Below are 111,925 nucleotides of genomic sequence, written 5' to 3'. Positions count from 1 at the left end.
AAATAAAGAAATGCTTTTAAAAATATTACTACTAATACCTATTGTAATCTAATTAGTCGTACATTCAGAAAGTTGTACATACATTTGAAAAAGGAAGGTGATAATGGATAATCGCTGAATAAGTTGCAATTTATATAATTTGAAGATTTATCTTTGAGCAAATTGAAATGCCCACAGGTAAACAAATGGACGGGCCTTTAATTTTTTTCTCAATATACAATGACGCTTCTACTACCTACAAAATGTTGTATTATTTCTTAAAAAGGAAATTACAGTATTTAATCATGAACACTTTAAGTAAAGAAGTCAAATTTTTGTTTATCTGAGCCAAGACTTTCAATCAGTGGTGTTTCCATAGGGTATACTCCATATGCCCTCAAGCTTCAAAAATTTTCAAATTATGCATATGATCGCATACATATACTGTGTATAGTGGATTACCAGGAGTTTACCCTCAGAAAAATTGATGGTAACATCACTGCTTTCAATTTAAAGTATGTATTATAATGAAATTTTTAATTTAAATAGCTAAACTTAACCTTAATAAACAAGTTCAACTGTATTTGACATGCTGACTCTTGAGAGACATTGTTTTAGATTAAAATACACTGATTAAGACAAATAGCATGAAATTCAAATATTGCTTAAGAAAAAAAAGATAACAGCACTTCACTGACATGTGCAGGACACTAATATGAATAAGAAAATAATAATCAAATGACTAGGAATACGATTCAAAGGTAACAAACTCAAAAACACAAGGAAATAAAGAATTAAAAAATAAAAAAGATGTATTCAATTTTTACAATCTACACAACTATAATTAAGATAAAATCTACTGAAATACAAAATTCCACTCTAATTTGTATAGCGGATAAAATTTAATAGATTGTTATAATATCGAGAGTAATCGAGCAAATCAGATTGTAAAACCTCAACACGAAATATTGTATCACAAAAAATATAATTGCACTGAATACCATATTCTGCAGAATAAATACCAAATATTTGTTTAAATTTTTTTTTGCTTACATTTTACAGCAATTCAAAATTGAATATATTAATTGGGTAATGTAAATTAATCTACAATAAATATAATTATTACTAATCATTTCAAAAGAAAAAATAAATTAATGCTGTAAATGGCTAATTTGGTTTATGTTTATCTGCATCCGCATAAATGGATAATTACTTTCTTTCCTGATATACGATTTGGTAACTCTTAATCACGACAATATGTTATGTCATGCTGTTTCCTTACAAGTACAAATCCAAGTTGCTTAAAATATCAATAAACTACATTTCTTTCAAGTAATTTTCTGATCTGTCAATCTTTTTGGTAACTGATAAAGTGTTATTCAGGGTTGGGTTTTGGACAGACAGGTGGTTTTTAGTCTATAACTGCCAACCAAGTGTTCTCCTTTCTTTTTCTTAGCTGTGTATTTTATATAAAAAGTTCAGCAATAAATTGATTTTGCATATTTATAACTACAACTTAACATTATGATTTTTTTTCTGGCTAGTGTGCAATAGTTTTTAAAGCAGTTAGTAAGGCTAATGTAATGTGTCATAAGATTTTAAAATTTAACATACATACGTTTTCTTTTTACATTAAATTTACTTTAGATAAAAGTAATAAGTAAAAATGTTGTATTGTGATTTTTTCAACGCAGTGGTTGCGGCACCGACCGTCGGAGCTGGATTCGGCATCCGACCTAGAAACTTGCGCATGCGCAAATCTGACACTTTCAACGGATTGACACGCCTCCTTCGCTTCGCGTGGCGCGGCGGTTCCAACTAGCGACGTCACTAGTTCCAACTGCTTCCGACCATGTGCGTGCGTGCTTGGTTCGTGTAAAAATGGCTAGCATCATGGAACGCGGTGCGAGTTTCAAAGCGTACATTGAATATTCGAAAACTGTTTAAAAGAGTTCAAAATGAATAGCTCTACGGATTTCCTCCCTAGAATTTCGCGCTCGAGGGCATGAGTTAGAGTTCGGAAAAGAATTCCTGCCGTATTATACGACCGGCGGTGACACACATCGGTTAGTCGCCGTAAATCTACCTTAATTCTTATTAAATTATCGCTAAATATAGTATTTCACTGGAAATTCATATTAAGTCTCATATTATACATCCGACCAACATAGAATTTCATAAGGTCTATTTGAATCATGTCCGACCCAAAGCAGCGGCACTCGAGGGCATAGGTCGGAGATGGTCGATGTATCGCATCGAATAATTGAATTATGATTAAAGCATAATTACAGATCGTGTATGCCGTTTTAATATCTATATTAATTCTAGAACTATCATTTCGCATCGGCGTATATATCTTAATTTGCGTAGTCGGCCATATATTACTCGTCCGACCGCTTAGAATGTCATTGGGAAAGAATCTTAATTTGTGTGGTCGGCCATACATATTTCGTCCGACCGCTCAGCATGGTCATTGGGAAAGTATCTTAATTTGTGGTGGTCTGCCATACATAATTCGTCCGACCGCTTTGACTCATTGGGAAAGAATATTAATTTGTGTGGTCGGCCATACATATTTCGTCCGACCGCTCAGCATGGTCATTGGGAAAGTATCTTAATTTGTGTGGTCTGCCATACATAATTCGTCCGACCGCTTAGACTCATTGGGAAAGAATCTTAATTTGTGTGGTCGGCCATACATATTTCGTCCGACCGTTTAGCATGGTCATTGGGAAAGTATCTTAATTTGTGTGGTCGGCCATATATAATTCGTCCGACCGCATAGAATATCATTGGTCGGCTGTTGAAATTAGATCCCACCCATCGTAACGCCCCCCTTGGTCGGGTTCATAAAACAATCCCGACCCCAAGGCTGTAATTTCTACTCTGCGCATGCGCAGAAGGAGGTCGGTACTTCATTGCATTTCCGGCGGTCGGTGCCGCAACCACTGCCTTTTTTCAATAGTAACTTTCATGTATAAAAAAACATGTTCGTTTACGAATTGTCGAATATTTAAATGTTTGTTGTTTGGTTGCAAAATATTGAATTGTGTTGGAACCGAATATTCGGTTAGTAGGGTCAGGTGGGGTAAAATGGGTAAACCCATGGCCTACTTTTGGATTTTGACTCAAATATTTGTCAAAAATATTTTTTTTGTGTGTGTGTTATGTATACATTACATATGTTATGAGTAGAATTAAATGATTTTCATACATAATTTGATAAAATTTATTTTTTGGCAGAGGAGTGTCTATGACTATATGTTTTCTATACCCATTTTACCCCATGCAGGTGAAAATGGGTAGCCTGTGGGGGTAAAATGGGTATTATAAAGTCTAAGAAGCGATAAAAACGCATACTATTTGTTCATTGCAGTGTGAATATAGACTTAAGAGTCAGTTAACAAAATTTAACTATTTAATTTAAAAAAAATAGTGCTAACAGTAAATTTGACAAAATATTAATAAGGTTTCTTTCAATGCATGATATCCATACTTGTCATTCTTATAAAAAAGTAATGGCCTCTATAGTTATATTCTGGCTCATTAATTTTTTTTTATTATTTGATGTTTTTCAATGAAACCCATGTTGTCTATATCAGGAAAAATAAAAAAAATCTCCCATCTCTGATTTCTAAAAAATATTTCATCTGATAATATTTCCCTCAACTAGGGGAGGGCATTCAGGGCTACCGCCCCGGGGACCCCGCAATAAAGGTTTTACAAAACATCCTAACTTTCAAGGGCCAAAAATATCAGATATATATATATATACATATAAAAATATAAATATATATATCAAAGTATCATATTTCCGAAACTATGATGATCTTTTCGAACCCTGATTAGGGGCTTCCACTGCTTCGTTGTCCCTACACTTCCAAATCTGGCCCTGCCCTCAACAGCCATATATTTGCCGATAAATTCTTTCTTGCTTGTCTCCTCTAGGCGTAATATTTATACCCAGGCACCTGTGGTTAAACTTTGCTTCATAAGCATATTTTTAGCAGTTTCTATTCCAGATACTTCCTCTGAATGGAATCTTTCTTTTCATACTATTTTTATTTTCTTGTATTTTAATTCATTATTTTTTTCAATTTCAACTCTTAGCCTTTCTAAAACATCTTTGTCAATATTTCCTGTATTTGCTAGCATGCATAAGTTTTAAATAACTCATGCAGGTAGTTGTCAAATCTGAAGCTCTTGTTGAAATTACAGACAATATTGCACTTTTCAAATCCTTATAAGGTGACAAAATGGTGCTTTGTGACGTATATTTTTTGGATTGAAATGAGGATGAGTTCAGAGAATTTAAAGGTACATTAGAGAAATTGGTAGCATCTGATTGCAATCAAATACAAATGTGAAGACCAGCAACAAGCTGGGCCCAGCATATTCTGAAGAAATTGTTATTTTGTGCGCAGGTGCACACAAGCTCTAGAATAAGTATACCGCTGGGTTCTTATTTGTTATGATGGAGCGAAGTTTATTTCATAAAGTCATGACATTGCATACTTTTCTGTTTAAATCATTTTAAATTAACCACAAATGAATTAATATTCATTTGAAGGAAAATATACTGAATCTTTTAAAACAACTTGCTGGAATGATAAGCCTAACTATATAACCATTTTCAAAAGATGAGATTAAAAATATAAATTTTTTTTGAGCAATCAAGATTACTTATTGTTCTCACTTGACTGTTTTGAATTCCTATCATTCCCCCCCCCCCCCCCGCACCATCACCGTCGACCGGCTCCTCACGATGCTGCTCCTATAGGGAAAGCCATCTCCAGGTTGCATCCATGTCCTGCACACACGCGCATACATACACAACTACACACACGCACACATACACTTATATCAGCACACAGACACCAACACACATACCCCCTACACCACATGCCTACACACAAACACACGTCTACATACACACTCGTGATTGCGAAAAACATAATTTGAATTTATGATGTCAAAATTCGAATTATTTTTTTTTCTATTTTTTAATATTTCTTTTTTTTCTTCGCTGTAAGTTGAATCAGCAACAAAAATGCCCAACTAAAGATATTATGACACAGTAATAAAAATTTCTAAAAAATAAGGACCTGGAAATAGAAATTTAGGTAGACAACAGGCGGCTTCAATTTATCTACTTCAATTTAAAGTGTTATCTCTCACTAAAAAATAATCTATTGATAAAATATATTTTGTGAAATAGAATTCAGAACAGTCAAGTATAATGTCCAACTCAAAAAAGGGCAAATTTAATTCAAAATAATTTGTTTTTCTTTTTAAATATCTTCTCCCCCTTCAACTGAACAATTCTTTCTTGAATTAAAGTTTACATACAGAATTTTAAACTGACCTGAGAGAAGTTTGTTGACTTGTCTTATCTCGTGCTGTGCAGCATCTGTGGTCACTCGAGCCATTCACATAAAACAAGGAAATTGAAATAAATTAATTGATAATAAATGTTATTCTGATATTTCACAAGGCAAAATAAGTAATTATGACATGGATACCAAGACTAAAATTTGTTATAAAATGGTTAAAAATCGAGTTAAAAATGTTTAAAATGACAGTCCCCCCCCCCTCCCCCAAGAACTGACTATCTATTATGAGTGTTTGTTATAACTCTGGTTATTATATATATATTCATAACTAGCAAAAATACCCGGCGTTGCCTGGGTCAGTAATAATTATTAGAAAAAATCGTTACTTGCTTTTGTTTTCTGTTTTAAGTGAAAGAATTTAAAACACATCTTTTTGACGTGATTAAAAATCGAGTTTCTTCCTTACCCATAAAACTAAAATAGCAATAAGTATAAAGAACAAAGTAGTATTGATTTAGAAACGAAAGCACTATATTTAAGCATATACAAATTTAAAAAACATCAAAATAATCTTCTCATATTTAAAAAGATTAATCAGTTGATACTTTTTTTTAACATGGAGTCTAAAACCTTCTCTGTATGGCTAATGAAGTGCGAAGTGATTAAAAAAAAGTAGCTGCTCTCGTAATCCCCTTATACTTGCTTTAGTTATTTCGGGAAATTTCAATCATTGTGGCTCTTGGTGCGATTTTACCGAATTTGCGAAAGTCGTTTCGGGGTACCTTCGATTATGCTCCCCCATTCTTTCCTTACTTTGTAAAACGATATGATATTAATTTTCGTTACAGAGATATCGTCGCCAGACGCTGAGATATTTTTGGTCACCATAAAATGGCGCTAAACAGTTTCATCCGAAATGTTACCAAAATAAGTAATACAATTTGGTGATTTTTTGAAATTGTGCCAAAAGGAAAATTAATGGAAGTTTTTGTGCTGTTTATGGATTTGCCTAATTTAGTTGCTGGATTATTTAACACAGTAAAAAAAGTCTTTTGAAAATTCTTTGATTGGCGATATTTTGTTTACATGGTGAAAGCTGAGAAACATTATGACGTAGTCTTCGGCTTCAAAAACAGCAACGTTGAAAAAACTGCCAAATGCATCAGCTACGGAAATCTTTCTGAAAAAATTTTGGCGATCTGCTGGTTGTTTGGATAATGAGTAAGTGTTCAATCAGCATAAATAATAATAAAAACCATTAATTACATTAAAGTTCCGTTTAAATGGAAAATCATTAGCCAAATCATGTATTATTTGCCAATCTTGTGCAAAAATCTTACTTCAAGATTTGACTTGAGAAAAGCCTTGAACAATCACGAAAAGCAAAGAAAGTCAACAATACAACAATTGTCGCTATCGATAGGGAGTTGAGATGATACACTAAATACTGTATTGAGTTGAGAAAAGCCTTCGAGCATGGATCTAAAAAGCTCATAACTCGTTTTTTATTCTACTTAGAAATTTCGAACAGGTGCCATCTTCAGCAGAAAAATCAGAGCTTTCGATGGACATATAATGTAAATATGTGCAAGTATTTTTTCATCCCAATATTAGAGAATTTATACAAAAATTGTGTTTTACTGCCCCCCTAAGGGGGTTTTGCCCCCCATAACAGGACGAAAACTACCCTATGTGTTATTCTGATGCATAAGCTATATTATTGTAAAGTTTCATCAAAATCCGTTCAGTAGTTTTTGCGTGAAAGAGTAACAAACATCCATACATCCATCCATACAGACAAACTTTCGCATATATAATATTAGTAAGATTTATTGAATAAAAATGATTGCAACAAGAGATAATTTTAAGGAAGTAGAATTATTTTGACATTCTTATAAATTAAAACGTAAAATAAATTAAAACAAAAAACAATTTTTTTTTTTTTTTTGTTTTTCAGAGGTTAGACTATAGATCATAATAAACAGAAATAAACTAGTAGATAACTTGTAACCAGGGTTGGCAAGGTTTTGGACACTATGGTAAAAACCCTGGTTTTACCGTCCTGTCCAAAACCCTAGTGTCCGAAAGTGTCTAAAACTATATTTTATATTAAACATTTATTCAATGTGAACATTCAACTTATTTATGCAGTTGATTTTAATCTACTTAAATACACAGAAGTAGAATTCTTGACTAAAATCTCAATTTGTATGCATGAGTTTATTTTAATTAATTTTTTCTTTTTTTGATAATAGTACCCAAATTTCGATTTTGCTTATGCATGTGTGCAAATGAAAGCAGGGTTGGCAAGGTTTTTACTGTCCTATTCAAAACCCTTGTATGTATCCAAAACTACATTTAGAGGAACTACACGACTGGCTGGTTTTAAGGGTTTTTCAGATGGTATCATTCGATCTTTCTCATGCTATGAATAAATGGTTACGAATTATGGATCGTAATCTAGGGTAATAATAAATGACACAAGCAGATAAAGTTAAACTTTTTATTTCCTACATGTTTATATCGAAAAGTTACTTTCGTAAAAATAAATACTTGGAATGAGGAATAAAAATTAGAACATATCGTTGCAGTACGCACAGAAAAATTAAATTAAATAGCGCACGATATAAGACTAAATTAAAAAAATAAAACACATCGCACATTTATGGAATATTCCCCCATCATGTTAATTGGCCGTGGGAAAAAACACACACACATTAGTAAACTAACTAACGTAATGAAGAGATTTTTGCGAGAATTATGATAGAGATTGCAATAACTGTAAGTAAAATAAATTATAAAACTTACCTCCTAAATAACGTAATTCCACAGGTAAAGCGTAGAGTCTCTACGAGAGAGGAGACCACGTGCTCGCTCTTACTCCCCGCGCGCTGGTGGCGCCAGTGAAAGAAGAAAGTTACAGTTAATCAGTGAGACGGGAAAACGGAAAAGTCTCAAGTTTTTTTTTTTTTTTTCAACATCCACGTGCAAACCTAAACTTTCTTTTCTGGATTCATTTAAGTGTTTCATTTTTCAAATATGTGTCAAATTTAATTTACTTTTTCCTTTTTAGTCAAGGTGAGCGTATTTTTGAACCTCAGTTTGGGGACATGTCCCAGAATTCAGGAACGATTTGGGGATACTTCTAAATAGTTTTGGGGACATATTGTGTATTTTCTTCAATATAATTGCGTGTGTATTCAACTTCGTTTTTTGTTAAGGCAATTGGGACAATTCCTTGTAATTTTTGCGTAGTTAAAAAAAAGCAAGCGTTCTTAAACGATTGAGTCCCATCATGTTTTAAAATAGGGACTCAACCGCAGACAGCGCCATTGAAAGTTTTATGATGGGGGGGGGGGGGCTTTTGCTTTGGGGGGTCTTCGTGATATTTCTGGGGGGGGGTGCATCTTGCCCTTAAGGGGTTGGCCACCCCTGACTATTCATAATTTTTTCTTAAGCATTTTCGTATAAAAATAGGGCGATCATTTCTGCTACCTTAGCAGTTCTTTGCACTGCATCGAGTTGCAATTTTTTTATTGGTTTTTAAAAAAAATCTTAAATGACAAAGGACAATATTTTATAACAATACTAAAATAAGTCAAGCAGTTCATTATAATTTATTATGATGCAAGCAATGATTACTTATGGACTATTTTTGGACATTAACCAAAAATTTGAGTTATCTTATAACACCAATAAGATTTTCTTGTCAGGAGCGGACTGAGAACCACAAGAGGGCGCCAACCTGGGCCTCCAAAGGACACAAAAAAAAAAAAAAAAAAGAAAGCGAAAAAAAAAAGTGTAAAGAAAAGGAAAAAAAGGGGGGGGGAGAAGCTAGTACACAGGATTAGGGGGTTAAAGAAAAAAAAATTAAGTGAAGTCGAAACCGGTTTGTTTGCTCAAATAATAATAATAATAATAATAATAATAATAATAATAATAATAAGGAAGTTGCTCCAAAAAAGAAAATAAATTTGAATATTTTTTTTTAAAGTGTTTAGACGTGAAGGCAAAAAAGGCGCATTGGCGAGAGGGCGTATCGGCCGGCGGGGCGGTCCTCCCCTGCTTCTTGTACGAGCCAATTTCCAACTCCCTCCGTACTAATACAAAAATTTGGGACACAGCGTCAAAAAAATTTGAATTTGGTAACCGACGCTGAAATTCGAAGATTTTGTGGTCATCTTCTAACTTTTTTATTACAAAGTTCATACGATTTTCAGAAACAGAGTTCATATTTATTTATGTGGCATAGCGAAACTTTAATTAGTTAATGAACATTAAAAGGCAAGTTTTAACTACGAACGCATTGTGTGATGAACGTGTTATTGAAAATAATAATAATAATAATAATAATAATAACGTTTAATAAATTAAATATACTGGAGGAAATTTCCGAATTGAACTATTTATATTTTACGTGAACTCTATATACATTTTGAATATCACTCGGCATGGGCGTATCCAGAGAGGGTATAGGGTGGCTGCTGCCACTCCCTTCCAAATAGAAAATAATTAATATAAAATCAAAAAGAGGGAAATTTAAAAAAGAAGAATAAAGATATAAATATGTGGTTTCTATAAATTTCTACACCTATCCATGAATTCGGTTGCAGTAACTTCGTGGCTGATTTTAAGAAGAAAGAAGGAAAGTTCTTTCTGTTTATTTGGGTTAGTACCATCATGAAGGTAACGCAAGGTTAATACTATTGCACCTAAAGTACTTTCTGCGAACTCTCCAATTAAAAGTGTTCTTTCCGCGCAAAAGTGTGTTCCTTCACGCGATTATGCCCCCCCCTTTAAATTGTAAAAGAATTTAAATTATAAAAAGAGATCCGCTTTGGGTCCGTCATTTGAAAGTTTTACAAATGGGAGGGGGGGGGGGTATATACTCAATGCTTTTTATGGGGAAAAACAGGAAAATACACACAGACATACAAATTAGGTGGTTTCCAAAATCAGCGCAGAGGGGGGGGGGGCAATTGATACCTGTCTCTTGATTGCCCAAAAGTCAGATATGCCCTTCTTTCACGCTTTCTTGCTTTCTGGGTCATTTCAAATTTTTGCTAGGGGGCGGGGAGGGTATACTCAGCATATTATAGCGAGAAACAACAAACCATGTGCAGATTTTGGAAATATAAATTGATTTCACAAAGTCGTGGGGGGGGGGGGGGGAGGAGGCTCAATTGCCCCTCCTGACCCCCTAAATAACGGGCCTGCTTTTGTGCTCCCTTTAGGGTGTAGGGCCCCGCATTACAGGGCCTGTGGGCATGAAGATCCGGGTCTGATTCTGTGGTTATCCTTGATCTACAGAAGATTGTGATGTTAATGAGCATTTTTTAGTGATACAATAGCATGTCATGCTGTTTTTTCCCCCAAAGCTTGCAGAAACTTTGGCCAACTAAGCCTGTTAAGTTGGCAAATATAAAAAAAAAACATATAATAGCTTGTTTCTACCTTTACATGCTTTCGAATAATCACAATTTCTAATAATCACAGAGATGCTTGAATCTAGCTTGCCATGCTATTACCGCACAAGCTAGCTCCATAGCAATTCATGTTTGCCAGCATAAAAAAGCATATAGTAGCTTATTAAGGTTGCAACCTCTACATGCTTTCGAACAAGCTTGCACAACTAGTTAGCATATGATGCTTGTACATAGCTTGCCATGCTATTATTATATAGGCTAGCAGCATATAAACTCATGCTAGCTGGCATAAAAAAAGCATAAAATAGTTTATTAAGGTACCTTCCACTACTTGCTCTCGAACAAGCTTGCACAGCAAATTAGCATATGATACTTGTACATAGCTTGCCATGCTATTACTTGTTAAGCTAGCTGCATAGCAACTCATGGTAGCTAGCTTAAAAAAGCTTATTAAGGTACCTACCACTACATGCTCTCGAATAAGCTTGCACAGCAAGTTAGCATATGATGCTACGACATAGATTGCCATGCTATTTCTATGTAAACTAGCTGCATAGCAAATCATGCTAGCTAGCGTAAAAATGCATAAAATAGCTTATTAAAGTACCTACCATTACATGCTCTCGAACAAGCTTGCACAGCAAGTTAGCATATGATGCTTGTACATAGCTTTCCATGCTATTACTACGTAAGATAGTTGCACAGCAACTCATGGTAGCAATCATAAAAAAGCATAAAATAGCTTATTAAAGTACCTACCACTACATGCTCTCGAATAAGCTTGCACAGCAAGTTAGCATATGATGCTTGTAAATAGCTTCCCACGCTGTTACTACGTACGCTAACTGCATAGCAACTCATGCTTGCTTGCATAAAAAAGCATGAAATAGCCTATTAAGGTACCTACCACTACATGCTCTCCAGCAACCTTGAACAGCAAGATAGCATGTGATGCTTGTACATAGGTTGCGATGCTATTACTACATAAACTAGCTGCGTAGCAAATCATGCTAGCTAGCATGAAAAAGCATAAAACAGCTTATTAAGGTACCTGCCACTACATGCTCTCTAACAAGCTTGCATAGTAAGTTAGCATATTCATAGATTGGCATGCTATTTCTATGTAAGCTAGCTGCATAGCAAATAATGCCAGTTAGCATAAAAAAGCATAAAATAGCTTACCGTTTTACCCCGCATTATCCGGCGTGCCGAAAAAAGGCAAGGTTCACCAGCATAACGGGAAATTCGAATTTTCCGGCATGCCGTATGATTCGAGGTTTATTTTGCAACAAAACAAAAGTAAAATTCCCCATTCAGTTCCAACCAGAAAGCAAACCACTTTAAGGAAAAAAATAAATAAATCCCGAAAGTAACCTTCTTTCAATATATATATATATATATATATATATATATATATATATATTGCCTATAATATGTGCTGCTTATTTATGGTAGATCATTATGAACTGATTAATGATATGCCAATAAAGTAATCAAATTCAGAAGCAATAATCGTCACTGCGACTTGTTTATATATTTTTTCAAATAAATTATTTTAGGTTCCTTTTAGAGAGGTAAGTTTATTTTTTGGTTATTGAATAGCCATGGTAAATTCTTTAGCGGGAGGTAAATTGCTGCTTAGATGCTTGCTTACATAGTTTTAATTTAATTTTTAAAAACTTATTCGTTATTAAATAATATTTTTCTTGTTAAAATAACAAATGACGGTGTTAGTAAACATTTTCGCAAAATTAAAATGTTTATTAATACTAATAAGTTATGTATAGAACTTATATTTATTTTTAATCTGGACATATATCTTTTATATAGTATTTTTTTTTCCTAACCTCGATTTTTCCGGCATGCCGCAAAGGACTAGGCAAGTGTTACTGAAAATCTGGTGACCCCCGAATTTTGCGGCATAACAGATCATGCCGGGTAATACGGTATTAAGGTACCTACTCTACATGCTTTCGAACAAGGTTGCACAGCAAGTTAGCATATGATGCTTGTGCAAAGCTCACCATGCCATTACTATGTAAACTAGCTGCATAGCAACTAATGCTAGCTAGCCATAATAAAGCTTAAAAGAGCTTATTAAGGTTGCTACTTTTGCATGCTTTCGAACAAGCTTGCACCGCTAATTAGCATATGATGCTTGTACATAGCTTGACATGCTATTACTATGAAAGCTAGCTGCATAGCAAATCATGCTAGCTAGCATGAAAAAGCATAAAATAGCTTATCAAGGTAACTACCAGTACATGCTGTCGTACAAGCTTGCACAGCTAATTAGCATATGATGCTTGTACATAGCTTGACATGCTATTACTATGAAAGCTAGCTGCATAGCAAATCATGCTAGCTAGCATAAAAAAGCATAAAATAGCTTATCAAGGTAACTACCAGTACATGCTGTCGTACAAGCTTGCACAGCTAATTAGCATATGATGCTTGTACATAGCTTGACATGCTATTACTATGAAAGCTAGCTGCATAGCAAATCATGCTAGCTAGCATAAAAAAGCATAAAATAGCTTATCAAGGTACCTACCACTTCATGCTCTCGTACAAGCTTGTACAGCTAATTTGCATATGATGCTTGTACATAGCTTGCCATGCTATTACTATGAAAGCTAGCTGCATAGCAAATCATGCTAGCTAGCATAAAAAAGCATAAAATAGCTTATCAAGGTACCTAGCAGTACATGCTCTCGTACAAGCTTGCCCAGCTAATTAGCATATGATGCTCGTACATAGCTTGACATGCTATTACTATGAAAGCTAGCTGCATAGCAAGTCATGCTAGCTAGCATAAAAAAGCATAAAATAGCTTATCAAAGTACCTACCACTATATGCTCTCGTACAAGCTTGTCCAGCAAATTAGCATATGATGCTTGTACATAGCTTGCCATGCTATTTCTATGAAAGCTAGCTGCATAGCAAATCATGCTAACTAGCATAAAAAAGCATAAAATAGCTTATGATGGTACCTACCAGTACATGCTTTCGAACAAGCTGGAACTGCTAATAAGCATAAGATGCTTGTATATAGCTTGCCAAGCTATCATTGTGTTAGCTAGCTCTCTAGCTTGTGATGCTTGCTAGCATAAAAAAGCATATCATAGTAGTAAAATCTAGCAGACATAGCACAAAATAGCAAAAACTAGCATATTTTTGTTGCTAGTACTAGCATAAATTTTGACCTGGGATGTGCTTTAATTACGTAAGAAACAGGACTGTAGTCGGAAATGAAAAGAAAACCCCTTTTGAGCTTTTTTGTGGGAATAAGCCTTCTGTTAGACATTTAAAAGTATTTGGCTGTTTAGCCTACATAGGATTGCCAAAGTCTAAATTAAGGAAATTAGATATGAGAGCTAAAAAGGGGATAATGGTGGGATATGCCATTCGGACTCGAGGATACCGGATTTGGGATCCTAACACCAGAACTATAACAGAAACCATGAATGTTAACTTTAATGAGAATGTCAAATGGGGGGAATCGTTAAATAGATCCAAATCAGAAAGAAATTTTAATTTTATCAAACCTTTAAGTGCGAAATTGAGTTGGATCAAAGAGTTAAGGAAAGTACTCAGGGAACTCCTTGTAATAAGGTTAAATGGATTAGGGAAGTGAAGAAGAGAAAAACGGGGAAGAAAAAAGATATCTATTATTACACAATTGCAGGGAATAAGAAAGTTGGATTGAGATCCCCAAAGGAAGTACTAAAATATTGTGATGACCACAAAATAGAATATGACCCCAAATTTTTTGACTTTTCTTCCAAAAATCCTGTAAGTGGGGAAGTTTCTAATGGGGATCAACCCCAGGAAGAAATTGTTACTTCTGATGAAAGTGAGGAAGAAGTCCCTGAGGCTAGTTTGGTTGAGGTATTAATTCCCAATTCCTATAAACAATGTTTATCCACCCCCGAGCTGAGGAGCTGGAGACTTGCTATGGAAGATGAACTAGAAGTCATCAAACAGAGAGGTGTGTGGGAACTTGTACCTCCACCTAAGAATCAGCCCATTCTGGGAAACCGGTGGGTGTATGATTTGAAGAAAAATGATCGTGATGAGATTGTAAGATATAAGGCAAGACTTGTTGCAGGCGGGAATCGCCAGATCCCTGGCGAGTCCTATTCTGAGGTCTTCAGCCCGGTGGTGGAATTTTCTTTAGTAAGACTATTTTTCACAATTTTTGTATCTTTATTAAAATGGTGTCATTTTCAAATTGATATAAAGAATGCATATTTATATGCTGACCTGGAAGAAAATATTTTTATGAGGCAGCCAGAAGGTTTCATAAGTAAAATTCATCGTAACTATGTATGTAAACTTAAGAAATCCTTATATGGACTACACCAGTCCGGGAGAAATTGGTTTCATGAAATTGATAGTGTTCTCCAGCAATTCCAATTTAAAAGAATAATAGGATGTAATTGTGTTTACGTGAGGAACAGTGAAATTTTCCTGTTAATATATGTGGATGATATTTTGATTTTTGCCAAGAATAAAAATTTAGTTAAAAATGTAATTGATGAAATTAAAACTGTATATGATATTAAAGAACTGGGGAAAACAAGAAAATTCTTGGGAATTGAATTTATTGAGAATGATGGTAAAATTTTCATTCACCAGATTTCTTATATTTCCAAAATTTTAAACCTTTTTTTGAGTATAATGTGTCTATATCTACCCTTCCAATTTCAAGAGGTACGGTTTTGTCCAAGGATGATTGTCCTAAGACCGAGTACGAAATCAAAGAGATGGAGAAACTCCCGTACCGGAATTTGCTAGGGTGCTTGGCATACATTGCCGGAAAAACTCGTCCTGACATTTCATATGCAGTTAATATATTTTCACAATTCCAGGCTAATCCCGGTAAGAAACATTGGGATTTTCTTTTAAGATTATTAGGCTATTTGAAATACATCTGTAACTATAAATTTAATTTAAGTGCTATTAAAAGTATTAGAATTAGAGGTTTTTCAGATTCTGATTATGCTGCAAATCGTGAGGATAGAGTATCAATGGGGGGTTCAATAGTTTGCATTGATAAAGTTCCGATAAGTTGGAGAACCTTTAAACACAAATGTGTCTCATTATCAACCATGGAAGCCGAATACATCTCATTGGGAGAAACGGCTAAAGAAATAGTCTGGTTGAAAAGAATAATTGATGAGATCAACAACTTAGGAATTGAAGGTTTTCAACTAAAAGAAACTGTAACCTTTTGTGATAACATTGCAACTATTGATTTTTCGAAATCCCCAATTGAAAACTCGAGAACTAAACACATAGATGTCAGATATCATTTTCTGAGAAATTTAATTGAACAAAAATTGTTTTCTATTGAATATGTTAGGACTAATGTAAACATAGCTGACATTTTCACGAAGCCATTATCTAAATATAGTCTAAACTCCTTATGCAGAATTACTTTTAATTGGGGGGTGGAATGTAAAAGTTAAATTTATTTTAAAATTGTAAGCTCATGTGTATGTTTATATTGTATATAGTATTTAAATTGTATCATGTATGTAATTAATAAAAGGTCTCCAAGAGGGGGGAACATGTTGGGCTTAAAAGCCTTTATTCAGTATCTTGGAGCGCTTTTAATTTAATTACAAATGTTAAAGTATTTTTTTTGAAACTTACCTCCGCTATGTTTTTGCCACTCCGCGTCCTGTGTCCCAGCGGCGGATAACTGAAATTGATTCGGGCATGATCGTGCAACATCGGAATCATCCTATGACGTAACACCCGATGGTTGAGATGTTTTTGGCTACTTTGAGCCGAAAAAAACGAATAGAAAGATTGTTAAATCACTTAATCAGGAATAGTTGAGATGTATATCTCCAATGCAAAGTAGGGTGTGTCATGGGATGACGTATCGCGGTCATAGAACGTATAAATAGATTGATCGAAATATTTTCAGTGCTCACTTTATTGTTTGTGTTTACTCCCCATTGGCATCTTGCCATTTTTTGTTGACCTATCAGGGATTGGTCTTTGAAGGTTTGGCAACCGTGCTAGGTTGTTGATGGAAGTTGCGGCGTGTTCGAGTCGTTGTTGATGCAACGTTTTTGAATTCAAGCAGGGCTTGAGATAAGTTTTACTCAGTGTTAATTGTTGTTTAAAATGTTTGAATTACTCCTTTTTGTGGAGGGAAAATGTCACCATTGCTGAAGGTGTTCGCGGGAGATTATCAAAAGATGTAGCTTATTGCAACTAGGCCTAATACTTAAACTTGGCCTATACCTGGATTGACTTACCGGTGCTCTTATGGTGGTATGGAACTGTCATCAGTTTGAAATCATCGATGTCCTTCAGAGTGACCTTCATGATTGGATTTCCTAGATGTTCCAACTATAGTTCCAGAAGGTTCCGGTGAGATTCCAGTGTGCGCACAAGTTGGTGTTCCGGTATATGAAAAGGTTCTTCTAGAACTAAGCAAGCCTATCGGCCTGTGAATGATGGAACAGTTTGATGAATCTACAAATTCGATTACGCTTTGTCAAGAATTCTTCAGCAATGTAAACATGCGCATTTAGCGCAGGAAGGTGACATTTTACAATTTTTCTAAAATGTTTCGCGTTTTTTCTAAAAGTGTTTATTTAACAATTTAACTTTGAAATTTCTGTGATAATTGGGGGGTTTTACAATCTAAATTAATTTTGGTATTTAACAAATTTTTCTTGTTGTATACTGTGATATTTTAATAAATGTTATTTATTTAAAATTACTTTGAGTATGTTTTATTTCTTATTGGCAGAGTGCACGGCTTTTTGATGTTGGGGTTCTGCAAACCTTTTATTTAGTTCTATGAACTTAAGGTAAAGACACATTACCCAACAAAAGTTCGACTTTTCCCTGATTTCCAGGTTCTGTCGTCACCCTGCATTAAGAAGAAACAAAGATTTGGAACACTTACCTGAAATTTTTTAAAATTGAAGTTCTGAAAATGCAATTTTACCATCTTTAGTGATTTTAAAGAGGCGAGAGTTCGCATTCGTGAAGACTTTCCCTAGAAATATTTTCGAATTTAAAATCCTAAAATCGCATTTGTAGGCTATCTTTGATGATGGTAGGGGAAGGGATCGAGTTCAGAATTCTCCCTTGGAAGTTTTTTGTAGTTGGAAGTAATAAAATACGATTGTGGGTCACCTTTGAAGATGTTAGAGGAAGGAATGGAGCTTGGTACTCTCTCCCAGAAAATTTTAGTAATTGAAGCCCTTAAAGTGCAATTTCAGAGAATCTGTCTTGATGGGGGAGGGAACTCTCTCCTTCTAATTCAAATTTCCATTTTAGTTTTTATAAAACAGTAACATGTGAAAAAAATAAAACATTTATTAAATCAATTCTTCTTTCTTGAAGCAAGTAAATCAAATAACACTATCTTTTTTTTTTTTTTTGGTTAATCATTAATTTTGAACTTAGAAAAGTGGAAGTTAAGGCCCCTTTACTTTTGGAAATGAGAGGAATCCTCTGATGCCATCACTATACCATTTTTCATTCTCTAGTTTGGCTATAAGGTTTTATTTGAATCTGCAAATTGAGAAAAGATTTTACTCTGGCTAACATGCATGACATAAAATGCGATCAGAAAATGTTGGCATCATGTTTGAATTCTTCTATAAATAAACGCTTCGGAAGACGCTAAAATGACTTGTCTCTGTTAACAAGTGTAATTATCACCGTAAAAGGAAAAAAAAAATTTTTTTTTTTGATGTTTAATTTTTTTTTCTGTATGCAGTTTTAACCATTGGAAACACAGGAAAAACTTTGTTAACCCCACAATTTGACAGCCATTGTGGTTGGTTTAGATGGGTAATTGTAGGCAGGAGTGCAATCCCAAATGCTGCCTAACCATGACTGGTGTGGTTGGGTCAGCAATGCTCCTAGGGTAAAATCACATGTGATTGTAAGAACTGGCTACGGCTAGCCAGAATTTTGACCACAAGTCATGTGATTTCATCTTGAATACTCCTAGGGAGTTGCTGCGCGCTCTCAACTCTATAATTGGAGTTAGAGTAAAAGATGAAGTCAGCAGTGTGGATCAAAATGGAAAGAAATATTTGTTTTTAAAAAGTTTTTACAACCACTTCAAGTACTATTTTCAATGTCAAAGAAATGTTCAATCATCAAACTGTCACAAATTCCTTCTTAACTCCTGCCAACCATTCTAGAGGCCTATCTTTCTTCCAGTTCATCTTTTAGACTTCCAGCTATCATTATTGTTTCAGCTCATCTATCAGGGTATTTAGCACTAGTTCCCATTCAGCTCCCAAGAAATCCTATGTTACTGCATTCTCCACAGCCATATCCTGCTAACCAGAGTTACTATAATTCTTCCAGCTTATCTTCTACACAGTCTAGTAGCCAGCATTCTCTCAGCTCATCTTCTGGACAGCCAAGTATGCAGCTTTCTCCTAACTCATCCTCCAGATCTAATAGCTGATAGCATCCCATACTAGTTCTTGTTCAGCTATTTTAATTCATCTATCTCTCTTTCATCAGCTGTCATTATTTTGTTAGTAAAACAAAGATATTTTTAAATAAATATTCTATATCATCATAATAATGTTTCATGCCTTTTGATATTTATGCATCTTTATCTTTAATTAATATCACACTATAAAAAGCAACTAGAATGAAAAAGCAATAGAATACTCTTTTTGCTTGAGCATTGGAAGACTGGATTTATTAATCTGTTTGGACCATAAAAAAATTACAAAAATTGCAGAAGTCTTTTGGTTTAATTGAAACAAAAATGCTGATGGTTCATTCCTGGCCATAACTTTCCATAGGTGGGCATGAACACATGAGGTTAGTATCACCATAAACATCATCAATGCGACTGACAGTAGGCCAAAGCTTGGTTTCAGGACACACAAAAGTCTGAAATAGAAAATTAACTTTGGTCAGGCAAAAATACCTCAAATTTACATAAAAAATACCTCAAAATTGAAAATATGATCTTACAAAAAAAAAAAAAAAACTATTTGGCAATTGGCTATTTCAAATTTTGCTTCTGGCATATAGGAAAAAAATGTGCGCATACGTTTTCCTAGGCATTGCCACATCCGAAGAGAGGCCATGTCAGACAAGTCCCAAACTAAAAGTTTGACCCTCAGGAGGGCCCAGGTTGGAATCAGAGTAAAAAATGTTATAAGTTATATGGGGAAGGGAGTCCCGGAAACCAAACTGACAAGTGGCCTGCCTTGGCTCTCGGGTGCCTTGGGCATTGCTATTTAAATTTAGCCCATTTAAAATTCTGTTAATTATACACAGTGTGTATGTCTTTTGTGTGTGTATATGTAAATTTTGGTAGGGCCACTTGTTACTATAACAACAAAAAATGACATGAAACAAAAGTAATTTAGTTATCTTTCTCAATTAACTGATTTTAGACATTAATAACATCTAATACAAATTCCTTGAAGCTTGAGATTTGCAAAAAATATCGTATTTTAAATCGTAAAATATTCAAGGTTCACAATACAATGCAGAATCATACAATTCCTGCAATATTTTCCAAAATCCTACTCAAACAAAAATCCATCTGCAGGTAAGTTCCCCTTAAAATGTATATGACGGTAGAAAATCTCCCCTTGGATTTTTCCCAAATGTGAACTCAGATATCTGAAATAAATAGTGATAGTAATTAAGCATTCTTTATAATAAATGAGAATTGCAGACACATACTCATGTTGTATGCCACTTCATCTGAAAACTTACTTTTGTATTGAAAAATAGGTTACTCATAATCCTGAAATACGTGTTAACATTCTACAGTTCTAATTACTTTTTTTTGCATTTTATGCTTATTTTAAACTTGTTTAAAATTAATGTGAATTCCGAGTAATGTAAAAAAAATTCTTTGGAAAATGAAAGCATAGGAGTGAGAAGTATTTGAAGCAATTTACTTATCCTTATTATTTTTAGTGACAGGCTTTGCATTTTTTTTTTGTTTCAGTGTCATTTTTGAATAATCACTAAATAGAAAAATATTTAGCACTTATATATTTTAAGTAATGTTAATGTATAATGACTTCATACAATTATATTATATAGGGTTCAATACTGTTATCTTTTACTTGAGAATCTCCACCCTAAACTATTTAGGTCAATCAGCACAATAACGATCTATTTTACTCCCTCCCCGATCCAGCCTAGAATTTTGGCTTGAAAAACTTGACAACGGTAATAACTAACTTTTTTACCAGCGGTGGTTCGAGGCTGACAAAGGTCAGGGGCCAGAATCTCTGAAGCCAGAGAAAACAAAAATTGAAGAAATCTAATTCCATATATATATACACACACATATACAGGTATAGGACAAAATAATAGGAACACAGTTAAAATCAAGTCTTTCTTCGATCGTCCAATAAACGACTGCCACGTGTTGCAACAGTTTGCCCCCAGTAGTGGTAGGGATGGTACCAATCAAGCATTTGGCAGTGTGAGGTTTGCATCGAAAAACTCTTCATTGGCAAAGCGTGATTATGTCTATAATAAGCATGTGTGCGTGAAGGGGGTTGGGGGGAAAGGATGAGAGGTGGTAGCTAGGGGCAAGAACAAGAGCAAAAGGGGATTGGTTTACCATTTTCTTAAACATTTTTGAAGCCTGTTTTGAGGTATTACATTACTTTTTAAAGTATTTCCTTGAGCTTGTTTCAAAATTTTACTCTATTATGAAATGTTGAATAAAATTTTTCTTTCTAATAAAAACCCTTATTACTTCAAGCTAAATTAGTTTTAGAAAAAGAGAAATTAACAGACACATGTTGAGAGACCTGTTCCATTCAGAGACAGAAATAAAAGCAATGTCTTACTGCAGGGAATGCTGCTTTTTCTCTTGAATATGGTAAGTTCCAGTTGGAGGAGCAAACAACTCTTTGTGTGTGTGGAGCCATTTTCAACACGTTGATTTCTGGATCTGAAACACCGTTTTCTATGTCTCTAATTTCTTGACGGATATCTGCAAAATAATCATCACTGTATCATTAGGAAATAGTGCAACAAATATATAAAAATTAGTTCCATTTATAAAATTTAGAACATATTCATAAAATACTTGCTTATCATTGCTTCGCAAAACCGGTCAAGCTCATCTTTGTCCTCAGACTCAGTTGGTTCAATCATCAATGAACCTGCTACAGGCCATGATACTGTAGGGGCATGGAATCCTAAACAGAAAACACTTATATATTTAAATATTAGAAGCAAACAAGCTTATAAGAGACATCTCTAAAATTATAAACTGTTTGCTATAAGTAGAAATAACCAGGGGTGCAGAAAATATTTTTAACACCAACATTTCCCCCAATCTATATGAAAATTTCCCCAAAATTCAACAATATGCTTTATGTTTCAGATAAAAAATCATTCTATTACTATAGATAGAGATAATTTTGGAAAAAAAAAGCAATTGCATCTTTAAAACTAATAGAATGAACTAGTAGCTTGTAGAACTCCATATCTAAAAGGTAAATTAAGTAAATACATGCAAGATTTAATTAAAATCTCATATCTAATATTTATTATTAGATGCAAATTATTATCCAACAAATAGTTGATGAAAATATAAAGAGTGGTGATGCAAAAGAAAATGCATTCAAAAGACACTTGCAGAAAAAAAAAATTGGAAAGAAAAATCGAATCTGCAAAATTTCCCCAGATGGTTCAAATTTCCCCCGATCCTAGATCGCCAGATTCGACATATTCTGCACTTGTGGAAATAGCCTCACTCCAGCTCCAGAATTTTTGCCCTATCACTACTCACTGTAATCTCTCACACTACAGAGCTATAAGTATTTTGGATACTTTCAAAAATCAACGTTTTTTTGAATGCTGTAAATTTCAAATTATATTTACTTGCTATATAGATTTATTCTATAGATTTTCGTTAAAGCATCATATAGATGTAAGTTTCTTTAAATACCAATTTCCTTTGATTGTTTTTGGTACATTAAGAAGCACGGTTTTCTGAAAAACTTGAGCAAGCTTTCATAAAACCAGACAGCATATTAGAAAAATATCAGATAATTAAAAAAAAAAAAAAAAAAGAAGTTGAAAATTTGATAAAATATGAACATTTTAGGGATGTGAGGAAAAATCAAACTGTATCGGAAAAACTGCTGTTTTATCTCGGTTAGTCTGCACAAATCAGTTTTGTCCCAGGAAAAAGTCTTTTTGTCAAAGCTATGCATATCACCTTTTCGCAGTTTGATGTTACCATGGGGTTATGGGAGGAAAGACACACCTGCAGATAAAATTATTTTATTTTGAAAGCAAATGTATCATCAAATAAAAAAATGAGACTTTATTTGTTTAATATTCTCCAACGAAAAAAGAAAAAAAAAACCATAAAGTAACAATAAAAAATTCAAATTAAAAAAAATAAAATATGTATCACAAATTGCTAGTGAACTGCTTGTTTGATACTGGCATTTTCTAAAAGAGAGTTTTTCTGATACAAAGTAGAAATTAGGGAAATTCAATTCAAATACTAAACAGCTTAAAAAGTTCATGAAAATCATTTTAAACTTCAAAATTGATCAAAATTATGTAAACTAAAAAACATTAAGAAGTAATTTCAAATGATTTATTAAAATTGATTTCTATGTATCTGTAGTTTGTTTCAAAATCTATTTCGATTCAGGAATTTCTAAAAAGTAATTTTAAGAAAAATAATGATAAGGAAAAATAATCATTAAAATAAATTTAATAGGCCACTTTAAAGTAGCATCTGTTCAAATAACATCAAATTTCCACAATAGTTCAAACATTTTTAGGATGCAAAAGGACGGAAATCCCAAAGCACTGCATGCAATTTTTCGCAAAGTATTTGTCCAATATTGACATGCTTCCAAAGCATAGTTTTTTCTTCCACTGATAAAGGTAGAAATTAAGAAAATTGAACTCAAATATTAGGGATCTTCTTTGAAAAAATTGAAAATAATCTTAATCTTCAAAATATCAAAATTTTGTAGAGCAAAAAATATTAAGAGAAGTAATTTCTCGGGCTAGACATATTCAACTTAAAAAATATGGCTTCCCAATGCATACTAGGTCTGTATTACAATGGGGAATGGAAAAATAAGAAATATAAAGATTAAAAAAATAATACTAGAGAACAGCATTTCATTCTTAGATTGGTGATCTTTTTAAATAACTTATGGCCAAGGAGTCCAAAAATGAGCTCAGTTTCAGTTAGCCCCATCAAATATTAAAGCTATGTGAGGATTAAAACAACCATTTCACAAATACGACATTTTAAAAAAATGTAGGACAAAGGAAATAAGTAAGCATAACAATTACATACATCGCATATACAATACAAAAGAAAAAACCTTTACGGGTTACTGATAAACATAGAATAATTTATCTTCCTTTATTTTCCCCCATAGCAATTTATGTTATTAAAGTATGTGTGCATCTCTGTCTGCTGGTATCGCTGGACTCATGTCTTTCAGACTGATACAACACCTTTGGGTACAGAACTTTCTGGGGCAACCCATTCCACCTGGTCTCGGTCCTCTAAACCTTTATGTGCCGGAGATAAATATGGAAAACTAAACCCTGAAAATCATTATCACCCCAGTCGGTCAAATTCAGGGACAAAAAAGGTAATTTGGCAAGAAATTACCAGATTGAGTTAAGCAAGGATTTTGGGCAGTCTTTAGTTCCTCATTTAAGTGTACACGTTGCACTAAGAAATACTAAAATATATTAGGCACTTAGACAGCATAAAAATTGTGCACTAATTAAAACTGCTGTTAATGAGAGAATGGCAGTGGTGAAATCAGTTTAACTGTTGCAGATATGCATTCTATATGCATAGCTATTCTTTTAAATTACTGTTATAGTATCAATAATTGAAATTGACAATTATTTTTCAGTACTCTAAAGGGGGAAAATAGTTTATTAAATTAAGAGTTCACAAATAACAAAAACTCAAGAGTTAGTTGGTAAAATACTAATTTTTGTGTCTTCCTCTGCTTCAACATTGTTGAAATTTAGACAGAAAATGTTCAACTTTAAACAAAGAGAACTGAACGCAAACACTTATAAACAATTAGAGAAAAAAAAATGCATTGAATTATCAAGATCAAGTAGTAGTTGATAAAACTGTTTTCTTAAAAGGGAGATTCACAGAAAAAAGCCCAACTGATTAAACAGGGAATGTTTTTAAAAATATTAATCTTGATTTTTCTATACCTATCAACTCTAAAGTCAATTAAAATCAGTACGAAATGCCCACAAACACACATTAAAACTTTTTCTTACGAAACTAAATACACAATGAATGATCAGTCAGTACGGGAACTGCAGCATGTGCACTGTGCAATAGCAAAACCAAAACAACCGAAGGTAAGGTGAGTTTTCTTGCAAGAAAAAATAATTGCAGCCATTACTAAAAACAAAGTTCTGTAAAAAAAAAGAAAGAAAAGTCATCAGCAGCATATATCAGCCCCACTAGTATCCATGTAGAAACTCCAAACTGCAGTTAGACGGCGAGTCTTTCCTAAAATGCTGTCATCAAAGCCAACACAGCATGAGCACATATCAACATCATGCAATTTTAGACCATGGAGCAGCAGAAATTGAACTGAAAAGAGGAGCATTTGGCATGTCTGTTTATTGCAACAATTGAAAAAAATATCAGCTTGTTAAGTACAGTTCCACCTTTTTGTTAAGAGTATGTTCTAAAACCTAGAGAATATCATTAATAAAGTACTGCTTTAATAAAACTAGAGGTCTAAATTGCACAAACTACATATTAATCACTATGTGGTACTTACCATAATCTTGAAGTCTTTTGGCAATATCCATTGCTTCAATATTTGCTGTATTTTTAAGCCCCCTGACATCAATTATAAATTCATGAGCAACCATACCTAAAAACATTCTTCAAATTTTATATAAATGAAAATCATAATTCAAAATGATTTTAAGTCAGATTAAAACAATGTTTTCAAATTAAATGATGTAATTCATATTAAATATGAGTGTTCAATTATTTCTAACAGGCTTACATTTCAAGAAGTCAACAACGACTCTATCAGTCTGAAGAAGATTCAAGATGCTTAGAGAATATATTATAGCTGTTACATTTCTAAAAGCAGGTTTGCCCAATCCCCCTAAGGGCAAGAACACCCCTCCCCCCCCCAAAGTAAATAATGCCCTTCAAAATCCCTCCTGAAAATTTCAATGGCACAGTTTGCGCTATGACCCCTCCATCCCCTCCCTAGGTTGGCACCCTTGCTAAAAGCATGCTGTAAGAAGTTCCTCACAAAACATAGGTGTGGGTATGCATGTGTTATTGAAAGTAAATGTGAGATAATCGGGAATACCCACACGAAAGTCAATTTCGAAGTAAACAACCAGACTATAAATGAACAAATAGGATCTTAACTGTTTTATGAAAAGCAATGATTTATCCAAAATATTCGTAAAGTTGACAAAACTGCAATGTGGTATTACAGCAAAAAGAATTATAAAACAGTCAATGCTCTTTGGACAACCTACCATTGCTATGACCTTTCCATTATAGTGACCGATGCATAAAGGTCCACTTGCTATTCCATAGATAAAATATGTTTTAAACACCCATGAGAGCGTTATAACTGAAGATTTTATTCTCGTTGCTACAACAGTTCTGTTATAGCGACCAATGCGTGAAATTCCGTTTGCTATTCCATAGATAAAATATGTTTTAAACATCCATTAGAGCATACAAACTGAAGATTTTATTCCAATATATCTTCCAAAGTTAAGATTCAATATTTTTCAAGTTTTCAAGATTATCAATGCAAAAATTAATGTTTAACAATTATGTTTTTAAAGGTAAAATATTTCCTTTGAAAGATGTTACTTGATGGTGAAATTATCAAAAAAATGATGAGAACTTACGACACTTATGATAGACATTCTAAATTAACAGTTTTTGAAAAAGTAGAAAATGGAAAGAATCTACATTGTCTAAATAAGAGGGAAGTTTTTGAAAAACCTCAAACAAGGGAGAAGCAAACCATGATCTCTTATTTAAAAAATAACTAATTTCTGTCAGTTATTTGAAATGTATGTTTTTATTACATGTATTGTTTTGAAGTTATTTGTGATTGATGGATAGTACTGACTCATGAAAATAAAAAAGGGGAAAATTGCAATTAGTTAACATTTTGTTATTTTCTTGATTCTCTTCTGCCTTAAAGCTGAAAAAATAATTGCAAGAAAGAGAAGTAGCTCAACTCGTCAAAGCTTCTGGGTGTGGAAGGGTTTTTGAAAACATATGCCTCAATGAAATAAATCAAATCAAAAGAAGAATATGATCCTTTTGAGGCAGCTTTTGCTAAAGATTAAAGCTCCATGATATCTTCTTCAGATCCTCTACTTGTTTCGACACAATGATACATAGCATAAGCTAAAAAATTATTTAGCATGAGAAAACCCGTTAATTTCTTTTTAAAAAGCCACAATTTTTCCACTTTTTTTTCTTTTTCTTTACAAATTTTAGACTTTGCAAATTTCCAAAAACCATGATATAATAGGAACAAAATAAAGGCCATTCTCAGAAACAGTGCTACAAAATACAGAAGAATCCAGGACAAAAAAATTGGGAAACATGACATAAACTGAATTTTGCAAGGTAGCATGATTAGAAAAGTGTTGATTGAACGCCACAAACATATGTGACTTTAAACCACCAACATAAATTTGCGAAAAAGTCCACTAGTTTACTCAAACGAACTATGCAGCCATACTTGATTACTTCTATTTATGCTGCTTTGCATGTTTCAATAAAAAATTAAAGTTTTAAGACTACATATTGAGCCATGACAAAGAAATGAATTTTCGAAATGATTAATAAATAAAAACCCATTGAAGTTTATTTTTTAAAAACGCAAAAATTAATTAAAATTTTTTTGCATTTATTGAGAGCTATAACAGCTATTTTTTCTCAACTTTTTAGTGCAGGAAAAGAAAAAAATATTGAAAAATCTTACCAGCTTTGCCGTGATATAATATTTTATAGTGGTTTTGTAGTTTCTTACACATGTAGTTAGCATTTAGAATTGCAACTTCTGTAGCTGATTTCAGACCTTTTGATCCCATCATTTTAATGTATGCCCACGAAATTGGAAGGATAGCCGAAGACCCCCATGGAGCAGCACTTACGACTCCAAAAGATTTTGCTTCAGTGCCAAGAGATTCAAGAGGATTTATTATAGGATGCGAAGGCAGAAAGGGAGCCAAATGAGATTTCCTAAAAGGGAAAGTACAATATGTATTATAAAATATAAGTCACGATGTTCTTTAATCTAATCACAGCATCAGTCACAATGATTTGACAATCAAGTTCTGTTCTAGCTAATACAGGAATAGGAGGAAAAACTTTACTTTGGGCTGACTGGAAAGAAACAAAGAGTAGTTGTGAGGGGAAAACATTCTAAATGGAGTGATGTTTTAAGCAGGGTTCCTCAGGGTTCAGTTTTAGGGCCTCTCTTGTTTATTATTTTTATGAATGACATCAATGAGAATATTTCTGGAAGCATGAATTGTTTTGCTAATGATGTAAAAGTTATAGGGATTGTAGAAAATGAAGAACAGGTAAAACAGCTTCAAGAGGATTTAAATTATATTACTAAGTGGTCAAATAAGTGGGGTATGGCAGTTAATGTAGGGAAATGTGAAGTGCTACACTTAGGTCATGGAAATAAGCGTATGAGTTATCGTTTACAGGGTTCAATCTCGTCCCCCCATCCCAGGGTTCTTTAGTGAGGTAGAAAATGTTACTGATTCGGGTATCTTAATAAATCAGGACTTCAAGTTTAGTCAACAGTGCACCATTGCAAGTAACAAAGCCAACAGAATGCTTGGGTTTATCAATACATCTATTTCAAACAAATCTAAGAAGGTTCTTCTGCCTTGATATTGGAGTTTAACCCCATTATTGGAGTTGGACCCCATTTGGAATATGCTGCGCAGTTTCGGTCGCCTTATCTGAGGAAAGATATTTCTGCATTGGAAAGGGTTCAAAGAAGGGAAACTAGACTAGTAAGGGGACTTTCAGATTTAGACTATGATACCAGACTTAATAGGCTTAATATGTATAGCCTGGAGCAAAGGAGGATCAGAGGGGACATGATTCAGTTGTTTAAATTTATCAAAATAAATGATGTTAATGGATGAAATTTTTGTATGGAAAGCAGAACGAGAGGTCATTGTTTTAAGCTATTCAAATCTCGGGCTAAACTGAAAATAAGGAAAAACTACTACTTTAGTAGGGTTGTGGGCACTTGGAGCAGCTTACCAGAAGAGGTGGTAATGACCAAGGGGGTGGATAGTTTAAAGAGGGCCATTGATCTTCATTGGGGACTAATAAATTGACTAGGACCAGCCTAGCTGGGCCAAGAGCCTGTTGCTGATCACATTTGTATTGTATTTGTTAACCTCTACTGGAAATTAAAAAAAATCTTATTAACAATGTAGATAAACATTATAGAGTTTGAATATAAGTTGAATACAGTGCTTGAATTTGTTAAATTAAATCATTAAACCATTTACAATTCACCAGGCCATTTTCACCACATGTAATGCTGTGCCCCCCCCCCCAAAATAACCTTCTCAAAAAAAAAAAAAAGTACAAAAATTAGGTCATTCTTTTCACACAGCTTATTTATAATTTTTTTGCTATTTTTAAAGTAACAAGTTGTCCAAATAATGCAAGATATTTAAGTAGCTGTATGATGCGCTAAGGTGTGCCAAAATATTTGATTTTTTAGTTATTTTTGTTACTATTTTAAAGAGTGAGTGATACATGGGAGTAAGAGACAAACATGAGGGTGTAAAAGGATGAGAATAGCAGCTATGTGTATTTAGCTCGATCAATAACTTTTCTGGTATTTCCCTTCTGTTTCTTTTATGGGAAAGTAAAAAGTACTGGTCATATCCATGCAATCAACTGACAGAATAAAGAAAGTAAAATCATTCTTTATGGTTTTCTATGATGAGAATAATGATAATGAATAATCCAATGGTATAAATGAACCAGATTATGTATAATTATACTCACACTCCAATGGGACCCATTCCTGGTCCACCACCACCATGAGGAATGCAAAAAGTTTTGTGCAAATTTATATGCGATACATCAGAGCCATAATCGCCTGGTCGACAAAGACCTACTTGAGCATTCATATTAGCCCCATCTAAGTACACTTGGCCACCAAACGAATGCACCAGCTCACAAATTTCTCTGTAAATATATAAGTTCTGATTACACAGGGAAGAAAAGTAGTAAGTTTAAGGTATATGCATATGATTTAACTTATTGGTATGTATTCTGCATCAAGTTAAATTACCCATAAAGTTGAGATGTGTTTATTCAAATACTTAATTGCAATGCAGTATCAAACATTATAAGCCTCTTACTAAAAAATCAGTTACTATATATCCAAAATCTGATTAGGAAACTAAAAATCATTTATGTTATGATTTTCAATATATGATTTTTACTTTTATTTTTGTTTGTTACTTCGTGATCATCTTAGTCTTAGAATCTATTTTAGGGACCTAAAGTAAAGGCATTTCATAAGCTGTTGTTAGTATCTTGATGTGGAATATTTGCTTTTTTTTTTAAATAATTAAAACAGCTAGCTTTCACCAAAACTTAAATGCACTTATTTTTCTAGAATAAGAAATTTCTACCACACAAATATCAAGTTGTTGCTTCTATAGACTTTTCTTTTAGAGTAAAAGAAATAAGAAAAAAATTCACTAGGAGGAGATACACAAAAACTAAAATCTGTGAATCTTTACTAAGTACACTAAAATTTGTCTTTGTAAATTCCATTTTTCTTAATATAACTCAGATTATGCACAAAAATGCATTCACCTCACACTTTCTTCAAAAATGCCATTAGTCGATGGATAGGTAATCATCATGCAGCCAACAGTATCTTTGAAGTCTTTCAATTTTTCCTTCAGATGATCCATGTCTATATCTCCAGAAGGCATGACATTAATTGGCTTCACAGACATGCCAGCCATCTGAGCACTCGCTGGATTTGTTCCATGGGCAGATGTAGGAATCAAGCATACCTATTGTATACAAAATGCAGATTGATCAAGGTCATAACTATTTTCTATAGAAAATGTTCATTTCTATATAAAGTCATGACAACATCTATAACCATAGATTTTTTTTTAAAGAAAAGCATCTAAATGATGACTTTCCTCATAGGATTTGTGTGTGTGTGTTTTAATTTTAAGCTGCATGTTCAGTATAATCAAACCCACAAAAGTTTCTGACCAGGTAGCCATATGAATAAATCAATAACAAAAAGTTTAAATAGGTGGTGATAGAAAGAGCATGCAGAGACTTTTTTTAAGCAAAAATTATTTGCCCTCATACGACCATTATTGAGATATAAAGTATTAAAATCCGCTTAAATTTTAAGAAAAGTGCAAATTTTCAGACTTGGCAAGAAAAAAGGTACACATGTGACTTCACTGCCAGCAGTGGCAGGACAATCATCTGCAAAGCATAAGAAAGATGTCTTCCAATACTTCCTAAAAATCACTAAATTTGGCAACTTTTCTGAAATTTTGGCAGAATTTAAGCCCTTATACTTTGAGAGCAGGGACTGGAGAGCAAATAAGTTATGCATCCAGAAACGTGTTTTACTATGCTGTTTTGATTGTTATGTATTTGATTTTTTTCATTATTACAGTATTGTATGGTTTTCTGGTGAGAAATAGTACAATGATACCAAATGCTTGAAACAATATCATTTTATTTCACTCTTTGCTTTCATGGAGGAAATTAATATTTGAGAAACAACTTGGGAGACAATGAGCCAAACAAGAAGAAGGAAAAAATAAGATATTGAAACTGGCAGATAATTACATTAGATATAAATTTAATATTTATCATGAGTAGTAAAATTTGCAGAAGATCTTAGGAAATTTCGAAGAGATTTTAGAGGTTTAGTTATAAATCCTGTTGGTGTTAAGATCTGGTGGGTAATATGACCCACTAATCACTATGGCATCAATTTTTCAGAAATTCATTAAATAATCACATCAGCTTTCAATTATCAAGAAGTCAGATGCCCCTATAGAGAAAATGTGCCAGCCATCATCTTTGAGTTGCCTATGGGATACTTGTTCCTAATTATTTCATCAACTATCATTGGTAATCTTCTTAAATTAAGTGACTGACTTGAGTCTTTATTGACTTCCACATCAAGTTTTTGTGTAGAATTAATTGGTGATGTTTGTTTTGTATAAATTTGATTTAAGAATATTTCACAGGAATCAATTTTGATGATTGTAGTAAGTGAAATTGCAGTCAACAAAGAAATGTATGTGGTAGGAGTGTATGACAAGAAGATGAAATGAAAAACATGACTAAATAAATGCCTTGTTCACAAAACATTTATGAGGAGTGAGTGGAGTCAACAAATACAATTTGCTTGTCTTAAGGGTGAATGTAGATTTTCATTTTCGCAATTTATCCTTACTTTTCTCCTACACACATTTGTATAAGAGTGAATTGTTTAGCTTGATGTTACCCCATTTATCTACCATTATTTTTAAAGAATACTTTAGTTTTTAAATATATAATAAACAAATTTATGTTATTGAGTGCTATGAAAGTAATGTTATATAAAAATTTCAAAGTATGTTTATCTTGTTGGACAGAATCTGTGTTATATAGCAGCTCCTACAATTTAGCCCATAGTCTTAGACCAAAATCATACTACAGGAAGCTGTGTTAAGTGTTTGTATCAAGAAAAGTTTTTTCCCAAATAGGCAGAAAACAGGACAAAAAAGTTTTGAAAAATATTTTGGATTTCATCAAAAACGGTGACAACAATAATTGCCAAACATTAGTTGAGCCATAACACCCGCAGGTATCTTACCAATAATGTTAAGATTAATTGCATAAAGTCATGACAACAGTTTGAATTATCATAATCAAATATCACAATATAGAGCAGAATATATTAAACAACTCATGATAAAGTACATGATAGCCTATGTTTCAATGCTAATTAGAAACATCTTTGAACATTGTATAAAATATCACATTCACGGCTGTATTAAATATGGAAATGCAACACATCATGAATGAGCATAATGTTAAATTGAAAGTAATTTTAAGTGAACATGATTTCCCACTCATGGGCTCTTAAAGGCTTAAAAGTACAATTAAAATATTTTTTACTGTTCTTTTTTCTTGTTCTGTAGCCTTTAAATATGACATTATGGTTCTGAGACCTGCATATTCCCCTTGGGCACCACTGAAAGAAAAAAAAAAGGTTAAAAATAAATCCTTATGAAACATAAACAATTTGTAACAAAATTAACTTCATAGGAGGAACATATTTGCTTCTTGAAATGAAGCAAAACAAGAAGTTAAGTTATCAGACATGCTAGATGTCTTTTTAAGATGGTCTTGCATAATATATATTCATGTTAGATCAGAGGAAAACCAGACTCCAACAGATGGGGAAGAGTTACGACATTAACCGAAAGTGGAATAACTGTGTTTGGGTGCTGGAAAGGGCATCATTAAAATTATTGTATTTTCATTTGCAAAATAATGGCAGATAACTGAGAGCCGCACCATGTTTAAACATTTACGCTGCATGGAAATCCTTACTTATTAGCCAAAATAAAAATAGTAACATTTATAGCTGAAACTTCTTTTTAATTACAGTAACTATATCTTTCTAAAAATTTTAAAATACAACAAACACATTAAAATTTTTACATTTCAAATTGATTATATGCAGCATTTTCTGTACATTTTAAAATATTTTTAAAATTTTGAAAATTTAGACTATGTACGCCTTGACAATAAACATTGTGGTAATGCAATTATAATCTGATGGGAGTAACATGTAATGATTATGACAGGATGAAATGTTTTAAATTTAATCTATCTTGCCAGGACATTTTTTACCACAGTTCTTGGCAGGAATTATTGAGGCAATTCAATGAAAACTCAATGGGAGTAACATTTAATTAGCAAAAAAATATGCAAGATTCCCATATTGGTGTGCAAGTCTTCATACAATCTCACAGTAATTTATTTTGCCATCTAGAATTCCTCATTTTTTTACAACCAATCTTTCACAATATAAAAAATATTGCCCTGATTGTTAAATATAGTTCTAGTTTAATTCATGTTATTCTCTGTTGATCTCTTTTTTTTTTTTTTTTTGCAATTCACAGTTAAAATTACTCTGCATCTTTAATGCAATTTTGAAGAAGAAACTTTCAATCAAATAAAATAAATTAAAGCTACAAATAAGCACCCCATAGCCAGAGCTAACTCAAAATTGCAAGCAAATACCTAACAGCTCAGTTACAGCATCCAGATATTGCTCGTTCTGATAAGCTAAAATATTTATAACTATCAGTGCAATGATTTACTCTGCATCAACATGAGGATACTTTCAGCAGCTCAGTAATGGCTATTCAAGATTGATGAGCTCAAAGCAAGAACAAAACTGTAACATATTGCTGTAACTGAGTTGTTTATGATTTGTTTGTAGAAATAGATCTGTTGCAGCATCTATATTAACTGAGATTTTTTTCGCAGTTCAAAGTGAAAACTTGCTTGAATTACAAAATGAAGTCAAGAGTTTTTGAATAAGCGTTTCATCATTGATCGACAGACCAACTGACATACACATCTTACAACTTATTTTCAAATTTCTTATTTTCCAATAATTTTTGAGCTATTTAATTTAATGGTGACTCAAAAATCTAAAGATACATGAAATATACTCTGATGTTTTTTTTTCTTTTACTCTTACCTAACAATGAAAACAGTGTGAAAAAAACCGGAAAATTTTGGGAAAAAACAGAAAAACGTTTTTTTCCTGAGGGGTTTATTTCTGATTCGGAAAAATTGAATTTTTTCAATTTTTCAGGAAGTTTTAACTGAAAATTTCAGCAAAAAGTAATAAAATTAGTAGATCTCATACTTAAATTCTGATGCTATTTCCTTCTCCCCCACACCCTCCTTGTATGTTAAAATACGTTCTAACTTTGATAATGCAAGTTGTTATATGATAATAAAATTTGCATGCATAGATCAAAAAACATATAATACCTTTTGGCCAAAAAATGAAATGTTTTCCACAAAATTATCTCAATAATATCAATTATACATTTATTTATTTATTAGAGTGTCCTAAAAAAATGAAACTTGGTTTTTCAAGTCACACATCCTCTTATATTTTTCCTTTTAGAACAAAACAACTGTAAAAAAAGTTTCATATAATTTAAACAATGGCTATCCGCGCACGTGCTTGCGCCTGAAAGTGTAAATCAGCCCTGTGTACTAGGACGAATAAGATTTTTTTTTTTGGAAGTTCGAAATTTTATGTTGATAAAAAAACGTTGCCTCAATAGCTCCACAATGTACCACAAAAATATCTATCCAAATTGAACACATTTTCAAATCAACTTTTACAAATGAATAATAAAAAAAAATAATATATTTAAAATGAAAAATTTAACTTAAAATTGAAAATATCCATATTTTGAGTACCATGTGGGAGACTTAAATAAATGTCGCAAGAGAGCAATAATTGCTATTTAAGGCTATTATCGACTCTATTGTTTATATTTTTTATCTTGATAATTTATAAAAATTTACCTTATATTTTAAAAAATATATAGAGAAATTAAATCAATTTTTTGAGGAAAATTATAAATTTTAGGCCTGCTCAAAAACTAAATATTTTTTGATTTGGATAAATATTTTTGTGGTACATGTGCGGCTATAGGCAACGTTTTATTAAGATGAAGTTTCCAACTTCTAAAAAAATATTTTTTCGATTTGGTCTAGTACACAGTGGCGGTTTACACTCTCAGGCGCATGTCGGCACGTGTTGCCACTGTTCACATTGTATGAAACTTTTCCTTTTTTTGACCTAAAAGGAAAAAAATATAAAAGAATGCAACTTGAAAAATCGACTTTCGTTTTTTTTTTTGGGGGGGGGGGGACACTCTAATATCTATTTTATTATTAATTTTCACATTCCACTGAACAAAACCCAATTAACTTTTACATAGTACAAAACAAAACTTAAACTTAAAGAGTTTTGTAAAAATACAGAATTTAATTATTATAAATTATAATATAAAACATTATATTATAAAACAAAAAGGCTCCTTTTTTCTAATGATACTTACCTTTATGTATATTTCTGTCAAGCAGAAAAAGAAGATGCCTGGATTGCATATGTTTTTTAATGCTTAACCCTTTATATGTTCCAAGAAAAATTAAGAAACCCTATTTTTATTCATAAAAGAATCAAATTTTCCTTATTCTTTTCCAGAAAATAAGTTTTTCTTCCACCCCTTCAAAATTTCCAGAAATTTTACATCTCTACTCTTACCAAAAAGAAGGGTAAGAAATGAACAGAAGTAAGGTATCTTACCTGTTTGGTTGAAATGAGATTTTATCATAACCAGTGATCTCACATAAGTCTTTTTCTAGTTCTTCAAAAAGTTGTTGATAGCCTTGTGCTTGTTGCAATGGAACAAAGGGATGAATATTAACAATTTGGGGCCAGGAACAAGGCTAAAAGTAACATATTAACATATTATTCAAATATTTACTCATGTTAGTAAGAGAGCAGCAATGAAATATTTGGTATGCATCAACTAACAGTAAAATATAACATATGAGCCACATCAAATTGCAATGAATGAACATTAGAAATTTGTTTTTTAGTTGAATAATTACATTTAAAAAAAAACTGGGTATTGTATTTGAGTGATGAAGCTAATTTAAAATCTTTACTGCAACAAGAAATATTACTATTTTAAAAAAGACCAAAACAAAGCCACATGCACCAGAAATGGAAGAGATGAATGTATATTATATATGTATATATACACACACATACATATTACATATATGTATAGGGGAGGGTGGCCCAAAGCGGGTAGGTTTTCGAAGAACGCCCGAAAATTGTAGTTTTTGGCGTTTTATCGAAACAATTTTGGTTTTATTTCATAGCAGGGTTATCAAACTTCCAAATAAAAAGTGATTCATGCATTATTTCAAACCCAATATTTATTTATTATCAAATATTACAGACACTTGAAAAACCCACTTTGCCTTTTCAGGGTTGCCAAAGCGAGTAAGATTAACTAATTGCGATTTGGTACATTTGGCAATCAAATATATGAAGTTATAAATGATTAAATTAGTTGACTAGCTACCTACCGTTATAATATATATATAAAAGTTATACTTATCCAATTTAAAGTTGGTCATTTGTTTATAAAACATAAAGAAATAACTGATTAAATTAATATACTAATTAATTGCCATCATAAAAAAATAACTTTTTAAAGTTACACTTATCCAATTGAAATAGAAAATCTAAGTCAGCACATGTTTCAAGAAATTATAAATAAATACATAATTAAATCCTATACCCACTTTGCCCAAAAGCATGTTTTTTATTTCAATAATTATAACCTTAAATTAATAATAAAAAAAATGGAATGACCATCATAGTTTATAGGTGGATAGTGCCAGAATAATGCAATATTATTGACAATAAAAAAAAATATAAGCTGGTCTTTGAGTAATCACAAATTACAAAACTTCATTTTTTTAAAAAAGAATGTATCATTTTTATTTTAAGCCTGGTTGCGCCATGCCGCTTCACTGTTGCTTTGCTAGGACTGATAATAACTCGGGGTGTTCAGATAAACACGACATACGTATTCATTGCTGCTTACACACCATGGGGGGCATACGAAGACCTACCCGCTTTGGGCCACCCTCCCCTATATGGTATAATCCATGTCAATTCAACTAGGGCATTACCTTGATTCTCTTAGAAGTTTTTGAAACTAATATATGTTAAAACTCATGAAAAAGTAAGATCAGGGTATATTTTGGTCTTGCCCAAAAAAGGTTCTGGGCAGAGAGACAGGCTGCCAAAGATGGTAGACTGGGCACAATTTCTCACTTGTGATTTTTGAAAAAATCTTTCAAGTTCTTTTTATTAGGAATGGTACAACATATTTTATTACGGTTTGTTTTATTTAAAAAGTTATTTTTTCAGAGTAAAAAGGTATGCAACATTCTGAAACACGTGTTTGAGTTTTTCTGCTATAGTCATAAAAAATAAATAAACAATAATAAAATAATTAAATCAGTTTTTAAAAAATATTTTTCTCAAAATCGCCAGCAAAAATTTTTTGTTTATTTTTTATAGTTGATTAGTTCTACTGAGCACTATATTTCTGAAAAGGAGAGCTTCCACTTTTTCATTTAAGAGGTTTTAGAGCCATTTGAAAAAAATGACGGTTTTCAGGAACTCGAGAATACGTAAAGAAAAGTACTGAAAAGTCAAAATTTTATTTAGCAGCAAGGTGCCAGAAAACACTACATACAGCAAAACTTACATTTTGAGCCACTTTATCCAGGATATTGATCTTAGTGAGAACAAGGTGGCATATTGCACTAAACAAATCTCTTGGTACTACGCTGAAAGGTTGTGTGGGGGAAAAGGTTACGTTTTGGCTAATTGGCTGGAGACTGCATTTCTGATGTCCTATATATACTTATATTATCATCAAAATTTTTTCTTTAAGAACAACTACTGTTAAAATACAAAAAGTAGGAATGGGATTGAAAGAAAGTTACAGTGTTAATACCTATTGTTAGCCAGGCTTACAACTAACATAAGGCCAACGTGAATAATTCTTTAACTTAAGAACTTTAAAACAGAGCTTTTAAGGATGGTTCTTCCTCATAATAGTTTTTATCTAAGGTGATAGATCCAAACAAGTTATTTTATTGTTTGCTACATATTTATTCAATTCACTACATAAATATTCTCAACTGATATTAAACATGACAAAAATCCCTAGACTGGCAACCCAAGCCCGCCATTTCAAATTTTCCCAGGGACGGGGGGGGGGGGGGGGGGGGGGGGGGGAGATATACACTTGATGTAAATTATACCAAAACCCATACCTACTTGAATGTAAATACATTAATTTTCCAAAGTCAGAGGGAATGGGCAATTGACCCCCCTAAATAACGGACCTGTGTCAAACAAGAATAACAACATTTCACGTCATCAAATTACTTATCAGATAAAAAATTACCATCATTTCAGTTGTGCTGTTAAGCTTCATTGTACAGGAGCCCTGTAAAAATAAATTGAACAAAAATATTGAAAGAAGATACAGATCAGAAATAAGAGTTGGACAAAAATTAAAAAAGATAAATAAACACTAAATTGTCACAGAAAGAGTATTTTTAAATCTTTACATGTTGTAGTCAAACCTGCCTCATGGAATAGCTGATTTTCCTTGCAAAATTATTCTAACAAGCGAGATACTCTATTATCCAAGATCAAAATTACGAAGTTCAGTGCGTTGAATTTTTGTTACATTAAATGGGATATTCTTTTAACTAATATTCCAATAAGCAGGCTCGACTGTATATTAACCACATTGTCATGAATATCATTCAGAAAAATAATAAACAAAAGAGGTCCTAAGACTGATCCTTGAGGAACCCCACTTAAAACACCACTCCATTTAGAATGATTTCCCTTTACAACTATTCTGTTTCCTTCCAGTCAGCCAATTCCTAACTCAACTTAAAAATTTCCCTCAATTCCTATATCAGCTACTTTGCTTAGTAGAGCAACATGCGGTACCTTATCAAAACCTTTTTGAAAATCAACATAAAGAACATCTACTTTTTGTTATTTAAAGCCATGGTAATCCTGTTGTTGAAATGCGATAAATTAGTAGCAAGTGATTTACCTTTCCTGAAACCATCCTGCAAACTAGTCAACAGACTATTTGTCAATTCAATCTGGATTTCTATTAAAGTTTCAAAAATTTTACAAACCACTGAAATCAGCCTTACACGTCTATAATTTCCTACATTAATTTTAGACCCATTTAGTATTTTTTAATTTTCTCTATAACAAAGTTTTCTTTTAGTTGTTTGAAGAGAACATAAAACATATTTGAATAAAAGAATGTTTGTTTGCTAAAAAAGAAATACTGAGTCAAGTGGCCAGAACCGCAGAATAAGGGGAGACTGGGAATATTTGATCCCTGGGGATATATGATCCCACGGCCAAAAATGAACCAAAATCATTAAATAGAGATTTGAAATCTGACAATATTATGTTAAAGTTATACTTGTACATAAAAACTGGCAACATTTTGTTTTCTTCAGCCAGTTTGCTTTAGCTCAAGAAAGAATTGTCTGAATGTGTCAAGGGAAACTTTTTTTTAAGGAAAGCATTTTGAAGTTTACATTATCCATTATATACAACCTTAAAAAAATACCAAAGTGTAATGTTAAAGTATAGACAGTTTTTAACAATTGAGACATATTTTTAGTAAATTGACACTAATTGTCAATACTAGAATGCGTATTGTTTGTAAAATTGCATATTAGAGATACTTGATCCCTTTGTTTAGAGGATGACATACATGATCCCAGGGATCAAGTATCCATATGACAATATAAACAGGACGAAAGCAATATAACTATTGTTTATTTAGTTGACATTAACTTTAAACATTCAAAACCATGTCGACATAATAAAATGTATCAAAGTATTAATGATAGATTTAAACAATCACTGCAGTACATGTGCTAAACAATTAAAATATCAGTTTGCAATTGTTATACACATAACACCTCAAACATCTATAAACATAAACTAATTCTACTGATGAATTATGTTCTTATCAGCCAAATGAGCTTGAACAAGTTTAAAGAGATGTCAAATCCTTGTGGAAAAAAAATGATATTGCTATAGTTAGATTTACAAAAAAAAAAGTGAGTTGCCCATTATGCAGACCCATTAGCGGATGTAATGCAAAGTTGGATTTATGGTGGAAAAGGTAATATGCTTAGTCAAACTATTTTTCCTGAAAAATTGACAAAATATGTGAAGCTGCACACATTCAGTTGGGTTGAGTAGAACTTTAAGAACTACAACAAAGGAATTATTTGCATTTGACTTTTCAGGTTATGAACACATATGCTAGGCTTTCTTTTCTTATTTATAAGTACACTGATGCTTACACTGTTCTTCCCTCTTTTTTAAAATTAACTCGATTGATAAAACTCTTAATTTTATTACTGCAAGACAAGAAGCAAATAAGTTGATAGCGTATACTTTAAAAAAATTGTTAGTTTTATTTAAGAAACATATTGTTCACAACTGTATTGGAGAATAACTAATTGATCAAAAGCATCATAAGTTCATTAAAGTATTGTACTTTTTTTTTTTTACAAATGTCCTAGTGGAATTTAAAACAATGTTATTTTGTGTTCACATTATTATAATTTAATAAAGAAAACTTGAAACAGTGTTATTTTTTAGAAACACTATGCAGAAAACTAAAATCCACAAATAAATTATTGACCTTATGAAAAGTCTCTGTATTTTCTCAGTAGGATCAAGTATATCCCCCATGAAGGGATCATGTATCCCTTGATGTGGGTATACATGATCCCTTTAAGAAATTAAAAAAAAAATTTACCAAAACTATCAGTTTAATTTTAACTAAAAAAAATACTGTCAGATAGAGGAAGAAATTACCTTTGTTCAAGTAAAAAAAACTGATAATTTGCAGCAGAGAAAAAAAATTGAAAACTAAAGTGAGAATCAAGTATCCCCAGTCTCCACTACATTTAACTCTCTGGTTCTAAAGTCAAGGGAACGTAATATCACAATTCGTCTATTAATTCTTCTTTGATGGAAACAATAATAGACATTAAAAAAAATAGATATATATATAGATTATCTATATATCTAAGATGTATAGTCATTTCGATCCAAGAAGCTATTTGCGAAATATTACCATTATTTTTCAGTTTATAAAAAATGCAAAATGGAAGAAATCACAAGTACATTTTCTTGGCAAAACCATAGTACTAACGGAAACGGCATGTAGTATCAAAATGTTACCTCAACTGTATTATGGTTTTAAGAAAAAATCAACAACTGCTCTATGAATTCTTTAACTTTATATGTTACGAAGCTATGATTTTATTAATTACATAATATTTTAAAGATAAACCATAAATAAATTTTAAAAAACTCAATGAGACATAGATTTATTTAATAACCTTACCCTTCTATTATAATTATTATGTGTGTGTGACAGTCTTCCCAATTAAAACCGCTCATTTTATAACATCTCTGTGATAATTATATAGGGTTTAGTATTTAATTGGTTTAGAATGTTAAAGATATTTTACGTTCATATTCAAAGTAAATTAGTGCATTATATTTATGTATTTAAAAGTACAAAATGACAAGTAATTAATGCATTGATGTTAAAAATTGTTAATTATTAATTTTTTCAAAAACTACTGATTCAAAAAGTTCTATTTAAATTCCAAAACAAAGCACAATACATGGGAATCAGTTTAATACATGTTTGATATGTCTTCCATCTCAAGCTATAATATGGTGCAAAGGAATAACGAAATTCTGCATCCCTCGCTGATGAGTCAAAAATTCAATAATTCCAATAACTTGGAATCTCAGTTTTCAGGTTTTCGATGCTCTTGGGGTTTTCAGCATGAATTTTGTTTTTCATATAACCTCACAAAATTGAATTGCAGGGGTCCAGGTCAGGAGTATAGGGTGCCTAATCAATTCCCATATTTTTCGATTTTTGGTACCTTAAGGCAAAAATCCGCTCATTAAAGTGCTCTTCAAGTGCAGTTATAACAGTTCATTGGTATGATGAGGCTGTGAGCCATCTTGCAAGAATCACGTACTTTCTAAATCTTGCTCACTTTAAATTGCTGGAATGAACTGATATTTCAACATTTAAATGAATCTTTCAGAAGTTGTTGTCTTAAGCTTAAAATCAGTCACAGTTCTTTGAGTCACTAGTGTTCACTCTAGGAAAAAAAAGGGCAGGGTGCTGGCCTTTGAAAGGGGCACTTTTTTAAAAAAGGCACTATTTCAACGCAGTGTCCCCCCCCCCACCCAAGACCAATGATGCACCACTCAAAAAGTACTGAGCGCCCCCCTCCCCCCCAAAAAAATTAAGAGGAGAAATAACACTTAAAACACCTTGCAAAAATTCAAACAGTCTAGTCTGCACCATAATCACCCCCCCCCCCCCTCGATCGCCGTCACCACTGATTTTAGTATTAAATATGATTTCATCTAGAAAACGCACTTGTCTGCAGAATAGGGTTAGCTCACCCCCCCCCCCCCCCCACACACAAATGCCAACTAAACTAAGCACATTTTCCATACTCCATAGGAACATTTGGCAAAAATTGAAACTTGGCTTTGGGTGTTTTTCAACACTTTTCAGGCCATAATTTAAACTACCTATAAGAGTAAAAAAAAATTCTAGGCATTTCAAAACCCTGTGAATTTCAATTTAAGAAGAACAGTGTTTAATTACTGATCTCCCCTTTCTACCAAAGAAACTGCCTAGTAATGTGCATTGTGCCATTGAGTATTTTAGTAGACATCAAAATCGTGATGAGTGTAAATTCTCCTTTTTTAAATATACTACACTTCAAATAGAATAATTAATTTAAAATACTGTGTGCAGTGCTTCAAAATGCAGTGGTAGCAAGTTGCAAAACTAAAAAGACTTTATTTGAGCTCTATTTCCTAGTCTTGGAGTTGTTCAAATTCATAACACAAATGTGTTGGCAGATGTATGCGCTCCTAAATGCAATACATAAGCAGCTTGGGCCAAGCTAAGATTTTTATCTCAGACAATTTGTGAAAATTTAATATAACGGCATTTTAATTTTGTGATTTTTTTAAAAATCAATTGCATAATATTTTAATTTATAAAGGAAAAAGAAACAGTGCAAGATCATTTTAGTAAGAAAAAAGCACAAGTATGTCAAAAGTATGGTTTTTATTGTGTCAATAAGTGTTTTAAATAATCTGTTATATGAATCACACAACACACACACACAACACATATAAAAAGATAATAAAAATTCTTAGCAAAAAGGAAAGAATTGAATGAACGCCCAGTCAATGCGATGTTTTTCCATTTCAAACGGTTTTTTGGGGGGGGGGGCTGAGGATGGGGGTTAAAAATCTAAGATATTAAAAAAATACCCTTGCATTTTAGCCCAGTAAGCTTTGTACTATGTTCTTCTTAGGAAACAATCAGAAAGTTAACTTTCCAGAAACAGATGTGAAAAGATTGCTACACAATCACTAGCAATGCACTAAAACTAGCTAGGCCTAATTTCCACGTGCAAACGAGAAACGGACACAAAGGGCTGAAATGTTAGGAAAATGTCCTATTCCCTCTCATTGTTGATTCTCAGAAGATCAAGGATGGGAAGGAATGAAACAAAGATCTCTCTCTTCCCAAAGGACCCTACTCCTTCCCACAACCTTTCAAATACCCACCCTCAGTAGAAGGAAGAACATGCCTTTGTTTCCTACTGATAAACCTGTTTGAATTCTGAGAATCTCATCCCCTCTTTGCTAGGTATTTGCTTCCCCTTTTGTTTATGGGGCCGTTTTCAGGGTGAAATTCTGGGAACAAGGATAAGACATGAGCGTTTTTGCAGACGATCGCTGGACAAATAAAATTGCCCCGATATCGCGGCAGGTCAAAACGATGGTTGAGGCATCTTTTTAAAAACACAGGGTGCAATTTCTTTTTTTTTTTTTTGAAAAGGGCGGGGCGCATTTCGCGATCTAAAAGAAGGGAAGGGCGCATTCTGCTGATATGGAAAAGGGCAGGGCGCTGCGCCCTTCAAAAACGGCCTAGCGAGAACACTATGAGTCACAATTGGGCTGTTGTTCGGATAATGCGATCTAACAATGAAAGTGTGTACAGAAACGCTATATCTCAACATTTTTGTTCGGATAATACATTCTAACAATGAAAGTGTGTACAGAAACGCAATATCTCGACACTTTCACTGAAACAAAAAAAAAAAAAAATCCTCCAACACACTAAATCTAGCCGCCAAGTTTAGACATGATACTCCAAATAGTTTTTGAAGAATTGACATTTCTTTTTAACACGTTAATTAGTGGTCTCCCTGTAGATTTGTTGGCCTTAACGGATCCCAAAAAGCATTTAAAAAACATTATGATGACTGGTTCCTTACAAGATATATCACTAATAATACAACACATATGTTCATCTTGTTCCTGGTTTAAAGTAGATGGCCTTATATATGTTCCCCAAACGTAATTTTTTGCCCTTTCAACTCTAGCAAAAAGATATCAATATCATTAGGTTTATCATTTATGACCAATTCATAGCAATTCAGGGGCAGATCCAGACAGACAGGGATGTCCAAATGCCCCCCGCATTTGGAAAAATATGATGGTTTGGAAATTTTTGAATTTTTCAACTATCAATTTTGTCCACCTTTTCCTAGAGCATCATTTTTTAAGGAATTTTCACTGGGCGACACAAGTTTAACATAAAGGCTGTAACTTTCCCAATAATTTTAATCTTTTCTTAACAAACCTTGAAGGCAACTTTGAGGCATATATCTTGTCGCCTCAAAGTGGTATTAATGTAACCAGTATACTGTTTGTTCTGACCCAGAACAAACAGTAACAACAGTTCTAAGGCGACTGTATAGGACTTCTGGTTTAAGAGGAAGCCAATACGAAACAACCGTGAGCACAATGTTAACTCCAAAGTAAAGGGGGTTCAGAGGTTTCTCCCCTGGAAAATTTTCCAATTTGTAGTCTTAAAAACGCATTTTAGACGATCTTTGGTAATGTTAGGGGAGAAGAGGTTCCGTGACGCTCTCCTGTCTATTTTTCAAAATTGTAGCTCTAAGAATGAACTTTTAGACAATCTCTAATGATGTTAGAGGAAGGAGAGATTTCAGAGCCCATTTAAGGAAATTTTTCTGATTTGTAATCTTAGAAATGAATTTTAATGGTCTTTAGTAATATTAAGGACTCAGGTGTGAGGTTTGGAGCGCTCCCCCAGAAATTGTAGCTCTAAAAAGGCTGTTTTAGACTATTTTTGGGGACGCTAAGGGGAGGAGAGATTAAAAGACCCTCGTTGGTAAGGTTAGGGGTTGAAGAGATTTTGAGGGGCACTCCCAAAATTTTTTCAAAAATGAACTCTTTAAAATGCAAATGTAAGCAATCCATGATTCCTGAGTAACTTTTAGAGGACCAGCAATTTTTCGAAATTGAAGCTCCAAAAACGTAATTCTTGAAGACTTCCAATGTTGTTAGGGAGGGAGGAGTTCTCCCCTGGAAACATTTGAAACTCAAAAGCTTAAAGCAAAATTTATGCCAATCTTGAACAATGTTGGAGAAAAGGAGAAGTGGGGGATCTTCCCTGGAAACTTTTACAAGTTATTTTTTAAAATGGGATTTTTAGACAACCTTTGGTAATATTAACAAGAGGAGTGGTTTGGAGGGTCCCATATTAAAAAGAGAATGAAGAATTACATAGCACAGCATAAAGCCTGGTTAAAACTTAAATCTAACTTTAACTTGATGCGTAATCATTAAATGTAGTTTATTATTACAAACTTTTCATTAACAATTTTTCATTTCGCTGTTCGGATGGAATATTGAAACACATAGACAGGCTAGTAAAAAAATATATAAAAAATATTATAATAAAAAAGGGTTTCTTTAAAATTTTCCATACAAATTTCTTTGAATATTAAGCTTAGAGCTGCTTTCATTTCCAATATACATTAGCATAGGTTTTTCACAACCCAAATTTGTAAGCAAAATTTTTACAGTAGAGTCTCGAAAATTCGAGGTAATTGGGCTAACGGCACCTCGGATTACTGAAAACTCGAATTATCTGGAAAATCCTTCTAGATTAAAATTTCACACTTTTCGATGATGTAAGGAGGAAACCTTTTACTTACTTGTACATTAGGGTGGCCCACGTTACTATGGTAAAAATTGAAGTGTCATAAAAATACCGGGGCACCCTCTAATTTTGTTAGACTTATAGAATAGACTGTTTCTGTGAATTTTTGTTACTGTACTTAAAGTAGAAGGTGGTGTCCAAAGGACCTTAACTAAAGAAAAACCTATAAAATTTGGCTTCACAAGACAGTGCAATACTTTAAATAAATAAAAAGAAAATTCTTCTTCCTATTACTTTTTAATCACTCGATCAATTAAACTTACAAATAGTAAAAATTAAGTTACAATCTGGCACATGCAAACTTGAAAATATAATTTTATCATATAATGATTTGAATTATTTCAAAATTGAGTTCAAAAGTTCCTTTTTTGTGGAAGTTGATGGAACATGTCTTCTATTTCTCTCTATTACTTGCAAATGAAACTGCTTTTCTTCCTCATCTGTAATAAGGAATTTATTATAATCTTTGAAAAGCTTGACTCCTCTTTTGGGAGTATAATTCACAACATTAATCTCACCTATACGCTTTTTTCCTTTGACATACTCTAATCGTTCAAAAATTACAGCAGTGTGTTCTGTTGCAAAATCTGCTAAAGTAATTTCTTCCATATTTTTGTTTCTGAAAACATCAGATCTTGCATGTACTTTCCTCGATTATTCAGATTTGACAGCTAACTTGTTTATGATCTGTTTTTTCTCAGAAGAAATGACATTATCTGAAAATATACCCAGACCAACCAGTTTATCTGATAAATACCACAAGTGTCTTTCTAAGACTTCACTGGCTGCTTTACTTACTTTAAAATCAATTGATTCATATTTTTTTTAAATCCTTCCAAAGCTGCAAGTCATTTGCAGGAGCTTCTGTACTTAAAGGGGCTTCAATCCAGGCTTTTGTGTACAAAAGGGCACCCAACTTTACAAAACTTTAAAGGTCATATTGTTCTTTTTTAGTAAGCTTAAAAACATCTTTCTGATTACGGAAAAGATATATCAGGGTGGCGACAGGAACTGTCAAAAAACGTTCCCTGACTTTTCCCTGATTAAGTTCACCAAATTTCCCTGATTTACGTTACCAATGATAATGGTTTCCTTTCTTTGCTCTATTTGAAATCCATTGTATGTTTGTATAAAATGCAGTATTTTAAACGTTTTAAGTTGTGTAAAGTTGATGAACTAAAGACATATTTTTAAAAGATGCTACTTTTTTAATAAAATGGTTAAAAAACATATTAAATTGATTTTTTTGGAAAAAAAACCCCCGCAAAACAGTATATTAAATTTTTCTACGTGGAAAGATTATCGAAAATTTAAAAAAATTACTTTACTTCCAGAAACCACTTAGCATAAGAATTTTAAGAAACTATTAAAATCACTCTTAAAAACATATGTGTATTTATGATAGAACTAAAAAGTAATTGAAATTATTTTGAACTAAATTTTCAAACAGTATAATAATTGTTGCAAAAATAACAAGTAATAGTGAAAGAATAGAAGTAATGTAGTTATTCTTATATAACTAATTGACATATTTATGCAAAACAGATGAAACCATTTGACATCCATTCATAGGGAGCTTTTCTCTAATCAAGAACATAGGTTTTAATGAATGAATATTTAACTAAGTACACTAGTTAACTATTTCAAATGATTTCAGTATGTAACAAAAAAAAAGCTTAGATTGCTTTTGTAACAAACAACTTTGAAATGCAAGAAAAAAAAAATAGAAAAAAAAAACAATTAGTTAATTTTAAAATATATAAAAGAAGACTACAACTTGATTATAAAATGAAAGAATCATTTAAGTATGAAGAAAAGAAAACCTTTATAATCTGCGGCGACAACAAATAGTATAACGGCAAAAAACAAAGTTTTTTTTTGATTGAAAGTTCAATTTTAGCAATTAAATTAAAAACGCGAAGAAGTAATAACTTTTAAGCTTTTATCAGTATTAATTCAAAAACCAAAGATTTCTTCTTGAAATCACGATTACAGCACGCTTATTACTTCGAGACAATAGAATAAAGGCAAAGGAGCTAGGCATTAATAAAGGCTTCCTCTTTGCCTGTATAGTTGTTTATTTTACGTAGCATTGAAAGCGTGAAAGGAAATTTCAAGCTAGGTAAAATAAACAACCTAACAGACACAGAAGCAATCTTAGGAAGTTCATCCTGTGGTTAATAAGTTAGATTCAATACTTTGACGTTGAGGAAAAAAGATGCACAAATATGCTGCAGTGTATAATCGTACCTCATTAATTTTACTTTTTTTTTTGAACACATAATTGGCGGAAAATGCGTAGGGAATTAGAGTACTTAATTTTGTAAAGCAAAAAAAAAAAAAAAAATTTTTTTCTTCATAAAATCAATTTTCCCTGATTTTTTGTTATTTTTTCGAAATTCCCTGATATTTCCCTGACTTTTCCCTGATCTCACTGATTTCCCTGATCTGTCGCCACCCTGTATATCTTGATATCATACATAAGTTTAACCATCCACCTTGCATGATGAATAGCGCGGGTGCCCACCATTGTATTTTTGGTGGTGTGTTTCCTAGAACAATCATTGTGAGTTCTACGAGTTCCTTGTAATCATCTCTAGGCCAGAATTTTACCGCAGATAAAGTTTTAAGTATTGATACTCTAAAAATATCTGTATCGGTAGTGGGTTCTAAAATTTCAAATTTATCTCTTTCTATTCCATTCCATACAGTTTTAAATCTTTTAAATAGAGGAATTTCTGGAGAATCGGATGGCCCTAAACATAAAGTAAATACTTTTGCTAATATTAGTTCAAACATATGATGGCGACAAGCTAACCACATCAGTTGTCGCTCGACTTTCTGTTCCAAAATAGTACATGCTCCTTTAATGTGACCAGCAGTGGCGCAGCCACGGGAGGGGTTTTGGGGTTAAAACCCCTCCCAGAACACAAGCACATTCATTTCCTCCGTTAAAATCAAGGGAAAAAAGCAGAGTATTTGAGTTTTTCCAAGCGGAATAGGTTTCAACAAAATATCTTACTGCTTTTAATGATCGGGAAGCAGTCAGAAATTACTTTTCAATTCTTAAATATAAAAGTTGTATTTTATGATGAGCAACCCCCCCCCCCCCCCCCCCCCGATATAAGATAGCTAAAATGGTGTCAATGAAGTTCTACAGGGTATCATGGTCCTTCAGCACTTCCATCACTGCACAAATCCTTTTAAGCGGAGGAAGCTTACCGCACCGGATTTTCTGAGGCTCTTAACCAATTCTCATCAAAAGATCGAAACCGTTATTAGCTAGCATTTGACATTCATAAAGACATGAATGTATTTGAGGAGGAGGCTTTAAATGATCTCGTGAAAAACACAGAAAAAATCAATATAAGATTAGAGTAAAACTAATAATAAATATTCTGTGCTTTTTTCCACTTTCTTCGTTTCATAGCGATATCAGTACGAATTATTAATTGTTTTTAAGCAGTTACTTTGACTGAATAATTACTAATCTGTAGAAATTCTTAGATATTGAATAATTACGCATTGTAAATGAATGGGAAAGAAAGCAACAATTTTCGATTTTGAAAACCCCTCCCAGAAAATTTTTCTGGCTGGTGAACACTTTGAAAAACACTGGTGACCAGTGTTTTTCAAAGTTGTATCAAAGCTCATGGCTTGAACTTTGTCAACATGTTCGATTGCTCTAATAAGCTGTAAACAGCTATTGCAATATTTTCTCCGACTCCAGATGTTAATTTTGGTACTCCAAGCAGTTTTTCGTCACCATTTCCAGCTACAGTAACAGCTAAACAATCTACAGTTCCTTCACCTTTAATGTCAGGTAAAATTTTACCATCCCAATGAACAACGATGGGATATATTGGGTTAAAATTTATCTTCAGTTCTTCAGCAATCTCTTGCCGGACCTTTATCCTGTTTCTTTGCAGACTACTACAAGAAAATGAAAGTGATGTAAGGTCCCCTTCAAGAGCAACTGCTATTAGTACTATAATTCTCATTGCTTCACGATCAAAAATTTTAACATGATCTAAGGCACTTATAACTTGGGGATTGATTAAAACTTTTGTTTTTGGTGTAGCAGTACTAACTGTTTTGCTACTAACCTTGTACTCTTTATAGCATGTATTTTTATGCTTCTTCTGTGTCACTGACGATGTAGAAAAACTTTCCTCTGTAAAATAATCTGGTGATAAAGCTTTTACAGCCCTTTCTTGTCTTTCTAAGTGTTCTTTCTTTCATTTTAAAGCTCTTTCATTCTTCACAAAGAATCCTATATCAAGCACTGAAAGAATCATTTTTCTTTCACTGCGTTGATCTTCAAGAAATTTTTTATCCGCCAGTATTTTAATCATGTTCATTGCATCTAAATGTGCAATGTCAAAGAGAAAATTTACATCAGCAGTAAATTCTTGTTCTCGCTGAGTTTTTGAACCTGTTATTGAAGAATCTTCAAATTTTATATTTTTCATGTTTCTTGGGCATCGACTTATAATGGGAATACAGAGTTGAAATTTTGGATGTAGCTAATTAATCACCATTCTAAAAAAATTAAAGGATGCCCAGAGCAATAACTGAAAAAAAAAACTTTTTTTTGGGGGGGGGGGGGCACCCTATTGTACATAGAAGAGGAAGAATTGTCTTTAAAAAAATATTACTACTGAAATTTCAGCATAAATTTTTCTTTTAATTACTTCTAAACGAATTTTGAATTTTTTTCTTCACAATGTCTGTTTCATATTTATGTGTGCAAATTTGTATACAACCAAGCATGCATTTTGACAGTGCCTGAATCCATTTGATAAGTTTTGTCATTACCTCTATCTATGCTTGTATATACAGTGGCTCCCAAAAGTGTTCGTACAGCTACGACTTTCAATGAAATAGGACCCTATCCATTATTTAGAATTAATATTTTGGAATAGGTATTTAATTATAAGATCTATGATAAATTGTCAACAAAACTACATAATTTTTTTTTAAAAATATTAAAACTTAATTTTTTAAAAATCAAAAATCAAAGAGTGCCGGAAATTTTATCTCACAAAAGTCTTTGTACACTTTAAAAAATGTCTATACATTAATGAATAATCTAACTTTTTATTAAGTTAGTATTTAGTAGAATATCATGCAGTATCCTAAACAACATCTTTTAAACGTCAAGGAATATAGATTTCATTCACTTTTTTTTTTTTTTTGCATAATTTATGAGTAAGTGATCAATTACACTCAGTCTTACTGTTTCTAGCTCCATTTTCATTTCAAAGCCGTATTTTCGTAATCTAGCCTCCACATATCTCTAAATATGTTATATTAAGTTCAAATCTGGAGATTGAAAGGGTTATTTCTAAACTTTTGGACAATTTTTGAAGCACTAGACGCAAACGTTGAAAACCTTGTGCTTCTTATCGTTATCTTTGTAAAAAACAAAGTTGTTTCCGATAACCAAATTTTTGGCTAAGAATTTAAAATTGGGGTTCTCCTCTGATATGCCCCCCTCTTGGCGAGATTTTAATTTTTCGCTCGATACGAAAATCGCCAATAAGGCGATAACTTGGCAACCCTGGTTTTGCAACTTGAACGCTGGAAAGTAGTTTCTCTAAGTCTGTTTTTGCACGTGTATGTGTTTTAGGAGGTAGGTGCTCATATGTTTCGCTCTTAGGGAGATTTTAAGTTGAATACTCTAAAATAAAGTTTCAATTCAAACTTTATTTTAGAGTATTCTTTTTCTTGTTGTTTTTTAATGTTAATTTAGTTGAATTTTCTATTTTAATTATGAGTTCGGTTTGTGATGTTGTCCAAATGTATCAATTGAAATTTTTGAATGAATCTTCTTTTTCTTTTTCGTCAGGTCGTCCAACGTTTGGACGTACCGGAGTCCTAAATAGATTTTTTATATATATATTTTATATTTAAATATTTTTGTAAAGTAATAACAAAAAATGGGATAATTTCCCTAAGAGCGGAACATATGTGCACTGCCTCACGTGAGGAAGTAAAAGAAAAGTAAAAAAGGTAAGTGAACATATTTTGAATTATTGTGTTTTTAGTGTGTTTCTGGTAGTTTGTATTTTGGTCTGGTTGGCATTTTTGTAGCACAAAAATGGTGTTAATTTCACATAAAATCTGTGACTTTATTGTATACTGAACGGAGGAGATCTGTGACTTATATCCGACTGTGATGTATATTAAAAGTCGGAGGGATAACGGACCGAGCGGCAGCGAGGTCCTGGCGAGCCCGAGGTCTCATAGTACTTTCGCAATGAGACCGAGGCAGGGCCGGCGAGCCGAGGTCTCATTACGAAAGTACTATGAGACCGAGGGCTCGTATCCCGGAGAAACAACGGAAAAAAATTAATGCATTAATTTCATTAAATAATTAATGACATAATTTGAATTTTTCCTGTTGGCGCTAAAAAAGCATCGCTAAGAACGATGTATGACATATGACGTCATACATAGTTTTCTTGGCGACGCTTTTTTGGCGCCAACAGGAAAAAGTCGCCAAGAGGGGGGTATATCAGATTTGTTCCAAAATTGGTTCTTAAAATATTTAAATGAACAGTATGATTCATTATTCCATCAAAAAATTCCAAACTACCAAGTCCTGATGCTGATACGCACCCTCACACAAGAACACCTTCACAATCCTTATTAACTGGTAAAACTAAGTTCTTAAGATTAGGTTCCTATTTTGTTTTCTTCTATTTACAGTTGTACAACAATTTAACCAAAAATGTTGAATTCATTCTTATCTGTAAGTAAAACATAATTCCAAAATGTTTTGAGCTTATTTATCATTGATTTTGCGACAAAAAGCGTAAGCTTTCTGTTTTTCGCACGGCCATGAAATTTCTGATGGAAAAGGTCCCATTTAATCCAGCTAATCAGAGAAAGTGGCGAACAATTTTAGGTGAAAATTAAATGTAAAAATTTTCATTTAACTATGCAGAAACTTTTAGAGCACTCAAATTTGTATTTTTCATACATTTTTTAACTGTAAATCTCTGATCACGCTTTGTCAACTTTGCGGGTTGAACTTTTCTTACCTTGTTTTCGATCCAATTCTTTTCTTTAAAGCATTTTATCAAGCACTTTACTATAGAATGGAATAAATTAACTAATTTAGAGACATTTCAAACCAATTTATCACTACTGTGCCGAAAAAATTCAAAATTCGAATTGTGTTTGTGGTTTTATACGAATACCAGTCATTTTAAAGTAATAAGTACAATATTAAGGAATAAATAAACAAAAAGTCAAAGCCAAATGACTTTTAAGGATCAAAACAATGCAAAAATAATAAAAGAATGACATATGAGTCAGTGAGAAACAAAGGGATGTAAGTAGACATTTTGAAGTTTTGAGTAAATCGCGTTTAAAGATCAGATCCCAGGTAGGCTTTCAGTGAAATCTTTTTGTAAATCAAGTTGTATACCGGAACCTAACAGGGCTACTAGTACTATATCTTGCCCCAAGTTAGAGCAGGGGTTCACCTACCATTTGTTCTGGTTATTTCCAAATTTTTAATTTTGCCACTTGAATCCCTTTGCTTCCCTGCCTCATATGATAATTTCAATCATGAATTTATTCGAAAATATTTGAGTGTACAATTACTTTTGTGACATATTATTTCTGTGTCTCTTTGTTTTTTGACCCATTTCAAAAAGAAGATCTGTCAATATTTTGAAAAAACTACAGGGTTTTATTTAGAATAACAATGTGAAAAAATATTGGAATTCATATTGGAATTCAGTTTTGCATTATTTTGTTTTACTAAAAAATTTCAAAGTGTACGAACACTTTTGGGAGCCTCTTTATGTCGCATAACACAAAAACGGTTAGTTGTAAAAGTTTTGAAATTTCGTATATATGATTCGTATCATATGCAGGCAATTCCGGCTACAACGCGATCCGACTTACTCGAAATGGCCATAACGCGATTTTTTCCTCGGTACAGAATTTTAGACCGAACGCGAATTCTCTACCCACAACACGAAAATTTTCCAAAGGGAATCGCGGCGTGTAAGTATCGGCTTAGTTATTGGATACTAAAAAAAATTTCGTGAATGGACCTTCATCCCTTTGGCATCACCGAGAGCGGAAGTTCCCACGCCATACTAGTCTGAACATCGCTTATACAAATAACTACTCCTCATTTTCCATTAATTTTTTTCATTCTATACGAGGAAGTTGATGAAATATAATGACACCTAAGAGCGCTGTTTCATTTAAAGTTTGAAGATAGAATGAACAAGAGAAAGTTTCTGACAATTAAAGAAAAGCTAAAGATTATGTGCTTGAACAATTATAAATGCGTCGAAGGTAGGTATGAGTGAATTTTCCATATCTGCAATTAAAAAGCAAGAAAAGGAAATCTGTAAAAGTTCACCGAGTAGTTTCTAAACAAAATGTAAAAATTATGAAAATGGAAGCTGCTCTTGTATTGTGAATTTAAGAAACCAGGAAGAATGGAAACGTTATGAAAGAACTGGTGAAGCAACTGTATTGCGCATTTAAAATTATATAAGAATAACCTCTTGGTCACGCAGCATAAATCATCACCATCTGCGCCTTTTTAAGTTAAATATCATTACAGGATCTATTGTACAGTTAACAGTACAACTATAGTGCATTTGGTTTTCTTACTACATAATGAACGTACCATAGTGGTTTATTTTACGTCTTTCTTTCCCATTGATCATTGATTTTGTGCATCGTTGCAGTTTTTTTATGTTGAATAAAACGTTTTTTTTTTAAATATAAATAAAAATTCAGTTTTTTATGTGAAAAACAGTAATGTATAATTAAGAAAAGGTTTTTAACAGTTTGAGGTGGTGTTTACAAGTGTCTTTAATTATATGAGTATGTTTATAAAAGTTTTTACAGATACCTACCCTTTTCCACAACGCGAAATTTCGACTTACGTGAGGGATTTTGGAACGCACTCCTCGTGTAAGTTGGGACTCGACTGTATAGATATGTTGTCAAACTTATATTTTTCCCAATCGGGTATTCCAAAAGGCAAGTTGCATTCTTTGTGGGTAATCAATGTCAAGTTATTTTTTTTAAGTCACCTCTTAATCCGTATTTAATAGTCGATGAATATTTCGTGTCACTTAGGTAAGGAGTGTTTTTGTGACCAACCTCTAAATGCATTTTTTATTATTTACTGCATAATTAAATGAGTTAGACAATCAAAAGATTTCTCGTTTTAGATTTTAAGGAAAATCATTTTTTTGGAACTAAAAAATTTAATTGAATACATAAAGTAAGCACCTAGAATTAGACGGAATCCCGAATTTTCGAGACTCTACTGTACTTTTAATTTGAACATTAGAAAAACTAAGTTTTTGACATAAAAAAACAGTTAAAATATGAAAAAGAACAACACAAAAAGCGTTACATCATACAGAATCTTTGGATCTAATTGCGCTTATGTTTTTTCTCAAATTGAATTTCCTTTAGTTTGAACTTAATGTCACATACGATAGTTAATCTGTGTAGATCAGGCCCGTGTCCAGGATTTCATAAAGGGAGGGGTTGAAACTTTTTGCCTTTAACTTACGTTGTCAAGGGAAAACTAACTATTGTTAATTTTAGTTCGATAACTAGGCTTTTTTTAAACGTTTTGTGTGTTTTTTTAAAAGAAATCTTATTTGTTCGGTTGAACATTTTGTAAAAGCGGAAAAAAGTCACACATATTCCTTTTATGCCACCTAATGTCAGTTTCTTTTTTTTTCTTTTGTTTTTCCATCAAATAACATTGAACAGGAATTTAATGAAAACAAAAATTTTATTTAAAAAAAAAATTGCTGTTTCGCATAGAAACATTTTTGTATTGTGTGAAACGACTAATTCATCCAACACTAAAGACGTACCATATAAAACCTAATAGAAAGCAAAGTAACCATTTTCCCTGCCCCTAAGTTTTTTTTTTGGCTACATCATTGTCTAATATTCTTTTAAATAATTTTCCCCTGCATGCTTACAGCATTGCCGGACTCTTTAGCCATTCCTCCATCGTTAATTTTTTCAAGCACTTAGAAGCGAAGGTGCTTGGGAATCCTACAATTGAGGAAAATGTTAATTGTTAAAGATGGGGAAATATTAAAGAGGGTGAATACTGTATCAGAGTTCAACTCTAAAATTAATTAAAACTTAAAATACGTTTTGGAAAATCATTTAATGATTCATTGATTTCTTTTTCAATGGGAGGGGTTTAACCCCTAAAACCCTCCCCTTGGACCCGGCTCTGGTGTAGATGTTAATTACTAAAACAACTTACCACTTCTTAAGTCGTATGTGTACCTTCCAAAGAGACCGGAAACCATCCATTCTTGTTCGCTCGGTCATAAATCTTTCGGACACTTCTCAACGGATATCCCTGTTCTTTCCCTCATGAAAGGAGTAAATACATCTAACAAGACGAGTCCATTTTGCAAAATGAACCAAAATATTTGGATACTTGCTTCAAAAGTTGGTAGCTTTTGTACAACAGGGCAGGGGCGTAGCTAAGGGGGGGGTTTTGGGGACAAAAACCCCCCCCCCCGAAAAGTTAGTCTCAAAAAAAAGAGAAAAAGAAGAGAGAAGTGAAAGAAAAAAAAAGAAGAAAAGGAAAAAATTCCAAGCGATTATACATATATATATATATATATATATATATATATATATATATATATATATATATATATATATATATATATATATATATATATATAAAAGAAGTAAACCCCCCCCCGAAAGTCGGGTCTAGCTACGCCACTGCAACAGGGACTTCCATTCCTTTGAAATCTGGCGGTCCTTACAACTAAAAATGCTCGGAAACACTGGCCTATAAGCTTGCTAATATTTATAAATCCCACGGTGACAAGCATTAAAAGATAATTCACATATACCTTGACACATGCAAACGCATTTTCGATTTTTTTTTGAATCCTGAATTCAGTTCATGTCATTTCATCTGGCGCTATCGCACGGTAAAGATAAGAAATATAGGACATAGGCCTCTCCTTTTCGATAGTCATGAAAACAGTAAATGAATATTCCATGACTTTTCAATGCCTTTCTCCAAAAGCGCGATTTGTGAACTATGTATGGAACCATCTAAGATGATATGACAGATGAGACGATGGGTTGAGGCGTATTTTCCACTTTTTTTTGGGGGGGGGGGGGAGGGCGGTCTTCTATTTAGGGGGTGAACCCTCGCTCTAAAGGGGGGGGGGCAAACCTGTCATCTTGATAGGGTCAGGATCACTTTCAGCGTTTGTTTAATCGCAGTTTTAAACTGTGTTTTAACCTGTTTCATTATTCGAACACATAATTTTTAGCCCATTTTGAGAGTCAAGGCAGGGGTGCCCACCCGGGGGGGGGGGGGGAGGGGATCATGCATGTCGCTGACTGCACCGTTGAAATTTTTAGAAAGGGAAGTTTTGAGGGTTTTTTTCCCTTTTGTGGGGGCTCTTTTGCATTTAGGGGGGGTTTTCGCGATATTTAGGGGGGTTCGCCTTTGTTCTTAGGGAGGGCACCCCTGGTCAAGGAGTGGATTAAGGGATTTTTCAAGGAGAGGGCGATTGATTTTCATTAGTTACCTGCTACTAGGTTTCTAGTTCACACATGCATAAAGGTTCCCTTGGAGTTTTCAAAAAAATAAATAAATAAATAAATAAATAAAATAAAATAATGTAGTTGTGGAGGGGAGGGGCAGGTAATCGAATCTATTCTGTTCTTTTTATATCACCAATGGTTTTCCAAAATTGCCTTTTTTGGATCTTCACTTTCGAAAAAAAAAAACCTGGGGAACGTTCCAAAAGTCTAGCACCATCGAAAGTCGTCGGAAAGTGCATTATCTGCGACTTTATTATCGTATCGGTGATCCTTCGGAGAAATGTTTTTGAACCCCATTCCTTCTTTAAATTTAACGAGACGGTCCACAGCTAGGGATGCCTCCCCTCAAAAGGGCAAGGGTGCATCCCCCTCAATATCGTGAAAACTTCCCCAAAAGCAAGAACCCCTCCAAAAATGAGAAAAATTCCCCTCAAAACACCCCCCTCTAAAAACTTCAATGGCGCCAGTCTGCGCCATGACCCCCCCCCCTAGGAGGGCACACCTGTCTACAACGTCTTCATGAATCATGACTTCCACTTTGAAAAATATCCAGCGGATGACCTCTAAATCTTTCCCTATCCCGCTAGCACGGTCTAGGAAGATTGGGCGCCGCAGGCACAGTCCATTGGGTGCCGAGTATTTTGGGCGCCGGGAACTTTGAGCGCCAAGTATTTTGGGCGCCGAGCATTTTGGGCGCCGAGCATTTTGGGCGCAGGGAACATTAGGCACCGAGCATTTTGGACGCCGAGCACATTGGGCCCAATGTTCCAGGAGTCCAAAGTGCTCGGTGCCTAATGTTCCCGGCGCCCAAAATGCTCGACGCCCAATGTTTCCCGGCGTCTAAAAATGCTCGGCGCCCAATGTTCCCGGCGCCCAAAATGCTCGACGCCCAATGTTTCCCGGCGTCTAAAAATGCTCGGCGCCCAATGTTCCTGGCGTCCAATCTTCCCATTTCGATTCTCGCATCACCGAAAATCATCTAAAATTGCCTTTTTGAAATTTCAATTTCGAAAAACTTCCAGAGGAGGGAGTTTCGAACTATTCCTTCTTCTAATACACTGCTCGACATTGAAAATGCAACACCAAGAAGGAGTGGTCGGAAAGTGATGAAATTTGGAAAAAAGACAGAGACAGCAAGGAATAATAAATGATCTTAATTTCAAAATGATAGGCAAAATACAGAGCGAGAATGGCGTCGACTCAGTAGGATGTAGGACCACCGCGGACAGCGATACACGAAGAAACACGTCTAGGCATAGAGTCAATAAGGGTGCGGATGGTGTCCAGAGGGATGGCTCTCCATTCCCTTTCAACCGTTTGCCACAGTTCGTCTTCTGAACGAGGCAGGGACACAGTCCGCAAACTTCGTCCAATCACATCCCACACATGTTCGATTGGTGACAGGTCAGGAGAGTATGGTGACCAGGGAAACATCTGTGTTCCTTGGAGAGTATGTTGGCAGTGCGAGCACTGTGTTGTCGGGCGTTATCCCGCTGAAAAATTGCATTAGGTAACCCTTGAAGGTAAGGGATTGCCACTGGCTGCAGCACATTATCTAAGTATCATTGGGCCGTAATAGTGCCCTGAATACCAACTAGAGGTGATATGGATTTGTACGCAATTGCGCCCCAAACCATTATGCCACGTTGTCGTACGGTGGGACGTTCCACAGTTACTGTTGAATGAGATCTGTCTCCACAACTTTTTCGTAGTCGGACGTTTTTTATTACATGTGTACACACACGCACACACAATTATGAAAAAAAAGAAAGAAAGGAAAAAAAAAAAACAATATTTGTAACGCCATGCTTTTATAGAGATAGTAAATATTTTTAAACATCATAAAACAACCATTCAAACTATTTTTTTAACGCTTGCAAGTTGACCAATTAGGGATATTTTTATCATTCCTGCTTATAACAGTAGCTTGCTATATAATATATTCTGCATAGTCAACGAATTAAAAAAATTGTAATACCGTGTCTGTGTGCAGTTTCAAAGACAGCCGAAAAATTACTCTTTATTTTTTAACTTCTAGAAGAAAGGAAGCTGTTCGAAGAAGACATTAATCTCTGTCACGTCTTAATAAAATTTCCTGATTTTCGCATTTTCTTTTAATCAATAGGCACATTGGTGTCCATTCTAATCAACAACTATGCCCCCCCTCCCAGTCTAAATTCTGTGAAGATCTCCAACAACGAGACCCTCTCGATAAAGAGAAAAAAATCCTAAAATGAACACCCCTAAGAATTTCAATGACCCAGTCTGCGCCATGACCTCCACCCCCTTTGGTGAGCACCCCTGAGTAGACAAATTCAGGGCAACACCTTTAAAAGTACTCTAGCCAGGCTTTTGATTCATCTCTAAGCCCCTTGCAAGTTCCACCAAATATCATATGAAAAAATCCTATGGGAAATTACACAAAAGGATTTTATAGCTACAAGTGAACTCCGCCTCCTGCTCGTTTCGCTTGCCAACCCCCGTTTGTCACTTGCGGTCACCTGTGGGAAGCTGATAATTTTAATGCTTTCTTTTTGTTATCAATTCATACCTCCGGTCCCTTATGATTTAGAATAGTGAGACAGGGCAGAATGACTTTCTTTAGATTTCCAGATACCCTTTATCTAATGGTACTATCAATATTGATCTCGTAGACATTGATAGTCCCGAGGAAATAGGGTTACAACAAGGGTTCTCAACCTTTTAGGCTCTACGCCCCCCTTCAAACACTGAGCTCACGAAAGAGCTCACGCCCTTCCCCGCCCCCCCTCCCCCCGACAATACGAGGACACAGTCAAAATTTTAAACTGAAGCTAGTTGGGACAGCTGAAGCAGGTTATTGAATAAAAATATTGATAATTACGTAAACAAATTTAATATTGCTACGCATAACTTTGTTTTGAGCGTAATCTTATTAGAACATATGAAATTAAAGAACTGAATGCAAATACATTGGAAGCAATCTAGGACCTAGATGGAGTGATTATCAACTTCTAACATTACTAAAATTTACAAAAATGAAGAAGAACATGTAAAAGTTGTTTTTGTAACCATTGAAAATCATTTAGCGATGCTGGCAAAGAATTTTAAAAATTATGTTCTTGCTGACGACAAACTGGTAGCAAGTTACGAGTGGATTAAAGATCCATTTCATAAGATTCCCGAAGGATTCTCCATTGATGAGGAAGAAAAATTCAGACTTTGCGACAAGTGCCGAAACCAAAAGACAATTTAATAATAAATCACTATTTGAATTTTGGTCAAGAGCCGAGGATTCTTTTTCTGCACTAAAAATAAGGGCATTTCGCATTCTATTACCATTTTCAAAATCCTACCTTTGTGAAACTGGATTTTCTGCTGTAGCTTCTTTGAAGACAAAATATAGATCTCGGCTAAATATAGAAACAGAACTGAGAGTCTCTATTTCTAATATTAAGCCTTCCTTCGAAAAATTTTGTTCTTCAAGTCAGGCCCAAGGAAGTCACTAATAATTACGAAATTTCTTTTTAATTTGGTATGTTTTAGCAAGTGAGTTTTGATTCAGAAGTTGCTTACGTTATTAAGATAATTATTAAATACGTTGAAATATATTTTCTTTTCTATTTGTATGCTTTTTTTCAGTCAGTTAATCAATTCTTTTTAATAATATTATTTCTTGGATATTTTCGCGCCTCCCCTCGAGTGTGTTCGCGCCCCCCCCTAATAGGGCGCACCTCACAAATTGAGAATCACTGGGTTACAGACACACGACAGACGCGCACAAGTTTTAATAATATATCAGGGAGTTCCACGACAACCTGGGGTGCCGTAGGACTAGGCGAGGGGTGCGCAAAGTGACCACGATATCAAATATCTGTTGTTAATTAAACAAAACAATGTAGTTGTTATTCATCAGACTCCACCCCCTTTTCTTATAACCATTTAATATTAAGAAGAAATGATCTATATTATGAATATACGTAATACTGTAAGATGTTAACAAATTTGGCTGGTTATAAGGCATCAGTATCTATTAAATAACTTTAAAATGCAGTAATACTGTAAATATAGCGTTAAACCTGGACTGACTTTTGGGATTTGCATCAAAAGATGAAAATTTTAAAGATATATCTTTTCTTCTAGATTTAGTATTTTTTTGCTATAGTGGGGTGTAAAATCACTCCATTAAACAAAAGAAAAACAAATACTTAACAAATTTAGAACGCCCCAAATGTGGTGCCCTGGCAGTGGCACCGTGCCCCACGAGCTCATTCATCAATATAGCCCTTGATACTAACTCTTTTGATCTTTTTTTGTTGACCTTGATTATTTGAGGCACTCTAACGTTGTTTTTAGATAAATTGTAAGTTATTTCTAATTTAATCTCAATATCCATATATATATATTTTTTTAAATCGTCGCCTCAAAGCAACAGTAAGATATTTTACTGTTATTCGTGGGATTAGGTGTTTTACTGTTGCTCTAAGGCGACGAGATACTTGGATGCTTATATTTCGTTATGTTCCGTCACTTCCGTTGCAGTTGAAATTAAATTCTCATTCACACCACAAAAATGTATATTATCAAAATTTAACGCATGTCAATCACTCGGAAATGTTTATTTTAGGTATATCAATAGCTTTAAATTATTTTCACAGATTATACTTACCAATGGTATCATTGAATGGACCAAAGAAATGTCTTTATTCTCTAAAATTTTCATATATCGAACTAGACTGGCTTCTGATCTATGCCTAACAAAACAATACAGATATTAAAAATATACATTTATATATGCAAGGGCCCGGATTCTGTTTCGGGACGGGCCCAGTCGCTTTCATTAAAATGATTATCACATTATTTTTCATTAAAACGCTAACTGACAATCAGTTATAATAGAAGAAAAAAAAAAAAAAAAAAAAGAATGCACTGACATTTGATTCTGAATAATTTCAAAAGGGATAAATAATCTCAAAATTTATTCATGAACAATGTGTACAAAATATTTCTTACTTTAGAGACAGAAATAATGAAACGTTTTTACTAATAATAATATTAATAGCTCACTTAATTTTTTCCCCAAACAGTAAAAACTGAAAAGTTCTTTATTTTTCGAAAATTCTTTCGTTATTTTATAATTAAAGACTGATTTGTGAATAGAGGAAAGGTCATTTAGAGGCTCTTGACCAGTACTGCTCCTAAAATTGGTATTCGCTCATTAAAGGTTGAGATTTTGATTTTCCTTTCAACTGCTGCAGCAGATACTGTGTGACAACCCAAAGTAGTATCAAGAGAAAAAAGGATATTTGCAATTGACGTTGAAAATAGTATTTTAGGCAGTTTTTGGTGATATTATGGGAAGCTAGTGTAGGAATATCCATCGAAGTTTTTTTCAGAATTAAACTTAATTTTAGACTATCTTTGGTGATGCTTGGGGGTCGGAAGCTTTATACAGAAGCTTTTAAAACCCAATTTACGGCTATCGTTGGAGACGTTAGGTAAAAGAGTGCTTAGAGATTTCCGTCGGAATTGAAATAAAAATTTTTTAAAGACATAACTTCAGGTCACAGTAACGTTTGAGAGAGCGCGAGGGTCGGGGATCCGACCCCGGAAGCGCTTTGAAATAGAAGTCTTAAAACGCATTTTATTCAATCGTAAATGACGTCAAGATTACTCCAGGAACTGTTTTAAATCGAAGTTTCAAAAGCGTTGTTTTAAGTTATATCTTGAGGAGTTAGGAGAGGGAGGAGATTCTTCGAAATAATTAAAGGCCTGAGATTCAGTTTTAGACTATGCTTGACAACGTTTGGGAAAGGGAGAGGATTCCGTGGGTCTCCTCGAAAATTTTCAACATTGAAGAAGTACAAATAATGCAATTTTCAGCTATCTTTGCTAATGTTAACTGAAGAGGTAGGATAATTGAAGCGGTAGAATATTAGGAAGCTCTCCCTACTCAAAACACAATTTAAAACTATATTTTTCCAAGCTAGACGTGGGAGTGGTGAGAACTTTTCCTACCGAAAAGTTACCAAAGGTGGTTCTTTGAGATCGGGGACTAACCCCTGGAAATTTTCCATAATTAAAGGTCTATGTATAAAAGCAACTTTAGGCTCTCTTTGGTCGCGTGAAGATAGGTTATGACACCCTTTTGTATCAGCGATACTTGTATTGGTCGAACGTTTCGGGAAGAGCCTGGCCCAAGTGAGCCCATCTCCTGGCTATGCCACTACTTCGACAAGCATTTAAAATGATAGTGTTTAAAAATGAAACTCCTTTGCATATTTATCTTCGATTTAATTTTGAAAAATAAAAAAGCAGAGGAACAAAAATGGAAAATTTAAAGGTGAAAATTTAATTTAATAGAAGGAAGAATTTCATTTTTTTATAGCATGTTTATGGAGTGACGTTCTAAATATAAGAGGAGAGTACAAACACCAAAATATATTGTTTTTTATTGGGATAATTCTATTAGCCGAAATAAATCAACAAGCTGGTATTTTTAACTTCAGCAGCCATCAAGCCTTCAGAAGCAGGGAGTAAAAGGAGTTGAAACTCCTTTGGTTGAAACGCCCTGTGTCCTGGAGGGACACAGGGCACAATTTCCTTCTTTCGGAAGCCAAGATCATTTGCAGACCTACAACAGTAGGTGAATCAGATTTTCTGGAATCCTTTTACATTCATAAAAACTTAAATAATCTTTGCAATGAGTCTTTTGCTTTTCCGCATTTTTCTCCTATCTTATTCAATCTTACTTGTTAGAATACGTCATATTTTGCCTCAGCACTCGCTGATAGCTGATTGGTCAATGTTTTTCTTGTTACGTATTTAAACTCTCCCTTGACCTTGATTCATCCATTTGTTCATTTCGCACTGAGGAAGGAGGCTATTGCCTCCGAAACATGTCTACGTTTTTAAAAACTTTTTATCATTTTTATGCTTTTAAACGTTGTTCTATTTTTATCTAATTTTATCTAATTTTATCTAAAAGGAGTTCTTTTAGCCTCCCTGCTCAGAGGTAAGATTGCGTTTGACTTTCCGAGTCCATAACTCCCATCTCCCCAAACGGCAGAAAAATATATTTTCAAGCCTGGCAAAAAAGTATTTAGAACTTTAGACTGAAGTTTTGGACTTCCTTACAAAAGCACACCTCGATTATTTTTCATCGAAAGATAATTTTTCGCTCAAATATTACTTTCCCTGTAACAAAAATTAAATTAATAGTTTAAATGATTCAAAGCATTTTTGGTGGTTTGGTTCGTAGTATTTTTTAATTTTTTTTTTAAAGAAACAGCCGTAACAAGTAGTTAATTATCATTATTATTATTAGTGGTTATGATATTATAAGCAAAACTATTAAATTCATTCCGTGCTATTAGCACGGAGTGAATTTTTCTCAATTTGATTAAAAAGCTATAGCTAAATAAATTATTTGAAAATTTGTATACAAGATAAACTTTAATGCCTTTTGTGATAAATCAAAGGTATTACATTTGAAAATTTATAGTTGATGCTCATTTTAAGGTGAATACGACGACCCCTTAATAAAGTTTTATTGCACTTTTATATGCTGTACGTTAGTCCTGGAAAACTAGCATACATCATGCATCTGAAGTGCAAATAGTATATGCATATGAAAAGGAGTATGTGGTTTTTAAGTTTTTCAGAGACTGCACGATAAGAAAATAGCATACTTGTTGAATACAGGATGAGTTAAAAATTTGGATCTTCGTCTGAATTCTGAATCATTTGACAGCACGTTGTTTGGTGTATTGGAAATTTTTTCAGCTAATTCGTCCTGTAAAATAACAAAACAAAAACATTAGATTCGAAAAAATGAATCAATCTTGTAAATACAATCGATTTTGAATACAATAAGCACGTGAAAAACCAATAACTCAGATGAAACGAAGATAGTGTTTTTATTCCCTGGTAGCTAATTTAATTTTCCATGCAGCAATTCCATATCAAATCAATCAAAGAAAATAAGTTTTTGACCTCATCCTTTACGATTTTAAGAAAATTTGTTACAAGGGTGCATTTGCTTAGTGCTAAGATCAGTAATCCGGCCAATTTTTAAGGCCCTACTTGGAAAATTGTGCTAATACAGGCATGTGAAAAAAATGTCAAAATGTGTAAAAATGCATCCAGCACATAACATCTATCATCAAGCCCCTGGCTTTAATTTGAATTTTGACGTCTTAAATTCAAATTATGTTTTTCGGTATCGCGAAGTGCAATAGGACCCTACATGTTCGGTTTCTTTTTTCTACGAATGACTCCAATCGCAATCATAATTTATTGCGAAAAAAAATAGTTTGAATTCAAGACGTCAAAATTCAAATGAATGCCAGAGGCTGGATGTTGTGTGCTGGATGCTGTTTTTGTTTGAAGAGTAAGAAAAGTAAAGGATCGGGAGAAATAAAGTCGATTCTGGAGACATAAATTAGTAATAGCAATATTGACTAAACACGTCTTCTACAGATGTAATTACTCATGTACTAGTTCTTGGAAGTCACTTCATCAAGTAATGGTAAAAATTAGTTGATAATGGCCCCTTAAAACTAGGAGCCTCCTTCATGGACACTATTACTGCGCATAGCGAAAACATGACCTTCGTACTACATGTCTACATGTATGAGATTCTATGGACTCCAGCCACTTACATGACTCATCGATTGCTTAATAAACTCATTAGCTGATTCTATTATAGTATCAAACGAGACCATTGTTTACATAACTCGAGGAACATTGAAAGTTTAAATAGTAGATGGTTTGAATGATTCCATTTTTCTGCATTAGTAAATCGAGATTTATGTACTTACCACAGTGTGAGGACACTCGAAAATGTAAAACAAGTCTTCAAGATCTTTCTGCTCAATAGTTTCGTCCAAGGAGACACCCACCTAAAATTTTTTCATGTAACAGTAAGTTTTACAATTTTTACAAGGCGAATGTATTTCAGAATTCAAACAATTTAGTTAATAGTAAGCAAGTGTTTCCCGTTTTGCTTCAGGTTTGCAAACAACTTTCTAGGGTTAAATAACAGTTTTCATATTCAAGTTTTATTTTTTTTTTCTCTCCTGTTATTACGTAACTTGAAACTAATATCAAGGTAAGTTGCATTTCTTGGGGACTTTTACTCATTAAATACAAGTTGTTTAGACGGTGTTAGTTAAGACGTTACATATCGAACATTGGCCTTCATATTGGTTGATTTTTCTAAAAGGAGAAGTACTTTATACAAACATGATTTAGTGGTTGATAAATTTCAGTTGCATTTGTATTTCCAAACAGACGGAATAAGATACTATTTCAAAGTTTTCCCCTCATTTTCATAAACATCAGACACTGACGAAATTAAAACACTATGAACAGTGGGAAATTATTAGCTTAAAAAGTATTAAATAATAGAGACGTGATTTTCGGAATAATAAGTAGTCCTGAAAACAGAGTTTGCTTTCATTAAGTAAATTAATTCAATGAGAAAGGTGTCAAATGACAAGCAGTATGTTCCGAAATGTTGCATAACTGGAACAACAGCATATAACTTTAGAGAAGGAATTAAAATGGAGGGAGCAAGTTCAATCATCGACTTAGCAAAAGTTGACCCAAAGACCCTAAGTCACGTGACTCAACAACGACGAATGGTTGGCACGTTTTGGCCCGCGAAAGAAACCTGATTTCTTCCAATGCTTTGCTCTAAAATAATCACGCGACTTGGGGGTCTGAGTTCCATGAATGAAAGGCTTCACTCCCTCCATTTTATCTCTTCTCAATGCATATAACGTCAGATTCTTTGCAATCATACATCAATGGTTAATCGAGTTGGTCATAAATACTAGTCTGTAAAACTATTGTTTTCTAGAAAAGCGATGGCGTAATTTGGCGGTTGTAATGTAGCAATGAGATCGTAATAACGATGCGTATTCAGAAAAATTGCTTCGTTTTTAAAGCGTGTTTTAATTGTGAGCGGAACGTCATACAGCAACGCCGTCATTTACACGGCCTTCCGAGAGCTTGTAAAAGTTTTAAAATAAATGATGTTTGTATAAATGAGTTATAGTATAAATGACGTTACTTGTTTCAGCGAAAATGGAAAATGATAAAATTCTGACCAACTTTGTAAAACAACTTTTTATCGAAAACTCCCCCGTTTAACAGGAAGCTTGGCATTGTCATATAAAGTGTTATAAGTGACAGGTTTTCCTAGGGATTCAGCCCGGGACTTCTGAGCGAAAGACAGCAGCTCCAACTATTGGACGTTTTTTTTAACCATTGCAATGCCGATGACGAAAAAATTCCGCATACCCTCCCCCCCCCCCCAGCCAAAAAAAAAAAAAAAAAAAACACATAATTTAAAATAGTGGCACGAGTTTTTAATGTCTCATTTTTCTTCAAACGGTAATTTTGGCTACTCCGATGACTTTTCATCTTCTATCAGCACCACTATTGTCATATCTTAAATAAATCAAAGGTACTCAAAAATTTTCTTCCTCGTGCGCCAGACACACACGCATACACAACTGCTGCACGTGAACCAAAAACTAATGTGCGTTCCTTTGATAACGTCGCTGAATTCACGTAATAAGAGTCCTAGTCGTAGATAAACCAAAGTGCAATTTGCTTGCCATATAAATCCATAGAACGTTCCGTTTCAGGGCATACCTGCACTAAGTTTCAATCAAGGTTTGTCATTTATTTAAGCTACTAATGTTAAATGCTCGGTTGGCTGCTTATGCCCCATGGGCAGTAAGTTCAGTATTGTTGATACAATGTCTTCCATTCTCCACCACTACACTGTTAAAAATAAAGGTTCAACACTTCACCAAGATTTCGGTTAATCTATGAACTTTCAAAAGGATGCACAGTTTTTCTGGTTCGGTTAAAATAATTTAGATCAGCGAATCCCTACTTTCATCGAAACTTCGGTTCTACTCGGAGAGCATAATGCAGACGGGCAAATCCTCCTGTAAAGATATTTCGTCAAACATCTTGCAAGTCCCTTTTATAATCAGTTTTTTTATGAGCAAGACAACTTATAGATTCCATTCAGAACCACGCAGTTTTTCTTTTGTATCCTTCTCAAAATGTCAAATTATTTCTTCTGGAATTCTCCCAAAAAGTTTCATGAGTGCAGTATTTACCATTTTACATAATAGTTGCTTGCAATCGAAGGAATATGCTTATATTTCTAAATATACTTATAACATTATAATAGCAAGTCCAGTAACGTGGATAAGTTTAGCGCAAATTAAAACCACGGAGCTCATTGTAATACTTCAATTAGCCTAATTTGAAGCATGCTGGCTCTGCGCTCGAAAAGCTGTTTTGGCTCCTGTTCGATATCCGGCGTTGAAGATTATTCTTAAACAATGTTGTGCCTTGAAATTTTAAAACGTGGTTCAACCTTTCAGCATGAAACCAGGTCAACATATTGCAAAAGTCATGGCATTTGTAAAAGCACCATTAAATTGGCGAAATGTTTTCCCAATATGATGATGGTTGCTTTGTTTTTAACGGTACACTGTTGAGCAATCACTTATTGCCTGCTCTTAACTTTACGCGGTCACCGCTAACCAACCTTTTAACATCGTCTTTTACACACTGCATTCTTCAAACACTTACCGCATCACTAGACATGACATCAGCTAAATAACGGCACCACTTATATTACTTAGAAAAGTATAGCTTAAGTTTTGAAACTTACCGTTCCATCGGGAAAATAACGAAGATTGATTTTCTTGTCCTCCGCACGTTGCTTGATCTTCGAAATTTCAGTCCGTGGAATAATTTTAATCGTATCAAAAAATTTCTCATGTTGAAGTTTGTGTCCCGCTGCTTGAACACCTATTAGTTATATATTATTTCATATTGGAATAAATAGTATATGAATAGACAAAGTAACAAAATAAAGCAGTAACATTATTTTCATGTTATACATTATCTTTTATATTTAAATAGTAATTAAACTTCGATACATATCTTCCAAAATTATGATTTTTAATTAATGAAAATTTCGTTGAAAATACACTGCAGTTCAATCACAATTGGTATAAACGTCTTTTAATGTTTTGTTACAATAAAATGGTAAATGTAAAAAAAAATATTAATTTAAACTATTTTTATAATTCAAAAATGTTATGCATTTCAAAATGTAACAAGCTTACCTTCTGCTAAAAGTCTAGTGGCATTGCTGACTTTAAACGAAATACTTATTAGTCCTTCAGCACCGTGATATACAGCATACATGGCTGAAATATTAGCCAAAAGAGCCTGAAAACATATCGCTGCTATAATAAAACGGTAGTGATGTAAGCAGAATATTTTAGAAAATCAGAGAGTATTCCGGAAATAAATTAAAAAAAAAAAAAGGCTGAGATAATACCTTATCAGAAAATACATGGAGAGAGGGATGGGCTGTGAAAAATAGCACTTTTACTGTAATTTTCGGTTTTAAGTGTCTTTGTCCAATTTTTGTTGTACCACGGAGTGATGGCGGATGAACTGGAAGCGGAAACAGAATAATCCATTTTGTAGTAGGTAGGATCATCGAGAACGCGTGAGCAGTAAAACTTTTACTGCTCTTGATAATCTTACCTATTACAAAATGAAGTGTTATGTTTCCGCTAAACGGTTAAAGAAGTTTTTTACTCAAAATTTTATAAAGAATGCTTAGAAATAGAAAACTGAAACTAACTTTTGACTACATTATATAAGTTTAATAGTAATAATTACATGAAGTTAATGCAGTGAACTAAATACTACATTTGGAATCCTCAATGGTATTTAACATTTTATTAGAAATAAGTCTTTGAGTCTCAAAAGTAATAAAGTAGTTCTAATTGGGTTTAAAAGGAAAAGCTTGAAAAAAAAAAGTCTAATAAATTTTGTTGAATAAACAACTTTATTTTCTTTACTACTTGAAAATATGACTTTTTAGGAAATTTGAATTATTGTTTTGACAAAAAACAAAGAAACAGATTTCAAATTTCCTTTCTAAGTCTTCACACCATTTCCAATCAAAGGTCAAGCACCTATTGCAAAAGAAAAAAAGTTTTAAGATCACTGATAGTCATGTTTTACAAATCAGATAAAGACAATTGATAGTCATATTTTATGCTAACTCTCTCTCTCTTTCTCTCTATCATTGTTAATCATACTTTATTCTAACAAGTACAATTATTTTTAGTAACGTGTTTCTTTCTCTGTAATAAGTATCTGGTTTTCTAAACCAAGACCTAAATTGATCTAGACACTGAAGTCATTTTTGGAGCTTAACCAATAACATGCAACCAACATGACTGTAGTCCGATTATTGTGTAATACCGACAAACACCGACAACTTGAGCAACAGACTTTTGAAGCTTGCCTACCATGAAATCTGGTTTATGCACAGGAAGCAACTCACTTGTTTAAAATTACCAGCTTTATTCAATTATCATCCTTTTTGCTTTCTGAATTTTTTTAAATCTCTATAAGTTGCATTTTGTTCGACATCTTTCGGTTGAATATGTTTTCTTACCTGAGCCGTGCATATGTTGCTCGTGGCTTTGTCTCTCCTGATATGCTGCTCTCTTGTCTGAAGCGCTAATCTGTATGCAAGGTTTCCAGATGAATCTCTAAAATATCCCAAGTCAAGAATGCATTTTTTAGTAAATGATTTATTATATTTTGAGGTACTGAGTAACAAAGTATATTTAAAATAAAGTAAAACACAAATACTTAAATAAGTAATAAAAATTAATGTATCTTATTTTTCACACAAAAACTTGTATTAAATTAAATGATTTAATTCTTGATCACCCCTTACTATTTTTCTAATACTTTAACTCAATTCATGAGTGAGAAAATTCCTTTAAAATTATTTAGTTCTAAAAATAGCACATTGAATTACAAGTGTTGAATAGGTTTGATTGATTTACTCTGAATTTAGGGGTTATGTGACTTTCAAAGTAATTGAAGGTAAATTCATCAAGAGTCGACTTTTCGTAATAATATGATGCTACTGGAAAAAACTAATTGAATTTAAATTTTACTTCAGCATTATGTAGCCAACTAACGACGAAATGCGAAGTTATATCATTCCTGAATCTGAAACTGGCTTGCGAAGTGGAAAAAAATAAAATATAATCCGACACACAGGGGGGCCCGCAAGGGGGAGGGAGTTCATGGCGCAGACTGCACCCAAAACATTTTTTGCTAGCGGGGGGAGGGGTGATTTCAGATGGTTTTTTATTTCCTTTTGGGGTGTCATATTCTTGGGGATGCTCTTTAACAGTTAAGGGGTGCACTATATTACATGGGGCGATAGGCACCTTTGCCAATAATGATAATTCTTAATTTGATACAGATTTCATAAGATATTTACTTAGTGACTCCAACCATTCTTCCAGGCACTAAACGAGTGAACTTGCTTTTGACAGCGAAGAAGCCAGCATGTGGGCCTCCATAATTAAGATTGACACCAAATCTTTGACTTGTCCCAACAGCTATATCGGCATCGAATTCTCCAGGAGGTTTCAGTACTGTTAGTGCGAGTAGGTCAGTGGCACAAACTGCAAGTCCCTGGTAGATATAAAAAGATTCATATAAACATGAATATTTATCCTAAAATGCAAGGATTTATTAACAAAAATACAGCTAGTTTTCTTTTTAGTAATATCTTGTAATGTTCTGAATATTGCTGTTAATTTGGATAAAAGTGAAAGAAAAATGTTTTTTTTTCCTCTCGGTGATACAACATAAATTGTTCTACGTTAAAAGTCGATTGCAATGTACACACGGTTTCTGAACCAAAATGGAGATTTTTTTTTTGGCCGTATAAATTTTTTTAGGAAAATTATACTGCTTTCAAATACATAAACTATGTATAATATACATATACTATATATACATAGCTTATATGCTTATAAATCTATATTCTACCTAAGACTTTCTTTATTAAAATATTATGCTCAGAAACGCAGTTCAAATGAATCATTTCGTAATGGCTACAAGAGTATGCACAATTTGGACGCATATTGTTAATTGCCTATAAAAAACACGCAGGGTGTACACCCCCCCCCCAAAAAAAAAGGATACCCTCTTTGAATTTGAATGACTAACGCGAATAATTATTATGATACTAAAAAGTTTCAAACATAAAAATAAAGTGAACTAATGCAGAAATCCTCCATATAAGGAAAGTGTTCAAATTCCTGGGCATTGTGGCTCACGCACAGTTGATAACGCTGACCAATGAAATCCAAAACTTTTCTAATCACATTGATTGGTGCATCCATTGAAAGGCCTATTTCCTCTCAATGGCTGTTCTCAGCTCACTGACTGTAGCAAGCTTTGTGATTTAAGCATTGTGTTTCACGTGCCCCCACAGAAAAAAAAAAATCATCGGGTTCAAATCAAGAGATTCAAAGGAGTTGTGTGGGAGTTGATCGTCTTTTGCAAATTTCGGATAGTCCAATCATGATCATCTTCCTTAAGGGTATGTACAGATCTAGGAAAAAACTTGCTTTGGGTACGGTTCAAAATGCAATAGATGCTTAACTGTGTCACGAGCACAGATTTTCTAGGAGATTGAAGAAGTTTTTCAGTGACTTTTCTTTCTCGTGAATCGCTGTAGTTGACTTTAATCATCCGAAATGGTTTTTCTCAACATTCTTAACAGTTCCTACCCCTTTAACCTGTCATTCTAAGGCGCTTCAAATGGTTTATGGTTTTGGTAATTTCCAATCCTACTCTTACTCACCCCACTTTTATGACACTGTGCCACCATTTCTGTAAAATCAGAGATATTTCCTTCTGTGTCAGGATACTGGAACAGCATACCGGAGTGATCCTTCTTTGCTAAATCAACCTTTTTTAAATCCGTGACTATTATTCGCACTCCCATTGCACTGAAATGAGTTTCAAAATTGTTAGATCTAATTTCAAAATATGTTATAATAATTCTTAATTAAGAAGCATATAAATATTTGAAGCTTTTCCTCTTATCAAGAGGGAAAAGACTCTTCGCGTCAATGTAAGGTAATTACGATAGTAAACATGCAGGCCCAGATTAAGGCATGGACAAATAGGGCACGGGCTCAGGAAAACAAAAACTGGGGCACCAAATTTGTATCTAACGTTAAAAAAAAAAAAAAAAAAAAATGCGAAAAATTCCGCACCACACTATATGAAAATATAAGCATTACATCCTAAAAAAAAAAAAAAACTATAAAATTTTGATCTCTTTTGCAAATTTTAAAGCCACTCCAAGCTCAACCCTACATTTACCCTATTATTACATTTAAAGGTTATTTAATTGACACTTTTGTTATTTACATCCTACTCAAACTAAGCGGAGTTTGACGTCATCTTATATTGTAATCTCATATCATTATGACTTATACCAGTGGTGACCAACCCTTTTCTAACCGAAGGACACACCTCATATTAAAACGATTTTCGCGAGTCAGTACATAAAAATTTCAAAGTTTTCTAAATAACAAGCGAAAATATAGAAAAAGAACGAAAATTAAAAACCAATAATTGTTGTTATCATTACTATGCTTTTTTTGCTAAATGCACCTGTTTTTCAGAAACCAATTTCTGAATATTTCGCTCCAAATTTGTGACATTTTCACTAATCGTGCTTTTCGATTTGTAACTTTAAGCAAACGGATTATCCACACAGGACGGCTACACGGATAAACTAAGTTACTGGTGCCCAACCTACAACCCGCGAGCCGTAGGTTGGCCACTACTGACTTATATCATAGCTATTTATATCTAAAATATATATTGTACAGGGGAGGGGGGGGAGTATATGAATAAATAATAGGCTGGTTGCAATAATAAATGTTTCACTTGTATTTTTAAAGCACTTAAGAACACTTTTTTTCCAGGGTCAAGTCTTCTTAAGTTGATAAAGTTAGACTTTATTATTTTTACTAATTTTGGTTTTTCGTCAAAAATATTTCGCTACTAGAAAATCGGCCGTCAAGGTATGACGGGTAAAAATTGCTTCTGAATTTGAACGATGAAATTGCCTGTTTGGTGATATTTTGATAGTTGAAATTTTAACTCTAACTCCAGTGGATTAACCCTAAACTCCTGTAGATAGTGTTCATTGTTGACCACATTTTCGTTTTTTTCATTCTCCTAATACTAGTCTAGCTAGTAAAACAGTTAAGTTACTAGATCCAGTTCAACCTTGCTGTTGTTGTGCTAGTAAAATAAAGCATTTCCCTGCATATCAAACATTACCAAAAAATATTATCAAATTATCAAGTAATGGCGTGAGTTTCATTGATGGTGAAGTCAGGAGCGTTACTCGATCAGTGAATTCGCTATTATATATACAAGAGGAAAATAAAGAAATTTAAAAATTGGCAAAGCATTCTGTTGGGAAAAGTATTTCGTAAATATGTAACGTGAGATCGTTTTCTTCCATTCATTCAAACAAAAGTTTTAAGCACTAATGAAAAAGGGGATCAGCTATCCTCAGTCTTCCCTACTATAAGATTAATAAAACTGCTGTTTTGGGCATTTAAGAAAAAAAGAAAAATTACTGTTCTTTGCCACATTACCATAAACCATTGTTTAAAGATCTTTCGAATTCGACATCGCGGAAAAGCTTAATACAAATACATGTGGAAAAACGTCCTATTGAAGTATCGAGCCAAAAGAAAGCTTCTTACTAAGAAACGATACAAAAATTAATTGGATACTTATCAACTAAATAAAGTTAAAAATACTTTTTTTAAAAAAAGAAAGACGGGGTAAAATATCTACCTTTTGCAGATACTAGTTAATGTTTTTGTTAAACGTTAAGTGCGTCAATCTTACTGTTAAAAACGTCATCTAAAAACTCTCTAAATAAGAGATTTCAAAAGACAATGATTGTATGTTTTTGCATACCTTATTTAGATAAAAATTCTTACCTGGCTCTGGTTTCAACCACTGCAATAGTCTGTGGATGCACTTTGTCGGAGCAATAAAACTTCTTTCGCTTGCAGAATCTGAAAGATTTGAAGAAAAAAAAAGGTGTGAAATTGTTCGCGTAGTTTACACAACATGAAAAGCAAAACATCTTCGATTTTAGCATACTATTTTTAGTTTAACGAATTTCACATATTCATATATAAAAAACCATTAGCTTACGGCGGAAAAAATTATGCTCTCATACTGAGGATATGGTTTTCTACACATATATTTTTACATTAGTCTTTTCCTGATCATGGGTAAGATTATGGTTAAGGGGATAATTTACTTAGCACATTACGCATGCGCTTACTATATAGACAACGTGCTGTCAAGAATAAATCATGTGCTTGTGAAGGAGAACATTAGTAACTTATTATGTAACTTGCTTTAGGATAATTCCACGGTAACAGACGTATCAATTATTGCACAAGCAAGCCTAAAAAGACTCTGAATATTTTTGTTCAATTACATGAACTTTATGATGGACATGGATTTTACTTTTATGCGACGCAATAAATTTTGAAGAATAGCAAAAACAATATAAAAGGATTTTTTACTCAGTAACGGATGTATCTCGTAAGGTACGCCAGTTACTGACTGAAAAAATATTGCTTCTGTAAATTTTCAAAATTTAATTGCACGCAGTAGAAGTAAAGTAAATGTTGTTGAATGTTTATGCAATGAAACAAGGATCAACCATATTTGGAGTCTTTGCAGGGTGTTTTGTGCAACAATTAATGCGTTTATCAAAATGAAATTGCCCTTTAATGTGTTAAATCAGTCATTTTCTCGACCTTTGATGCTACATATGCACACGGACAGGCTCGTTACTTGAAAATTTTCTTGGGAGGGAACGGGGGCAAAGGATTTGTGTTCAATACATTTTTAATGAAAAAACAACAACATACGTACAAAAATGCCTAATTTCATTATGTTTATAAAACTCAGGGGGTGAGAGACGAGCAATTGACCCCCCTCCACCGGTTGTCCAAATGACGAACCTGTATGTGCATAGTTGAGCGCATGCATGCCAACTGTGTAATTAAAGTTATTTTTTACTAATGGATAAATTATGCATTTTTAGTGGATACTTTCTAATATCATTCATCCTTTCAGGCAAAATTATGTATTTACAATTGATAAATCCGAAATTTTTACTCAATATACACGGCGATTCAAAAAGATGCGACACAATTTCAAATTGCTATATTTTATGCATTTTCCATTGCACTTGAATTCTGTAAATTATGTGATTATGCATGCATGCATGGAAGTTTACAGATGCTCAATATACCCTCTGTCGGTTGCACAAATAAGCATCCATTTGATGGTAGTCCAATTCATGCCATATTCGATGACGAATGTCTTGCGTCACTGAGTTCACCGCCGCTGTGATACGGTTTCGTAGGTCATTTAACTTTGTGGGGAGAGGTGGTTCGTAAATAGCATATTTTACAAACTTCCATAAGAAAAGATCACTGGGTGAAAGATCAGAGGAAATGCAAAAAAACTTGTTGCACTCTAGTGGCAGTATTTAAAACTTTACAGCATCCACTTCAAATACAACGCATAGCGCAGGAAATATAGCAGTTTTAAATTGTCTCTATCTTTTTGAATCACCTTGTATAATTTACAGTTTAATGCAGAAAAACACCTTGACTCACCTTATGCTGAGAGCCATTGCTTCGGCAGCAGCAGTTCCTTCGTCCAAGAGTGATGCATTTGCAATGTCTAATCCAGTCAGATCTACAACCATGGTTTGGTAATTTAAGAGGCTTTCTAGTCTTCCTTGAGCGATTTCCGCTTGATATGGCGTATACTGAGTTGTCCTACGTACAAAATCCCAATAGATATACTAGAAGTTAGTTGTTAGGAAATTTATTTGAAAGCTTGAGCATTAATTGCATTCATGGGTGCAAGTTAGGTGATGTGTTCAAGACGGAAAATCTTGTGACTCCCCCCCCCCACACATGCGTGCTTAAGGAAAAATTTATTAGTATAAATGTTGTAGATTTTAACCTTGGCAGTTTTAGAATCTGTTTAATATGAATTTTAAGCTTGTCTTTTCTAACAACATGGACCCAGTTAAGTTGTAATATTTAAGCATTTTGACATCGTCGTTCCAAAAAATGTAAAAACCGCCTATAATGAGGGGAGGGGGTCTGGGGGCTCTCCCCCAGATTTTTTTTTAAATTGAAGTCCAAAAAACGCAGTGGTAGGCCATTTTAGTAACGTTCAGGGAAAGGAAGGGGTCAGAGACTCTCTTACATGAAATTTTTCACACTGATAGTCTCAAAATTACAATATTGGGCGATCTTTAAAAATATTAGAGAAAAAGTGGGGGGGGGGGGAGCTGGCTGTTCCGAAATTGTAGCGTTGAAGATTTTGAAATTGAAGCATTAAAAACGAAATTTTACTCCATCTTTCATAACATATACATGCTTTTTGAATACATTTGAAGGGATGGAGTCCAAGAACTCTACTTCGGTAATATTTCGAAATTGAAGTTCCAAAAACGCAATTTTAGACGATGTTGGATGATGCTAAGGATAAAAGCGCTTGGGGCTCACCGCCATTACTTTTTTGCCGATCGTAAACATTTTTATTGCAGCAAGCTTGGGACATAAGATTTTCACTTTTGCCACAAAATCAGTTCTGATCAGAAAGTCTACCCAAGATAGCACGAACAAACCAGAAAAGGAGGAAAGATGGGGGAAGGTATGGGCGATTAAATGGTAACTGGCACCACTCCCCCACACAGTCTTCATTTGTAAAAGAATTCTTTTATAAGATAGCAGATGGTAAAGTTAACAATAAAAAAACAGCTCCAGTGAAGTAGATGAGACTGACGCGCTGCCTACTGCGCTACCGAGACACCCAGTGAAGTAGATAATTTTTTAAACGAGGAACACTATTCAATATTCATTGAATTTAAAAAAAAAAACAATAGGGGAACTGAATCCTCACCCAAGGGAGGGCCCCCGAATCATATCCCTCAAAAGGCAGTCAAATACAGCCTAAAGAAGCGTTTTAAATATTTCAGCATCAAAAAAATTTCGGAAGAGAACTCCCGAACCCATTCCTCTAAGATCACCACAAACGCCTTAATTTGAGTTTTTAAAGCTTCAGTTTCTAAAATTTTTTTTCAAGAAACAGTACTCCCTTTACCTACATACGTGACGTATGACCGCCTAAAAGTTTTAATACTTTAATTTCGGGAACATGACAGAATCTTTAAACTCCCTTCCCATTTAAGTCATCCAATGATAGCCTAAAACACTTAAAACTTCAGAAAGAAAAAATTTTTCGGGCTGAGCAGCGGAATAGCCCCTTATCCTTATGTGAAGCAGGCGCACCAAAGGCAGTATAAGTTTGTTTAAGATTTATTTTTCTATTGAAAGAGCAACTCCCCTTCCCACATCCCCAAAGACAACCCAAAGTTTTAAGACTTCAATTTCGAAAATGTTTCGAGAAAGACCCCCGAGCTCCCCAACTCTTAACGCACTCAAAAATAGCCAAAATAGTATTTCAATGCTTCAGCATGGAGAAATTTTCGAAGGAGAGAGACTCCCTTCTCCCCGAACTCTTTCGCCTATGTTCACTAAATTTGACTTATATTTACGGTTCCCCCTTTTCATCACTGAAGTTTGAAGAATTTAATTCCTAACATTTATTGAGAGAAAGCCTTCGAATTCCTCCTTTTTAAGTCTCCCAAAGATTACCTAAAGCAGAGTTCTGAATATTTCAGCTTTGAAGGGGGAGGGGGACCCCGAACCCCATCCTCTGCCTCTGTTCATTAAAGATTGTCTAAAGTAAAGTTGCGCTTTTAAGACTCCTTTTAAAACATGTCAAAAAATGCAGGAACAGTTGCCCATCAGTGTTTCAAACCAGCTTGAAATTTACCTCCAATTCTTTCCAGAATTTGCATGCTCATTGAAATCTTCAAAATCCCTGACAGTTCCCTTTTTATCTGGTATGTGGACACCCTTTGATGTGGCGTAAACATTTCATCCCGTTAGCAATCACTCTCAATCGGTGATTCAGATTAACTCTAAGACAATTTAAGAGCGCACATAAATTTCATTTATGCGAGTTTGCAAAGAAAAAAAAAAAAAAACGCAAATGAGAAAAAAAACGAAAGGATGATCGAAAATAGCAAGTGAAAAATAGAAACAAAAGGCAATCAATTCGAAAAATTAGCGAGAATAGCGAGCAACTCCGGCGCGAGTCTAAAAGTCACTCCTCCAAAAGCTCGTTGAAAACAAAACAAGCCCATGGCAGAAAATCGATAGAATGTTGATGTAAATTCGTAGTTATGGAAAGGTCTAGTTATATTAAAGCATATCTTTCAAACACTCATTTTTTTAAAAAAAGTAAAAACTGATGGACAGTCATCGAATTTCTTTCCGTCCCGACCTCCGTCTCGGAAATTTTGTCCAAGACGGAAATCCGTCCTAAGACGGAAGGTCTTGCACCCATGATTGCATTGGAATGATGAAAATTACTACAACTGGTATGACAAGTGTGAGTAAGTTATTTCCACTCTAAAAGTCAATTTGAATTAAAACTCAACATCTAAAATATAACAAGGTTCTTTTTTTAAATGAAAGGGAGTTTTATCAAAATATATGTGCTGTAACATGTAGCAAAATGAAAAAAAAAGAGAGGGTTTATGTAATTCCGATTTTTAGTGTCGGAAGATATGGAAGTGACTAAACCAAAGAAAACTTAAAGCTGCGTTTTGAGGACATATTTTGAAAAAATCGCCATAGACCCTTCCCCCATGACCTCCTCTAAACAGAGAAACTGGGTGTGCCCTTGGAGACGAGTTATTGCTGGCCTATCTCCCCCTGGAACGCTTTTGATCGGTTGATACTCAGTTTCTCACTGTCTCATTCACTTAGACTATATTCGTAGCAAGTGTTCAACGTTACGCTTTTCGTTCGTCAGAAAACATTTATTCTAATTAAAATATACTTCACTACGTACGTATCAAGAAATTACATTTTTGAGTGCTTTGAATAATTTTCTTAAAAATATAAATTGCGTGTTTTCCGTTTTGTACCGACAAACTCAGGAAATGATTTTTTTTTTACATTCATTAAGTAACTAGGATAAGGTTACCACTAACAGACAAGGGTCCAGGGTCCAGTAACAGACGGTAAAACTGATATTACTGTGGCCCATGAATACGGTGCAATCATTTAGTGTTATCAGAGTGAATTTTATAAGCCAGTTGGTATTTACAAGGCTGTGGTGGAAGGTTAAGGAACAGTCACCACGAGGTCTGCTGGTGTTTCATGTTCATTTGAATTTATTAAGGCTTTGGTTCTAGAAATAAAGAACTTTTGCACATTTTGAAGAGAAAAAGGGATTTTTGCCTATTACTTATACTTTCCTTATCCTGTCTGTTACTGTGTATCATCAGATCGATGTCTGATCTCCATCTGATTTTTCATTGTCTGTTACTAAGGGTTTTGACCATTTTTCAAAATTGAGCAAATAAAAGTAGAATTAACTAATTTAGAGGATACAGAAGCAGATAAACGTTAGATGAGATGTAGTTGCATCAGCGAAAATTAGTTCAAAAAGTCTAAATACATTAAAAGGCTCAGAAAATTAAGTTAACCTGAGAGCGATGTCTTAAGCGTGTCTGTGGCTGGTGCCGTTACTCTACTTCTTACAGCACACCATCTCAGTGGATGAAGTATTACTTAATAAATTTGATTCTGTTCACCCTATGGAAGTTTCATACTGTACCAAATTGAAATGGCTCAAAGAGCTTCTTGAACAGCATATCAGTAAGAGCTGGAGGCAAAGAAAAACGAGAAAAAAAAGCAAAGATTTACGGATGGGTAGATCTGATATACTTTACGACGATCAAAAAGACCATACCGTGCATAAGTTTCTGGCGATGTAAACATGTTGCTTTTGTAATCAGTAATATTTCAAATAAGTCTTAAAATCTTGACAAGAAATTCAGAATATCTTTTACATACATATAACAAAATAAGACTTAATTATAAATAACGAAAAAAATCTTTTAGTATTTTATACTATCTTTCTGTTTGAAGCTTAAATTTCAACCTTTTGTTATTTTGTTAGTTTTACTTAATAATTCAAAACTAATTACTAAGGTACAGATGAACGTTATCCAGAAATAGAGCACTTTTTACTTGTATTACCGCAAAAGACCGAAATTGGAGAATGTCCACTTTCAACGATGCATGCGTAAACATATAACTAAATATTAGGTCTTCCACTGATGTAATTGCTCTGCGATTGTAAACAATCACTGGTGAATGTCAACATTAACCACATTTCGGTCTTTCGTGGTAACAAATCTAACGTATTAAAAAATCTTACCATCCAGGATTTTCAAAGATGTTCCTCAGTATACAATGAGGAACCAAACAATTGTAATATCCCAGACCTATATAAGATCTCCAAATTTGATTTTTATCAACGACTTCCCTTAAGTACTGCAGTAATTCATGTTCACCTAAAGGGAAAACAATAAAAGTTTTTGCTAACGAAAAAATAATGATTTCTTTCATAAAGTTGAAATTTCTTGATAATGTTTTTTTACTTTTCATTGAAATTTTAAATGAACAATTTAATGTTTTTCAAAGTTGAAATCCTAACCCTACATGAATATTAATAAATATCATATCTTTTAATGAATAGATAGTTGAGCTCATTTAGCACAAAAATTTTCATAATTATTAGAAAAGTTTTTAAATAGTGCAATATATTAAAACCGACAGCAAAATATTTTTTTTTCGTTAATATATTGACTTCATAAATTTTAAAGTAAACAAGGTAGAAATTTTAAAACAAAGACGTTGACAATATTCAAGTTTACTGTAAGCACTACCATAAACATTTATTTAATTTTTTACTTATTATAGCTCATTCTAAACTTGGACTGCAACCAAAAGGTTATCAATTTTAAGCTTCTGTGCAGGAACAAACAGCAAGACATCTTTTCTGTGTTTATTCTTATATTAAAAATTCAAATCTGGTCCGATTATTTAACGAACAACGTTTGAGCATTCTAGACGTAATTAAATTTGATGTGTTACGGATGATCTTATTTGGTGTCTTAAAGATTTCGGAAATTGTACCTTGAAATAATAGATCATCTTACATGTAATCCAGCCCGTCAGATGTAATAGACATCTTTACCAAATGACATCTTTAGATGGCATTTTAAACAACGGAGTAAAAAAAGAGTTGGAAAAGCTCTGTTGGTCAATTTCTCCGCACGCAGTGATCTTTTCAAAGAGTAATCCAAACGATAACAAATTGGTTCATTTTTAATATTTGGATCTCCAGTTCTTCACTATGCAATTTTACTTGGTTATTTAATTATTTAAAATTTCATTTCGAGGTTTTAGCACTCTTACAGCGTTTCCTGCGACTTCTACGAATATGAGTTTTGCACGTACATTTAAGACCTTATCCTGCTTATTCATTTTCTAAACGTTAGTAATGTGTTTTCTGAAGTATTTCATTAACTTGCAAGCCACACATCTCCTGTGTAAAGAGTCTTGTAAACGGCTTGTTGTTTGTTGTGCTGAAAGATAAATAATTTATCAAATGAAAAAAAACTCGAATTTAATGAAAAAAGTGTATAGTAGGATTTTGGCTTGAGCCTTGCTTTGAAATTTACCTTACTGCAATTTGTGCAAACAATATACACTAGGTATCTAGGGTGCTCCAAATAGTGTTGACGTCATCAGTGTCAAGTCACAACAAACAGCCAATCAGAAGCGAGTACTCGACAGATATAGATACATAATGACATGCGTAGGGGAGACCGGGGCAAGATGACGAATGTCTTAATTTTTCCGTTTCCCTCTAGGGAGCAGCATCACCTGGATACTACTGCGGCCCTCCTATCGGCTGGTCGTTCAGCAATAGCATAAATACGCTGAAATAGCCATTTTTTTTCTTAGTTCTGAAGCTCTGATTGTCTACCGCTGTCACGTTATAACTTACATGCATGTGTAAATAAGCTCTGCTACAGATACAGGCATGATAGATCGTTTATCTTTTGTATTTATGAGTAACTTAATTTATGCACTGCCTATTACCATGAATAAAAGTCAATTAATTGCCTTCATTTAAGGCAATGAAGACGAATCTTTTCAAACAGGCAGTCCGGGGCACGATGACGGGCCGAAACACGGGGCAAAGTGACAAGGCTTCTCTTTACAAGTTCTGCTTGTAAAGAGGAATGTTATGACTCTCTAATAGAAAAATGAATCCAATGCTGCAATGCCAAGAATGGTGGCATATAGAACGTTCCAAATTATGAAAATGTCATTTTTATTTGTAACTATTGTTAGCCGCACAACTAAACACTTCAACATTACGTTGAAATGCATTACGCTTAATTTGATAATTTGTATGGTGTAAAAACACAGTTGTTATTTGTTAAACTATGTAATATATTCAAAAAATAAAATATGTTCAACCTTTTTCAGTGTTGTCATTACAATTTAATAAGATTATGAAAAAATTAAAATATCAATCATTTATTTTATTTGAAAAATTAATTGGTAATGTATTTAATACTACAAGGGACAATTCTAACAGCTCATGTAAAATTAATTTTATTATCCTTGAAAATAAATTAATAAACAACAAAAGCTTTTAGCATAGTCGCCCCCGTCTCCCCTCCATACTACGGTTACTTACATGTTGGATTTGAATAGTATGGATACATTACAAGCAGTTGTATACTTAAAAAAAGGTTTTTAATTGAAAAAAAAAGAAAAAAAACACCTGTAACTTTTTAAGTAACGTTGTTGGTTAACGTCTTTGGAAAGATATTTTTTTTTTCATATCAATTCTAGTGTGCAATTATTTCTGACGGCAAAATAATATTTTCAAATACAAATTGAAAAACGAAATAAATAAATAAATAAACAAATTAGCGTTTTGTGCAATCAAGGATCAAATTTTAGAAACAAATATTTCTTTTTCGATTAACACACGTGAAGCAGGTTTGGTGAAAGTGGCCAATTGAGTTAGAGGATAATTTGGTCTCAGAAAGTACAGCTAAATAACTAATGGGGGTCATTGTAGTTTCTCCGAGGAAAATACACTGTATAAAATGAAGCAAGAGAAAAAAAAACTTCTGACTGGCAAACCTAGAATTGCGCCTGCTGTGACATAATTTTCTAGTTTCATATTTAAGGAGGAAGGAACCTTCCGACAGCACCCTCACTTGTTCCGAAAATAGGAACAGAATTGAGCAGCTTCAGATTTTGTGTCAGCAGAGATTTGGAGGCGCTTTGGGTTCGTTAAAACTTACGGGTGCTTCGACATTTTAAACGACAAATAAATATTTTCTGCAAAAATATGCCTGTTTGAAGTGTTGAAGGCAAAAACTATTTACATTCTGTTCAAATATTAATTGAAAAAACCAATGGTTAAAAAAATTACGTTTTTTTTTTTTTTTTTTTTTTTTTTTTTTTTTGTAGTGAACTACAACTGCAACTATTTTATTACAAATATAGTAACTATAACTACTTTTTTTTAAATGTAGCGACTGCAAACTACTTCTGAAATGTAGTCGCTGCTTTTAAAAAAATAAATAAATGAAAAGCATTTACAAACGCACCCACCGTTGATTGAACGAAAAATATTGAACAGTTACTCAGATTAATAAACTAATTAGTTCAGATTAATCTCATTTGAGCATGGAATATTGCTTAGAATTATTTATATATATTTTTTCCTTTTCTTTTTTAAATCATCTTTTACAAATATTCGCTGCAAGAAAGGATTAAAAAGTTTAAATCAGAATTGAGAGGAGTATTCTGTATAGCACTTAAAACTATACGCATTTACTTCATCAGCTTTTCACGCATATTAGAAACTGATGAATTCTTTTTGAAATTGAGCACTAAAAGTGCTTAAAGGATAAAAAATAAATAAATAAATAAATGAATAAATAATACGGATCATATTCATCACTCATTAACACCACTTTTGTATTCAGAAAGCTGCTTCACAGATTTGACACCTAAATGTCAACCTAGGGTTCAATTTCAGATAAGCTTATGACGGATTGCTTTGACTTTGGTGGAAAGGGGCTAAACTGAGGTATAAAATGAGAAGGGGTGTTTGAGTGAGAGCAAGGTACAATTAAGAGAGTTAAAATGGTATACGTAAAAGAACTAGTACTTATGCAATGAAATCATGAGATAATAAAATCTTAAGCATTGAGCTAAGGGATGAACCACAAATGATGTTACACATTGAGAGGGGGGGGGGGTCATGAAATTTCGACACTTTGCCGGGGGGAATGAGGGGGTAACAAGAATTGCGAACTCACGCATTTTTTTTTAGAAATACATTCATTAAAAATAGCTTATAAAGGGGGAGGGAGTAAGATAAATTGTGAAACACTTTGTGACAGGGAGGGGAGGGGTCAAAATGTTGATAAAAAGTGCGACATCATGTATGGACAGCCACTTATAGACATTTTAATTATTTCATATTTGATTTTGATCAAATAATCAATCATTGCGGTTTCAAAAAATGTGACACAGCCTAATTTCAAATTCAGATAATTAAGTGTGAAAACAAATCATTATATTTGACAAAAAAGCATGTTTTAGATTTATTAATTTGAAAATGAATGAAAATAAACCACAAATGCAAAATAAAATTTGTTTCTCATACTGCTACTTTTGAATACATTGTAGAGGAATTTAGGGCAAAGGCGAAATAGTTGAAATATTGTGGGGACTAGGGAAAACATAGGGCAAAATGATATTTTGCTTTATCCTACGTATAGTGAAAATTGAAATATTTTACGGATAAAATATTTTCTTTTTTATTATTAAAAATATTTTTTTAATGAATAGCTGTATAAATGAATGAATAAAAAATGAATGATTAAATTTAAGAATTAGTTATGAAAGGATAAATGAATTAATAATTGAGTAAGAAAATAAGAGAATGAATAAATGAATTATATATGTATAATGTACGAATCGATTAATGAATGAACACGTAAATGATTAAATCACTGAGTTTATAAATAACTGAAATAAATTACATATTTCACTTTACCCAACTTACTTTTCCTGCATGCATTTAAGAAATAATACTGAGCATTTCAATTCAAAACGTAATTAATAATGAATAAATAAATACTGCATTGAACATCTGTTGGTTTCAATCAATATTTGAAATGTAAATAAGATGTTTATAATTTTATAACAATGAAAAATATTTTTATATAGGGGAAAGGGGGGCACATGTGAACATCTTTTTCATTTCTGTATTTTTTGAAGAAAATTATTAATTTTTCAAAGCAAAAGTGTCTTTTCTTTGTGTCATGCAATTTTTCGAGATTTAAAAAAGGTATGATAACGTATTTAAAATGATTTCAAGCGTAAATTTTTAGTCAAATTAAAACATTTTGGTACATTTTATTTCCTGTAACTGTTCTATAACGTTAAATTCTTGATCAGCTATTAAATGTAATAAATATTTAAAAAAATTACAAATACATTTATGAAATGACTATAGAAAAATAACAATCATAAATGTTTGCACATTTTTCTAAAACTTATAATATCCTACACTAATATTCATATTACGAAGAGGATATAGGAGCTGTTTTTCACATGTGCCTCAGATGTTATGTTCACAAGTGCCCCATCATCTACCTAAGGACAAAACTGCAAAAATAAAGAATTTTTAAAGCAATACAAAAAATTAAATGTTGTCAAAATTTACCTGAATGTTCACACAATGGCATGCAATAGTTAAGGTTAAGCTTTCATTTAGTTTAAAATGTATTTTCACGTGAAGAAGACAGTGATAAAATTTCATGCAACAGCTGATAAAACAAAATTATCATCACAGAAGCACAAAATTGTCCATTGGCTCTAAAAGTTTTGTCAAAAGTAGGACTCGTACACGGGATAATTTAATTTTTTTTTGCTTCAAGTTATTCCACTAAACCATACAATATTCACATGCGTCACACTTTCCCCTACCTCAAAATTATTAAACATGAGTAAGGTATACACACCAATAGTGGCCAGTACTTCAGTAATGGCCACTTCAAAGTTACTTATATACTTTGAGGAAAGAAATGAATAATAATAATGTGATTAATACATTTGTATTTAACGTAACTATCACATTGAATAAATTTTATTCATCAGTTACAATTTGAAGTAAGTAATGTAAATTCTTCGGATGGGAGAATGTCAGATGGCCACTACTGAAATTTTCAGACTTTGGAGTGGCCAATACTGGATCAAACTTGAGGTTTGGGAAAAAATGGATAAAAAATTGAACTAATTGAAATTCTCGCATTTTTAGAAAACGGAACGATTAAGAAAGAGTTGGGTTATAATACACTGCTCAAAACAATTAGGGGAGCAAGCAAAAACGTGAAGAAAACCGGGCGAGACGGCCATGTATTGGCATACAATGGATAGTACACGCGTATCAATGCGCAATACAGAAAAAAAGACGTAAAATAATTGGAATTAAGTTTTAATGCTTTGAAAGTATGGAAAAAACGCTAAAAGATGATTTAGGGCAACAATTTGGTTACATGTAAATGATGAAAAAAGACACTGTTTAGACATGATGCATAAGTTTTAATAAGGCGTGTGGGCTCCTCGAACACCTAAGACTGCTGCACACCTGTTTGCCATGGATGCGATGAGGTTATCTATCTGACTTTGGGGAATACTGTTCCACTCCCCAAGAAGTGCAATTTCCAAGTCTCGAACAGTAACAGGCGGCCTTGATCGCGCAGCAATGCGTCGTCCGAGCATGTCCCAAACATGCTCGACTAGATTCAGGTCAGGAGAGCACGCTAGTCATTCCATACGCTGTATTGTTTCAGCTTCAAGCATGTTCTCTACCAGACGAGCTCTATGCGGTCGGGCAATATCATTCTGGAAAACAACGGAATCTCCAATGGCTCCAGAGTAAGGGATGACATGAGGTCGCAGTATCTCGTATGCATACCTTCGGCCAGTCAAAGTGCCATTCCGAATGATATGCAGGTCCGTACGTCCGCCTATGCTGATTCCACCCCATACCATCCAACCAACTCATCTGTATTGTGACTTTTCACGAATGAATGCGAGGTTATTTCGAGTGCCCCTGTCCCTCCATACCAGAAAGCGTCGGATGTCACACTCTAGGCTGATTTGGGACTCATCTGTAAACAACACTTGGCTCCAATCATGTTGCTCCCAATCTCGATGTTCAGCATCCCATCATCTTCGGGCAGCACGGTGGCGTGGGGTCAACGGAATGAGGACCATTGGCCTACGTGCATAGAGCTCTCCCTCATGAAGCCGATTACGTACTGTTTGGCTGGACATCCTTCGTCCTGTTGCCAAGAGTAACTGTCTTTGCAGCTGCGTAGCATTCTCTGTTCTGTTTCGACGGGCTATTAACAGTATATACTGGTTATCAGTTGCTTCAGTGGCATGTGGCCGACCTTGCCCTGGTCGACGTCTAACATTTCCTGTCTCTTGGAATTGATTCCAAAGCCTTGCAACAACACTTCTGGAGACTCAAACAGCGTCCGCGACACTACGTTATGTTTGCGCGGATTCCAGTCTGCCTATAAGATGTCATGTCATGGATTCCGGTAAATCACTCTGTTAAGACATTCTCAAGTAACCTTGTCTCAAGAAAAAATACTGTGCAATCGAATTTCACAGTTACGGCAATAAAACGGACGTTTCTGCAACATCTCGATTTCTGCTCTTATCTCCTTTTTCTGGTTTTTGACGTCATGAACACTGATTGGCATATAAAGTTTTCTTTTTCCGTTTCCTGGTAGGCTTAAAATTATGGATGTTTATATGTACATACATTTTATGTTATTTATTAGTATGCATCTTTGCGTAATTTTGTTAAAACCATGTGCTCCCCTAATTGTTTTGAGCAGTGTACATTCGTTCAGTTTCAAGAGAGGTAATTAATAGTGTAGACCCACAGTTTAAAAATATAATTCAATGTCGCCACTACTAGTGCGTTTTAAACTTTGAAGTGGCCACTACTGAAACACTGGCCACTGCAGGTGTGTTTATCTTATTTAATTTTGAAAATAGTTTGTATTAACAGGTACCTTGATCTTTAAATATAACTATTTTCTGACTGAAATAAACTACACGTTTAATAACGTTAATTAAAATGTTTCCGGATAGTTGGTAGTAAAGTATTTTACTATTTAACTTAGCCCTGCTACATCACTTTACCTCACACCACTTTTGAAGAGCTATGCATATGGTAATCGCGTTCTTTTTAATCAAATATTTTTTATTTTTCCCTACTTAAAAAAGCTCTTCTGAACTTCCTTGTTATAGCATTAAAAATGTTTGCTTTTAACTCGGATTTCAAAATCGAATGTGTCGAAATTGAATCCATACTCTATTTATTTATATTTCATTAACAAGCACTCCAACTGGGGTATTGCATTGAGCATAATTGGAAAAGAAGCAATCGGTCTTCAAGATTCATAAAAACGTTAGACGAAAATAAATAAATAAATACATTTATCAGTGATCATTTCTAAGATTGATGAGATCTCAAATTTGTTTTAGATGTATAATAAGATACAGTCTCATTATTATAATTTTCAACCGTCTGCGACATTTTTAGAAATGATCGTAGCACTTAGTTACAAAACTTGTCTATCTTCCCGCCATGCATAATTATAGATCATATTTCCTATTGTGCAAGTCGAAATGGTCAGACTCTATCTGGAGAAAGGTCTGGTACCCTAATCTAGAACAATTTTGAAAATTCTCATGTTACTTGTGCATTTTGGAGGTATCAATCTATATCAAACTGGATCAGGTTTTGAAAGGTGCGTGGGAACACTCAGGAAGATACTGATGTTGTGGTATCTTTGTATTGTTGTTGAGATAAATTCATACTACTACTATGTTTTCCCTAAAAATACTTGAAAAGAAAATTTAAAAAACTTAAATATTTCCAGAAAAAATCATGTTTCTGTTCTTCGGGATTATTTTAAAATTTTTATTTTACAAAAGGAAATTTTATTGTTATTGTAGTATTTTTCTTTTATCTCGACTAGGAGAGAAAATATCTTATTGCTGCAAAATATGTTTTTTTCTTTACAATGTAAGGGGGGGAAATGCTAAGCCAAAGAATAAAGATTTCGGGTAAAATTTCTTTCTGATTTTGATGTTTTCAAGAAGATTTAGGAGATTGTTTTATCATCATTCATGAGTGCATCACATAATTGATTATTTTATAAATTAACTCAAATATGCAGGACACCCAGAATAAGCTAAGCGATCTGCAAAGTTATTTAGAAGAAAAATTTAGCAGAAATTTTGAAAAAAAAAAAAAAAAAAAACCTTTGCAAAAAATTTTACTTTACCTTTGGGGGAGTCTATATTCAACAGGCGATTCAGTCTTATGTTTTCTGGCACTGTTTTATTTATTAGTTCATCGATGCTCTGAAACAAAAATAAAACGACGTGAGAATTAAAGTTATTGAATACAGTTCAATTATATGAAGTACAGTAGAATCCCGTCAGACGACGCCTCGGTATATCACGGAATCCGCTATAATGCGGTTGCCATCATGTCTTCCGCTGTTTAAAAAAAAAATATTTTTTTAAAAGTTCTCTTTTTTTGGAGAAAACTATACATATATATATATATATATATATATATATATATATATATATATACGGGAATGTTAAAATTGATGTTTTTTTCGTACTTTATTTTCAGCGACAACCAAATAAGCAAGCTTTTGCAATGAAGCTAAAGTACAATAGATGACAAAAATGCGAAAAAATGAAAGATGAAAAATCTGCAAATGCTGCCCTTTAGCTTTCCTCGGTAGAATGAATAAAATATTTTTCTTCCATCACCCTTGGTTTTATTTGATTGTTAAAAAGTTCTAATTTTTGGTAGTTTCTGTATTAGCTTATAAAGTCAAAAAGGAAGCACCTAAAAGTAAACTGGTTAAGTTCTAAAATTAAAATTTTGGACATAACTAGTACAAAAAGTAGAAGAAACTGTCATCCGTTTTTGGGAATAGGAGATGCTATTAGTAGTAGTTTGAAGGTGCTGCTATGCAGTATGATTTAGAAAAAAATTTTAATGTCGGTATAAGCTTTGCACATCCTTCACTCAAAACCAAAAAGAGTCCACTTAAATCCTTTTGCTATAACTACTATGCGAAGTCGAACTTTTAAATGAACTGGTTTTGAGATTTAAAATACTTAGCATAGTTTCTGATGTAACAATGTGAATTCAGTACAAATCGCACCCCGGCAAAGGAAAAGGATCCAACACTCAAAAACGGCATTGTTGAAAATCAAGGTTTTACGCAATAGTCGTTCTAAGTGATTTAGTCTCAAATACTACTAAACGTGCAATTTTTTTAAAAATCTGATGTTTAGTGGTGACAGTTAAGTGCCCATACTGGGACAGTTTTGAACTTTTACCTTTAGTAACACATTAATCATATGTTTTCCATTTTAACGAATTATTCTATATTTAGGAAGAGACTTAGTACTTCACCTCAGGACAAGGTATCGAGATGCAGATATGTCCCTTTAAAAATAAAAAATAAAAAAAAGTTCATTGTTCCAAGTTAGGGATCCTCCTCCCTAACTTGGGACACTCAACATTTTGATTTTTATTCTATGTATGTAGCAATACATAATAGTTTGGGACACCGATTATCATTTTTAAGAAGCATATTTTACTACTAAATAAAGAAAAATAACAGATAGAAATAATAACCTTTAAAAAATTTTGGATGTGTACTCGCTCCTGAAAATATTGATTGTGTTCCCAGTCTTCTTAATTCGTTTGAATGCAATGTTTCCGCACATTTGGAAGCATAAAAGTATTTGGTGAGCTAAAGTAACTCCTCTCGTGCAGCTGAATCTTAACCCTCTATATTCCTCATTTCACGTCCTTTCCTATTCATTTTCATTCCTACACATGAAATTCAAAACAAATAAACTAGTCTCATCTATATTTTGCGACGCATTTTTATTAGTATGACTAACATTTGTAATACTTTCTTTTATTCATCAATTGATTACAATTTTTTTTTGAAGTGATAACTTCTTATGGGAGGGTAAACCGATTTGAGACATAACGCGCGTAACGACGCAACTCTCGTCTGGCATTCCTTGCGTTCGCGCATACAACAGAAGTGCGTATGGTCGGGGAAATTTTGTTTCTTTACTCTTTGAGTCAGCTTTAAGCGTTAAGTGACAGTAGAAAAAGTAATGAAACTAACAGAAGATGGATAATCGTCGCAACATAACGCAATCTCCTAACGAAAGATGAGTTTAATAATGCAATATAATACCAATAACATTGTAAACAATATATATTCAAAACAGCATTTAATCTTCAAATTTATTTTCAAAACAAAAACATTTTTGCGATTAGTTATACTAAAAATATCTCGCTTCATTTAGGGTTTTGAACTGTGATAAGGAGTACATATTTTAAACGAACTTCATCCCCGCAGACTCCGCAACGCGGGAGCTGGAGACGGCCGAGAAAACAAAAATAATAAATAAAATTTAATTTCTTCATCACAGAGTAAAATCTAAAATGTTTCGTAATTTGAGTGTTTTTTTCTGATAAACGAAATATTTAGAAACGACGCATCATTTAATCTATTGTTTTTGCGCCGACACCAAAACTTATGTTTAAAAGTAGTCTGAATGGTGATCAAAGAATTTAATTATTTTTCATTTAGAGCAATTTTAAAGTCTGTTCTTTTTTTTTTAAATAAAAATCTAACCAGCAAGCACCTTTCTCTCTGCCTTACGTATTCAAACGTTCAATTCAAACAATCAAACAAAAGTATATCAAGAATTATTCAATTTATTCCATAAACAGCTTTTAAATTATACACAAGAAGGTTCTGCTTTAGTTAATGAAGATTATTATACAATTCCTTTAATTTTAACCGGAGATTTTAATGTTAATTTTGCTTCTGATCGAGTTAAAAATTTAGTATCGTTTCTACAATCCGAATTACAATTACAAATGATTAATAAGCCAGAAGGAGTCACACTAACTGTACTTGATGCAGTCTTTGCAAGATTTTTAGATAACATAAACCAATTGTTACTTTCATAGGATTAAATAATGATAATAATTTAATCCTATGAAAGTTATCACTTCTACCAAGCGTCCTGTGACGCATTTTTTTTTTTTTTTTACGAAAGACAAATTTCCTGTCCTGCAACGGTATCACGCATTTATTGTCATGAGAAAACTCATTTTTTGTATATTTTTAACTACTTTTTTTCAACGCAATCATTAAATTTATTTCAACAGTACATAGCTGAGAAGAAGTATGACAAAAAATAAAACTGATGCTTCTCAGTTATAGTAGATACAGTCAAGTGCCCATTAAGGTGGTTCAAAAATGCAGGTAAAAAAAAAAGTTTGTCCTAGATAACGGGACACCCCTCAATTTTTTTAGACTTGCGGATAGTAATGTACTGGAAGAATTTTAGCTTCCTATTTCAACTGAAAGAGGGTGCTCAACCCTTCCCCCAAATTTCTTAAGTATGGGGAGGGGGAGTTGAAAAATACATTGAACTGAAACAACAATGCTACATATTATAATATGCACTAGTAATATGCATATAAATTGTAATAAAGTAATTATTTACAAAAAAAAAAAAAAGCTGGGGGAAATTAAATGTTTCTAAATTTGTGGCATTTTCTATGGTACGGCTAACGTTAACTAAGGGGTCATTGAACACCCTATTAAAATTTGAGTAAGATGCTAAAACTTTTACTGCATAATACTATTAGTAAGTTTTAAAAAATAAGGGGTGTCCTGAATTCAAGCTGAAAAAAAAGTTTTTTTAAACCACCCTAGTGCCCATACTTGGGACAGTTTTGAACTTTTACCTTTAATAGCACATTTATCATATGTTTTCCATTCGAACGAAGTATTCTATTTTTAAAATGCGCCTTACTACTTTACCTCAAGACAAGTTATAGATGTGTAGATGTGTCCCTTAAAAAAAAATGTTCATTGTCCCAAGTTAGGGACCTCCCTCCTTAACTTGGGACACTTATTATTTTGATCTTTTTTTCATGTATTCCGCAATAGATAATAGTTTGGGACACAACCTATCATTTTAAAGAAGTTTATTTTACAACCCAATAAAGAAAAAAATATCATTGGATTAAAATAATATCTTGTAAACTTTCAATGCTTTCAGAATGTACATTTGCCCCTGAAAACACTGAATGTCTCCCAGCCTTCTTAATTATTTTAAATGTAATATGTTTGGTTTCCCCTCTATATTTGGAAGAATAAAAGCAATTGGTGCTTAACACAGCTTAGTTTTAGCTCTCCATGTTCCTTATTTCAAATCTTTTCACATTCATTTTCATTCCTTCATAATACGTGAAATTTACAACAAATAAATTCGTCTCATCTGTACTTTGAGACTTATTTTCATTAGTAGAACTAATATATGTAATATGTTGGCAAAACGTCTTTTGCTTATCAATCGATTCAAATTCTTTTAACGATGACAACTGTTCTGTCTTGTTATATGGTATGACACATTTATTGTCATCAGAGTAACACTCAATTTATAAAACGTTGTTTCGATACGTTTTTGTTTATACAATATTACACTTTATTTATTCAATATTCCTCATAGACACTTTTTGTGCCTTAGTATTCTAACTTGGAACAGCGTCCCAAGTTTGGAGCGTATTTGCAATTTCTCAAATTTATGAATAATAAGTTCAGCTGAATTAGTTGGGTGAAAATAGATTTGCCCAAATAACTAAAGCACTAATTATGAGGAAAAGAAAATGTGTGCTTTATTTACGCTGTTTTTTCATTTCGATCGTGCTTTAGCACAAAGCTTTTTTGATCCTTTTTTTTTCCAAGTTTTGATTTCCAGCAAAAGGGCTAGTGTTCTAATTCAAAGTCAAAAGGAATTCTTAAATTGAAATTTCAGAAATTGAAAAATAGAGATCAATTTTACGTATTGGTGTATTATCGCACGTAATTTCATTCTACTCAACATTTGGAGATCTCGTAAAAAAATTTTCTACCGAGTAATGCATTTCACAATTCAAAAGCAATTTGGATTTAATTCAAGTTTTTATTTTTTTTAATGAAACTTTGGCTTATATGAACAAGATTTAACCCTTAACTGGTGAGATGAAGTGTCTTGCACCCACATCAATTGGACTTGTACAATCAAAATATTTAACGTTTACGTATATCGCACCCCGGTACGAACATGACACAACTCAAAAAAAAAAAAAAAGCTTTGGCGGAAACCAAGATTTTACGCAATAGCAGTTTCAAGAGATTTAGTCCTAAATATGCCAATACGCGCAAAAGAAAAATATGATGTGATGTTTGCTGGATAGTTTTTGTTGTCTAAATTAGTAATGTACACTTAAAGTTTGAAAAATTTTCTTCTAAATTATGAATTTAATGATGTGTCACTATTGATTATATTGCTTTTACGTTGTCGTCACGCACAAGTTATGTAAGCTAATTTTATGCAAGTGTTTTTGGCAAGAAAGAGCATTAAATTTAGATTCAACAGTTAAAAGATTTTTAAAAAATTTTGATATGTGTCACTTTTGTCTCCGGGTGCAATACATGGCTTCACATGTTTCTGTTTCAGTTGTATTTATCAATACAAAAATCATTGAAATTTTTTTTACTCTAATTTGATACATTTTGTGGAGTGTACAAATACAATGTGGAGGTTTCATACAACCTCATTACCGATTACGTCACAAAAATCTCACGAGTGAAGGGTTAATGATACTTCCGAAGCAAGATTTCCTAAACATTACACAATTGCAGGTGATCGCTTTCAAAATCAATAGGTAATACTGTAAGGAAGACATATGATTTATAAATCATCGCGTTGAAGCAGAATTCTGTTATGCAAATAATGAAATTGAGAAAAAAAAACCCACAATAAATCGGATATACCTATTCTTACTGTTTAGCACTAGTCAAATTATAATGTAACAAACATAGTATAAATACCAATTTTGAACAATAAAATCTAAAAATTTTCACATGCGGTTTTTTTTTTTTTTGCCAAGGCTACGGCAATGCATTTTAAGTGAATTAAAATCAGAATGCACTTTTTATCGTCAACTTTAAAAGATTAAATTTTCTTTTTAAACATTTGCACATATACAGTCATATGCCTATATTTGGGACACTACCCTAACTTGGGACGTTTTGCCGAATTAAGTTTTGAGAACTGGTACACCCCTCGGTATTTCACCAGTAAGAAATAAATGGTGTTACGGAATAAATGAATAGATTTCTTTTGACGCTATGTGAGTTAAACTTTGACGTATCAGCTGTATGGGTTAGTTTAATGATTCTGAAAATTTCGAAAAAATATGCGATTTTCAAGTACAGAAATAACTTTGGTTACCTACGCTAGCTAAACAGCATTAGTTTGAATTTGTTTCACAATTCATCTCGGCTATCTACCTGTGCTTTTTTTTTTTTTTTTTTTGAAAATTAATTTCACACTTAACTATTTCAGCTTAAATAATTTATTCATAAAATTCACAAATACAAAAAACGCTCCAAACTTGGGACACTGTTCCAAGTTAAGGTACTAAGGCATACAAATTGTCTGTATGAAATATTGAGGAAATAAAGAGAAAAATTGCATTAAGAGAGGGAGAAAAAAAATATAAATGTAATTTTTTTTTAAATGATGACTATTCTGATGGCAAAAAATATGTCATACCATAACAGTACAGAAAAGTTGTCATTGTTAAAAGAATTGAAATCTATTGATGAGAAAAATATTGCATACATGTTAGCTCTGATGAAAACGAGTCTCAAAGCATGGAAGGGACTAGTTTATTTTTTGTGAATTTCACGCATTATGAAGGAATAAAAATGAATGTGAAAAGATGTGAAATGAGGAACATCGAAGGCAAAAAATCAGCTGCATTACGAATTATTTGCGTTCATGATTGTTTTTATACTTCCAAATATAGAGGGGAGCGCGGAATTATTACATTCAAAAAAAATTAAATGGCTAAGGAGACATTCGATATTTTCAGGGGTAAGTATACACTCTGAAATCTTTGAGCGTTTATAAGATTATATTATTTCAATCTAATGATTTTTTTCTTTATTGAGTTGTAAAATACACTTCTATAAAAGGACAGTTGGTGTCTCAAACAATTAGCTACTGCTGCATACATGAAAGAGAGATCAAAATGTTAAGTGTCCCAAGCTAGGAAGGAAGATCCCTATCTTGGGACAATGCACATTTTTTATTGATTTTTTAAAGAGAGACATCTACACATCTATACCTTGTCCTGAAAGTGAAGTACTAAGGCACAGCCTAAAACTAGAATACTTCGTTCGAATGGAAAAAATATGATTATATGCTACTAAAGGTCCGAAGCAGTGATTGGAAAAACTACATCTTTTTTTTGTAGCGAACTACAACTACTTTGTTACAAATGTAGTTAACTACAACTACAACTACTTTTTTCAAAATGTAGCAACTACAAACAACTTTTGAAATGTAGTCGCTACTTCGCTACTTTCCAAAAAATAAGTAAATACAAAGCATACACAATAGGTTGTCCCTCAAAAAATGAAAGTCAATTTTTCAAGTCGCATACACTCCTGTATTTTTCCTCTTGTGTCAAAACAATCGTGGAAAAAGTTTCATATAATTTACACAAGGGCAACCTATGCCGACTTGCACCTGAAAGTGTAAAACAGTACTCGTATGCTAGGCTAAATCGAAAAAAAAAAAAAAAACTTTTTTTTAGTAACTCGAAATTTCTGTTGATAAAACGTTGCCCCTGTACCCAACACCCCACATGTACAACAAGAACATTTATTCAAATGAAAAAACATTTAGATATGCCACACTTGACCTTAAATTTATAATTTTATTTAAAAAATTGATTTTTTTTCAGTTATCTTTCAAAAAATCCTTATATATTATTTCTGTAGCCTGTTTTTGGTTTCTACGCCGAATTTCCCTCAATTCTTGATCGATTTCTTTGATTTACGGCTAATTTTATAGCTTATGGTGCTGGCTACTGACGAAAAATAGACCCAAGGTCTAAAAATTGTTTCTTTTAACCAAAAAACCTGTTTTAAAGAACCAGAATAAGGTTTTCGGTCAAACTTATAACTTTAATTTGCGCCATGACCGACAGAGCTGAGTAGCTTGATCGGCAGAGCGTTCTCTTCGTAACCAGGAGATTACGTGTTCGGACCCATGTCCGGACAATCTGCACCAAAAAAATTAGAGAAATATCGCGCATTACACTGAATTAAATGAATACATACTATGAGGGAATAGAATAAATGAGAAGAAAATGCTCCTTGCTGATAGGAAATCATTCAGTGATTTTGTGCTAAATTACTTCGAAATTGCACGTGTTTTTTTTTTTTTTTTTGAAGCTTTGGCTCTGGAAAGAAAATTAAAGCATAATGTAAGCGAAAATATAAGTAACAGGTTTAAGATTTCAGACTACAATAGAATTGTTTTTTGTTCAGAAAAAAAATAATAAATCGTATATTGAAATATATGTTCTTCTAATGAGTTTTTGACTCTTTGTACAAATAAATAAAATACTACCTCAATTTGAAGGGTAAAATATATATTTTTTCTTCTTTTTGCTAAAAAACAAATAGCTTATCACATTTTTACTACATTCGAAAAGCTACGCTTAAAAAAGAGCATAGTTCAATTTATTTTGAATTTTAACCGTGCTGTTAAATGAACACGTGCTGCCATCTAAGTTATAACGGCTTAAGCAATCTGCGATAACAAATTGTAAAAATTTTCAAAAATAAAAACATTTTTCATCAATATCTTATCTTATATATTAATCCCCTCTCATTTTAAAACTTATCAGGCTGGCCAATGACGAAAAAAAGACTTACGGTCGAAAATTCAAGTTTTCGAAATCGCCTCTTGCTGTTTCAAAACCTTGATGCTGCCTGTAGTTCTTATGCATTTTTTAAAGCAAAGTTCTAATGCAGTTTTCCATTTTTTTACGTCACTTTCGGCAAAAAAAATAAAAATAAAAAATAGCCTGTGTGTGTGTTCATATTTTAATAAAGCTTAACAGCACTGGACTTAGTTGTTCGGTTTAATTGATAAGTTTTTTTCGGTAGAGCGTTCGGCTATAAACTATCTGAACTTCGGGCAAGCTTGGGCTGTCCGACATAATATCAAATTTATATTAGTATTACTCATTACATGTGCTCATAACATACACACCTAATAAAATAAATGCAGTGGGAATGCTACTTGGTGTTTCGACTCCTTTATGCAGGCTACAGTTATCATTCGGATAAGTTGATTGTTAATCGAACTGTGTTCTTTGACTACATCCAGACCACTCAACATAATGTAGGCATAAAAAAATATTAGATTTACCTAAAAAAATCCTTTTTGTGCAGAAAAACATTTTTATTGTATGCTAAAATGTAGATGTTTCTAATAGCAGTGTTCGACCTTTTGTACAAATGAAAAAATACTACGCCTGATTATAACTACGAGTTTCACTCAGTAAACCTTTAATTTTTTATTCGCGCGAATACGATATAAAGCATTAAAAGTATTATCAACTTCATTAGCAAGAAATTATTTTCTACTCCTCTGCGTTCTGCTGAAAAAAAAAATACATTTTGTCTACGTTCGAAAAATTACACTTAAGAACGGACTCAGTTCAACTGGTTTTGGTTTTGAATTTTAAGTGTTCGATTAAAAAAGAAACATGTGAGGGCATTTAAGCCGTAACGGTTAAAGCAACCTTCTGTGTGAAATAGTTCAATATTCAAAGATAAAAACACTTATTTTCAATCTAATTTATTACTTCTCTAGAATGTTTGTTTCAATCGCTACGTGAGATCTTCGTCATTCTTTAATCAAATTCCATGCTTTGCGAATAATTTTAAATCGTATCATGCTGGTTAATGACAAAACACAGATGCATGATCTTATTATTATTATTTTTTTTTTTTTGGCAAAAAGCTTTTTTGCTGTTTTTTACTACGCATTCCTTCAATGAATAGCTTTCGAAAAGGAAGGCGCAATTGCTAAGTTTGTTGGGGTGTCGAGCTGTTAGTTAGAATGGCGCCAATTCGAATACGTGCGAATAAATATCTCTTTAATGTTTCTATTTTTCCCGTCAGATGTTGACATGTGCAGGACTGTATTTAAACAAATGTTTTTTCACATGCACAGTTATTGCTTTTTCACGAGTCACCACTCAGCCACACTTTTAATGACATTTATGTTTGCATTGAAAATATGTACGATTAAAAGGGGAACTATGATCAAATTATCACAACGTTGTATTTAACGAGGTTTTGTTACTGATATCTTCAAATTACATGTCTTCTCTTGTGCGCTTATTTTTTTCCGTTCTTCTTCATAATGTTCTTTGAAATTTTTTAAGAGCAAAATGCCTGATGAAACGATTCGAAACACAGTGCGGAGTTCCGCACGGGTCGACTAGTTACATATAAATTTAAATAGAATATCAAGGTCAAAAATTACTGGCGAATACATTTACAGATCAACAATTACAAACGAATAATAAAAAAATAATATATTTTAAATGAAAAATTTAACTCAACCTAGAAAAAATCGATATCTTAGAGTACTATGTGGGAGACTTAAAAATTGCTGGAAAACAAAAATTTCTATTTAACCCTAATTACCTACTTTTCTACTTTACTGTTTATATTTTTCAGCTTGATAATTTCGTAAAATCTTACATTTCTGAAAATATGTATCAAAAACTTAATTTTTTGAAGAAAATTATAAATGTTTGGCCACGTGTGGGATATCTAAATGGCTTTTAATTTAAATAAATATTTTTGTGGTGCATATGTGGGGTATAGGAGCAACGTTTTATCAACATAAATTTTGAGTTTCTAAAAAAACATTTTATTTTAATTTGGCCTAGCACTACACAAGTGCTGGTTCACACTTTCAGACATAATCGGCACTTGTTGCCGTTGTTCAAATTACATGATTTTTTTTTTTTTTTTTTGACGTAAGAGGATAAAATATAAGAGAGTGTGCGACTTGAAAAATCAACTTTCGATTTTTTTGGGGGGGGGGAGACACCCTAATGCACAAACATACCGTAAGAGGATTGAACAAAAAAAAGATTGATAAATTAGCTCATCAGAAGACACTAAGAAAAATATCCGTTATCATACTCTCATACACTGTAATGCTCGCATTTGTTGTAAGTCCTCCAGAACAGTTCAATTTTTATCCTTTTCTATAACAGTTTCAGTAGCTTCTTTTTATTTGGTGAATACTGTCGAAAATTTAAGCCTCGCTAAAATATTTTTGTTTTTCAATCTTCAGTCTCTTCATATAAAATTCAAAAAATTTTCAACTCGCGAAATCACCGATATCTTCATTTTCGCGAAAATAAGTGCTTTTTTCAATATAAATATTGGTGAAATATGAAAATTACGACGGCAAACAAACTAATGGCGTCGAACAGATAGAACGTATGGCGTCAAAATGAAATGCCTGAGGTCAGCTCGTATTTTTATGAGTCTTATTTCTCATTGCATCCGCTGATGTACTTGTGTAAAATTTGCGCCAGTCAAATTCATTTGAACCTTGATTTGTTCCTTTTTTTTTCAGTTTATTTAAAAGTAGTTTCCAGAAATCGCTACAAACTACTATTTTTTTGTAGTTAACTACTCACTACACTACTTTTTTTTTTAAAAAGTAGTGCGTTACACTACAAACTACTCAAAAATGTAGCTACTACAGTAGCGTCGCTACTTGTAGCGCGCTACTTCCAACCACTGGTCCGAAGTATATGCAAAACTGTTCCAAGTATGGGCATTTGACTAGTTTTTTCACTCTACAGTTTTACTATACATAGGATTTTATTCTTAACCAATAAATATTTTGATTCTTAATGCTTTAAAATTAACGCAAGAAAAACGCTTTTTTTCGATTTCAATTGAAAGTTTAATCAATCTAATAAACGATAATAGCAAACAAGTCAAAATGTTAAGCATTACTAACAACTCTCGACGTATATTTTAGGATGTCATTACTTAAAAACAGCTTTAACCAAATTTAGATGCATCAACGGCGAGAGCAATTAAACACCAAGTTCTAATATTGAATTAATACACTATGCAATTATTTTTTGTTGACGTATATTTCAAGAAACAAATATTTTATAAAAATTGTACGCACAGTATTAGACGGTTGTTACTTTTTTAGTTATTCTTGCAGGTATAAACTGAAAACTGCGTTACGAACCTGTTTTAAAATTAAGCTAAATTTAAACCTGAACATCAGACTTCGAAACACATCGTCGCCTCTGAGCAACCGTAGGATATCTTACTGCTGTTTCCAGAAGTAGATGTTTTACTGTTGTTCTGAGGCGGCGGTATATATACGTATTGTCTAAAGCATAAGCAAGAATTTGAAAACTGACGTAAGTTGGTTGTAATGTCTTGCAAACAGTAGAAGTTTAGCAATGACTTACTTCAAGTCCCAGTTCTTCTAACATGAGCTTCTGCTCATGTTCTCTTGGTCCAATGTGGCGAACACTAAACTCATCATGGGTTGGCAAGAGCGATTTAACCGGCTCTTGACTTGAAAAACATTTTGACGGAACTCTCCTCAGGGCATAAAAAGAAGCCAACTGGTAATAAAACTCTTTCTTAGATATATCTTTAATTGCAGTTGCTTTGAATACATTTTTAAAAATTATGTTTTGCATTTTCACGAAAGGCCTTAACGTGATTTCGAGCTGAGTTTTGGTTGTATCACTTAGTAGCACTCATTGTATCTGAAGATAACAACAAGAAGATAAGGTGCTCTTGACACAGCTAAGGAATGGGTTCGTTATCTAATTTGATGAATCAGTTTTTGAATGGTGTTTCCATTGGAAGTATTTTGCAACTGTGATTGCTCAGTGATTTAAGAACAGACTAAGGAAAATTGTTTTGTCTGAAATGGTTTATAGAGATAGAACAGATAAAATCTAATTCGCATTATCAATTCTACATTTCCAAAGTGAAATGAAATCTTACTATTTATGTCTTTTTCTTACGAAATTCAAAAATTTTATGTTACTTTTTTTTACTGATATTAATTTTGGGAAGTAGTTGAAAAGCTACTGAAAAATTACGAAATCATGGACAGCAACTCAGAGCACCAATTTTACCTGCTGTAGAAAAATTTCTTAACTGATAGTATGCGAAAAAATGGTGGTTCATAGAATATGAAGTTTCATCACGTCCCTCATTTTTAATTTTTTCAAGGAGAGGGGAGGGGGGGAAGATTTATACTCAATGAAAAACCACGCCCATTTATATGTAAAAACCATTGAGAAGATATAAAAAGGCGGGAGTGAAAACTTTCATTCGTGAAACCAAGATCCCAAGTCATGTGATAAATTTTAAAGCAAGCAACGCATTGTGGAAGAAATCAGATTTTTTTCGCTTGTTTCACGCAAAACGTGCCAACTATTCGTCGCTCTTGGGTAACATGACTTCGGATTTTTGCATCAACTTTTGCTAAGCCAATTATTGGACCTGCTCCCTAAATTTACTAATTCCTACTCTAAGGTAAAAACATTTATTTTTCAAAACCAGGGGGAACAATTGACCCCCTGCCCCCCCCCTAAATAACTGGTGAGAGTTGCATCAATTAATGTTTCTACGTTTTCTAGTCGGCATCGCAGGGGGAGAAAAACTGATACAATAAAATCTCTCCTTTCAATTACTACAGTGAAATGGACTAAATTTTAAATTGAAATATGTTTTAAACAAGTTGTTTTTCCATTAAAATTTGCATACATTCTTTTGGCTTTTTTTTTTTAGAAAATCTACTCGCAACATTTTTGCTGTAAATATTTACATTCTGTGTATCCTGCTTGCTTGGAAACTAAACCCTAGGGGTTCCGCGTTCGGCTGACCACCTTTTTAACCAGAACATCTGCCTAGCACCCCAGAGCCCTTGGTCTGAAAGACTGAGATAGGTACAGTAGGCCTTGGCCCCCATGGACTGTAGTGCCACTGGTTTTGGTTTGGTATTCTGCGTTCTCATTTGCTCCCGCACTTAGGGCAAATGATTACACAGATCCCAATAGAGTATCGTAGTTGCTTTTGACTGAATATGTGGTTAAAAATGGATATTTTATGTTGCACGAAAGGTGTTATTTATTTATTTATTTTTTTTTTTTTGCATCCTTTTGCTTTTATTGCATGTTGTTAATGTTGGTAGTGTCAACAACGTGCAAATATCAGCAAAATAGGTAAACTTGTATGGAAAGGCAACATGAATTAATACAAATCAAACTCATTAAAATTAGCTGATATGTTTCTGGAACAGTTACTGTCTTCGGTAGTGCGAAGCGAAAAATGGAAAAAATATGGACAGAAGGAAGTTTAAGCACTATATAACTCTTAACTGGTAAGGTGATTTTTTTTCTAATGTAAGTGGTGTGGTGGTGCGTATCTAACCCCAACATTATATTGCTCTTGCACTTCACAAAAGTTAGCAGGAAAACTCCCATAAATTTTTGTGTTATTTGTTTATATATATAGAACTGAAACAGTACCGGAAGTGTGCATACATATAAAGTTATATATGTATATTCAAGTGCCCATACTTGGGACAGTATCCTAACTTGGGACATTTTGCCGAATTTAGTTTTGACGACTGGTGCACCTGTCGGTATTTCATCAATAAGAAATAAATGGTGTTACAGAATAAATGAATAGTTATCTTATGAGGCTATATGAGTTGAACGTTGATGTACCAGCTTTATGAGTTATTTTTATGATTGTAAAAATTTCGAAAAAATATACGATTTTTAAGTATGAGAATAACTTTGGTTAGCTACGCTAACTGAGCAGCATTAGTTTGAATTTGTTTCACAATTCTTCTCGGCTATGTACCTGTGCATTATTTGGGCAAATTCATTTCCACTTAACTAATTCAGTTGAACTTATTTATTCATAAATTTGAGAAATTGCAAATACGCTCCAAACTTGGGACACTGTTCCAAGTTAGGATACTGAGGCAAAAAAAAAAAGGTGTCTATAAGTAATATTGAGGAAATAAAGTGTGTAGTTGCATTAACAAAAACGTATAGATACAAAATTTTATAAATTGGGGGCTATTCTGATGACAATAAAAATGTCATACCATAACATGACAGAACAGTTGTCATTGTTGAAAAAATTTGAATTTTTTGATAAGCAAAAGACCTTTCGTCAAAATATTACATATGTTAGTTCTACTAATAAAAATGAGTCTCAAAGTATAGATGAGGCTAATTTATTTGTAGTGAATTTCACGTATCGTGCAGGAATGAAAATGAATGTGAAAAGAGTTGAAATAAGGACCATGGAGAGCTAAAACTAAGGCTGTGTTAATAATTATTTGGGTTCACCAATTGCTTTGTGGCACTTGGCGACGTAAATCTCATTAATTTTGCCAGTAATTAAAATTGTGCGGTATAACAATGTCAAGATTCGAGAGAGGGATAAGTTTCCTGAGTTGTTCTCCCTCTCGAAACTGGTAATTATTATTTAAAATCATCCAAAATTATTACACTAAAGTAGAAGCAATTTAGCAAATAATAAAGTAGGTGAGAATTCGTTACGAAATGTAGGGATTTGTCTCAGTAAAATAGGGCAAGCATACAGTAGAAAGCAATTGAATATGATTCTCTCTCAGGAAAACCAAGTACTACAGTAGTAAAAAAAATAAAAAAAATGAACCTCATTTTCTACAACTAAAGGAACCCCATGGAAATGCTATGTGTGGGAAATATACGGTAAGTGAATTTTTTGCCTCTCCAAAGAAAAAGTGATCTGTTTAGTTTAATATTTATTATTTCACTAATTGTCGTTACGTTTGTGTTTCTAAAGATGAAGGCCAGAAGATTTTTGAAATTTTTTTTGAGTTTTATAGGAACCAGGGAAAATGTTGTCAGGAGAGTGACCCTATTGGCAGAGTCATTTATGTAATACTCTTAATTTATGTCCCTTTTCCTTTTTTAACAAATAATTTTTCTTTTTTTTCTCTTTTAATTCCGGATTTGTATCCGGATAATTTGTATCCGGATCATTTTTAATTTTTTGGTAACGCAATTTTTAAGCTTGACGCTTTTTTTCCAGTCTATCTTTCCCTTTTTACTTTTTTTAAAAATTGTTCGTCATGATATATGAGTTCAAATGAGCAAATAGAACAAAGCAAAAAAAAAAAAAAAAAGCGTTATAGTCGTAAGATTAATATGTATTTCCAGTGGCACAAAAAAGTGACGCCAGAGAAGTGACAATATCACGCATTACCTAAAAAAACAACTCCACGCGTTATTTTTACCAGAACTTAAACGTAATTCGTGGTGTCTACACACAATTAACATTTCATTTAACATACGTACATTTTAGTAACGATACAATTTAAAAACATATCCTTACCAGGGGAAATACTGCAACGACTGGCACAAGCAAGCTTTGTGGCAGTGCAAAGAGAATTCATACGATATTATTTGAATTTTGCTCAACCCCCGTTAGCTTGCTTTTAACTTAAGTCTGTAAATTTCAGTCTTTTAATTTCTCCAGGTAAGGGTGCTTTACGATAGTAGTAAAGGAAAGGCATAAATAACAAAAAATCCTATGTGCCGGAAACTTTTTTTGGCAGTGAAATAGTCTGAAATTGCATAATCCAAACAAATTCACATAAAATTGAAAAAAGTGGAAGCACTACGCTATAATGAACTCATATGCAAACCTTGACCTTCATCATCGTTGCCTCGACAGCCCGTTGTAGGCTTTTGCCTTCTTTAAAAAATTCAGCCACCAGGCTCTCTTCTTGACCATGGATCTCAAGTTTTTGATCTTAAACATTGACCTTCCTTTAACTTTTAACCCTGAATTCCAAGAGGAAATATATTGCACCCCGGAAAGGGTGAGATATACTTTGATACTGCGATAAAAGTGACAGAATTTGGAGGAAAACAACTAGTTATTGATATAAAATTCTGAATTTGATGCTCTTTCTTGCTACAAAACTTGCACAAAGTTAGCTTACATAACTAGAGATGGCGGCGTAAAATGGATATAATTAATAGTGACACATCAAATACAATTTCATAATTTAGAAGCAAGATTTTTGAACTTATGGTATGCATTATTAATTTAGCCAACAGAAACTAACTAGTCAACGTCACATCATAATTATTTTGCGCACGTTGTAATATTTGAGACAAAATCACTTAAAACTACTATTGAATAAAATATTGATTTTCTCCAATGCTGTTTTTTTTTTTTTTTTTGAGTTGTGTTACTATCCTTGTCCAGGGTGTGATATCTAATAATATTTGTTCAGGTGGGAACAAGCGGAATCAGTTCAGCCTACCAGCGCAGCCAGAATTTCTCCTCTAGGGGGGTAAGGGATTAGGGTAATGACCAGACCTTAACCGTATATAAACTACTATATCAGTTTTGGCAATGCGCGAAAACGAAAAGGCTAGGGAAAGATGCAGCCACCCCTCGCTGCACCCCAGGAGTCATAAATTTCTGGAAGAAATAGCGTAAACTAATTGAAAAAATAGAAAAAGTTGTATTATTACTAGCGCCCGAGGTATTAATACTCCAAAAGTTGAAAAAAAAGGCTAATAATAATAACAATGATAAAAAAATTAACACTAAAAATATTTACAGAACAAATAAAGCAAGTTATGCACGGATAGTTACTATTGAAATTTGGAAGAAATATAAGGGTTTCTTTGTAAAATTCGCAGTTTATTGTTGAATGATTTATAATTTTTTCAGAGCATTTCTGTACTCAGAGCCAGAAGGACGAAAGTCACATTGTGATAATTTTACAGGATTGAGAGAAAACTTTTTTATGGTTCATGCAAAGGATGGGACGCGCGCTCTTCTAACCCTGGTAAAAAATTGAAAAGGATTTTTTTAAATTAAGAATTACGTTCACATGGCTCGATGCGGAATAGGTTTCTACATACAATGCACTAACAAACGGAAAATCGGAATTTTTGGACTTACGTCCTTCTGACTCTGAGGTACAGATTTCATGAAATAAGCAGAAGAATGACAATCTTTTAAATTTTGCAGTGTTTTCTAAAGTTATAAAAAAAATGGTAATAAAAATTAAGAGAAAAAATGTAAAAATAAATAAAATAAAAATAAAATAATAAATAAATAATTCATTTAAATTATAGAAAAAAAAAGTAAAATCCAGAAAGTTCTCTGAATTAATTGGGGTTGGAAGGGCGGGGGGGGGAGAGGTTGACATGACTGCAACAAGATTCATCAAAACGAGAACCTTAAAGAATGTATATTCTCTAAACAAATTAATAACCATAACTTCATCAACCATATCAAAAAAAAAAAAAAAAAAATCTTTAACCACAAGTTGCACTAGTCGAGAAAAAATCGTCTGGAAAGGCTTGTTCCATGATACATCCTTTGCTGGAAACTCCGTGTAACTAGAGAACACATAATTGGTGATACGTTGGTTCCCCCCATCTCACTCTCTGTGACCCGTGTGAGTCATTCTTGCACTCAGGATAGCTTCGGCATCGCTATCGCTTATTTTGGCGAGATTAACCTTCGGTTTATTTTAAAAATTTTCTCCGAAATCATAGTTGAATCCAGTGTTGAATTAAAGGTATATTTGAATTTTTTAAGAAAAGGAATATTTCTAGATCATTTTCGGTATGCTTTCTAGCGTTTTCTTACTTTTGTAGGAAAATTCCTTATTAGAAAAAATAATTCTTAAAAAAAGTAATGTATAAACTCTATATTAATATTAGGCTAATGTTACTATTGTTATTACTTATTTTTTGTTATTATCATTTTTATTGTTGTAAACCATTTCGTAATAAGAAAATAAATTACTTAAATAAAAACCTCATTTAACGCAAATTCTTTTTAAAAAACCTGAACCATTTTTTTTTTTTTTACGAAACGCCCTTGCTTTAAAAACAAATTGTCTACTCAACTACCTGCCTGACTGTATTAATCCGCTTCTAGTTAACATTTTAGTTTAACTAAAAAAATCAATTGATAAGAAAATCGCAGTAATTGTTTTCAGTTACGCCAATCAATATTTACACATCAATTAAAAGTTTTAATGCAAATTGTGACTCGATAACTAGAAGAGTTACCACTTGAACCATTTTAAAGATCTGTGGTTCCAGGTTTTATATCATTACCAAGGTGTTTTTTTTTTAATTTTTAGCAGTAGCACTTAAACATAGAATTCATTGTCTAGAGTGTGCATAGATAGTGCACTCAGCACCAACAACACATGAAGAGAGAGTAAAGTGTAAAAATGCAACAAGGTAAAATGCAAAAGGCAAACTATAAAAATGCAAACTGTTGCAAGTAAAAAATGAAAATATAAAATATACAAAAAGAAAAATGTAAAATTGAAAATTGTAAAAATATAAAAAGCAAAAGGATAAAATGTAAAATCAAGTAAGAAGTTAATAAGGTCAATCAGTCTGTCGGTTCCTGTCGCTTTTTTCTGGCCTTCCAGTATCTGTTAAATATCTTTCCGGACATTCTCTGAGATGCACCGCATCCATAACAGTGTGGGAAAGAAAAGATGTTGAATCTTAAAAAAGGTGTCCCGCAAGACAATCATGTCCTGTATCTATACGAAAAAATGCAACAGCGTATGTTCTAGTCATTACAAAAGTTGATACGGAAGAGAGGAGATAAAATAATTATTCAAATTTATATTTTAAATCAAAGGGTACGTAAATAGTACTTAACTAAAATCTTGTATGGTGTGTCAAAAATAATTCAACTTACTCTTTTATGACACATGCAAGACGTGTATAAACAAGATAGTGAATATAAAACAGACCTGATTAACTAAAATGTAAGATAAAACAGTCCACAGTGATCAATTGTAAATATTTACTTTTGACTCGGACTTGAATGAATTCAACGGAGATAAGAGACTCATTTGCAATGATAATTGGATAAGAATATTTTGAATCACATCTAAACGTTACTTGATAAGTTCAGTCCATGTCCACAAACGGTACGCACATTAAACTCTTGTAATGAAAGTTATTGCTTTCCATTTAATAAAATGATTTTAAACGTTTCACATAGCGTTTGTTTTTCTTACTGTAACGACAGAGCGATTAACTATAATTGCACTTTTTTTTTACGATGTTATAAACTCTGCTTGAATCTGTGAATCTTTTTGCTTTTCTATGAATTTTTAATTTAAAATGTGTCTGGGACTTTTTGGATACCCTGTATAGTAAGCATCAATAAATACATGTCTGTGATATCTCTTAATACGATAGGATTTGCTACAAGCTCAGCTAGTACACCTGGAGTAGAAAGATAAGAAAAAGTCTGGCAATATTGAGTATATAAAAATATGTAGTAGTAAAATCAACTGAAGAAATATAGGAATGAAGACCCCGAAGAGAAATAATCGGGATTGGCCCACCTTTATAGATATGTAAATGAATTTATATGTGATACATGTGTCAGTATAATTTATTTATATTATTGCAGTAAAAATAGTTTGTGTCACAAAATTTCATTTACAGAGGAATAAGCATAGGCAGAACTTGTCATTAAT

At 33.2% G+C, this 111,925-nt stretch overlaps 1 protein-coding gene across 1 annotated transcript; it reads right to left on the bottom strand.

Annotated features, from left to right (window-relative positions):
- Positions 1-19,429: 19,429 nt before the first annotated feature.
- On the bottom strand, positions 19,430-104,051 carry LOC129231052 (glycine dehydrogenase (decarboxylating), mitochondrial-like). Its single transcript, XM_054865300.1, has 23 exons — positions 103,815-104,051; positions 91,645-91,723; positions 82,593-82,728; positions 77,891-78,055; positions 76,184-76,261; positions 74,008-74,155; positions 72,631-72,827; positions 71,785-71,881; positions 70,430-70,535; positions 69,970-70,109; positions 67,085-67,165; positions 65,954-66,057; positions 62,932-63,016; positions 38,919-38,960; positions 36,221-36,363; positions 32,986-33,061; positions 30,649-30,854; positions 29,827-30,009; positions 27,758-28,017; positions 25,553-25,648; positions 21,827-21,934; positions 21,581-21,726; positions 19,430-19,643 (listed from the first exon to the last, which is right to left on the bottom strand). Exons 1-23 carry the CDS (start codon positions 104,049-104,051, stop codon positions 19,527-19,529), a joined length of 3,030 nt encoding a protein of 1,009 aa, XP_054721275.1. The 3' UTR covers positions 19,430-19,526.
- Between the last annotated feature and the right edge of the window lie 7,874 nt (positions 104,052-111,925).

Source organism: Uloborus diversus, chromosome 10 (assembly GCF_026930045.1).
Source record: "Uloborus diversus isolate 005 chromosome 10, Udiv.v.3.1, whole genome shotgun sequence".
In the NCBI taxonomy this organism is placed as follows: Eukaryota; Metazoa; Arthropoda; class Arachnida; order Araneae; family Uloboridae; genus Uloborus; species Uloborus diversus.
Note: the sequence above shows the minus strand (reverse complement) of the source record. Positions and strands in the feature narration are given on the sequence as shown.

What these genes read in the sequence shown, in the direction of transcription:
- LOC129231052 (XM_054865300.1), bottom strand. Translation starts at nt 104,051, where the DNA reads ATGCAAAACATAATTTTTAAAAATGTATTCAAAGCAACTGCAATTAAA. An exon ending in ATCTCATTTCAACCAAACAG is followed by an intron (nt 33,062 to 36,220) that starts GTAAGATACCTT and finishes TTTTTCTTTCAG; the next exon opens with TGGTGCCCAAGGGGAATATG. An exon ending in ATTTTTGAAGAAAGTGTGAG is followed by an intron (nt 30,010 to 30,648) that starts GTGAATGCATTT and finishes ATATATTTACAG; the next exon opens with AGAAATTTGTGAGCTGGTGC.